Here is a 144,179-nt window from a genome sequence, read left to right on the forward strand (position 1 = left end):
ATTGGGACCATTTTGGGAAGGCAGTGTTGAGTGAAGTGCATAAACCACATGTACATGTTCCTCTGCAGGCTGTTCAAAGCCGCTGGACATTGTGATTGTGCTGGATGGCTCCAACAGTATATTCCCTTGGTCCAGTATCACTGACTTCGTGGTCAGGTTCCTGCAGAATATTGAAATTGGTCCCACAATGTCCCAGGTAGGGCATCCGATCAGAGCATTATTGTACAAGACCACTGACATATATGTGTTATATTTGATAAATGGACTATATTAACTCATAACATTCAAGCGTAGCTACACTGTTATGCCATGTATAAAAAGTGTAAGTGTATACATTCCACAAGAAAAAACTATAAATATTCCCTGACAGCCCTGTAAATGTATGCATTCCATGTATAATTTACTGATTTTATATAGCACAACTGTGTTGAGTATACTGTATGTTTTAATACATTACTGTAGGCAATGGGAATCAGTGGAGCCATTTTTGTCATGAAAATGATAAGCTAAGTTGCTAGCTGTGTTCACATTGTTAGGCTATCCAGTTGACTGCACACCAGTCACACACACACCAGCCAAGGACTTCTTTGTCTAAATTCTCCAGTCTAGCTGAATAATGGTCTTTTATGAGCTAGTATAAGCACAACTTAAAATAGGACTGTGTATATAGTTGGTGTCCTTGGCTACTGGGGGACTGAGCGGGTAAGAGATGAGGAAATGTAAGTTTTCCTGCCTGTGGCACTGGAAAATACAGGCCCATAAACCTCAGCAGAGGATGACCACATATTCCGAGCCTGGATAAAAACTCACAAAGCTTTGCTTTTCATATTTGAAAAGAGAGCGCTAACACATTATGCCCTTGGGAGAGATGACCACAAAGAATAACAGACTTAGCTCTCTCTGTGCGTGTGTGAAGAATGGGTGGGACAGGGGTGGACGTAGGTGCATGGGTGTGTTTGTGGGTGGAGCTGTATGTGGGAAGCAGACAGACAGGTGGTGGTGTTTTGTCTGGTACTGGTGAACTTGAATGTTTGTCAGTGTGCGTGTGTGTGTGTGTGTGTGTGTGTGTGTGTGTGTGTGTGTGTGTGTGTGTGTGTGTGTGTGTGTGTGAGAGAGAGTTTTATGATAATTATTACTTGCTTTTTATAGACTAAATTAGCAGGGGAGACATGTCCGTGATGTAACAGTGTGGAATAGAAGGGTGAATGCTTTAGTTAACCAAGCTTCATTAATGTCAGTGGGTGTGTACCACACACACACACACACACACACACACACATACACACACACACACACACACACACGCACACACACTCATGGATGTGCCCCAGGCCTACCCTGCTGTTTGAGTTGTTACTTACAGCCGCACGCTTCCACAGGTGGGCATAGTGTCCTATGGAGACAACGTGGGGCACGAGTTCAACCTGAGCACGTTTGACAACACCAACGACCTGTTGAAACATGCAAGCCTGATCCCACAGCGGACAGGCCTGAAGACCATGACAGCACTGGGCATTGATACGGCACGGTAGGGCCCACAGACATGCCTTGTGCTTGGTCATAGAATCACTATGTGCAGTATGTTTAAATTCGTTCATTTATCTTCTGTTCATGTCAGTGAAGTGATGATGTCATATACTTTGTATCCTATTTCTGTTTGTGGGGAAGGTGTGAATGTGAGGATGTGATGGTGTGTTTCCTGTGCTAGGCAATGACTACATCTTCAATCTCTTTCAGTCTCTTTCAATCAATCTTTCAGTCTTTTCATCTCTACGGTGTTATAAAATGTTTGTCACCATGACTTTTTAGAGACATAATATTTATGTGATTTTTCAGTTGGGTTGTAAGTTGATGACATGAACATTAACATTACTTCATACGTTTACATTTTGTTCTGGATGCAGTAGCACAATGTTTAATATGCTATTTGTCATACAGTTTGTTATTGTGATGATTATTAGTGATTTCTGACAGTAAGGAGGGAAAGTTTAAAGCTGAGCATTGGTCTCCCCCCCCCCACCCCCGCCACACACACAGGAAAGAGGCCTTCACGGTGGAGAGGGGTGCCCGTCCTGATGCCAAGAAGGTTATGGTGATCGTCACGGACGGAGAGTCGCATGACAACTACAGACTGAAAAAGGTCATTGAAAATTGCGAGGAAGAAGGCATCGAGAAATTCTCCATCGCTGTGAGTCTCCACTTCATCACGTCCCGTCAATCCCCCTACCCACCCCATACACACACACACACACACACACACACGCCCCTCCCCACTAACCAGGGACACAGATGCAAATACTCATCTGTCTATTTGTAAGGCAGCTTTTGTGGCTTGCTTGTGCCTTCCTCCTTCTTCTGTTTGGAAATCTGCAGAAAAATGAAGGAAATAGCATCTCATGGACTTAGCAGAGCCTTGATTTAGAGTTCTCTTGCGTCCACTTGATGTCCGCTGTCAAACTGGGAGCCATAAAATGTTGCTGTAAAGCTGTCTGTATAGTTGATTTTCCAGACAGCTACAGTATATATAGTCCAGTTGTGTCAGTTGTGTTTGACATTTATTTGATTCTATAATAAGCTAAACATCGGAGTTCAAGATTCCAAAACATAAAATTGTGTTCAACATCATGAAAGACTTGTGCATTAGAAACTAGTGCAAGTATGATAGCTAATATTTTGAGAGTTCCTGTATTGTACTGCACCTATAATCTTATATAAATTCAAGAAAATATTTAAGAAAAGTAAAAACATTTGACCATGTTAAACTATTTATTCTGTTTACTCCCTCTAGGTCCTTGGTGATTACAACAGGCAAAACAAAAGCCTTGAACAGGTCAAGACATTCATCGAGGAGATCGAATCGATCGCCAGCGAGCCCAAGGGCGACCATTTCTTCAACGTGTCTGATGAGGTGGCGCTGCTGACCATTGTGGATGCCCTCGGCAGCCGCATCTTCGCTCTGGAGGGTAAGAACCAAAGATTCTAGAGCGGAGCTCTACTTTTCTTTTGACTGACAGCAGTACAGGCACCTCCTGGTGTGTTTCTGCTTCACGGCCTCACATTTCCTGCCGATAGCATCAGGCATGAATGAACCAACCCTCATGAATAAAGAGAAGAAAACAGCAGTTGAAATTCAGAGGAAAATCCCCTTGTTTTGCAGAGGTTGAGTGTTTATGAAGCGGTTTTTAAATGCCTTTCGAAATCACTTGTGGGAGAGCTGGGGGTGGATTTCTCAGCGGGTAGAGAGAGTCTGTTTGTTTGAAACCCCGAGAACTACAACTTGAACGTGTTAGTGGGGGTAAAAGAAAAATAGGCAAAGACGAGAGGAGCCCAGCGGGATGAGAAGGGCGAGGGCTCCTCAACCGTAGTGTCTGAATGCCCAGAGAAGGCCTGTGTTTATAGGTGCCGTCTTGAATCCATTCCATCACCGTGTCCCATGGGATTTGGTACCGTAAGTTCAGTTGTAGTGCAAGCAGATGTCTGTTGAAAGGGCTGCCAGTGATGGATGAAGTGTGCATACGTTAATGCTAAGGCTTTGTGATGACACTGAAAACAGGAAGGCAGGCAACAATGCTTTGTTTTTTGTTTTGCAGCTACGTCTGGCAAACACACGTCGTCTTTTGAAATGGAGATGTCCCAGGCAGGCTTCAGCGCCCATGCCTCGAAAGTAAGTTATTGTTTCAAGGATAAGTACAGCAAATCAATTTGAATATGCTGACGCAAGCACGTCCCCAAGCTCAAGACTACAGAGTCATCCAACAGTCATGTTACAAATGCAATAAATTGCATTTTACTCAGCAGTGATATGGTCTGGCAAAACTGCATCCTCCTTGTCTATCTTTTTCATCAGTTATACGCCCTCTCCCCCTTCTGAGTAACATGCTGATTCACCATCACGTAAAACTCTTTTGATATTTGTGTCTTAAAATGAAACTAGAGAGAGAGTTAGAACTGAAGTTCTGAACACCCTCTAAGGACATGCATTGTGTCTAGCCGGGCACATGATTTCCTGGACAGTTGACTCAAGCCAGTCGGTCCAATGAAAACAGCGGTGTAGTCACGAAGCATTTCCTGTGTCCCTATCTGTGGTCCGTATCTGTAAACAAAATCTTCTGGTGCTCTCCAACCCACACACCTGACTATGAGGCACTTAGTTGGCGCTATCTGGAGACGCTTGCATGCCTTTGTAATGACCCTCAATGGCCTGTCGTCATCAAGCACTCAAGACTGATACGGGAACAGTTTGACTTATATGGTCACTATAAAGATGGCCAGAAGGTTCAAATTAATTTGAGGCCTGTCAAGGCACACAAATTGTTCCTATTGTTGAATTGTTTTGCTGTCATTCAGCCCTGTTTATAGAATTGGTGGCAGTATATACTGTAAGCTGGAGCTTTAATTGTTTGAATGAATGAATGAATGAAGCTAGCAAAACACCCTCCTCACACTGACACACAAACACACAAACACAAACACATTCACACACACACACACACACACACACACACACACACACACACACACACACACACAAACACACACACACACACACACACACACACATTTATTTTTGCTCTTGACCCCACTCACTGTAGCCTGATGAAATACTTCTGACCAGCACATTGTCCTGCAGCATTTCCCCTTGCCCCCCCCCAACCTCCCCTACAATGTGTTTACTCTTTTGCGCTGACCCGCCCCTTCCTGTCTGGTTTTCGTGCGGCTTCCTGTGTGGCAGGAGGCCTTGATGCTCGGGGCGGTGGGGGCCTTCGACTGGAACGGCACGGTGGTCATGCAGCAGGACGGGGTCACCGTGGAGCCCCACAAGGCCACCTTTCACGACCCCCTGCAGGAGAGATACGAAGGCCTGGCAGGCTACGTGGGTGAGTAGGACACTCTGGCTAGGCTGCCCCTTTCTGTACCCCTGCTGTGAACAGACAATTAAAGAGTGAAGTAAAGTGAATGCAAAAATCTCTACAGCCATTAGCAGGGTCATAAATATGTAGCCGGATGACACTGTGTTAGGGTGAGACAGAATACTATTTCGATGGGATTGGATATCCCCATTACCTGTCCCAGATAACACACTAGATAACACACTGTAGTGTTTTAAAAATACATTTCAGTGCTATACACATAGTATTGTTATGTGACACAGGAAACTAGGTGGTCTAGAAGGCCCAACTACATGCTAGTACTACTACTACTGTGATGCTACAGTACAGTATGTGGATGATGACAGTGCTTTATTAAGACCTCACCCTACTCCTTACTGTCTTATTCGGTCACATTGAGCTGAAGTATGGTAATTATTTCACACTGACAGTACAGTGTGTGGTGCGTTAATCCTTCTGTTGTGTTGCGCTGGCAATGGAAGTGCATATAAACACAGCGAGAGATTTTCCATTATGACCCATTCCATTCTTGTGAGCGAGACAGTGCCCCTCATTTGTTAATCTGAAGTGCATCACGACTCCAGTCTAAACACTGTTCGGGTTCTGGTGAGCAAAGCCATAAACACCAGACACACAAACCAAAATGGCCACCAGCCGGACCAAAAATAGGCCCGATTTCTCACTGCCCTTTTCCTTTTAAGGGCCCTGAGGTTGCATAGCCTAGCTACTGCTGTCTGAGCCTTGAAGGGAAGCTGTTTGAGCCTTAATGGAGCTGTTTAATCTCACACGGGCAATATTTTATAGAGAAGAACACAATAAACACAGTGAACAGCTGGAGGTGAACAGAATAGGGCTTCATGGGGGGTAAATAACTGGCGACTGTTTTGTTGACGTCTCACATACATAAGGTGTTTTACTCCCTCCGAGTTACTCCCTGTAAGTCCTTCGAACACTGACTCATTAAAACCAGCTGTGGAAGGAGATCATGTGTGTTTGGCTTGGGCTTGACTTGATCAGAGATTTTGGTTGGCACTATAATTAGTATAGTTAATTGCCTATGAATGAGTATAGCCTTCAGGTTTCAGAATTACTTTTTATGAAGAAATGGCTACTGTGATTATTCATACTGTGTATGTATGTCATGCATTGGGAAAAAATGAAGTGCTGTGCCATTGTAACTAAAAGAGAGAAAGTTAAAAATGGTTGACATCCTGTCATGTAACAGTTGTCATAGTCAAAATAATTTTTTGCATCAACTGAGCCTCAGTGATTCTCTGTGTCCAGGTTACGACGTTCAGTCAGCCTCCACACCGGACGGCATGCTCTACATCACCGGCGCCCCTCGATTCAACCACACAGGCCGCGTGACTATCTACCGATTTGACGTTAAAACTAAAAACATCACCATCACGCAGACCCTGGAGGGAAAGCAGGTGGGTCTCACCCTCCACCATCCTCCATCACGTCCTGTCTCAGACATAAACACGCTAATTAAAGATTGGATATCACTGTCTCATTCAATCAGCGTGATTAGTTACTGTCTGGGGGAGTGTTGTTATATTATAGTAGGGGCTCAGTCTGGGGGAGTGTTGTTATATTATAGTAGGGGCTCAGTCTGGGGGAGTGTTGTTATATTATAGTAGGGGCTCAGTCTGGGGGAGTGTTGTTATATTATAGTAGGGGCTCAGTCTGGGGGAGTGTTGTTATATTATAGTAGGGGCTCAGTCTGGGGGAGTGTTGTTATATTATAGTAGGGGCTCAGTCTGGGGGAGTGTTGTTATATTATAGTAGGGGCTCAGTCTGGGGGAGTGTTGTTATATTATAGTAGGGGCTCAGTCTGGGGGAGTGTTGTTATATTATAGGGGCTCAGTCTGGGGGAGTGTTGTTATATTATAGTAGGGGCTCAGTCTGGGGGAGTGTTGTTATATTATAGTAGGGGCTCAGTCTGGGGGAGTGTTGTTATATTATAGTAGGGGCTCAGTCTGGGGGAGTGTTGTTATATTATAGTAGGGGCTCAGTCTGGGGGAGTGTTGTTATATTATAGTAGGGGCTCAGTCTGGGGGAGTGTTGTTATATTATAGTAGGGGCTCAGTCTGGGGGAGTGTTGTTATATTATAGGGGCTCAGTCTGGGGGAGTGTTGTTATATTATAGTAGGGGCTCAGTCTGGGGGAGTGTTGTTATATTATAGTAGGGGCTCAGTCTGGGGGAGTGTTGTTATATTATAGTAGGGGCTCAGTCTGGGGGAGTGTTGTTATATTATAGGGGCTCAGTCTGGGGGAGTGTTGTTATATTATAGTAGGGGCTCAGTCTGGGGGAGTGTTGTTATATTATAGTAGGGGCTCAGTCTGGGGGAGTGTTGTTATATTATAGTAGGGGCTCAGTCTGTCTTGTTTTGTTTCCTCCCCTCAGATTGGCTCCTACTTTGGCAGCGTGCTGCAGACGGTGGACGTGGACATGGACTCCTACACTGACCTGCTCCTGGTTGGGGCTCCCATGTATATGGGGTCAGAGAGGGAAGAGCAAGGTCAGGTGTATGTCTTCAAATTGAAGGTAAATGTGTGTGTGGTGTGTGTGTGTGTGTGTGTGTGTGTGTGTGTGTGTGTGTGTAGGTCTGGGTGTGAGTGTGTGGTGGGGGGTGTATGGATGGATGTGTGTGTGTGTGTGTGTGTGTGTGTGTGTGTGCACATGTGTGTGTGTGTATGTGTGTAGTTTGGCTGTGGCTGTGCGTGTCCATGTGTCACCTGACTTGAGTTGACTTAAAACACTGAATCAAATGATGTATCAGGTTTCTGACACAAGAAGTGACATGGTGGCATGTGTTTATGAATCTGGTGGATAAATACGTGCTTGATTGAACCAAAGATCCTTAATATACACTGATGAACATTGTCATGTGCTTTTGTGTCCTGTGTTTGAAGTATACAAATTGTATACATCTGTAAGAGCCAGAGTAGAGTATGGCCAGGCGCTGTGTATTTATCAGTCTGTCCCGCATATTTAGAGCACATGTTTGCTGTAAATCCTGTGAATTTAATCTATTCCGAGTCTCCTCTGTGTGTCCAAAGGGCAAGAGGTAAAATCTAAATCTCTAGAGACATTTGTGGAGCCAGGTTTATATTATGGAGGGGGAATCAGTTAAATATCTAATTGAGGTCTACCTCAAACTGATCCATGTGACTCTAGAGGGAGGCAGGACCTTTGATAACCTAATCATGTAGTAAAACTCATTGAAGATAGTGGTCCTGATAAGCCTGATCAGACAGACTGCATAGTAATGCATTTAATGTCATAGTGGACAAAACAATATGTAAGCAGTCAAGCAGTGAAATAAGGCAGATATTCTGTATGTGGTGCTTCATAACTAAGGACACTAAATTTAAAATTCTATCTCAGAACACTTAATATGAAATGCTATATCAAACAAAATAAAGATTGCCTGGCACTGAAAAGCAAAAAGAATTTGGTTAAATTTGGTCTGGAAATATTCTAGAAGATTCCAGTTACTCTCAGACTTCTGTCTAATGAGCATCAATCAAATTATATCAGAAGTGATCAGAACCGGCTGGAATCAGGCACAATGTGATGGCTGACTACCTTGGAAAATCCAGACTTCTCGCAAGAGCACAATTTTAATTGTCTCAGTGAGACACTCTGGCAATGAGTAATGACGCACGTTACTTTTGCCACTTGTATCGTGGGGAGCCAATCACATCGGTGTATCTGATATAGGCGGGCCAAAGGCGAGCTAAACAGATGCCAGTCGTGGTGTTATCCAATTGCGCCGGAGTCCGAAATCAGTCAGTAAACATTGGTTGTGTAGTCTCATCCAATTGCGTGCAGTGAGATTTTCAAATGCACACTTGGTGCCGCCCCTCGAGTTGGGCCATTACATTATTCGTGGCCAGACCCTTAATCTTTCTAGATTACCAGAGTCTGGAATCTCCAGGCTAATGGCTGACATCATTGCACCCTTTTTGCAGCTCGGTTCTCCACGACATTATCTACATAATCTGTGATCAAATGATTTTTTTTTTAAAACAGCGTCTTTGTGAGACCCCCTTTTGCTGTTTTTTGTTGAAATCTCTGCAATGGAAGTGTGTCCTCACCAAAACAAAAAAACTCCCAACTGCTTGCTGGACTGGTAGAACCCAAAGAATAAACTAAAAACCTCTCATCATTCCAGAGCAGGGGACTCATAGTCTGGCGCTAGTCAGGCTATTCTCCATGGCGTTGCGTCATCGCTCCTCTCTTGTCCCCTCAGGATAGTAAGTTTGAGCATGTGATGACCCTGGAGCCTGAGCCGCAGGCCTGCGCCCACAACAAGAGCGGCATCAAGAACGAACCGTGCGGCGCTCGCTTCGGCACGGCCATCGCCGCCATCCCGGACCTCAACCTGGATGGCGCGGCCGACGTGGTGATTGGCTCGCCGCTGGAGAATGACCACAAAGGGGCGGTGTACATTTACCATGGAAACAAGCAGAACACGCTCAAGAAGAAGTATGTGCAGGTAAGGTGAAAGGGAAAAGTTCAGGATGTGAGGGCATTTATGGCGGAGAGTGGGGTGGGGGGTGTGAACATGAGAAAAAGAATGGTGTGGTCTGGAATGCATTGCTAATGCAGCCTCTTTTATATCCAACTGAATACTGAATTTAAAATGAACTTATTGACATTGTACTGCTTCTTTTGTTGTGTGTGTGTGTGCGTGTGTGTGTGTGTGTGTGTGTGTGTGTGTGTGTGTGCGTGTGTGTGTGTGTGTGTGTGTGTGTGTGTGTGCGTGTGTGTGTCATAGCGCATCGCTGCTGGAGGGGATGGTGACAAAGTGAAATTTTTTGGCCAGTCCATCCACGGAATTATGGATTTGAATAACGATGGTATTATTGACGTCACTATTGGAGGTCTGGGTGGAGCATCTCTTTACTGGTGAGTGTGTGTGTGTGTGTGTGTCCTACTTTCATGTGTGTGTGTGTGTGTGTTTCTTACTTTCATGTGTGTGTGTGTGCGTGTGTGTGTGTCAAGAGGGTGGGGTGCTAAAGATTTGGCTGGGCAGCGTGCCCTGATCTCAGCTATTTACTTGGTCTCTATGGCCTCAGCTGACACTGTACACTTGCCATGACTTTTAACAGTTCTTGGTTCAGCCAGCATTCTTAAAGCCTGTCAATCCAAACCTGACCCTAGTCACGCACTTCTCGCTCCTTCAACTCCCCACTGAGCCATTCCATCCAGACCCCTTTTTCTTGAGCTCAAATGCGTATGGCAGATCTCTATTATGTCGTCAACCTGTGGCTTTTGAGACGACCAGAATAGTTCCTAGAGCCACAGAGAACTGAGTCCTGGCTCATCCATCCCTGGCTCCAGGTTAGCATGCCGTCCTCTCCTCGCGTCCCCCTCCCTCCCTCCCCATCCCAGGAGAACACTGACCTCCTCACAGAACAGCAGAAGATGGTACTCCGTGTCCTGCCTGAATAATATGACTACAGTTTCTTTTTACAGATCCATAAAGGAGGGCAGTTGGGGACAAAGCATTGTCAATGACTAGGAATGTTATGTCGTCGCGAGTCCATTTCACTTTGGATAAAAGTGTCTGCTAACTACCGGGCACTTTACTTTCCTTTGCCTTATTTCTAGAGTGGATTGTTGTGTAGAAAACAGAAACTAATGAGTGGAGGCTGAACAACTGCTTTTCATTCCTCTTCTTCACAACACAAACTCCCTGATCGGTCAGTGCAAGACACTACAAATCCCTCAGAACACACAATGCCATAGACACCCTCCCACACACACAGGCACACACACCCTCCCACATACTGTACACACACACACACACACACACACACTCCTCCCACACCCACAGATACACGTACACAGAGACCACACAAACATTCTCTGGCCCTGATAGAGAATGTATCGACCTCTCCAGTCTTAGGCCCTCATCCAAACATCCAGCCAGAGACTTTGTGAGAAGCTCCCATGGCTGCCGGCGAGGCCGCGGCACTGCACACATCCTCAGGGGAGCTGGCCCTCGGTGGAGCCCCCGGCTGCACAGATCACTCCCTAATTCCAGACTCCCCACACAAGTGAACCCTCTTCACTGTGTGATTCCACAGCTGTTTGAGGGCAGCAGCGGTGCTCAGTGGAAATCAGTGACCTCCACATACCCTGGTGGTTCTCATTGCTGGACTGTCAGGGTTAAAAAAAAAAAAAAAAACTCTTGTTGTTTTTTTTCATGCCTTTAAAAGCAGCTTCCATGGTTCTGATAATGAGCCTATGTTGAGTGTGATGGGGAGCATCAAAGGGAAAGCTGAGGTCCATCCCTTTGCCTCATTCACTGTGCTGCATCTGTGTTATTGCAATGCTCATGGAAGCATCTGTTTGTCAGACTGTTCAGACTGTCAGACTCCATTATTTTGCTTGTGTGTCTAGGTCTCGGGACGTCGCCGAACTCCATGCCAACATGACCTTTGACCCAACCAAGATCAACCTTCAGCAGCCATCTTGTGAGGATCATGACAAAACTGCTTGCGTGAAGACCAAAATCTGCTTCTCCTACAAGGTCAAATCCGACAAGGACACAAAGCCAGTCACCAGTGAGTGGATTAGTAGTAATTATATTATGACTTGAGGCTCATGACTTTTTTTTTTAATTCAGACACATAATACCTAGCCGACAAACAGCTGATAAACTCTTTAACTGAAGTCACTGATACTCTGGAGCAGGATATGTGTGGGTAGATAGTATAAGCTTGAAGTAATGCACTATTTTCTATTTTTTTAACATATTAATTGAAGTCAGCTGGCTGTGGGACCATGCTGGAAGCCTGTGAATTTAGCATTGCAGATTTTTTTTTCAGAATGATGTCACTGACTGACTAATAATGAATGGAATATGGGAAAAGCAAAGTAAAATATTCTTCCCCCCACTTCTTAACGTATTACTTAATGTGGTTGTTATAGGCAGCTGTTTGTAATTTTGATGTTGTAAAGTGGGTGACAGAACGTTACATCTATATATCATGAAATTTCAACATCTCACAGTTTAATGCATTTCACATGCATGCGTGGTACTGTAATTTGAACCGCTGACAAGTGATGTGCATGAATGTGATGTTGTCTTTGGCCTAAGTGTGGTATGCATGACATTTAGCCCAAATGAGAATCTCAGACTATTTTAGACACACACACACACACACACACACACACACACACACACACACACACACACACACACGCATGCATACACACATGAATGCACATTTGCCTCGTGAGTTAAGTAACACTCCCAGCTGGTGGTGTTACAGAGGTCCGGTACGGACTGCACCTGGATGCTCTGAGGTCCACATCGCGAGTGCGGTTCATCGGCACGGACGAGAAGCGGATGCAGACCAAAGTGGAAATCACAGACTCTCTCTGCACAGAGCACACCTTCTACACGTTGGCAAGTAAATCTGTCCTATTATAAGACAGGTAGCGGAGCTCAGATAGGAACGAAGAGGCACACAAGCCTAAACGCATTCCATTGCTATGAGAGTGGTAAAATGTCTACCGTAATTTATGGTAACGTCAAGAAGATTGTACAGTGTTTTCCCTCTCGTGTGTTCTTGAATCTACAGCAAAACAGCCTTGACTTCCTTCCCCTTCCCTTGTCCCTTCTCTCCTCTTCCCTTCCGTCTGTCTCGTTGCTTGGGGGACCTCAGGAAAGAGGCCCCCCTCTAAACCATGAAGAGGGTTATATTTATATGAAAGGGTTCTTCTTTGCCACTGTTGCCTTCTGTTTTTGTCCTTGAGGGTCTTTAGGTCGTGAGCCCTTCAAAGTGCCCTGGAGACAGTATTCACAGTTAATGGCTCTATATAAATAAATAAAATTGAATTGAAGACATTTGGATTTTGTTGTTAAACGGGGTCACGATAAGAGACGGCTTGTTTTGTCCCAAGGCCATGAGAGTTGCTTGTTTGTTGCCCTCTCGGTCAAGCTAAAAAGAATCTGAGTCACACAAATGCTACCATTCTATAGGATAATGGAGCAATTATCCTATTTTATCCTGTTTTCAATCGGTGAGTCTGCATCTTAAGGGCACAGAGGAAATGAATAGGCTTCTGGCTCGAAAAGACTCACATGGCTAAATGCTCTCATTTGGCCTTCCCTGCTCTGCTGTGAGTGTCGGTGTTACACAGTGGCGTGATAGTATATTTTTTACTACCATATTTCTCTTGAGACTCAATCAGGACGATGCAAGTCAGTATCCAGGCTTTATTCTTTTCAATGAGGGGCCTAGTGCCCCTCAAGGGAGAAAAGTACATGTTTGTGTCACCCCATCATGGGTTTCACCAGATTCTCAATATTCTCTTCTAACTTCTCTGACTAACAGAGACCATATTTAAAGTTACACACAAAGAAGGAGTGACCTCTAGGTCCAACCCAGTTTGAATATGCAATAGAAAGGGAGGATGAGGATTAGGCCTTCATCAGGTCTGGTCAGCTTCTATTATCTTTTAATTAAAACTACCCCCTTTTCTGGGAAGTCCTTCAGAGGCTTGGACACATGCTGTTCTACAAACATTCACACCTTGGTGATGGGCAAAAGGCATAAACAATGGATACACTGCATACAGACCAAAGACACACACACAGGGTACACATGGGTACACAATCACAAATGACCATAAGAACTATACAGTCTTCAAGTCATAAAGACTTGAATCATTAAACCATTCACATAAAATATGAATACAAAATATTCCCTTCAATTCCCCCTTTTCAAGTCCTTAAAGACTTGAACATCTAAACTTGCTTACATAAATTATGAATCAGCTTATTAACAACAGAGGACTTTTAGGGTGTGGAAGGAGGTTACAGATAAAAATAACAACAGTAGAAAGACTGACATCGTCTATCATAGAAACAGCTAAGAAAATGCAACCAAAGCCAGTTTCCATTCTTCGTGTGGTGCACAATGTTTAGTATGTGTATGTGTGTGCAAAATGTGCTTAGGGCGGCGCTTGGCTCTATTAATAGGGGGCGTTCCCCCACACCCTGTGTTCCTCTTCTTTTTCTTCAATGTTTCCTTCTCCAGTTAAAGTATACCAACAAAATAAAAATTCTCTAGTCTGAAGGTCAGGGTCGACTACCTGGAACCTTCGGATCCTTGCTGTTTTTGGGGGTTATTCTGCCCACAGCAGGTCCACTATTCTACCAATCTTTCTCGTGATGTTCTGACTAAGGTCCTTTTGTGGGATGTTACACAGGACTTCCAAATGCTGCTCTCCCAGGAACACTGAAGTCTGCTGGGGTCTCCAGGGGAGGTGTTGGTTGCTTTCCCCCTTTCGATAAGTTGTGTCTCGTCACACTTCTGAAGCCAGCGGGGGAAGTGAGATATGCGTCGTTAGGATGTTTCTGGGTCTGCGACTGTCTGAGTCTGTAAACAGATCTTGCAAATACATGTAGCTTTGGAGCAAAAGGTTTAAGCTGTCATTCCAGTACTAAAAAGGAAATTATTATTCAGTGGAGTTCAACATTTTTCAAAGATGACGTCAGCTGCAGTCAGGTCTGTCTTGACCTCTCAGTTATACCTCCAAACACGCAAACAATACAGTACATGAACTTTGAGGCTTGTGATGCCTCAGAACAGAATTCCTAGTAATAATGTAAACATTTCTTATGACGGGTAACAAAACATCTCGTCCAAATCTAATAAACAGTGTTCTTGAGAAGTACAAGGTTCAAGTCCTCAACCTGTAATGTAACAGGCTATTTACACACATCACCATTGTTAAAAACCATCAACATGGTAAGGGTCTGTTTGTAGACATCAACTATCATCCGGCGATGGGTGGCTAGGAGAAAAGCTTGTAAATGTATGAATTAAATCATTACACAACAACAAACAAACAACATAAAAATGAAACTTCAACCCATATGTTTTCTAATGAAATTAAAATATATCAGCCGTTAAGGCAAGCAAACAGACCATCAGAAATTAAACCAATGAGAACAAGGAAAAAATAAAATAAAAATAAAATAGCAACACAGCCAGAAAAGGCTCAAATGAGGATTATATAAAATTATCCTCCTGTTATCTTAGCACCTATAATGGAATTGGGAAATCTGTAACCATATCATCTGAGCAACAAGTATTCCTAGTCAGAACAAACTGAAAAGGAAATCAAATGAAATAAACCGTAGCATAAAGAAATAAAAGGTGCAACAGAATAACAAAAATAAAATTCAAAGTCAAAGAGAATCAAATCAAGGAAAGTATAGAAATGATATTAGTTACTACCAGCATCTGTACAGCCTAGGTGCTTTAAAGCAACATAATCTTACAGAGTCAAGCAGTGCCCTGCAGTTTCACACGTCAACAAAAGTATGCAAATGTTTTCAGTTTCTCAATTGGAGACAGTCACACCTACAGTATGGGTCTTGAGGGTCAGTAAAACAAAACGTTAGGCATTCAAAACAAAATGACAATTTGAGCAATAAAACCAGTAAACTTAGAAAGTATTTCAAGTCAATACCATCTATCTGCCCCTTTTTATAGTTTCTTAACTATAACCAAATAAAAGTCATTTCAAACATAAAGAAACTCAAGTTGTGGGTATGAATCCATTCAATTGAACATTTGCCCACATCAAACAAGGCGTAAACATGTAGCAAACATTTCCCATTGGCATACAAGCAAAAATAAAAATCTGTCTTAACATGTTAAACCCCAAAAGACAAAATAAAGAAAGACAAATGGTTGAAATCAACAATGGTTTATATCTCCCCAGTGAAGTTCCTTTGTGTCCATGGGGGAGAAGCTGGGGGGTTGGTTATAGAATACAGTGGTGCTAAAACAAAGGCAGTGAGATAAGATAGCAAAAGGTGTGAAAACTTTTGACCCAAGAAAACAGACAAAAGAAAGAACATAATTTCAACAGTTCAAGACTTAAAATAAAGTAGGCCTAAAACATCATAAACAGCAATCCATTTCAGCTGGGAAATAAAAGTTACAGGAAAAGAAAAGGTACTTGATACTAAGTCCTTGATCCTGCTAAGATTATAAACTTGCAACAATTCCTCATCCATACATTTCAAAACAGAAGGACTTGAAACAAAAATGGAAACAGACACATACAAAGAAATAAACAAATTTCACACACACAGGGCCGGCCCACACGCGCATTCATTCATACTGGACACACACAGCTCCATGGAGCTGGAGGACAACTTTAAACGGGCTGCAAGAATATTTCCTGCTTAAAAAAAAAACGGAACAAAAGAAGTTTAAGGCATTTTCGTTATGTGCTCTCATGTTAGCTCTAGACAAAGACATCGAGGCGCCTCTAGCGGCAGCTAGTTAGCTCAGGCGTACTTAAAAGAGGCCTAACCATGCTCTCTTGAGGTTATGCTATGTTTGCACACTTGAAAAAGGTTATTACGACATGAATCCTAGTTTGATCATCCATCATAAGTCTCCATAATTTAAAAAGTTATTATTATCAATCCAATTTCAAATTAGTTGTATTTTATCAATTTGAAGAACACAGTATCGTATCCACTCCTATTACATTACGCTTTCAGTTCAACATCTTCGTACGGCTACTTCAAACTGTGATCTTAGTTACACAATCTAAAGATGGTTTCATACATCTGTTATGACCAGCAACACTCTTATGCAATTTCATTTTCAGGTGAGAGTCTAGGCAAGCAGTCCCCCCAAATGTAGCCTTAAAAATGAGGCGTGGCCAGAACCCCAGCTACCCTGAAAAGTTTAATCCGATAAACTCCAGATTGTGTCCATAGGACCGAATATGTTTCTGTCTAAAACATACATGCTATTTCCAGAACTATTGTTCTAACGCCAGTCTCATAGAGACGAAAGTATTTTCAATAATACTTACGGGCCATTTACAGGAACAAAACAAGCTTGTTACTAACGCCCAACAGAGCTCCCTGCTGGAGCCCGATAGTCTGACAAGAACTATATAGGACTTTTTACTCCCCAATCTCACCACCAGAAAATATCAATTGCCTTACCTTAAGAGTGTGCCGTCAAAACACGATGTTGAAAATCTCTTTCAGCAAAACGTTGAATCCAATTTAAATCCAAAGTTTTTATCTCGGTGGAACCTCCATAACTGATAGTATATTTTTTACTACCATATTTCTCTTGAGACTCAATCAGGACGATGCAAGTCAGTATCCAGGCTTTATTCTTTTCAATGAGGGGCCTAGTGCCCCTCAAGGGAGAAAAGTACATGTTTGTGTCACCCCATCATGGGTTTCACCAGATTCTCAATATTCTCTTCTAACTTCTCTGACTAACAGAGACCATATTTAAAGTTACACACAAAGAAGGAGTGACCTCTAGGTCCAACCCAGTTTGAATATGCAATAGAAAGGGAGGATGAGGATTAGGCCTTCATCAGGTCTGGTCAGCTTCTATTATCTTTTAATTAAAACTACCCCCTTTCCTGGGAAGTCCTTCAGAGGCTTGGACACATGCTGTTCTACAAACATTCACACCTTGGTGATGGGCAAAAGGCATAAACAATGGATACACTGCATACAGACCAAAGACACACACACAGGGTACACATGGGTACACAATCACAAATGACCATAAGAACTATACAGTCTTCAAGTCATAAAGACTTGAATCATTAAACCATTCACATAAAATATGAATACAAAATATTCCCTTCAGGCGCGACTCCAAGGTTGCAGGTTCACATCCCAGCCGAGACGCCGGTGTCTTTGATTTAATATAACTGCAGTGAGGGATATGTTAGCCTTGGGAACTACTGTAGATTTAGTCTTTGCAGCACAATGAACAAAATTGTAGAGCATTATGCTTCTATTTGAGTTTACAGTACCGGCCAAATGATTCAATGTCATTGTTAGAATGACGTACATTGTCTTTGTACAAGTCTTTGTAAAGGTTTATTGGGCATACGTTTAAAAATGTCTATGAGATTGCAAGAATATGTAGTGCAAAAGGACCCATCCTAAAAAAACCTTAAGAGATTCCCTCTGCCAGCGTGGCCTATAGTATCTTTACATAAATAGTTGTGGAGTCAGAGCCGTAGCCGTAACACAAGTTTTATTTAGTGTGGAGTTTTTAACAGACATGTGCCTCCTCGTGTTGTTTTCATTACCTTCACATAGAGAGAAGTTATCTCTCAGGCTTTCATCTCTGTTTACGGTAAAGCCATTTACAAAGACAGTGATCTCTTCTTCTTCAAAGTTGTTGACCTTTAAAGACCACAGCATTGGAAAACATGATAAGCATGTTTATGTTCAAAGGGTGCCCACTCCAACTAATACTCCCCCTATAGAATCTCACCTAGACTGCTCACAGAACATCATCTCAGAATGTAATTTCATTTGTATTCTTCATTTCTTTTAGCTGCGAATGAGGCCAGATAAGTACAGCGAGGTGTTTGCTAAAGACTTGAGATGACGGATCCTTGGACAGTATAATGAGAACCAGAGTGGTGGGGATCAAAGCAACAGGAGAATGCCTGCACCCTAACAGTTCTAATTGCCCACAGCCTCTATGGCGAAGGCACAGAGAGAAGGCATCTGGAGATATCCCCCAGTGACCTAACACTGCTCTGAGAGAACAGGATGGCTAACACATGTTTTCTATGAGAGAGGAGGGAGAAGGAGAAACATAGAATAAAAGAGGTAGAACAAGAGACATAGAGAAAGAGATGAAGAGACAAAAACAGTGAGACAGAGATATGTAGAGACAAATAAAGTCAGACCAGTAAACAGTGACTTGATGATGCTGAGGTACGGTTCATGAGTAACAGTTCATGACTCTTAAGGCGTACTCACTCTGGGCACGGTTCACTTGTACCGTACCGGATTACGGTTCTCATCTGTTCTTGGTCTGCACTCTCACTGCATACTATCAACCTGTACCCAGGCACGGTTGAGCTGTTGTGCCCAACCGTACCGTGCCCGAGCCCACCTCATCAAGCGTACAGGGGCACGGATAAGCGTACCGTGCCCGGGTACAGTACTGAGAGATCACACTGGTGAACCGAACCGGACTTTGGGGGTCAAACATACTCGGGTACGGTAGGGATGGCATAGTGTGAGTATGCCCTTACAGAGCAAAGTTCTGACCCAAAAGTAAGAATAGTGAAAAAATTCATAGTTGGGTGAGAAGATCTAGATGACGCCACTGATGCAAATATCATCCGTGTCCCCTCAGTGTTGAATAAAACCCCTCTGTAAAACTGTGTCACTCACAGTTCTTCCTCCACTGCAAATCCTTTTTTTTCTTCTTCATATAACTTGCACAAACACTTTTCTAGTTAAAATTCCAAGCCCAAATCCTTGTCATTTCACAACGTCTGTGTTAGTTCCCGAGAACGGGAAATCCCATACTTTTATCACACACATGTGGAGACTAGTTGCTCAACTCTCCCCACTTTCGGTATTAACTAACCTTGGCATTTTGTCGCAAATTCCTGAAAATTAACAGTAATTGTCCGAATGACACAGTGGAAACCCACTGAAATCTGACTTTGTGATGCAACAACACACATGACGTGTAAGATATCATCCCACCCTAAGCATGGAATCAATGTCACTCTTTAATCCACCATTAAAGCCTTTCCAGGCTCCTCAGAGCATAACTTAGTTATGCCGTTAAATGTCAGAGCTGAATACTGGTGGCTGTATGGTGATTAATGAGTCACGTTCTGTGCCACCAAGTTACCCCCAGTATACAGTACACGCATTGAACTTTGTAGCTTGTCCAACACACACACACACACACACACACACACACAAACTGAGAAGAAAGTACTTAGTGACCTTCACGTCAGAATAAAAAATTGAGATCGAGAAGTGTCTTTAGAAACGATGCTGATGAAAGATGAATTATTGAAGAATTATATAGAGTATTGAAAGAATATTGATATTATGATATTAATATCAGTAAAATCTTAGCCCACATTAGTAGAATTAATTAACAAATCAAACATCTTCCAACTCTTCTACAGGAAAAACTGGACTTCCGAGATCCCATCATGGTTTCACTGGACTTTGGCTTAGCTGACCCAGACAACGGCCCGGTCATGGACGGAAACTTGCCCACATCCATCAACAAGTCGGTAAGAAGACCTGACCTGCAGCCCTTGTCTAATCAGCAATGTGTTAGTGTTTACACAGAATATGTGCGATGTCTTGCAACATGGAGGCTTTTGTAGTATTCTGTGACTACTGAGTGAGTATGAACTGGGAGTGGAGATACGTTGTGTGCACTGTATTACTTTTTGAATGACATACACAGGCAGTCCCATCGCACAGCTTATCTTGGCCAGAGTGTAAAAATGCTGATGAGTCTAGTAGTGTGTGTGTGTGTGTGTGTGTGTGTGTGTGTGTGTGTGTCAGAGAGTTTACAAACCCACTGCGCTTCTTCAATATTAGGTCAGCAGATGTTCACAAATCTTTTCCTCCCACATGTGCAAACATCAGCACAGAAGGATGTAATCACAGTTATGGAGGTCTATAGTGGGCCTCGAAAGGAGTCAAATGGACTGTTTGCCTTCAATTCGCAGGAGCTAAGAGAAATCCACGTTTAAGCCAGGTTGCAAATGATGTTAAATGTGTTCCACATTAACGTACACTGGTGTAGCAGCGATGGATTTCCCTTCACAGACCTCCGAGTCTTGATCTTGGCACAGCGAGTTATGCTCAATCTGTGAAGCTACCATTAAGACACGGCCAATAGATGGTGTGTGTTGTGCTTATTGTTTTAATGCCCAGACGTCACTTTTACGTCATCAACGTATTGCTTCTCACAAATGTACTTTTTTGAATTTATTGTGTTTGCAAACCTGTTGACTTGGTGGAGAACTGCACCAAACTACTTACAGTCAGAGCACCTACGAGATCAAGGACAGTCGCAGCTCAGTGAATAACAAGTTCACGTCACCTTCTGGTCTTGGATGGTGAGCTAAGCTTTGAAGTCCAACTGCTCAGGCCACCCAGTAGGTTGAACTGAGGATTCCCTCATTTAGTGTCATTGGGTTTACAGTGAAGCATTAATCTGTATGAATGAGTCACGACCTCTTTTTTCACGCCACATTAAGAGGCTTCTTACAAGATGAAACGCTCCCAGATCTGTCTGGTCAGCAGCCCGGACACACAGTCTAGACAGCACAGCAGACCACTCAGCTGCACCACACTGAGGAAGAAGTGACTAAGAGACTGGTTCGTAGCAACGGTCTGTGTGTGTGTTTTGTGTGTATGTGTGTGTGTTCGTGTGTGTGATTGCGTACGTGTGTGTGTTCGTGCATGTGTGATTGCGTGTGTTTGTGTGTGTGATTGCATATGTCTGTGTGTGTGTTTGTGTGTGTGTGTGTGTGTGTGTGTGTGTGTGTGTGTGTGTGTGTGTGTGTGTGTGTGTGTGTGTGTGTGTGTGTGTGTGTGTGTGTGAAGAAGCAGTAATCAGCAATTTCAGACCGGGTTTTACGGCAGCACCATGAAGCTGGGTGTCTGTTATCAGAGTCTGGAGCTCCTCAAACTGTCAGAAGACCAAGTGTAAGAACAGTAGGGTCATTCTCTGTGATACAGCACACATGTCTCTCTCTCACACACACACACACACACACACACAAATGCGTGCACTCGCTCTCTCTCTCACACACACACACATACACACACAAATGCGTGCACTCACTTGCTCTCTCACACACACACACACACACATCCATATCCGTACACATGAAATTAAATGATGTCTGATTTGTACAGACGAGCAGATGTCCTCTGTACACAGAAATGCACATACAAACACACACAGGCTCACGTAAACACACACACACACACACACACACACACACACACACACACACACACACACACACACACACACACACACACACACACACACACACACACACACACCACTTGGATTTATCTCATGGAAGCATGGGTTTCCTGAGGCTTTTACGAACGACTGTCTGACCACTAGCCAGTCTCCCTGCTGGACTCACCCTGTTGATGTTGTCCCGTCTCCAGTGAGACCAGGGAGTTCTCAGACTAACGCCTCTGGGCTTAGAAATTTGTGAGAGTCATTTAGTGGACAGTTCAAGTTCAACAAACAGCACCATGTAGAGAAGGGAGAGAGAGAGACAGAGAAATGTTTGGGTCCCCCAACAGATCAGTGTCTCTCTTTCATATTCTTCTCATTCTCTTGTCATCGTTCATAGTTGCTGCTTCATCTGATATTTCCAGCCGTAACAGTTCGCAGGGATAAAGCCTGAATTGTATGATGACATGTTTAATCTACTCCGTCTGTCTTTCAGATACCCCTTGTTGACTGTGGAAACAAAGATGTCTGCATTGCAGACCTGCATCTCAAAGCTACACCTAGCATTAACAGGTATTCAAGCAGTCAAGGAGACAAGGAGTCCTTGTGAACTCATCACCACTAGCATGGCTTGATTAAATAGTGTTTGTGGAGTCTCTATTTTTGTCAGCCACTAAGATATATTTAAATGATGGCATTTGAGTCTTAATCACTGGTCTGCCATGATGATTAGGTCTTTTCCAGTATGAGCACGGCATGGAAACTTTCACCAAACCAGAGCTGACAGCCTTCTCTAGTTTTAAGCATGGACAAGCTGTCTCAGGGGGACACTGCACCCCCTTGTGTATAAAATGTGAAATTGTTAGCATATTTTTTTGAAAGTAAGACAGATGTTTTCCTACTTATATAATTCACTCAGAATGCTCATCAAGGCCAACCAGGAGAAATTCAATGTCACTGTGTGGGTGAAGAACACCAAGGACAATGCCTACAACACTAAAGTGAGCTTGATCTACTCAGAAAACATCAACTATGTCAAAGTGGAGGTGAGTTCATCTCTGACTGAATTTTACACAGTAAGAAGAGAGAGAGGGACATTGCATTATGTAGAGAAAATAGCCTAATAAAGACATAGATAGTAAATAAAACTTTACTTGAAAATGTTGTTTAACTTTTTTTTACTAAACTGTGACTGCTGCATACAAGTAGCTTGCTCTATCAGTTGATTCACTTTTTTCATACTGAAGGAGTAGTGTCCTTTTGTGAACATGCTCACATATTTATTTGTATTTCATTGATTTTCCTCTTTTTTGTCTACCATAAGTCTATCAGTGGCAACAGGGACATAGTGTGTGAACCCCATAACAACACCGTGGTTTGCGCTGTGGGCTATCCGTTCCTCAAGGCAAACAAAGAGGTAAGGACCCCACAACTGGACTGATACATTAACCATATACAGTAACAAAAACAATGTATGTTACTTTGTAATCATAACTCCATATATTCAGACTATATTTGCTGTCCACTGGAAATTACTTTAATGTTGACTTACTGAATTTGGCTTTGTGACTAGAAATAAACGTTTTCTAAGTAATATAAATGCTCTATCCTGTCCTCATTTTTTTTTTTTTTTTTCAAAATCAGGAGGAGTTTCGCATCCATTTCGAGGTGAATCCTGCTCATGTTCGGAAGGACATTTCCATCGATGTGGCAGCCTCAACGTAAGACACCGCTCCACCTCCAGCACACCTCAATCAGTCCTCGCTCCTAAACTTGTCTAAACAACATCCTTCAGCAGTACAAATTATTCTGAAGCTTATATACTCTTTCTTTAGTGACAGTGATGAGGATAAATCAACTCTGAATGACAACCAGGTGAAAATCATCATCCCTGTGATCTATGAGGCCGGCATCAAGTTCACTGCGTGAGTGAGATCTGCACATTACATCATTAAGTAGAGAGTGGCTCGGTTGGCCCTGTCCTCCACTTTGTGGGCACAATTAGAGGAGAAGCAGTCAGCTATTGGGGAATAAGATCTTAAATAATGAAGAAGAAGGTCAAAGGTCAATTTCATAGTTTGTCGGACTTAATCACTTTTGATGGTTTTTGCAACCTTTGAACTGGGCTACTGTTAAGCTGAATTTTATACTGTGTCTCTTGATCTCTTCCCTATACTTAAAGGTGCTCTAAGCGATGTCACACGTTTTTTAGGCTAAAACATTTTTTGTCAAATGCAGCAAACATCTTACTATCCGCTAGCTGCCTGTCCCCTGAACACACTGTAAAAAAACATGGTTTCTAGACAGCCCAGGCTCCACACACGGAGACAAAAAACAGGGACATTTAGTAACAGGAGGCCTGTATAGTCATATGGTCCAAGCCTGCCCCCTGTTGTAAAAGCTTAGTACTGTAATGTAGACACGAGATACCCCAGTAATAACAATGTACCGGCAGAGACGGTGTATATTAAGGATCTTTGGTACCAGTATTCTACTTTTGAAAGCATACTTTTTTGCAACTGGAATTTAATTTAGCTGACATTGTGTTTCTAATTTCTACCTGTGATCAAATTTTATTATTTGAAAAAAAAGATTTCTTGTATTCTTCCTTACTTCCAGAACTAAGTTTATGAAAGAAGAACACATTGTCATTAAGGAGGGAGAAACGTACCCCAGCATAATTAACCATACCAGTGTGATAGGTGACGAGATGAAAGTCAGCTTTACGGTAAGCAGCCAATAAAAAGCACAAGAATAAAACCTGATTTTCCACAGTATAAACATAGTTCGCTGTCTACCATCAATAACTGGGTTGTCATGCTCAATGAGAGACATTATTAGGCTGAGTGTTATGTCAGGTATTGTTGAATATGTTGCTGAAAGGTAGTATTTTAGATGAATGTACCGTATGTGTAATATAGTATTGGTGAAATTGTTGTGATACTTTGTTTATTGTCTATAGTAAGCAACTTTTTGATCTTTCGGTCTTCTTTATGACCTTCACATGAAGAAGACCGAAAAATCAAAACGTTCAGTCAGCATGACAAAATAAAACACAAAACAGGAAAATATTCGAGAAGTGTGCAGACTTTTAAAGTATTTATTATAGTAAACTATACAAATAAATGTATACAAATGAATATAGAGCAGTTGACGTAAGCGTATACTCCAATAATGGACTGAGCAGGAGTGTGGATTCCTTGTAGGTCGTCTGAACTCCCTTTTTCTCACACAAGCATTGTTCCCCGCCTTCCCCTGTTGAAACCCCACAGGTTGAAAAGGAGGCGAATGTGAAGACCCCCGACCTCAGGCTCACAGTGATGTATCCAGAGACATCGCCCTATGACAACAGACTCTTCTACCTCACAAGTGTCACCATGTCTAAGGTTCTGCTCGTACACTCTCCCTGCACTCTCAGCAAATCTTTCAGCCAGTTGTAGATGCAGTCTGTTACTTGACTTTAATCCAATACACTTGTGCCAAATGTAACACATGCCTCTTTATGGTGTTATATCCCAGTCTAGGGCTCGTGGAACATAGCAACGTTTTTGAATAGGGAAACACAGGCAGACAACGGAACGTAACATTAACCTGTATTTATTTGTACAAAAATAGATTCATAGAAAAAGAAGTATGAAAATCAGACTAAGGAGCAACAACAAAAAGCAAGGAAAGGCCTTGAAAGTAGGCCTCAGTAGCCAGGTGCTCACTCCCGGTCTCTCACCCCAGTGAGTGGAAAAAGCGAAGGTGGTTGCATGGGCAAGGCCCAAAGCTGGCCCTATAGCAGCAGCAGCGGCAGCAAAAAGAGCTATCCGAAGCAAGCGCAAGAGATCTCTCGAATGACGTCAGCCAGCCAAATTTAAAAGGGGTTGGCTGCTGTGACGTCGAATTGGATCACAAAACCAATCAGCTGCACCAACCTGCCTGTACGACACACAACAAAAAGAACACAAGAATACACAAAATAACTCAAAGAATACACAGAAAGACCACTAGAGTCATAACAATAGTTCTCTAGGTGTCTTGTGTGTGCTCTCGACAAACATTCTGGTGTTGCTACACAGTCCTGGCTCTGTGATAAAACACAGTTGGGCAAATGCTCAGGCTGGGCAATAAACAATATTTCAGCCAATCAATACTCCAGAAGTTACAGTCGTTACTACAGAATCATAGAGGACGAAGGGTGTAATTTTATTGGCTACAGTTTAGATATCAGCAACTGTTCTTGGTTTGGAAACATAATCACAGACCCCCCTTTTTAATGTGGATAACATAACAAAGGGAATCCATCATACAAATAGAAATATGAATAGTGGCTGGATGAGGGAATCAAGAAAAGATGGATCTTACAAAGGCACACATTGTTTTTTTTTATTACAAGGCTGGTTTAATCAGCTTTTATTCAGTTGATTAATAGTCACTCAGATTGCTGAATGATGGAAGGGATGTCTTCTTCTTCAGCTTTATTTATTCAGGGAGGGTCAGTTGAGAGCAAGCTCTCTTTTCCAATGACACCCTGATTGCATACACAATATGAAACAACAATATACACCAACATTTTTACATGTTTTTTTTAAATATTACAAGGAAACCAAAGTTTCCAGTTGTAAGTCATTCCATTTTTTGGCGGCATAAAATTCAAAAGCTGTTTTTCCTAATTCCGTTCTAACATGAGGAACAGTCAAGGTCAGGACATTTTGTGAACGAGTGTGCAAATTGCAAGATCTAACAGAAACCAAAAATAATGAGGTAAAATACCAAGTAAAACTTCATAAATAAAAATCATGCAATGTTACTCTCTTCTTGCAGGTAATGAAGGCCATCCAACCTTTTCATATAAAACACAGTGATGAGTTCTAAACCCATCACCAGTGATAAAACGAAGTGCAGAATGATAAATTGCATTAAGGGGATACAGTGCAGAAGAGGAAGTATGCATGTAGATAACATCACCATAATCCATAACAGATAAAAACGTGGACTGAACAAGCTCGGAGATGTGATACTTAAAAGACAACATATTATCCATCCAAATGCCCAAATATTTATAATTTAAAACTCAGATAGTTCTTGTAATTTGTTCAAGAACTATCATCAAAAAAGGCGTTTTAATAGTAACCGCTCTGATGTGATGGAAGACAAAGAAAAAAAATAATTTTATACCTACACAAAATATACACTTCAGAATTTGTTAGGCTTGATGGGGTGATTAAATGTTCTTTTTTACCCACAGGATGTGACATGCCATTTAGGAGCCCTTGTAAACCCCTTGAAAATCAGCCCCCAAAATCCTCACAAACCAAACCCCAAAAAAGAAACCTTGAGCCACTTCCTAGTGGTAAGTTATCCCATCCTGTTTCAGGGGTATTAAATGGGGGTCTTGAACCAGATTATAATGATATAAATACTTACATGCATATGGGAGATTGCACTGCTCTTCTACACAGTTCATGGTGTGTCTTATCTCCGTTTCAGAGCTGTGAACATCTTAAATGCGCATCCTTCAGCTGCTTTTTGCCCTCAGCTGACATGAATCAGGTGAACATCAGTCTAAGAGTGTGGAAGCCTACATTTGTGAGGGTGAGTAACTCTTGACCATATTTACCACCACTTCCGGTGTCCGGCAGCCAGTCATTATTATTTATGGTACAGTATGTCTTGAGGACAACCATGATGGAATGAATGTGGTTTAACGTGAATGGGAAGGATCATCATGTGGACCAATCCAATGTTATGGGAATGAAGAGTTGTGGAGACTCAAACATTAAAAAGTAAACATGATTGGTCCCTTTGTGAAAGGTGAGAAGCCAACTGTGTTCCCATTGGCCCTTAAAGTGTGACTCCGGCAAAAATTGATGCATGGGGTCAATTTTCGTCGGAGTTACTGTGTAAAAGAGATTTTCCAGGCTGTGAAGGCCTATCAATATCACAAAGTGTCCCGCTGCCCCAGAATAACTGTTAAAACACTGACACTGTTGGTACTGGACACATTTTGACAGCTTTCTCATGCAGAACATGGGTTTCTCATTTTGCAGGCGGAATATTCCACCATGTCCATGATGGTCAACGCCACGTTGAAGAACCAGAACACGGAACTCTTTGTTTTGAACGAAAACAGCATCACCAGAGAAGTGAGTGCTCACTTGTACTTTCCCTACTTGTTACTGTTAGCCATAGACATCTTAAATGACCAGTGCTGTTAGCCCATCAGAGGCAGCTGGTAATCTGTGCTTAAGGAGTATGTCTGACACCTTCTCTCAACGGCAGGTCAGAGTGCAGATATCTAAAGAGGCGCTGGGTGGAATTCCTCTGTGGATCATCATCCTCAGCATCCTCATTGGACTTCTCCTACTCGCCCTGGTTATCTTTGCGTTATGGAAGGTAGGATGCCCTGTCTTTTATGATTCTCTGTGATAATGCTTATTCTTAACACGTTTGTATTTTCAGTGATAAAATCCATAACACCCAATGTCCAATGAGCACCTCAAATCACAAATAACTTGTGCAAAAAGCTATGCGTTTCAAATGCACCATAGCAAATGCAACTCCAATACTGTAGTGACGCTCCTTCTCCTATTCCCCCACAGGCTGGATTCTTCAAGCGAAAATCCATGGAGGAGATGAAGGAGGAGATGAGGGACGACTGAGGTGCTTCAGGCTGCACGTGTACAGGAGATTCTTCCGCCCTTCCAGCCTCCACGTTGTGCCAAGTATCTGCTCTCCTCTGGAGGAGACCTCCTGTGGTCATCATACACTGTCTGAACAGTCAATCCCTCATCAGAGTCTCACCTTCGGAGAGTAACATTCAGTCATGCTATGGACAATTTTGTGTCCAATGACTTACAGTAAGAGGGACAGTGCCTTTTAAGGGACCAGCACCAATTGGCACCTGTTGGAACCCTGAATCTAACTGAGATGTCACCTGTAGGTCCCACTGTATGTTTGTATATACGTCAACGTTCCTGTCACTGTTGGATACATTCTCGATCAGATTGTAATTTGTGGAGTACAGTCAAGCATGTTTGGCCACACAGCTGCAGGGAAGAGGCACAAAGCAGGCTTTCCGGACCTTTCACAAGCTGTTCACAAGCTGTTCACCAAGCAAGTCTGATGGTGCTTGTTCTTGACCACGTGAAAGCGACACTCATCTGCGATGCAATGTCACACGAGCACACCTTACCAGCCTACCAGCTAAAGTTTATCAGGCCCCTGGACTCTGGATCTCTACGGCAGAGGACCATCATCCATCTAATGGCATCAGAGAGCACCTCACAGCACTGATCTTTCCGTATGACTCGCCCACGCCTACATCCCTCATGGCCAGACAACCTCCTCTGGGGTCCTGATCCAGGCTGAAGGCCCACGGCGTTCCTAGTTTTATTTGTCCATTTTTTTCCTAACTTGAAAACACTGTTTGTTGGTTCTGTGTCAAATACTGAACATAGTTTTTCTCATTTTTTGTAGCTGAGTCTGACTTTTTGTGTGTCTGTTTTTTTAAGTCATATTAATCCGTTCTTTTTTTTGGGTCACATTCCTTCTGAGCTTTGAAGCTAATGTTTCGGAAATGACACTGATCTGTTTCACATGCATCATATTCTCATCTGACTTTGAAAATTGATTGTACTGTAATTGTAAGTAGTTGTAAAAGTTAAAGTGTACATATTATGTGGGTGTTCGTACAAAGTGCATAATTTAAGAAGTTGATTCTTAATAACTGAAAGACAGAATTGGTAATGACCCATAACTTGCTACTCAGGTGATGTAGTTAGTGATGACCATGTGTCATGTAATCATGAATTGAGAACTAGGTCTGCAAAATATGTAAATACTGAATTCATTACTTCATGTGTACTGACATATTGACACAGTAAGCCCATGCTCATTTCCATTTGAGATTTATTATTTTTGGTGAAATTGATGAATATATTTATTCTTCAATTCTTATGCCTTTAATTTTTTTTTGTTTTATCTACTCCCCCATTAATTATCCGTCTCAATTTTTCTTAAAGATGAGAAACATTGCTCAGACAACCAAATGACAGCCAAGTCTGCTCTTCTACGTGCTTTTAGTTTGCAGACAATTTAATCCAAAGTTCCGGTTCAGTTCAGGTATATTAGTTCAGGTATATTAGAGTATATGTTCGGATTCCTCCAGACTTCAACATATGACCTTGGTGTTCAGCTATAGCAATATACTCTCTTTTACAACATTAGGTATTTTTCATGATGGCATGTATTGTTTTGCAGTACTTGTTTGACAATCACAACTGTAAAAGTTTATCAACAAACAGAGCCAGACCAATGACTGCACACAATATTTACAGTCATTTGCCCAGACATTGCAGAACAATGCCACTCAGCCACAGTTATTATTCCTGTTTTGTCAACACATTTTGAGTATTCTGCACAGATCCTTATTCGCCACTCATTTGTATTGTATGTAATTTCACATCCATCAGCATTCACTTTTCACTGGTTTCTGCACATTATGAAGTCTTTATTTAATGTCTGCATGTAAACAATGACCTCGGGCCTCATTTGGAAATGAGTTCCTAAACGTAATAACTCACAGCTTTATTGTAACTTCAAAAGATTGTAGCCATTTGTTCACAGTTGGAATCTAGCCCAGCCTTAACAGTCATTAAATAGGCCTAGTCTGTTCAGCCTAACAATAAGCACTTTGTCCCAAATGTCTCATCAGTTGTCTGGTGCTACTGCCCCTCCATTTATCCTGTCAACTACAGACAGCCACAGAAACCATTGCTGGTCTCTCTATGAATCCATAGCAAAGCATTCGCTAATGTGTTTGAAATGGAATTTTCCAATCCATGCCAATCCCTATCCTAAATTTTAAAAGGAATGCTATGCATACCCCATTTGGCTCAAAAGACTCTGGTATTTTGTATTATGTTCTCACATTGTATGTTTTCTACGTTTGATTATGTCTGAGCCAAAAAGAAACATGAACAATATTAAATAATAGTGATAGGATTTTCCACATGAAGTGATATTCTAATGTGGAGAGAGAAACATCTTCCTAACAGACTTCAGACCTACGCTCAGAGAGAGAAAGGAAGGTGGTGAGGGGTTGATAGATGTACCGGTCTTGGGCACTGCTGTGAAATTTCTATGTAATGCACTGGTTCAGCATACTGTATGTGTTTACTCCTCAGCACGGACCTAAGTAAAGAAAATGTCATTGCACATGCTTTCAAGAGAGTTATGCCAGAGAAATAAAAAATATTTTTTTTTGTACTTGACAGTGAAATGTTTTCTGATTGCATGCAAATGATTATGTGTATATAGGTTTCGGAGATTGAGTGTGTGTGTGTGTGTGTGTCTGTCTGTCTTTGATTCATACTCATCAGACTTTTGGTGTAGAAACGTGATGGAAGGGTCGAACGCTTTGTCTTTTGGGCCGCTCAGACTCAGGCTGTGGTCTGCTTCCTGCAGACAGGTCGTTCATGCGTGCAGGATTAGCCACTGCACCCATTAATCCTTTCAGCTCCGGTGTAGGCTAGTCCACTCACTGCCACCTTAACCCCATTTCCGACATTCATTCAAAATTCCTTGCCTCAGAACAGGGAACTGTTGTATAGTGTGTTTTTGTCAGCTAATGTAATAAGGATAATGGTATCAGGAAACAGGTGTACAACTTATGGAGCCTCAGATTGGTGTTATTTTTTCATGGCAAAACATGATGGACCATACTGTCTTGCTAATCAAATGTTGTTCAAAATTATTACTGTTGCTTGTTTCCTTGTGTAGCTTAGTCTATATATAATGTTTTATGCTTTCCACCAAGTAATGGCATTTTACTTCTAGGGCCAGTGGCTGCACAAGTCTCTCATACTGTATGTACCTCCCAGTAGGTGGCAGTGTACACAAACTGGATCTGCTTTAATTTACAGTAGCCTACTGCTTTCTAGCTCGCATATACATAGTCCTGATAGAGGAACAATAAGGGTAGTCCAAAAAAAAGACTTTCTGAAGTGCAGCTTTTTTTGGAAGCATGACAAGGAACCATATATGGACAACTTCTGGCCTACAAGTGAATAGACTTACAATTTAATTATGTTAGGTCCACCAGTTACCCACACTTTATACAGTATATAAATAGGAAGATGTGCAAACATGTCTAATTCCCCTCACACTTTTGGTGTATATTATCAGTAATTGGGAAGAGTACATGATGGATTAGCTGTAACAGTTTCTTTCAAGCCATGAAAATTAAGGGACACCTGAATGAGCCTGAAACATCCTTCATTGAACTAGGATGGTTGGTAACTAACATTACCAGTACAATTCACATTCCTTGGTTGGATTATATACAACAACAAAAGATGCTTTGAAATGGGTAAAATCAAAGAAATACACCACAAACTCCCTTGTGCATTCCTACTCAGAATCATCGTGGAAAGAAACATTGAAATGACAGATCACACTACCTGAGGGATGTACTAACTTGATGATGTCCTGGTACAAGAACATCCAATAATAATTTCAGCCTCATGCATATCACATGTGACTTCTGACTTTCTGCCTTCTGGAGAACCTGCCTGCAGGAGACATTGATAGTTTGGTATTTCCTGCTGCGCAAACAGCATAACAATTTGCGGATTTGTTTATCTCCGTAGGACATGTTATGGCAGGTGTCTTTAGGCTGTTTGGGAAGAGCTTCGTAAAATATGAATATACTTTCGTTTCAGGACGATCGGTGACGAGAGATAAAATCCTCTAGTCAGCACAAGAATCAGCCTCTGGCAGCACAAGCAAAAGGGAGTGTTGTGCCTCTCTTTGAAGAGAGGCCTTCCTCAGCAAGTGGCAATGCATCCAAGTTATATCACTCTTTGGCAACATGTAAGCATTACTGTTTGAACAAAACAATCACATGCCTTCAGTGATGCTACAGTGTGACAAGTTTGCACAGAACTACGGTAAATGCCTCTTAGAAGAGAGAGGAATTAGGAGGATTTAGGAGAACAAGAGAGTGGAGAGATAAAGGGAGAAGATTGGATCATCCCTCTGGTGGTTTCCGATGAAAATGTTTCCACCTTTCAAAACCTCTGAAGAAAAAGAGAAAATTTAACTGAAAAAATTTAACTGAAACTAGACTTGAGACTTTCCTCTTTCTGACATTGTCTGGAGTTACTGTGTGAAGTCAGTTGACACAGTTCCTTTTTCTCACCTAAACCTATCTCTCTGGGCATGTAAAGTTTGTTTATAAGTTTGCTCTCCACACCTACTGTAACATGACGACTTAGAGACTTGGAGAGAAAGTCGACAAATGTTGCATAGAGACACACCCTACACACTCATGCTCCAACATGGACCTGGGATTGATCTCTCGCCCATGCAATCTCTCTGTTTGTTTATGTGATTAACTGGCAGGGAAAGAAGTGAATTAAAATTAAAGCCTGCATTATTCAAAACGCGTTTCAATGAAACACAGTTACCTAATTATTTGCTAAAAGACATAGGAACTAGACAGATCTCCACTTTCGGTACTGTAGCCCAGGGGAATAATAATCTATCATACTTTACTTAATTGAATTACTACACGTGGCATAATTGTTTAGCTGGAGCATTGAAACATTGTGTCCCAAATAATAATCAAGATCTATCAATAAGATCTATTAACTAGATGTACCGCAGAGCGGTACAAAATATGACCGCCGCCCAGTCCAGCACATTTTTTCCGGTTCGAACGGCAACCCTCCGGTTACAAGTCCGAAGTGCTAACCAGTAGGCCACGGCTGCCCCTAAGGAGAGTGAGAGTGTGAGGAGAGCGTGAGGATGAACTGTGATGACCTTTGATCTCAGAGCTCTGCTAGTGTGTGTTCCCTCAGGAGGAGAGAGAGACTATGTGTGTGTGTGTGTGTGTGTGAGTATGTGTGTGTGTGTGTGTGTGTGTGTGCTTGTGTGTTTGCCTGCGTATGTGTGTTTGTGCATGTGCATGCATGCGTACATATGTCTACTGTGTGAGTATGTGTCATACGTATGATTACTGTGAATGTATGTGGGTGCGTGTGTATCTGTTTATGCACATGTGTGCACATGGAATGTGTTAACATGACCCCTGGAGGCAAACATACGGAAAAAATTGGTCATCCTAGGCCCTACGGTTCTCAAGATATTCACAGAAAACTGTGTCTGCCCTACCCTCCTTTCTGGGGGTCCAGTTAAGCGGGGGGGCTACAGATCAAAACGAAAAATGATGGTTCCATGCTATCCATGTGGGGTTACATGCCCACCAAGTTTCGTGTACCCCGGTCTTTCAGTGTCCCGGGAATCCTTGTTGGTGTACGGTCACTAAATGTACACATAAATTATGAGGCCCCCCATGAACGAAAGTTCACAATTTCAGTGTCTTTCAGTGTCCTAGGAATCCTTGACGGAAACTTGGACATGCGAAAATAAATAAATAAATAAATAAATAAATAAATAAATAAATCTGACTAAGCCGCTGCGCAGCGGTCATAATAAGAATCAAGATCTATCATGTAACAGTTTCTTTGACCAACAGACCATCAGACATGTATTTGCTTCTTTTCTTTCTGGGGCTTCTCTGGACTTTATTGGATAACACAGTGAGATGAGTAGTGAGGCCAAGGCATGACCTCACGGCCCATGAGCTCACATGAGTCTTGAACCTGTGTGGTTCACTCCAGCAGACACATTTATGTGTCCTTCAAAATGCCTGTCATATTATTGACAACTTAGGGTTATTTTGAACAGCCTTGACCAGCAGGATTGAACCTGGCTTTATGTACAACCACAATAATGCAAATGAACAAGTTCTAAGTAGCCTAATCTGTTCTCATTGGCCCACTTTACCATTTTCCTGACCTCTTATTAAACTATGTTGAAACAACTTTCTGACTAAGATATCCAGACACAACACAGATGTATTCACCTCAATAGTTATGGATCAATTTACAATGTATGACCTGATAAGAGAGTAATTACTAGCTTCCTGTCTGACCAACCTCTATGAGACCTTAAGCTATAAGAGAGTAATTACTAGCTTCCTGTCTGACCAACCTCTATGAGACATTAAGCTATAAGAGCAAACACACAGTAGCTTCTCATGCCATCATGACACAGTGCATTCCTCGGTGGTTGTGGCAAACCATAAGTCTTGCCCTAATACTGTTACATTTCACACAATCTCTAAAATAAACAGTTTCAAGAAGACCACACACACACACACACACACACACAATCTACACAAGCACAAACACACACACACACACACACACACACACAATCTACACAAGCACACAACCGTCCAAACAAGTACACACACAAGCTATTGCAAGCAAGCATAAAACATTTTTGTCACTTTCTAGGGGCATATTTGTCTGTATACAAGTAGGCTACAAGGTGTTCAATGATTCTCTTGAAAGCATGATCATTGCCATTTTCTTTACTTATGTCCGTGCAGAGGAGTAAACACGTATAGTATGCTGAACCAGTAGAAATTTCACAGCAGTGCCCAAGATCGGTACATCTATCAACCCCTCACCACCTTTCCTTTCTCTCTCTGAGCGTAGGTATGAAGTCTGTTAGAGACTTTCACACTTGGTCACAATGGTTCCAGGTGGCCACCTCTCTCTCTCTCTCAACCACCTGCATAACTCGATTTAAATTTAACTCGAGAACTAAAAAAAAAAAAAAGCAAACTGGTGGAAGTGTAGGCTGCTGCCAGGTTTAGGGGCTGGTCAATTTGAATTACACAGAACTGGAGGACTATGCGGTGCTGTTCAATATGGATTTATTTGTCACAACCAAATATAATAGCATGACACAATAACACAATAGCCAATCTATGCACATATAAATATAGAAAGTATAGGGCGCCAGCACTCAGACAGGTCAATCTTGTAAGAAGTCTATATATAGCTAACCACTTCCCATAGATAACCAGTGTGTCGGTGTGTGGCACTGGCAGCAGGCAGCATCCTCTTTTTCTTTAGAATATACTCATTCATTCCAAGAAAAAAGGGTAGGCCTACATCTTATCTTGGACATTATCTCAGATCAGCCGAATATGGACTGAACTTCCCTTGGAACGCACAACGCAATCGCAGTTTTGCAACGTGAAAGCGTGGTGGATGAGGCGTCGGTATGTGAGAGCCATTACCTGGAGTGAGGCAACTTCGTCTACGTCACGATTAGCCTCTGCTGGTCCGCCTTCCGCGCGGTCTGGTGGTCTGTGTTCTGCTTGGTCTTCAAAGTTATTTACCCCTCACAGACGTTCGGACATGGACATATTTCTTCACAAGATGTTTACGTTGCTGCTTTTTATTCAATGTAAGTTCAGCCTTTCCGGAACAGTGAATGTTTCTTGACTTGCTTAGCGTTCATCTTAAAAAAAATGCGCAACATGCATGTGTGCACCTTGCTGTTGGTGGTGTTGAGGGTGTGTTGCGTAGGATTCCTTTTTGCTATCGGCTTTTGGTGTAAAGTTGAGGTCAATTCACAGTTTATTTTTAATCAAACATGACAGTAGTAGGGTCAAAATGATCAAAAAGTAGTAAGTTTTGTCAAAAACGTTAAACGTCTCTAAGCAGCCTACTACATTAGTAGCCTAATTACTGTTATTTGATTTTTGAATGTTTTGTTTATCTTTAATCATGCTACTATTAAAGGCAGATGACAAACTACTACGGATGAACAGTTACACTATATTTACAGCCCATTTAAATGTGAAACAGTTGCTAGGACTGATTTAAATTAAATCTGCAATTATTCTGCGGATCACGGATCGACATGCTACCTAAATCGGCAAGATAGGGTCTAACCATCTGCCCCGAAAACAGTCGTCCGGTAGGGATTCACAGATGTGAAGATCTAACAGTAGGCTAATGATTGTGGGGAGTTGCATTAATATTACACGAATACAACAGTAGCATAACCCAAATGCTTTTCAGGTTATCAAAGGCCCAGGTAATTAATTGACAAATGTGTTCAATTGACCCTCAACCCTCCGAGTCCATATACTTTTTGGAGGCAATACCTGAACACCTTTCACCTCTTCACTAACAGCATTTTGTCATGGATTGTCAGGGGTCCCAAAACAGCTACTGTTGGCCAGGACAGATAGGCAGATCCACCTGACTATAGCACACAGAGCTAGAATCTAAACTGGGTTATTCAGCTTACTGACCACAAAGCAGCCAGTGGTGTGGAACTACATTGGAGTAGAATCAGCAGTTAGAAGGGTCAAAGACAATCTCTCTCTCTCTCTCTCTCTCTCTCTGGCACATTGTCATGCTGGTTTCCTATGTCTGTCGTGCCAGACTGTCGTATTCCCTTTAAAAAGCTCCTCTTTGTTGGCCGCAGAGCTCGCCCTTTGCCTGGAATTCCCGTTTCCACGGTGACAGATGGGAAGCCCACTGGGTGAGCATATGGGTGACCTCAGTCATGGTGGTCAAGCTCAGGGGCGAATTTCTCCACACTTGTCACTCAGCGACTCTGCAGCAGGACCCAGTCTGTTTGCCAGCATTAAAACGGAAACCACGAAGGCTGAATTATCAGACAGTGACCTTCTATATACTGAGACCCACACCCTCAATAAAAGGCTGGCTGCTCAAAGTGTTAGACTTCTAGAATGGTGGATCAATGTGTGTTTCGAGTGTGGAACAGCAGTAGTAAGGACGAAACTGTTTGCATTGCCTATTACTCCCCAACTTTATTTTTGTTTTACAAGTAGGATGTTGAGTGACCCCTGCTGAGTCATAAGTATTCACATTGTCTAGGGGTGTGTCTTTGTGACCCACCTTTGTTAACATAGGAAGTGTGTCTTATTGTGCAACTCTGGAGTGGATGATTATGTGCCAGCATGTTGTCTCACTGTTTTGAAAAAAGAAATACCCCTCATTGAGTTTCTGGTTTGTGGGATTTGCTTTGGATTTGTTTGATTTATGCCATCTTCCAGTGTTTGCTGACGTTAGTTTTTGTGTGGTATAAAGAAAAATGCTTATGGTGAGGAGGATGGGGGCCACCCACTCCCTGTTGGAGGAAAGAGCTGGCAGATAAACACTAGTTGAAGACCTCATGAAGCTCCCACTCATTTAATGTCAACGTATCAGCTTATGACAATAAATGAGTAGCGGATCAACCTGGTTACACCTAGAGATACTCTTGGTGTGCTCACCACAGTGTTAAGTCTAACAGACTTAGGTGTGGCAGGGCTTCTTCTTGTCATTTGTATCTTCCTCTTTTTCTTTTTTCTGCTTTGTACATGGTATTAAAATTGAACATGTCCTGCTCTGAACCTAGATGACCTTTGTGTGTAGAAGTTCTACGATTGTCGGAATCGTTGTCCCACTACAGAGAGATGCATGAGAGATTCTCCTCCACTGGAGATTAAAATGATATGGAGAGTCGAATAGATGGCTTGTGGATGATAGTCAGAGAAAAATAGAGGTGCAATCCTTCTGGCTTGATCCTTCTGTGCGTGATAAGTACTGTTTGTGATCTTCAGCAGTGCACTAATAAGCGTCTCTCTGTCTCTGCTGCCCCTATGTTTAGTTGTAAGCTGCCATTGCACTGACATGTCTTAGCCTCAGACTACTGACTGGAAGATAGGGTCGTGCCACAGCTTGTTCAGATTTTGGCGATCTCTAATACACGTCAATGCCAGAACTTGAATCCCAGTCCCAGTTCCACCCAATGTATCTGATGATGTCATATCTCAAGACGCCATCACTTAAGCTGCCCTGTTAGTATTTGTCTGTTTTTGTATAATATATTTTTATGGCCAGGCACTCGATTGCATTCCTACAAAGGGTGTCTCCCTGGGCTATACAAAATGAAGACTATCAACTCATTTTTGTCAATAAAACAAAAGCAAACAAATACATCTTGCACTGATGGTATCAAGTTGCATGTAGTATATCTACGGCACTGTACAAAAAGATTAGCACACTCAACATAATCTAGACAAGTCATTTTGTTGCTTTGACTGAGTAATGTTGTCAACGTGTAGTGTGAAGTTTATTACACCTTCAGTAAAGTCAACACCACACGTTTACACTTCTGTAAACCATACAGTCGTGGCCTACTGGTTAGCACTTCGGACCTGTAACCGCAGGGTTGCAGGTTCGAACCCCGACCAGTAGGCACGGCTAAAGTGCCCTTGAGCAAGGCACCTAACCCCTCACTGCTCCCCGAGTGCCGCTGTTGATGCAGGCAGCTCACTGCACCGGGATTAGTGTGTGCTTCACCTCACTGTGTGTTCACTGTGTGCTGTGTGTGTTTCACTAATTCACGGATTGGGATAAATGCAGAGACCAAAAGTATACACATTCTGTCTAAGCAACAAGATGATTTGACTTGGTAATATTGAGTGTGTTAATCTTCTTCACTAGCCTGACGTAGTCATACTCAATTCTAGTCAGAATATTAGTCTGATACTACTCCATTGGGACATAATTATGGGGCATGTTTCAACCGATACAGGGGGGGAATGCCTCTGCAAGAGCAGAGCAACGAAATAGCTTACCGTGTAGGAAGAAAACACACGAACCATCCTTCTTCTCCACAAATGCCTTAACATTGTTTTCTGGTCTTTTGTAAAAGTTAGTGCCGTCATTAACTCCTAGTGTACAACACTCATTAGCGAAATCTAAGAGATACGTAGTAGGGTAGGCTATTAGGAAAAAACTGATAGCCTACAGTATATCCCCTCCGTTTTTAAAAATAATTCTACAAACATGTTAAACAGCTGGGAAAGGCTGTCGCAAATCCCTCGAACAGGTGGTCAATCACAGATTTCAAACGAACAAGGGAAGATGTTGCAATGCAACAGCGCTGTTTTCCCTTGATGAAAGTGAAACCACAAGTTTTCCCACATCTCAACTTTGGCCAAAGTTTTCAGAAATAATCATTTTCATTGATAAAACCTCATTAAATAATATGCATTTTCCATATGGGGTCTTAAAAGCCATGTATCCTTCTAGCCACAGCGTTTTTGTTTCAAACATAAGCCTAATCTAAGCGTGCTCAGATGATGTGATAGACCAGGCGTTGTTGCTCACCTGTCCATCATCGTAAAGTCCGATTTGATTGGTCCGCCCGATCTAGGGCGAGCATACTTGCTCCACATTGGAGCAATGCCAGACCGAACTTCCTGACCTCAAATGTTGTGGGCGGGACTAAGTTCGGAATGGCACCCAGGCTACTTCTTCAGTATAAAGAGTAGAATGTATAATAAGCAATGCATATTAATGGTATCCTCTTCTTTTCACAGGTTGGTTGATTCCACATTGCCAGAGTTTTAATGTAGGGACGTCAGGAGCCAAAGTGTTCTCTGGACCTGCAGTGGAGGAGTTTGGTTACACCGTTCAGCAATTCACCAATCACTTAGGGAAATGGTATGGCCTCAACATGTTTGTGTATGTATGTGTATGTATGTATGTATATATATATATTTATATGTGTGTGTGTGTGTGTGTGCATTGTTACGGCCCAGGCTCGTGTGGACAGAAAACATGAAAGGGAGACGAACACTGAATGAAATTATCACAAATACAATGAATATTTGTGATAAGTATGTCTAGGGGATGTGGGATCATCTGGTTGAGAGTGTAAGTGATTGGAACGCCGGCAGGAAAATCAGGGCGAGAGTGGTGGATGTGTGTTGTATAGTGAAAGGGAAATGTATGCGAGAGTGAGTGAGTGCGTGCGTGCATGAATGTATGTCGTGAGCCTGAGTCTGTGTGTGTCTGGTTCGCGCTTTTAAAGCCCATTTGCGCACAGGTGTGGCTTAATTGGCAATCAAGCATTCTGCTGTCTCCAGCCAGCCAAGGCTCCGCGGTATCACAGACAGCCAGAGAGGGTCATAACAATTGTATGAATTACAACATGCTGTTAATATATTTCCAAGCAATCAAATGTCAAGTCCTTCAACTGCCATGTTAAGGTTTATGTGTCTCACCAGAATAATGCAAAATCAATCAATGTACAAACACAGGATGTGTGTAGGAGGGTATATTTGTCCAGCTAGGTTAGTAGGCTATATATTCACAGCTTTGTTTTGAGAAGCAGACAGTGCAAAGCTATGTAAGGAAGTTGCAGGTTGCATCAGCCTGTAGTCATCTCTGCAGACTGAAATGAGTCCTACTGCATGTGAGCATTGTCCAGTGGCACCTCTCTGATGAGAAATGGCCTTGCTCAGCAGGGTTGGTGTGATGTTTGGTATTGTGTGCAGCGGATGTTCACCATCCACGCCGCAGATATGTACTTTGCTCACTCGTGTCTAAGCTAGATGGACACCATCACGCCAGAACATGCATGCTAGTGTTCTTTTGGTACCCTCTGACACAAGACATCCATATATCTTATACCACTCACACACACACACACACACACACTCATCATTGCTGTGTAGTTCCTCTGACTGCATTTATCTAGCCATGAACCACTTCCTCCTCTTCCGTCAGTGTACTCGCATCCTACAGATTCCAAATGAGGGAATGTCGTCTTTTCTATCTGGCCCTCCAGGGACACTGCCCTGCCTTTGCAACTCCATTTCCATCTCCTGCTCAAATTACCCTTTTCATGTTTTCAGTAGCTTTCACAAACTTATTTCAAGGTGGAAAACATCTGCGGTAAATATCTGTAGACTTTAGTTTATAAGGTGTAACATGTTGGGGAAAGCTATATACTGTATATATATAGCAGATCTGTGGTTAAAAGGATTTCCTGTGCCTGTTGCAGTGGAGTGAAGTCATGTGAAATTATTTAGTTTTGTTTGTATGTACTAAAGCGCCTGTGCATTTTGGTTTCAGTGGGCCTGTGCATTTGTTTTTACTTTTAGGGGCGAACAAATATACACAAATGCAGTAAAATGCCCATCTGAAGATGTATATTCTGAAGAGATCACTTTCTGTCTCTAATGCCCACTTCACACCAAAGATTTGCGAAAAATTTCCCATCTAACATGGCGAAAATACTGTACACTTCTTCTATTTTATCTGTGAGCCCTTTTTGTCAGATTCTGTAAAATTGCTAGTTTGCTCAAGTTTGCTAACCTACTTGAACTTGATTGTCATTCCTTCCTCAATAGTAAGTTGCTTGGGATAAAAGCAGGCCTAATGTAAAGGCAGCTGTGTTTTCTTTGTGGTTTCGATACTACATCAATATTTTGAACATCTAAATACTCCACATTTCACCACTAAACTTTGTTTGAACACAGTAGATTTTTTAAAAAAAGAACTAAGCTTGATTAATGCTATATTCAGGATTACTGAGGTTTGCATTAGCTCAGAAGAAAAAATAAAACGTTTACTGAGTGTGAGGTCTTGTTAAGATTACATCCAGAGCATTCCGAGCAGTCTTGAAAGTCTGTATACTTTGGCTTTGAGGAGGAGTAAGGGACATGCAAGAGAAGCAAGGGTGTGGGAACTCCCCCAGCAGAGTAAATTCCCTGTTGCGTCACAAGGCCAGGGCAGAGCTTGCCCTCTGCGTTGAAATGAGCCACTTCCTGTGACACAGAGAGCTTTTGTGCTGGAACTGGGAGCAGACGCCAAGCCTGTGACACACATTCCCAATCCTCAGACACCCACACAGCTGACTCAATGCCCCACCTGAGTCAGTCGATTCTCTGGGATAAGTTAAAAGACCCTGATCAGCACCACACATACTGAAACTGAGGTGATACTTAAACCCCTTTGACCCTTTCTGAGCATTGACGTGTCCCAGACTTCTTTGGAAGGGACTGTTTAGTCTCTTTCTGAGGCATATTAGAATACCTGTTTAGCGTAAAGTAACAGCATAATGTATTTGTCTCATTATAACAGGAAAACCTCCCGTTCACTATTAGAGTGAGACTAATTAGAGACTGTTATCATACTTAGTTTTGAGTTGTTACACAGGTGTATAGAGTATATGCTAGTGTATTCACACACAGATCTGCCATGCATGGGTACTGGATACTGAAAATTATGTATGGATGTATGGGTGTATGGTGAAATTCATGATCATTATGATTCTGTGTGTGTGTGTGTGTGTGCTAGGGCATCCAGCAGGTGTATATGTATGTTTGGGTATGGGTGTCCTATGTATATATGGGTGCATGGGTGTAAGTATGACAATCGGGAGTAACAGGATGTGAATACCTTGCCTGAGTAGGACTGTAAATAAATTGATAAAGGTTAATATGTCTGTACTGGTACTGGTACAGGTAATACATTCATGATCATCATTTTTAGAGATGACTCGTAGCAAACACTCCTCTTCCTGGTGCCAACAAATCCTAGAGTGAGCTTGTTAGTTTGTTTTTGTGGTAAACTGTCCACTGATATCACCGCCAGGAATGCACGGTTTAGTCTCTTGGGATGTGTCATTAGTCTGTCCACTCAGGCTTATCTGTTTTATCTGTGGGTTGGGGCAGTTTTGCAGACAACTACACACATAATTAAATGAGTTTACTACAACACCTACACTGTCTGGCCTTAGTCATTAAGTAAGCTATTACACAAGCTGCAATCTGATTTTTATTTCTCTCATTTTTACAAGAGGATGTAGTACTGTATCTTAGTGGTGGTCTGATAGCAGCTACTATTTTTTGACAGTTTATGTCATCAGCACTTTTGAGGTTCCCATTTTTTTTCACCTTGAGATTCCAGTTGTTTCTCTTTTTTGTTATTTTGAATATCCTAATGTTTATCCTACTAAGGTTTATCATAATGCATATACAACATTAAAATAGTTGTAAATAAATGTGTACACTGTTCAGAATTCTCTAAGGAAATGATGGAAGCTTTTAACAATTGCCATCACAGGATATTACAGACTTATGTGGGAAATTTGGAACACTGAATTGCTATGCTTGACTCTAAATAGATTAAACAATGGTATGTTGTTGAAAATCTGGAGTAAACATTACAATATTGTGTGAATATGTTGTGTGTGCATGGTGTGTGTGTGTGTGTGTGTGTGTGTGTTTATGTGTGTTATTGGTGCGGACCTCTAGGCTGCTGGTGGGTTCTCCCTGGAGTGGAACCCCTGATAATAGGAAAGGGGACATTTACAAGTGTGAGATCGCAGGCCCAGGATCCAACTGTGAGAGACTGAATCTCCAAAGTAAGAATGCCTTGCTCCCATTCCAGACATTTTCAAGAGGAACACCAGAGGTCCTGCATGCTTTAAAATGCTGCGTGAAATTTTGCTGACATTAGCCATCTGTGAAAGAGGCACCCACTAATTTTAGCGCTTGAGAATCTGTTTCGTGAGTCATTTCTATACTCAAGTCAGGGTTTGATATATCTGTCTTCTCACAGTCAAGAGAGCTATTTACAAAACAACCTGTGGGAATGTGAGAGACATTTCAGTTATGAGTGATGCAGTTCATTCATTTCACCTTTTGCAGACACAGTCGCTGTACCGACTGTGATGGATGTCAACGTCAACATGAGTCTGGGTTTGACACTCATGCGAACAGCAAACAATGACAATTTCATGGTAATGTTCCTTTCTGTGAAGTTTGATAAAAAAATAACTTTTAAAAAAATAACTGTAGGCCTACTGTTCTTTCATATCATTTTGAAATCTCTTCTGACTGTTGTGTGGGTTGACCCTTGCAGACATGCGGGCCACTCTGGGCCCAGAGGTGTGGCAGTCAGTATTATTACCCTGGGGTGTGTGCTGAGGTCACCCCACGATTCAGCTCACTTCCTGCATTTGCTCCTGCCCTTCAAAGTAAGAGTCTGTACATTTCTCAACTGATATTATACCCTAAGTACAGTTCTTAACACTGTACTGTACAATTATAATAAATGTGACTTGGACTTTGAAAACATGCGTACCGGTATGTATTTTTTGTTAATAGTTACTAAGCATAGCAATAACCATTGGCCTTACTTGCAGAAAGTGTACAGAGCATATTCATTAAAATACCAATGCAGGGAGTGCTACTCAATTCATTTCATAACTTTTCTCAGCCTGTATTATTGAATTTTACATTTCAACTGAATATTTTAACAGCATGTGGAGGCCCAATGGATGTAGCTATTGTGTTGGATGGTTCAAACAGCATCTATCCATTTAAGCCAGTGGCTGACTTTCTTGTGAAACTTTTGGAGAACCTTGACATTGGACCCCAAAACACTCAGGTGGGTTAGAATTTTCTCTTCTCTATCTTTCAATTACTATGTTGACACATTTTCTTACAGAGTGCAGGTAGATTCTATTTTAAGAGGTTTTCTATTTTAATCGTTTTCTTTTAGGTCAGTGTCCTGCAGTACGGGGAGGACACAGAGTTCCAGTTCAAATTGAATTCGTACAAAACCAAATCGGCTATGCTAGCTGCTGCAGGCAAAATCCAACAGAAAGGTGGACTGGAGACCAGAACATTTGCAGCCATTCAGTATGCCAGGTACTTATTTCATATACACCTTTGATGCAGACCACAACTCCCAGCACCTGGAGCTTCACGGCAAAAACAAACATGACAGTAGTCTTTGAAGATTAATATGATCTGTCTATGTCTCTCTCCCTCTCCACCCCTTTCCCTTTTTATCTGTGTGTGTGCATATGTGGTGTGGGTGCATGTGTGTGTGTGTGTACGTGTGTGTGTCTGTGTGTGTGTGTGTCTGTGTGTCAGTCGGTATGCTTTTCTCCCTGAGAATGGAGGTCGTGCGGGTGCTACTAAAGTAATGGTGGTGGTGACTGATGGGGAGTCTCATGACAAAGAATTGCGAGACCAAGTCATTGCAGCGTGTGAGAGGGGGAAGATCACCCGCTTCAGTATTGCCGTAAGTAAAATGGCCTGAGAAGAATGTAATCATTTGTAACCATTCGGATGTAATGCTTGATTGTGCACAGAGCTTTTGGATTGCATGTACAGACAGACATGCCCACATGGGCATTGTACAAACAAAATACCGTGCGACCACATTTGTTTTGTTGCAACAATTTTTTTTCAGTAGGAAATCCGGGAAAGGAACATTAGCAGTGGGGATGAGCTGGGCATATTATACAAACAAAATTCTGCCCTTACCAGCATATTCCAGAGATTAGGTGGTCTCTTAAACACTACACTCTTAACCACCCGTGGTGGTTTCTTAAACACATTTTTAAGTGTAGGATCAGTTTCCATAATATGCCAATGTTTACTCAAAACTTTTTGGATATCTCTGCGTACAACCGTCTTGAAAACAGATCTCAGACGGAATGTCTGAGCAGAAAAAGGGAGAAAAACTTGGATCCCAGAATTACCTGTTGTATCCAATATTCACTTGTAAGCAGAGATATCCAAAAAATTTTGAGTAAAAACACTGAAGCACTGAAAACCAAAATCACTGAGCACCTCTGTGCCATCCAAAACCATGACAAAAAAGCCCAGTTGCTATACATTTCAAATGATCACTAGAATATATTGGTATAGAAGCTGTGAAAGAGGTGGGTATATGGACAACTTGCTCCTTAAACGGGAACTATGGTGGATTTTCACACTGAATACACTCACCCCTAGGGGGTTTAATGAAGAGTTTAGTATCAGAATTAAAGGCCTTGAATGATGATGTTTACATAGGATCTGATGAATGTGGTATATGTACTTTTGAGTAAAGATATGTGTCATAATGTCTAAGGTCTAGGGCCCTATCATGACATTCTAAAGTGCATCGTCACTCGTCAAAGGTCTATTCAAATTTAGTAGGATGTCCAGTTCACATTGGGAGGGGTTTCGTTCTCAAAAGTGTAGCGCATGGCGTAACAAGGTGTTCCTAGGTCTTTTAATCAGTCATATGGGTGTGTTTGGGGCGTAACATCCTTTTAAACCAATGAGAATGACATCTGTCATTCCCTTTAACGGCGCAACGCGCGATATGTCAAATAAATGCATCGGTATTTTGGCATTCAACGGCGCATTTGAAGGAGGCTGCTTGCGAGACGTATGGAATAGTCATTCTTAAACCATGCTTTACTAAAACCTAGCATAGCCTTCACGCATTTGCACTCGTCTATTATTTGAACTCATTGGCAAAGTGAAACTAACTTCACCAAGGAGTCAGTCAACGACAAGACAGTTATATGCAGTTACTTTCACTATTGACTGACAATGGGTTACGGGACAATGGGTTACGAAAACATAGGCTGGAAAAAGCAACACTTACCCTAATGTTGCTCAAATGACTGAATAAAACAACATTTATCCTGCAGAGGAGTTGCTTATATCTCGTGACAGTGCGTCTTCAGCTGTGCCATTACCAATTTGCAAATGATGGTGAATAACTACTCATCATGAGATGTACAGTATTTCGTAATATCTTTATTCTAATTATGTTTCCCATTGTAATCGTGCAATTTAATGCTTTGCATGGACGTGCGCTGGTGTGCGTTCATGAATGATAGAAGGATGGTGCGTGCACCTGCCAATATGACTGTTGACATGCACTCTTAAAATAGCATATGAACAACTCGCCATTGACTTCTGACCAGGTTTAGGTGGTGTACGATAGAGATTTTTAGACAATGCGCGAGTCCCCTCCCTAGGTTGTTAATTGCCACACCCCTGGGCACAATGCTTAAAAAATAAACGTGCAAAATACCGAATTCAACTTTCCGCGGGTGAATAACGAGTATTACGCCATGCGCTGGTGACCCAAAATACAGCCCCTAGTGTTATGAGGCGGTGAGGCCTAACCTGACTCTCGCCAGATGAATTTCGTTCCGCCTAGCTCCACTCATCCATCTGGGACCAATCCATTGGAGTGTTGCTTCAGAAGGCTGGGCCTAATCAAAAAATGCTTGCATATGATTGAATAAGCCACTTGTCCGTCATCTATTGACGTGCTACTTCAACCACTCACATCGAAGCCAACCCGTGACGCTGATAACAGTCTCACAGTCGCTTCTACCAGAGACTTTCTAATGTGGAGACACAGCACTCAAAAAATACTCCATAGAAATGCATGGGGCTAGTTTGTCACGCCAATATTGGCGTTGTCTACACATATCCCACCCCTTCCTCGGCAAAACGTCGACATGTGAATACATTGAGCCAATCATGTGGTGTGATGTGAATACATTGAGCCAATCATATGGTGTGTTGTGAAGACATCGTGCCAATCATGTGTTGTGATCTCGCCGCTGGAGCAAGATTGGTGTCGTGAAGCCTTGCGCACGCGCAGTTCGACCCAAAGACTGTGCCCGATGAGTGCCCATAAAACGTTGGTATATGGCTGCCGAGTGGAGGGACTTGCCTTAAAGGACTTTGCTTCTACGCTATGTCACATCTATGAAACTCCCGCCCTGCGTCCTGATTGGCTCAACCATACAATCTCGTGCTGAAATCACTCTCAATGGAAGAGGTCCCAGATGGATGTGAGTGAAGCTAGGCGGAGCTAAGTGGAACAAAATTCATCTGGTGAGAGTCAGGTGAGGAGAGGCCAGCTCTTCAATAGTATATTACTATAAGCAGTGTTACCACAGTTACCTAGAAAAAGTAATCTGATTACTGATTACTCCTTTAAAAAGTAACTTAGTTACTTTACTGATTACTTGATTTTAAAAGTAACTAAGTTAGATTACAAGTTACTTTATTAGTTACTTTCAGCAGCTGCCGACAACACCCCCACCGCCTCAACATAAAAATGATAACCGGTTTTGCCAATACTCACTATACTGGAAGTGCATTTTAACAGTAATGTCAACAATGTATAGCAGACATCCCAACCTAACCTACTTAGATACTGAAATTCAGATGTTTGTTCAATAATGTCTAGTCAGTACAACAAATAAGGAAGGCCTATTGATAGAAATTGTGATAATAAAATATGTAGATTTTGGTAGTTTGGCCTTTTCATGTAGCCTTGGCAACTAGCCATCTAGTATAGGCCTGAGTAATATGCGAATGAAATTACACTTGTTAAACTCACCTCAACAAGTCTTTTGCAATCATTTAACCCGCCGTGAGCAATGCTAAAGTCGCTGTTACAAACAGTGCAGTGTGGAAGACTTTCATTATGTTTTACTCTTATGAGACAATTGGGTACACTTTTGTGTAGTCTGATGTGAAATGGGTCTTAAATGTTCCTTTTTGAGGGGCACTGACTCTGCCATGACGCTCCTGTTCCTAGATACACTGACTGAACTGATTAATTAAGTTCGGGAGAAAAGAGACCCACCTACACTGAAAACTGATTGGTTGATTTAGCAAAGCAGACCAAGTTAATCCCCGAGACAAGAAGAAAGCAAAGAAAATATCTTTTTGCTAAAGAAAATGACAAAAAATAGTAACGCTCAGTGACTTAGATAAGTAACTTTAATCTGATTACTGGTTTGTAAATAGTAGCGTGTTAGATTACTCGTTACCGAAAAAAGTGGTCAAAATAGAATACTAAGTATAAAATAAAATACTAAGTAACGCGTTACTGGCATCACTGACTATAAGCACTAAAAGCCTCCCGCAATTCGCAACATAAAAGAGTATAACTGAAACCCCACAACAGCTAATCCTATCCACTAGCCCTACGTGATGGAAATGCGTGGAAGTTTGACCTAGCGTGTGGATGTGTGTGTGCGCATCAGCTTGGCAGATCCCTGTGAGAGGTCCCTTACCTGTGGCTCCCACAGCCCTAACACCAACCATGGCTCTAAGACCAACCATGTGGTTTGGCCAGCACAAGCATCAAGTTCTTTGTTCAGTTTTCTTTTAGGTGGTGACAATCCAAAAATGTTAACCAAAGTGAGGGGATTCCAGTTTGCCTTTAGCTCCTATGGCAAACAAAAACACATGTCCCCAGGCCTCTGCAGGAGGCCTACCCAAAAAACCAATCACCCAGCCTCCCAGCACAGGTGTGCCTTTACCAATTAGCCACAGGTAGTGATATCACTGAAGCCCCACCTGTCAGTCAGTGCTCTCCCTACCATGTGACCTAACCTACAGTATCCTAACATCTAGTGATCATTCTTATCTGTGGAGTTTTGCAACATTCTACTTATACACATGATACAGTAAAGAGAGATCCCTTGAAGACTGGAGACTGAAGATCACTTTCTAGCTATTTATACATCTTGATGGTGTGTCTGTCTAGATGATTGTATGCTATTGTATACTATATTGCCAAAAGTATTGGGACACCTGCCTTGACACGCATATGAACTTAAGAGACATCCCATTTTTAATCCGTAGGGTGTAATATGACGTCGGTCCACCCTTTGCAGCTATAGTAGTAGGTAACTTTATTGTCCCCATGGGGCAGTTGGGTTGGCTATAGCAGCTTCAACTCTTCTGTGAAGGCTTTTCACAAGGTTTAGGAGTGTTGGAATTGACTATTCTTCCAGAAGTGCATTTGTGAGCTCGCACACACTGATGTTGGACGAGAAGGCCTGACTCTCAGTCTCCACTCTAATTCATCCCAAAGGTGTTCTATAGGGTTGAGGTCAGGACTCTGTGCAGGCTAGTCAAGTTCATCCACACCAAACTCTCTTGCAGTGTCATGCACTTTAAGGTTCCTGATCTGATGGGTGGGGATGGGCATGTAAAGAGGAAGAGAGGAGTGACATGAAGGCTTTTAATCATTTTGCTCAGTATTGATGATGGATACTTTTCATGCATTTCAGGTCCTTGGTTACTACAACAGAAACAACATAGATCCCAAAACTCTCATTGCAGAAATCAAGTCTATAGCCAGCACCCCAACAGACAGACACTATTTTAATGTGTCTGAGGAAGCAGCCCTGCTGAAGATAGCAGGAACCCTGGGAGATCGCATTTTCAACATAGAGGGTATGTGTCCTTGTTTGCTTTCCTTCTCTTCTGCTCTCAGACATGCTAATTGTTGTTAGCTATGATTAGTGGTCAAAAATAAACTGTGGTTGTTCGTAGTTACCATATTGTTTCTAATTAGCCATGACTGCGGTGTGTGTGTGTGTGTGTCTGTATGTATGATGTATGTTTTCTCTCTCTCTCTCTCCCTCTCCCTCTTTGTATGTGTGTGTGTGTGTTATGGTCATGGTGTCTGCAGGAACTGGCAAGGGTAGTAATTTCCAGATGGAGTTTGCCCAAGTTGGTTTCAGTGCTTATCAGACCAGTAAAAAGGTATTTTGCTATTCCCTTATTCCCATTACCCATCACCACAACAACCATACATTCACATATGATATATTGAAGTTAAATTTTTCTCATTAAATGGAATGCTTGTATTGTTTGTTGTTAAAATATACAACCTTCTTTCAACCAGCATGACATGGCAGTTGTAATTCCATTCAGATTGATTAAAGGGAGCAAATGAATATCGATGTAAATGTATGTGCAAATATTATGTGACTTTGTACATCACCGTACTACTAATACTAATATTGCTTGTAGCAATGCCTTACCTGTATACTGTATTCAATTCTGCAGTATTCTCATGTTTAAAGGGGCTCTGTGGCTCACTCTGGTGTGGTTGTTGCAGGATAGCCTGATGTTTGGAGCTGTGGGAGCGTATGGGTGGAGTGGAACGGTTGTTCATCAAACAGGCCAGAAATTTGACACGCTGCCCCAGAAAGTCTTTGAAACCACTCTGGATGACAGGAACCACAGTTCTTATCTGGGTGAGGGAGTGGATGGAATATTCCAGATATACTTTCCACACTCTTAAAACAAATGTGTTGAAAACAACACAACTTGTGTTGTTTTTAACACATTTGTTTTAAGAGTGCAATGTTTCTGTGGTAATATCTTGCTGATATCTTGCCACAAGATAAAAAAAACGAGTCTGCCCAGGGTCATTTCCTGATCCCACCCCATGTCTCTCTCCCACTCGCTTCCTGTCACTCTCTCTACTGTCCTGTCCACTGAGACCAGTACTTTGTTTGTTCCCTCAGGCTATTCCGTGACATCACTGAGGCACGGCAGCACTGAGTACTTTGTGGCTGGAGCCCCGCGGGCGAACCACTCTGGCCTGGTCGTGGTCTACACACTGGACAGCTCAGCACAGGCCTCCATCATAGACACCCAGAGAGGGACTCAGGTAACTCCATGAATGCCAAATGGTCCTAGTTAATCTGTTGTGACAACCATGACTGGAAATGATTATTCTTGGTCGTCATGTCACCAGTGCGATTCATGGACACAATCCAGTCTATAGCATTGCTTTTTATCTGGCTCGATGGTGTTGTAAGCCCCCACCGTCGACTTCAAGGCAGCGCTGTGACCGCGACATCAAGGCACCTAACCCTAACCTTAATCCTTGCCTAACCCTAGTGCCTTTCATGCAGCGCTGCCTGGAAGACAACGTCGGGGGCTTAAAACACCTAACACCTTTTATCTGTGTTACACTATACATTTACTTGGGCATGCTGTAATTTGGGCTATTTCATCACGATGTAATGGAATATTTGTAATGCATGTGAAAAAGATTGGGAATTGCCAACATATATTGGAATTGTTGTTAATTTATCACACTGATTGATCGGTTGATCGGTTGATGGTCAATTATGCATTGGTTATTTTTCAACACTCTGCTTTGACTGTTGTGTTTCTTTTGTAGGTGGGCTCCTACTTTGGCAGTGTGCTGTGTCCTGTGGATGTGGACAAAGATGGCGTGACAGATGTGCTGCTGGTGGGAGCGCCCATGTTTATGAGTGAGGACAAGAAGGAGACGGGGAAGGTCTACGTGTTCTCCATCACCAATGTGAGTAAGAGCCTGTTTGTCACATCATCACCAACATGAGTTAGAACCCTGTGCTGTCATTGATCAAACAGCCCTCGATTCGCCTTATTCAGGCGGCAGCCATTGTGTAAACCAAAAAGAGGCTACAGGGTACACTGACTATATCATTAATGGATTTTCGCCATCTACTGGCAAATGCATAGAACACAACAATCCCATGGTTTGTGTACCCATTAGCCTTTTTTGGTTTACGGCCGTCACCTGAATAAGGCAAATGGGTCTCCGTGACAACCCAGATCCTCCCCCAGCCCTGGACTGAGTTAGATTGAGTTCTTCAAAAATCTACGAAAGATCTATTCCTTCAGAGCTTTTCAATGGCATATTAAAGTAAATCTGATATATCTGATTTAGGACTGATTCAGAAAGATTAGTTCCTTTAAAAAAAAAAAAAAAGCTTTGTAATAAATAAGTTTGGAATGTGGGAGGAATTGAGCTTTGTTCTACTGAGCTTTCTTTCCCATTTGTTCCATGTCAGGAAGCAAACTTATTCATGTTCTCAAAAGCGCAAGAAAACAAAGGCTATTATTAACTACCCAGCAGAAAGCCCGGGATATCCCCTCAGCCAGGAGCATTTAGGAGCTCTATCAAGACCACGGATGGAGCGGGCAGGGTGCCAGAGAAAATATTGTGAAATACAGGGCAGTAGTCTGTAAGCAGAATTTCAACTATTCAATTAGAGCACTGTTTAAAGTGTCCCTTTGTAAATAATCTAGTGGTCGAAACGAAAATATTGGTTTAGGAATTGAGGAGTCATCATAACTTCCATTGGCATATAAGGGAATTGCTCTGGCTGCCTGTTCTGCTGAATCAGAGGGGATATCTACTGGCAGACAGACTCTGATTGTTTGCACTGTGAAGGCCTGTAGCTTTCAGAAATTATATATTTTCTGTTGTATAGTCTGTAGATATTATATATGGGCTAAGCCTTAGATTGATCATTTTAGGGGATTCTGAGTGACCAGGGCATCCTAGTCGGTTCTTCAGCTGTGGAGAACGCCCGATTTGGGATGGCCATCTCTGCCATGCCTGACCTCAACCTGGATGGCTTCAGTGACGTTGTGGTGGGAGCACCTCTGGAGGACAACAGCCATGGAGTCATTTACGTCTATTTTGGAGACAAGACCACTATTCGAATGCAACACTCACAGGTATACCTATAAAATACCTCTTCTTAGGCAGATGTTTATCCTGTGGAACACAAAAAGCATTAACTGATACCTGCTATTTGATCACAGCAGCTAAAGGTAACAATAGTTTCATTAATTCATGTAATAACATTAAGGTGCTCCAAGTAGTCATGTCATGGTGTTGGTTGTTGTAGAGAATTGTGGGGCTGAAGGTGGACCCTGCGCTGCAGTACTTTGGACGCTTTCTGGATGGCAGTGGAGACATGAACGGAGACACCATCCCAGACATCTCAGTAGGAGCTTATGGGAAGGTGGTGCAGCTATGGTGAGTCCACACCATGAAGACCATACATTTAAATATTGCTATTAGATAAATCTACATGTATTGCTATTAAATGTTCTAAATATATGTGTGTACATGTATGATGTATTGTAAAAGTGCAGATTTGGAATGCTAAAGGCCATATGCTGAGTGCCAGATATTCCATGGCTAATGACATTTAGGTTGGTTTTTCCTTTCCCATGATTCCAAATGTAGCAGAGGAACAGCTGTGTTGATTTGCCATGGGAATAGTAGATTAGTTTGGGGAAGGTCTACGTGTTCTCCATCACCAATGTGATCCCACTCCTCCTCCCTCCCTCCACATTAATGTGAAGAGAGGGTCCATCCAGCTGTGTCTTCCTATACCATTTTTCATTGAGTGGCCTCAAATTAAAGGAGAAGTTCTGAGTTTTTTCACAAAGATCTCAGTTTGTCTAGGTCACCGAGTACTGCCGTTACGAAAAGAAACAAACAAAAACGGTGCTACCTAGTTTGAGTTAGTAAGGCAGCTACACTGCTCGATCTGGGGGCAAACTCATGGGTCATGACTCCGGACTTCTCCTTTAATAAAACCAGATTAACACACAATGGTTCTAACCACTAAGCCACTTCATTATCACATGTTAGCTAACAGTATTGCGTTAATATGACCAGATTAACACGCAATGGTTCTAACCACTAAGCCACTCCATTATCACATGTTAGCTAACAATATTGCGTTAATATGACCAGATTAACACGCAATGGTTCTAACCACTAAACCACTCCATTATCACATGTTAGCTAACAGTATTGCGTTAATATGACCAGATTAACACGCAATGGTTCGAACCACTAAACCACTCCATTATCACATGTTAGCTAACAGTATTGTGTTAATATGACCAGATTAACACGCAATGGTTCTAACCACTAAGCCACTCCATTATCACATGTTAGCTAACAGTATTGCATTAATATGACCAGATTAACACACAATGGTTCTAACCACTAAGCCACTCCATTATCACATGATAGTATTGTAGCCTATAGTGCATGTCTGTTTTTAGTATTTTGGTGGGCAAGGTAGTGTATCATAAACAACTGTCACATTGCAACAGAGTTAAATGAGCTATTTTGACATTGACAGTGTAGCCTTTTCCTTTTAGAATCTTGGCATATGCCCGCTTGACAACGGGAGAGATAGAACTAACGACTGGCCTTTGGCCGTAGCAACCATCAATTTAGAACTAACGACTGGCCTTTGGCCGTAGCAACCATTCATTTAGAACTAGTAACGGCAGTTTGTCCTGCAAGTTGAGAAATTAGTTGATATGTGTCGGAAGAAAGTAGTTCTACAAACAAGACAGTTTTGTCGATTAAAACGTTTAAATTGTAACAGGAAATGAACACAACGCAAGTGGCAACAGTGGAATAAGCGGGATAATGGACTCCACGGTGGTCTGTTCACAGAAGTTAATGCACTTACGAGGTTTAAACGGCCCTCCGCTTCGCGTCGGGGCCGTTTTACAACCTCGACCGTGCATTAACTTCTGTGAACAGACCACCGTGTCGTCCATTATCCCTTACTTAACACACAATGGTTCTAACCACTAAGCCACTCCATTATCACATGTTAGCTAACAGTATTGCATTAATATGACCAGATTAACACACAATGGTTCTAACCACTAAGCCTCTCCATTATCACATGTTAGCTAACAGTATTGCATTAATATGACCAGATTAACACGCAATGGTTCTCTTTAATTCTCCTCCCATCTTCAGGTCCAGAGGCGTGGCTGTAGTCACTGCTCAGGCCTCCTTCACGCCTGACAAGATCAGCATCCTGAAAAAGGACTGCCGCTTAGGCGGAAGGCAGGCCTCGTGTTTCACTGCCAGGGTGTGTTTCAGTGCCAGCTTCAGGCCCAGTAGGCCTGTAGGACCAGTGGGTAAGCCTGTCCTGTCATGCACTGAAATGCACTGCACTGTGAACACAATGTGATATGACTTTCTTTTTTGCACTGTTTTGTTTCTATTATCTCGGCTTGCATTTTGAGGCATACAGATGCATCTCAAAAAATGGCGAATGTCATGAAAAACATAAACTGAAAGTTATATAATGTCATATAATCTAGAAGCAATACACATCAAGTGAAATATTTTAAGCCTTTTTTTGTTTTGTTTTAATCTTGGTTATTCTAATCTCGATGATTACGGCTGTCGACCTGAAATGAGCTCTAATCAGTTAATCAAGTCAAAACACCGACAATGGTTTCCAGAGCCTTTTATCTTTCTGTCTGGACAAGGCAATGGACTTCTTCATGATATTCTAATTTTTTGAGATGCAACTGTAGATGGACAGTACAGACAAATGATTCAGATTCTCTAAATTTGACAGTAATCTGAGTGGTAGTCTAGAATACAAGTTACTCATGCCTTTGTATTCTAGCACACGATACTGCCATGATACAAAGCTCAAGTCTTTTTTCCCCACAAATCTTTTTTCTAAAGCCATAACATATAACCTCACCCTGGATGCGGACTTGCAGTCTTCCAGAGTCAGTTCCAGAGGCCAGTTCAGTAACTCAGAACGCACTGTACAGAAAGACATACGCATCACCACGCAGCCACTGTGTGAAGACCACATAGTTTATGTGCAGGTATGCAGGAATACACTGTTCTACTGTAAACTCACATGCGTAAATTGATGCAGTATGTAACATTTGAGTGATATAACAATACAAAGATATTACTCTTATTGTCAAAGTTTGTTCATGCTTGATGCTGCTTGTGTAGAGAGACAGGAGTTACTGACACATTTATTTCACTGTCTTGCAGGAGGCGCCTGACTTTGTCAGTTCTGTTGCTTTGCGAGTGGACATCGCCCTCCAGAATCCAGACGCCAATCCCGTCTTGGACGCATTCAGTAAAAATGCGTGGGAGTTCTTTGTGAGTGTCTGCGGTTAAGTAGAACTAAATACCAGCCTGCCAGAATTATGCATTTGATTTATTTGGTTATTCTCCAATCTATTGTTTGTACACAATGCACTGAGCTAATTTAGCATAAAACGACCAAGTGCATTTGTAAAAATACCCAGGGTTGAATGCATTTCCTTTGTTTGGCTCAGATCCCATTTTCCAAGGACTGTGGCACAGACGACGTGTGTGTGAGCAACCTGCAGCTGAGCGTGAAGAGGAGTGGACAGCAGTCAAGGTGAGTCAACAGGAAAGTTAGTGTACTTCACGTGACTGGAGAAATGGCATCAACATAATGAGTGCACTTGACCATATAGACAGTTCCATGTACAATTGTGGTGGATAGACAGTGTGCAAGGCTGCACTTGTTTCATTATTGTTCTGTGTGTTCTTGTTCTGCATTTTTCTTGTCATGTAAGATACTGCTGGATGGAATAAATTATCACTATGTAGTATAATCTAATATAATCCAGTCAGGGAAGTGTAGCTAACAAAGAAAGACAGTAAAGTCCGTGGAAAATTGTACACTTTTTTAGGGTTTAATGTGGGCAATGACACCACCCTTAATAAAGTTAACAAAGTCTTAAAATTTAACTACATACAGCCAAGGCTTTGCTGAAAACTCCAGACTCACAATAACAACAGCACGTTGTAATGTTCTAGCAGTCTTTAACTGGCCTTTTGATTGACTTTACATACATGTATGCTGTTTAAGGACGCAGGCCTTTAGGGTTTCCCTCACTCAATTGCCTCATTGTTTTCCCATAAAACAGGACACTGTACATGTCATGATTTGATGAATGGGTGGTCAGCCATTTCAGGGAAATGCTCCTTATACTGTTACCTAAAGTGCTAGTATCACATACGTATCACATTCATGTGTATCTGAAAATCAATAGGCTTCTTCAGTCATAGCTGTGTGGAACATGTTCAGAGTGTTGCCATTTACAAAGTTTACAAAGAATCTTAACCAGGGGCCTATTGCACAAAACTAGGATAAGGGATTAAGCCGGGATATCTTGGTTATCCTGGCTCAATTTATCCGTGATCCAGTTGCACAAAAGCGGGATAGGGGGCAGTAGGATATGTTATGGTATAAGTTACCATGGCGATTTATTCTTTGGAGCTAGCCTGCTCCAGACCAGGCTAAGTTCCAGGATCTATTTAATCTCATCCCTTATCTCAGTCAGCAGTCACCACAAATGGAAACCAATAATTATTCCACTGCCCACTACACATTGTTATCACATATACCTAGACCCATTGTCATTATTTAAACGTTTGTGATCATTAATTAACTTTTACATACCTGCCATTCCCGACCTGTCATGCCACAATGTGACATCATGGGAGTGCCTAACCATTTCGCACGTGGTGGTGGCGGAACTAGTTGCAATATTCTCCTAAACAGAGGTGTTGCTGTTTGTTGCTGTTGTGAAAAGGCTATCGCTACCTACTTCACACCGTAGAAGAAGCAATGAAGCCGCTAGTTGCCATGGTGAATCAGTGAATCTGTGATCGGTGGCGGGGTCTATTTGAGGGAGCCGTGAGCGCGCACTTATCCGGGATAGGTTTCACCTGGCTTGATGAATCCGTGTCTGCTCATCCTGGCTTGGTCTTTGTGCAACCAATTAAGCCTGTACGCTCTTGTTTTGGATTCATTGAGCGCAGCTCAGTAACTTATCCCGGATGTCTTAATTCTGCTTTTGTGCAACGGACCCCAGGCTACACAAGATTAGTTACTGTGTTGTGTAACATAATGTCTGGGCTTTGTCATGTTGTGCAGTTCCTCTCCCATGTTGGTGAGCCAGAAGAACAGAATACTGTCTTTCACTGTGTCAGTGACCAACAAGAAGGAGAATGCCTACAACGCCAGAGTCTCCGCTACATATTCTAAGAACCTCTTCTACGCCTCCATCACACAGCCTGTATGTATTTAACACATGTACTGCCCATATGAACTATCCTTTATGTACTAGCTACCTCAAAGTAAAACTGTAAAATATATTCATGTCAGCTATGTTATAGCACAGTGTCTTTTTTCCTGTTGTATATTAATGTTGGAGACTTATCTTATCTATGTATATTGATGTATTAATTAATATATTATATATTAATGCCAGAGATCACACCCAGACCTAGTTGTAGACTGTTGAGCCATTACTTCCTCCTGTGTCTAAATGGTGGATCAGTGGGATCAGTGCTTCATGGACCCTGGACTCTTACTCTCATATGCTGTCAGATACAGTCCATTGTGTTGCATCCATACTGAAAAGAAGGTTTATGTGCATTTTATTTCAGAGTGACGGCACAGAGGTGAAGTGCACGGCAGTGGCCGAATCTCAAAGCCTGTCCTGCCAAGTGGGCTACCCTGCTCTGGAGAAAGACCAAACGGTTAGACAAAGATTAGCATAATGCACATTAATTACGCTTACAAACAATATTTTTTACTAGAACTTAATGATTGTGTTCATTGTCTACAGGTGACATTTGAGTTAATCTTTGACTTCAATTTTGACCAACTGCAAAAAGAAGCCAGAGTTAACTTTGAAGCCCAAAGGTAAATGTTTAATATTTGTAACAGTTGCTTTTCTTTTACATTTCTCATTTCATTTATATATAAGTAATCTACAGAATATATCCTAGAGCTTGTGTTTCTACTAGTGTTTTGCAAAATCTAAGTTGGTCAATATTTAATTAATCTATTGTCTAATGCTCTACATGTTTTTTGCCACACAGTAAGTAGCAACACAAACTTGAATTTGCTGGACAATGTTCCTCATTATTGTGGTTCTGGCCTGTTTATTTTGGTTATGTGGTTGCCCTGCAACATTGCTCAAAAAGTTGCCCCATGCATCAGCAGCTTAAGGATGTTCTACTTGAAACATAATTCAAAACCTGTCTTTTGAAGTCTCATCTTCAAACTGCAATAAAAATGAAAATACCTCATCACCTTTCTATGTATTCATCTGCATTTATTTCTTCAAGGAAATTGAACATGTGGTGGTGGACCTTTTGAGGATAAGCTTGTATGTTTCAGATAGCGAGTTGGCTATGGCCTAGAAGTACATAATGTGCTTGCCACTAGACACTGTGGTAGTTTTAGTATGGTTTATGTGTGAATGATGCTCCAGTTCCCAGGCTGCATCACTGCCAACAAGTTTAACCAACCTCAACCAACATGAGACCAATAATCTCTCTGTTTTCTTACAGTGACAGCAAAGAAGAAACTCCCACAGATAACGAGGTATCTCTCTCCATTCCGGTGCAGTATGACTCGGAGATCATTATCACCAGGTATGACCACAAAGTCAGACATCTCCTACTTGAGTGTTGCTTAGCTTTTGGCTAGTCTAAAGTCAGTTGTGCACTACTATGACAATGAAATAAAGGTTGTTAAGAAAAAAATGCTTTGCAACTCATTTGTTGTCTTGCTTTGGTCTTACCAGGGAGGCCAACATGAATTTTTATGTGGTTGAAAAGGAAGACAGTGTCAAGACTACTGTTACAAGCTATGATGACATTGGCCCTGAATTCAACTTCATGCTGAAGGTAGGAGGTGGGAAATCAAATAAAAGTACAGAGAGACTAGATTTCCTGTTTGTACACTTGACACTGACATGAGTATACCCAAAATGTTTTGCCTTCTTCTCTTTGCATATACTTAATTACATGCAAACCTATGGACAAATGGTACTGTATGCTATAAGCTCACTTAAAGCAACGCTATGCAGCCATGTGAAGGGCAGATAAACACACTTGGGTTTCCCACTTTGTAGTTATGCACTGTGAGCCAGGCAGAAAAGGTTGGAAATGTGTTTGCCTGCTCAATAGTTTTAGACCTGAAATTCATAATGCAGATTTAAGGTAATATTTACTGAAAAGTGTTTTGCATATAATTGAATATATTTAAAATAATATAATAATAATACATATATTTTTGGCAAATTAAGACAGCTTACAAACAGAGCCTGGCTGGCTGTGTCCAGAGTAGAGTATATTGACATGGATTGCCTAGTCATATTCTCTGCAGTCACAGCATAGGGTGATATGTAGGAATTTTCCCCAACAGGCCTCCACAGTCAACTTTCCAGTTAACCTGGTCTATCTTACTGTCTCCATGCCAACCAAAACCAAAGGAGGGAATCCACTGCTTTACGTGACTGGAGTGAAGACTGCACCAGTAAGTTGTTCCAGCACACAGTAATGATGTGTGTAATCTAAGAGTTTTCCATGTGGAAGTGAGGTACGAGCGCATGCTTCTTTCCCATGATGATGCATCAACGTTACTATAGATGACATGCTACAGAATGTGTGGGAGGTAACCCAAAAAAAATTGTGACTCAAAGTAATTTTGCAACATCCCTTTTAGTTGGCAAAGTAGTTTATAGATACATACATTTTCCTGAGTCAGATTGTATACCATTGTGTCTTTGTCACATGGCTCTCAGAGATTATATTCTAATTTATCTTGGCTGTTGAGAGTATACAGTAGGAGCTGTAGCATAGTGGTTCAGCTAGATCATGTCTAATGTTAGCCCTCTCCCCAGCCCAGTGAAGTGAGCTGTGATGGGAGCGGGTTGATCGACCCACTGAAGATATGGTCCAGTCCTCATTCAGCCACCTTTACCAAAGAGACCTTCGGGGACATGGAGAAACTGGTGAGTACAGTATGTGAATAATGTATGTGTGTGTGTTTACATTTCAGAAACCTGCCTAAAGCTGTTGACTGTTGATTGTTAGGGAATACCAATAAATAGGCGTAATTTCTGGAACTTGGTGTGTGGGTCCTTTCAGCCTGGACACATGGGGGCCCATTGCTCTGTCAGTTAGCATTGCGCTAGCTGAGCTGCGCTTTAGTAGCCTGGAATAATCCAAACTCATTCACGAAATGAATAGAGTCTGGTGACTCTCGATTGGGAAACGTTTGCAACACTTGCGCGACAGGCTCTAACTGAAATCATTGGTCCAGCCTTACCAATCACATTGATCAGAGATTCCTAACGTTACTTCCTACTTCCCCTAAACTTTACTGACAATAAACAACAGTTTTCCGCTTCCCGGTCTTGCACTGCAGCCATACGCACAACAGTTGGCCTTTTTTTTTTTTTTTTTTTATAATTAATGATATTTTTATGATCAATTTCAAATATCAATTTATTATATTTTGTCCACTATTCACTGTACTATGTTAATGGAGATCTGATGAATGTTGGTATGAAACATGGCGTCTACGAACCATGTGACCGCCTCGGAACCAATCGCATAATAGGATAGCTTCCCTAGTTGGCCAAACCATAGGTATATAGGTTATGGGCCAACCTCTCTACATATACGGCTCTGCTAATACGCACATACAGGTGCCCTCTAGTGCAGTGTTTTTCAACCTTTTTTGTGCCACGGCACACTTTTGACACTTAAAATGTCCCACAACACACTAACATCTTGTGTGAAGAAAAAATAAACATACCATAGCCTAAATTTTCAAATAATACACAGATATGGCCTTATTATGGCTTCTATGCAAGACCTGCTCAATAAAACAAGCTGTTTCATTTGTAGGTGACTTTATCTAATTTAATTGTTGTTATGAACTGGATATGTGATGATTCTGTGAATACTGGATATGGGGCCCCTGTTGTATACAACAGACATTGCACTGCAAATAGTGCAATCATACACTCAATGAGAGGATGTGGTTATAAATTCTTTGATGCAACAGTTGCTTTTCTGGACCAGTGAGTGACATTTGGGTAATTTTCTGTGGCACACCTGATGATCTTTCACGGCACACTAGTGTGCCCCGGCACAGTGGTTGAAAAACACTGCTCTAGTGGATGATATGAAAACTTTTGAAGACACAGCAATTGAGATCAAGGTAAAGCACTATAGCACAGTGTTTCCCAAATTTTTTTTCAGGGGACCCATATTTTAAAAGTCACAAGCCATCGCGACCTAAGTCAATATGCATTATTTGTGAATCACAAAATAAAGGTGGAGTTGACCATTATTGAACATTATGATGACATTTTATTGTTATTTCATTTTATATATGATATTTTATTGTTATGAGTGATCATCAGGCCTCTCTGAACAATTAGTAGGCTACTACTCAAGTTTTAAACGATGAAAAACAATGCAATTGAACCAGCAATATTAAAATATCCAATATCCAATATAGCATATTTGGACATTAAAATGTAGGCTATTTAAAACGTAACTGCTAGCCCATTTCTTTTTCTTCTCAATATTCAATTGAACCAGCAATATTGTAACAAAATAATCAATAAAAGAATTACAAAAAGATTACAAATACAAAACATGGCTTTAATAACCTTTCAACCTTGCTAATGGGATAGGTGGGCCTGTCTGCGTATTTGTAGTGCGTTCCAGTCCGGGGTGCAGGAGGAGAGCGCAACACGCATATCAGGCGCAACATTCAGTCTATTTCTGTGCTTTGTTTTCATTTTTGTGAGCACAGAAAATCCCAAATCGCACATATATGTAGTAGTGAAAGGAATAAGCATAGAAATACTGGCCCTACTGAGGACAGGATATTCTGACGAATTGCTTATCCAGAATGATGATAAGGTCACAGATCCATAGCGTCTTTGCAGAGTGCGATCGCAGGTGAGCTGCAACAACTCAGTTTCTTCTGCAGGACTAAGCGTCAACTCAAGCAAAGACTCTGGACTCTCAAATTCGAAGGGGTTTTGGATCCACCTTTTATCATTCATAATGTCATACCTCTCTGTTGGGTAATAGCGATCAAAATTCTCAATAAGCGCAGCGAGATGAGTTTGAATAAGAGCAGAGAGATGTTTCACGTGTGTGGCCGCAACATCATGTTCTTCTACGTGCTGCAACACCGTGGGAAACATGTATAGACTTGGGTCTGGCCTTCTGAGTCGTGCAAGCCACAACTTCAAGGACTTTTGGAAAGCCTGAACATTTTTCCAATTAAGGAAAACATTGTCGTGCCGTCCCTGTAATTTCAAGTTTAGTTCGTTGAGCGATGAAAAGATATCGGCCAGATAAATTTGAGCAGCCAATCATCAGTGAATAATTCGGCAAGAGCGGACTTTTTCTGTGTGAGGAACGCATGGATTTCGTTTCTAAGTTCATAGAATCTGGTCAAAACTCGGCCTTTTGACAACCAGCGCACTTCAGTGTGAAACAACAAGTGCGTGTGTTCTGCTCCCATGTCGGTGCACAGTTGATCAAACAACCGGTTGTTAAGTGCGCTGGCCTTAATGAAGTTTACAATGCGAATAACTTCGCTAAGTGGTTTGTCAAGGTCGGGGGGTATACCCTTGCATGCCAATGCCTGGCGGTGTATGAAACAATGATTCCATGTAATTTCCTTGCCTGCTGCCTCCTTTATTCGTTTTACAACTCCGCTATTCTTGCCTGTCATATTTGCGGCCCCATCGCTCGTTATGCCCTCACAATTGCCCCAGTCAAGTCCACACTTAACCACATAGTCGTTCAAGACACGACATATCTGTTCTCCTGTAGTTCCCGTAGGGATATTCAAGCAACACAACAAGTCCTCCATAAATTAATTTTCCCAGGCATACCTAACATAAACCAGCAAGGTTGCGCAATCTGAGACGTCAGTGCTCTCATCAAGCTGTATTGAGAAACATCCTGCTGTCTTTAGTCGGTAATATGCTCCTCGAGGTTGTCTGCAATGTCATGTATTCTTTGTGAGACAGTGTTGTTACTCATGGGGATGCATTTTAATTTTTCAGCAGACTTCTCGTCAATGACCGCGCTAACCATGTCAATTGCGGCAGGCAAAATTAATTTTTCAGCTATAGTGTGTGGCTGTTTCTCAATGGCCACAGGGTAAGCAACCTGGTAAGAGGCGAGTTGGGCTTTGTCATTTCATGTTACATTTCTGCGGAGAACGTTTGCAGATGATTTAATCTCCTGTGCCTTTCTTTGAAAGAAATCTAATGGTTTGTCCACAAATTCGGGGTGCAGTGTTTCTAAATGTCTCTTAAGTTTAGTTGGCTTCAAACTCTCGTTCACCAGTTTTTCACTGCAGATGACACACATTGGCCTTGCATCCTGGCTAGGACCAGCACAATTTACAAAGCCATGATTCAAAAAGTAGTCTTTGTACGGCCTTGCCGTTGTCGCTATTTTTATTTTTTTTATTTTCTCAGATCCCTGTGCTGCAGCGTTAATGCTAGCCTTATTTTCACATAGGCCTACACCCTCTGTATTTTCAACGCTAACACTAGTTGCAGCTTCATTGCGGATTGGCACCTGACTTCCCTCGCTTTCCTGAAGTGCACTGACCTTTGCTGATTTATCATCATTACCCTTCTTTCTCGTCAACCAAGCAAGCATTTCTCAACTTTATGTTAAACCTATCTGCAGGTAGCCTACACTCGTTCAGGGCTGGCAGATACGATTGGATTCGCCCAGAGCGGTATATATACGACTCTGGATTCGCCGACTCACTAGCTCCCTCATGTGTCAGAAAGGTATATTGCAGACCTACATCGTGACAAGGCGACCCAAAAAAGTTTTTGGGAAAAAATGCTATAGCAGATTAAACCGGAGGTGCTGATGACACAGCAATGGGGAGTAAGAAGTCACGTGACATATTCAACTCAACGCGAGTTTAAAACCGTGTTAAACTCTAAAAAGTGGCTTAGCTAGCGAGCATGGAGCAATTGCCACATGTTTACTGGGACTGGGGAGAAGGCTTAATGCATATTTATACAACTTAGGCTAGGCTTGGGGAGATTGTTGAAGGATACATCATCAATGTCCATCCTGTGCTAAATATTCTTGCTCAATCTGTAGGACTGTAAGACCTCGACGTGTGAATCAATGAAATGTGTCCTCAAAGACCTGGCCATCAAGAGCCAGTACTTTGTGAATGTGACAGCACGGATATGGAAAGGCACTTTTGCTTCTGTAAGTAACCAACACTTACCTTTACTTGGATAAAAATGTATAAATTGTGGTGCTTTGACATATAGAACTTAAACATATAGAGACTTGACATGATGTATACAGTATATCAAATAAAGGTTGAGGTTGGTGTCCTTCCCTTATACATGAGTAAGTGCTTTGTTTAAGCTATATGGGTGATTTGTTTATGAGTTTTGTGTTTTGTTCTGTACAGGCATCATTTCAGGCCGTGACTCTCAGTGTAAGTGCTGACATGGAGACTGCCCAGCCAGAGCTGATAGTGATTACAGACAAACACCGTGAGGTAGGTCCACACCAACAAGCATCCCATATTTAGTGTTCTACTCATCTTACGATTCTTACAATAGTGTTTTTTACACTAATGTATGAGATAGAGAAGAGTGGTTGTATAGGTGCATAGCGTTCAAAGTATAAAAGTTACCTGTGTATGTATTAAACATGCATTTGTGAGATCATGTACCTATATGTACTATTGGTGTATACTGCCCTCTTCAGAGCACAGAGCGAAATGAACAGCTAAAGGATGCACAGTACTCATAGCAGGTGTCTGTTTTGTGAATGTTGTTCTCTCCAACCTCTATAGGTTGAAGTGACCATCAGCAAACTTGGCGGGAAAGGCGAGGTGCCCGTTGGAGTCATCGTGGGGAGTGTGCTGGGTGGTCTGCTTCTTCTGGCTATAGCGACGGCAGTACTATGGAAGGTGGAATATTGTTAATTTTCTCTGTACATTTTCCCTAAGTCTGTTGCTTATATATTAACATATTTGTGGGATATAATGTATATTGATCTTTTGGTTTGTAGTCTTTGTGACTTTTGCACTAGTGAAAAAACACAGGTAATATATATGTATGTATATAGTGTGAATGTGTGTGTGTTATATATATATTAAGATGCAAAATTCTTTAAAACCGTCTGACCACTTTTCTTTTTAATTAACTTTTTTAAATAACCTATAGGTTTTTGCCTACAAATAATTATTTCAGACCAGGAATAGAGTGGTATTTAGCGGTTTTTGAAGCTAAATTATAATAATTAACATATACTATGGAGAGCATTCACTCACCATGATTTTTGACAGAGGTGGCGTTTAGAGGGTTTTGCATCTGAACTCTTCATATATAGAAATGTTATGCTAAGCTAAAATATGGTGTTGCTTTTCCAGCTTGGGTTCTTCAAGAGGAAGTACAAGCCACTGATGAAGGACGGTGAGGCAGATGAGGGTGAAACTGAGGCGTTGAAAAACAACGCCCCCTAGAGGCAAAGTCTACTGATGCAGGATCCCAGCCCTACCCATAACAAGCACTTAGACTAATCCAGAGACTCTTTACCTCTCGGGTCCAACATGGGTGATGTGGGAGTGACCTGGGAGGACGAACAGTGGAAAGTGGAAAGACGTTGTTCAATACTTGGCGTGTGGCATTTGCAAGGGAGGGGGAGGATGGGGTTTGGGGGGTTGCAATAAGTGGGTAATGTTTTATGAACCAAAGAGGAACTAAGAAGACTCTCTGATGTGGCGGAGAGAAGGGACAATGAGACAACTATGCTGGCATAGCAATCTCTTTCATCTAGTATCTTTTTTGTGTCTGTCGGTGGACTTCCACTCTGCTTTATAGGGTCCAAATATTTACGTCATACTACTGTAATAAGGCTACGATCAGTCAGACAGTGAACAGTCAGAGTTATTGCATTCAGTATTATTTGCTAAAATGCTGGGTGGCATATATATATCTGACATAGAGACTTGAACAAATGATGGTACTTCAGCCATAGACATGCTTCATTTACGGAATCACAGAGCATACTGTATCTGCTGTATATATTTGGGGGCCAAGCAGCGAAGCTGCGAAGGCACCCATTGAGTTACTAGCTTTTCCTATTATTATACTTCCGCCATTGGAGTCTATGGCAGCCCATAGAACGCCTGGGTAAAAAGTGCAGATTTTTAGGCCGAAAGTTTCTGGACACTCCACTGACCACTCACACTCATTTACGGACCTCTAAACCCAGCCGTCTAGCGCCACCAACAGGTCAAAATCTGGCCGAAAATTGAACCGCTGGGTCTAAAGTTATGAAATTCGGCACACTGATTCAGCACTGTCCCATGATCACTTTCACCAATTTACAGAACTCTATGCCCAACACTCTAGCGCCACCAATGGGTCGAACCTGGATTGCATTCACGCATGTGACCATTGAACGGTGAATTCGATTTTCAAAAATCAGGCACTGTTGGAATCCTTGGACCGACCTAAGTTCAATGACTCCTATTACGTCACTTTCCGCCATATTGGACCTCCGCCATATTGGATTTAGTCCAAACTCTACGAAAAGTTTCAGCGTTCACAAATTTCATCCAATTTTCACGGAACTTGGCGGAGATGATCTTCTGCCCGAGCCGCACAAACGATACTTGTCAGATTTTTCAATTTAATTTTTGTTTGCCCATGACAGCCAATCAAATATGGCAATGAAGCGCCAAACAGGAAGTGGACTAACATATCTGTGGCACTTTGAGTTAACATAACAAAACTCGACACCCTTAGTCAGGACACTGTCCCAATCACTCACAGCAATTTATATGCATATACATTGAACACTCTAGCGCCACCACCAGTTCAATGCTGGACATGCGTTCATGCGCGTGATCCTTGACTCTTTTGTCTGATTTTCACAATCGAGGTAGTGTCTGAATCCTTGGACCATACAGAGTTCATCGACCCCTATCCTATCACTTTCCACCATATTGGACCTCCGCCATATTGTATTTAGTCCAAACTCTACGAAAAGTTTCAGTGGTTACAAATTTCATCCGATTTTCACAGAACTTGTCGGAGATGATCTTCAGACCGAGCCACACAAACGATACTTGTCAGATCTTTTAATTTCATTTTTGTTTGCCCGTGACAGCCAATCAAATATGGCGATGAAGCCACAAAACAGGAAGTGGGCTAACATCTCGGCTATGCTTTAATGTATGAAGTCCAAACTTGGTACAGGGACTTGGTATCAGATTGTGAGGACGCACTAGGAAATTGGCATCATGTGGCCTCTATAGGGGGCGCTGCAATACAGAAAGTGAGCTCCTATCTTAGCAGCGCTTTGATGTATGAAGTCCAAACTTGGTACAGGGACTTGGAACCTGATTGTGAGGACACAGTAGGAAATTGGCATCATTTGGCCTCTATAGGGGGCGCTGTAATACAGGAAGTGGACTCATATTCTCAGTAACGCTTCATTGTATGAAGTCCAAACTTGATACATGGACATATTAGCTGATTGTGAGGACATGCAAGGAAAGTGGTCTCATTTGGCCTCTAGGGGTGCTGTAATAAAGAAAGTGAGCTCACATCTCAGCAACACTTTGGTGTATGAAGTCCAAACTTGGTAGAGGGACATGGTAGCTGATTTTGAGAACGCAAAAGGACATTGGTGTAATTTGGCCTCTAGGGGCGCTGTAACAAAGTAAATGAGCTTATTTCTCAGCCATTCTTTATCCAATTGCAATCAACCTTGCTGTGAGTGCTTGCTCATGACATGGCAATGCCATTCCTGCTATAGCGCACTGCTTGGCCCCCACATTGCTGCTTGCAGCTATATTTAAGAATCATGTTGTTGCTTTTCAATATTCGTCCTGTAAAATCCTTAACATAACTTGATGCAAAAATGCACACATTTCAGTGTATGCTGGCATATAGTCAGGGTGTTTTAAAATGTGAGTTATAATGTTAATTTATTTGAGACTAAATGAATTTCAGACTGAATATTAGAAACACCGTTTCAAATAAGAAAGCCATTAGAAACAGTCTGAATAATAAAAAAGTGTTCTGCTATATCAGGGTCACATTACATTAACAACTGTTCATTTCAACTTCACAAGAAAAAATGAATGTGTGTGTATTACTGTAATATAAAGCTCTGGAGGAAAGAAAATGAAGAGACCACTGTTTGAATATTACCGTCAACTTATTCGAATGTCACTCAGCAACTGTAGGATGACATCAGAAACATGTGCAGTGGTCTCTCAATTCTTTCCAGAACTATATATACATACTGTACATACACACACACATACTGTACACTGTTGGAGCAAGTAGGCTACTCATTTCAGCAAATGATTACACTGTATACACTGTCTTCCCTCCAGTGAAGTTCTGAGTATGTGTGGAATTGTTGGCACCCCAAAACACATTTAGTGATTAATTTGTAAGACTACATTGAGTACAACTGCACCCAACAGGGTAGTCTTTTGTGCAGTGAAATGTGGATCCAGAGACAGTCCAATTCATTTAAGATATATTCAGAAATTATATTGAATAAAAAATGGATGTTGATTGCCAGAGGACAGATCACTATAGCACTCAACAATAGGATTGTTTTTCATACAAAATAACTTTTATGGGGTTCTAACAATTCAGTGTATATAAGATGTTTACAGTATGAAACTTTTGTTCTTTAGCTTTTTGTACAATTAATGGGTGTAAAACCACTGGCATTACATACAGCAGGATCGCTTTGAAGTCTGAAATTTGTTTCATTGCAATAAAGACTGTGTTTTTGAACAAAAAAGTGTTTTTGATTTTTGATTTCTCTGAGGTATGCATTTCCCTGCCAAAAAGTTTGTTTTCGTACAGAACCTGATAACTGTGGATAATAGATAATATGGTTATATGGACAAGGATGGACAGTATTTATGATATACAGTACAGTATATATTTCAAATATGTATTTCAAATACAAAATAGTATTTTTGTAACTAAAAATGTAATCCCAAAGGAATTACAATAGTGGATGGAAAGCTGCTGGGTTAATGTTGGTGGGGAGATTCCTGGAAAAAAAAACATTGAATCACTTAATCTTTGAGTTCATACAAACCCTTGTACCAAAAAACCTTGTGTATCAGGCATTCTTGAGATATCACACTCAAGGTGGGTTTGACCTTGACATTTGACTTCATCGTTGAGTCCATATACAAATGTTCACACCAAATTTGAAGCTTGTGCGTCAAGCCGTTCTGAAGTTGTGACACAAGCACGAAAGCTGGCCTTTGGAAAATGTAGTTCAGAGAAAGCCTAATTGTATGCAATGCAAGACTACCTGCAAAACGGGGCTTTCAGTTGGTGTTGATGACTGCTCATTCTGCACCCAGATAACAATTAGTCATTGAATCTATGTTAAAATTAACATTACTTTGTCAACGTTAAAATCATTGAATCAACATTTGCAACATTTATTCTACATCACTTTTGCACCCTTCATTAATATTGAAGCAACGTTGAAATTCTAACTACAGATCAAAAGGATTTCAATGGTATTTCCACTAGAAACTGAGACAGTTGGATTCACAGGTGACACCTGTGCCAGTGTTCTGATTAGCCTGGGAACTACTCTGGGAGCTTAACGAGCGCAGCTGGCTTTAGGTCATTATTACATCACAGCCATTCAAGTCTATGGGGGGAAAATGAGCTTTTTAACATTTTTAATCCCCTATTTCTCAAAAAGTATAAACTTTTTAAAAAAATTTGAAATTCTCTCTTGCCCCACTCCAGACCTACACAATGGTTATTTCAACATGTCTGTACGTTAAGCGGTTAGAGTCGCATTCATTCTTGAAAAGGTAAAAAGAAAAGGTTATAAGAAGAAGAAGCCAGGAGATTTCAAGATAGTGGATTCCATCCACTATAATTAGTTTTTTTATACTGAATTGTCCTAATGTGGGACACCTATCACTCCAGTGGGTGTGGCTCCTCCCCAAAATAATGAATGCCAGTGAAACTGGGAAAGCCAAAGCTGTAGGGTCCTGTCACCAAAATTGAATGTGGATTTAATATGTTGTCCTCACATTGTAACCTAATATAGCCTACTACAGAAGCAATTGGTTTGAAGAAAATGGCTGCATATTTTGTAAAATAAAAAGATACCCGCACACTGTTATTTTTCAATTGTCGGCTAAGCCCAGCACCTGTTTAAATTTTGTAGATGTGCGTGCACTCCACTCATTGACTGCTATTTTGTATCAAAATATTTTATAGGTGGATATTTCGGTAGTTTGAAACTACTGCCAAATATTTTTGGTGAAACCAATACTTTTGGTGATGTAATGACATTGCAAAAGAGCAAAAGAATGAATGCAGCCTAGCTTATTCTTCTGGTCAGATTAAAACGTACGCTTCAACTGTTTGTCATTTCTTCTTTCTTCGTGACCATTGTTTTTTGGTGAAAAAATATGTTTTGGAATATTATGTCTCCATATCAGAAAGTGACAAATCTGCAAGCGTCTGCAAGCGACAAGTCGTGAAATGTCATGCAGCTGACATGATTGTAACGCTGGAACCAACGAATAGGGCAGTCAGGGAGGGTTGTATAAACTGCCCTATGCGTAGCTGGTTCCTCACTCCCCTCCACCAAGGCCATCCAACTCCCATCTCCACCGCCGCAACACACACTCGCACACAGAAGAGAAAAGTTGTATCTAACACTTTTAAGTCAAGTCACATTTATTTCTATAGGACAAAATGTGGCATACTACTGCAAGAAAAAGGAAAAATGGGTTCACATTTCATGCTGTCCTGTTGGCTTTTTAAAGAAAAAAATAACAGAGAAGTATTTAAGTATTAAATTATAGTTCTGAAATACTATAAATTCAACCCCTCAAAGAATTTTGTTACAAACTACATTTGATTTTTTCCAATCCTGCAAAATACGTATAATAATAATAATAATAATAAATAATACGTATTTCAAATACATCTAAATACATCAGCCCACCCAAACGTGGTAGGCTAGAACCAGCCCTGGTGGTAGGACTGTTTTATTTTATAATTCAAATTAAAAAATCCAAATGAATTTCAGGAGTGTGAACAACTTTACATTGTCACTGTTTACATTCCCATGTGACAGGAGTCTAAGCAGGTTATCCCACCATCCTGACACTGTTCTCATCTTTTAGTTGAAACCCCTGTTCAGTGTTTTGAAACCTGCACAGCCTGGTGGAGTCTGAAACCTCAAAGCCAATCGTCGGTTACAGATGAGAGTTGTATTGAAAGGAATTGCAGTCACAGTGGTCTGTTGAGGTGTTATTGTGCTGCATGCACCAAATAGTTTATGATTTATATGAAAATGACACGATTTATTTACCTTCAACATAACATGTAAGTAGAACCAAGAGTAAAGACAACATTAATAAAAACATAAGTGCAATTTGATGTACAGTCTGGTTACTCAATAGTCTAATTACTGAATTAATTCCACAACAAAGGTTATCCACACTCATCTGCAGCAGCCCACTGTATGTGTGTTGGTATTAATATAGTACAACGCATGAGATTCATCTACAAGGTCAGACTGTCCCACATGGTTGGTGGTAAAATCATATCACAGGCACACAGGTGACCAGTAGGTGGCAGCAAAACCTAATCAAAACCACCCACAGTTTATCTATGGTGTTTCCTCAGAGGTCTTGAAGTGTGGAGAGAGAGAGAGAGAGATTGAGAGAGAGAGAGAGAGAGATGTGCATGAATATAATGACAGGATAATGGTGTTTGTGAATGAAAATAAACACCAGTGTATTTCAATTAAAGGGATATTCCACCATTTGGGGAATTACACTCATTTTCCACCTCCCCTTGAGTTAAACAATTGATTTTTGAACAATTGATGGAACTATACTCTCATTCCAGCGTAATAATCAAGGAACACCATGGGCACAGCAGCACAATGATATCATGCAGCACCTGAAAATAGTCCCTGTATGCTAACTTTCAGCAACAAGGTTAAGCTGCAGCAGACAAATTGGTTAGTGACTGGATTATTACGTCTGAATGAGAGTATAGTTCCATGTCAAATCAGCCTAGAAAATCGCTACGTTTTATTTTCCATTGGTCTTATTACACTTTCTAACTTGAGAGGAGACAAGTTTTAAATAGGAAATATACCGGAAATCTTAGTCACTTTTAAACGTGATGCTAGCAGGCAAGATGCTAATGGTCTAATCGGATTCAATGATCGATCTATGCTAGGCTGGAGCTAAAAGTGGTATCGCCAGACTCAGAGAACGGCTGGATGAACTGGAGAAAGGTAAAAATCAATTGTTTAACTCAAGGGGAGGTGGAAAATGAGTGTAATTCCCCAAATGGTGGAATATCCCTTTAAGTGAAATGGGCAGTGTCCTCTTGTATATTCACAGAGATGATTGACAGAACTCAATCAAAGCCAGTCTAACATGTGATTTTTGAGAAGGCCATTTTCCAAGTTGCACTCACCTCTGCATACATTTTATTCCCAAAACCGACCACATCTACGTGTGAACTGCTGGGAGAGGCAGGTCCATGGCCTTGCTGCAGGATGGAAACATACAAACAGGCAGGAAGAATCAACCAAGGCCATTAGTACACAGATAGCTGTCATTTGTATTTTCAGACAGCTGGCATTGATGATATACAATGCAAATAATGTTTTTTGTGTGTGTGTGTGTGTGTGTGTGTGTGTGTGTGTGTGTGTGTGTGTGTGTTAGTTTATTTATGAGTTATAGGAGCTGCAGATAGATATAAAGCACACTGCACACAATGACGGAAAGCGTGAGACTGTCAGTTATAGAAATCACAAGAAATGTAGTCATTTATTAATTATTACATTAATTGCATACTGCCATTCTACTGATGTATACAATATATCACTACAAATGTACCACATGTTTCACAGTGACACATGTTTCAGGCTGTCCTACACATGTTTCCTGAAGGTTATTTTGCTTCAACACTTGACATAGAAATAGTTTAACTGCTTTAACTCACCACTGACGCTGACTCATAAGCTTCATTACTGATTCCGCCGCTGATCTCGGACTGAGTGGTGGCTTTGATCCTCTCCCGCACTCGCAGGTAGAAGTACATGATGGCCGCAAATGCCCCCAGCAGCAGCAGCCCCACGATGATGGACGCAGCGATACCTCCCGCAGCACTTGGGGGTGAGGCAGCTGTAGAGGCACCGTAAGAAGACTCACTCACACCAAGCGCTCACTGCATAAATACTCTCTGTCATGTTTACTCTCTGTTCAAAGATTTTGTGTTTGCGAATATAAACATCATATCCTGATTTCAGAACCCCAGATAAGGCCATATCCCAATTTTGAGAAATCCGGTTAACCTACCTGGAATACTCCGAAAGAAACCAGGATACTGTTCCATGTACACTTTTATCCCAGATAGCGGCTAGCTATATATACAGAACTCTATTGTTGGTAACCAGGATACTAGAAATGATCATGTATACAGGAATATTAATCTGTGTTCATGGAAACATATGATCAAAGCCAGGATACTTAAGTCCATGTAAACACAGTCTATGATCAATTAGTGCAGACTTGTTAGTAGTTGAGCTTGATGAGTCAGTCTAACAGGTTTCTTGGCTGCAATGTGTCTGTTTTCACCCTCAGGACTGCCTCCCTGATTGGAACTAAGTACTGATGACTTCTCTGGCTCTGTTTGGTTCATTACTACATTCATTCCATGCAAAGCTGAACGTGTATGGATCCAACAAATTACTGATTAGTTAATTTACTATGATATTTACTGATTGTGTGGATGGTCTCATTACAATGACTTCATTGTGTGAAAAATGTCAGACAAAGTGCACGCTATTGGTTAAATAATCACCACATAAGGAATGAGTCTGGAGATGAGAAGTGACTGCATAAAATAAACTGTTTTGAATAAGAAATTGATAAGAGACAGTTTAAGAGGGTCTTACTTGGGGGTGGCTTGATGACATCAGAGCAGGACACCCCCTCCTTGAACTCAATGTCATCCAGGGCCGTCACACCCTCAGTTCCAGTGGTGCCCTCAAATACAATCTACACCAGATGAAAACATACACACACACACACACACACACACACACACACACACACACACACACACACAGAGAAAGAGTGACAGAACATGACAAATACACAACACACAGAGCCTGAATGTTTAGAATGCTATGATCTGTATAATTGTTTCAGTATGCAGAATATGCACGGGGATACGCTTGTGTGTATTTCTGTGTGTGTGTCTGTGTGTGTGTGTGTGTGTGTGTGTGTGTGTGTGTGTGTGTATGTGTGTGTGTGTGTGTGTGTGTGTGTGTGTGTTTGTGTCTGAAAGTACATGCATGTATGTATGCTTATGTACGTGTCTGCATGGATGATTCACCTGGAACTCCTCAGCAGAAGTAACGTTGAGGTCATGTCTAATCCAGTCAGAGCTAACACCCTCCGGGGCAACAAACAGCTCATGTTCCAGCCCCAGAGCCAGACGCAGCACCCGCAGTTTGCCAGCTGCAGAGTCACATGTTAGAGTCCAAAGGTCAGAGGTCAAATCTAACGAATTCTTTCAGTCTCTTAAAAATCATATTTGCATTTCCCTGATGACTTCCCTTAAGTGTACATTGTTATGAGATACATAGTAAACACAGTGTTTGCAGATTCATTTTTGTCTTTACAACTTTTTACTTGAGTGGAATACAGAGAAAGATTTGTCATATTTTTCATGAAAGAATGCCATGTTTAAATCATTTCAGAGTTTATAGTGACTCATTCATGTATTTCTCAATCATTGCAAAAGCACAGATCATGCACTATTGCATCAGCTATCTTCATTCCAATAGTATATCACAATTCTACAAGACTGTTGTTCTTTCAGCTATCTTCATTCCAATAGTATATCACAATTCTACAAGACTGTTGTTCTTTCAGCTATCTTCATTCCAACAGTATATAACAACTCTACAAGGCTGTTGATCTTTCAGCTATCTTCATTCCAACAGTATATCACAACTCTACAAGGCTGTTCCTCCTTTCTCATCCCTGCAGCCATGCACATCTAGCACAGGTTGTGGGTGTGCCCTTTAGGTTCTCAGTCATAGTCACTCGGTTAGATATGTCCGACTGATTGTACAATGGTGGTCTTAAGCCTGAGTCATGGGAAAGCATTGTATCTAGCCCTGGCCTAGATGAACACATGTAGATCCAGAGTAGTAGGGGTGTAGGGAGGGATAGCAATTTTTGGGACTGCCTTGACAGAGACATGGGTAAACAGGATGCATTGGGGAGAGGTGTTGATAAATAGTGTAAAGGAACAGGGATTTTATTTAGAAAAGTAATGAGGGTGTGTTACTGATCTTACAGCTGCCCTGTCGATGGAGCCAGAAGCGCAGGCAGGAAATGTCGGTAGGGGGCAGGTGTGGGCCTAGCAGCCAGGCCTTAGAGGAAGCAGGAGTCCGAGTAGTACTGGGCAGGAACAGGAAATGACCTAAACATGCAGAATGGAGTATATTATGTGCACAGTACCCGATGGGATATATGGATGGGCATACAACCATGCACACAAAAATAAACACACACACACACAAACAAACAAATACACACACACAGACACACACACCCTAACCTTTCTCAGTCTTCAGTGTGTGGTCTTCATATGGAGTGGGCAGGCGAGATTCTCCAGAGGCACTGGTCACTTCCCAGTCTAGCTGATCCTGAGACGGGTTCTGGGTGTTCGACCAGTCACACAGCCCTCGCTCCAGATCACAAACGGTACCTAACGGACACAAGCACGCATGCACACACACACACAGCACAGCACAGCACAAGGTCATACAGAATACATTGCAAGATCAAACAACACATGCCAAGTTATATAGACCACACACACATGCACTGACTGACTGAAACTCAGTGTGTCTTAAACAAACCAAACATCCAAAGAAAGCAGGGGTGAGGGCAGTGAGAAAAGCAAGAAATCAGAAGAGCATACTGACACACATACCAAATTTGTCTTTAAAGGAAAATTCCGGTATTTAGCACTTTGAGTCCCTTTTCTGGTTTGTTTTGGATGAACTAGAGTGGTGGACACCGACATTTTGACGATTGGTCCTGTCTCATTTTGAATCGCCTTTGACTAGTCAGAGTTGCTGCCTACAGGCATGCTCAAACATGTCCTAAAACAACCCTTAACGTTCGTTTTCAAAACTGTGCAACTCACCAAGTGGTTAGTGGTTGATTATTAAAATCAAATATATCGGCGAAATGTACAGTATGATTTCCAGCCGTCTTATTTGCTATTGTGGAACTATTGTTTCAGACACCTCACAACCGCGTAAAAACTTCCGCTCAATATTTGAGCCTGAAGCATAGACGGTGGCGCAGTAATATCAACGTGCAAAGAGTCTTCCAACAGAAATCAATGGGATTTTACAAAATGGCAAATAAAACACGACAGAAACTTTATTTCGCTGCGCTACTTGTTTTGGAACATCAACGAACACCACTAACCACTCGGTGAGTTGCACAGTTTTGAAAATGCACATTAAGGGTTGTTTTAGGACATGTTTGTGCATGCCTGTAGGCAGCCACTCTGACTAGTCAAAGGCGATTCAAAACGAGTCAGAAAAGTCGAGACAGGACCAATCGTCAAAATGTCGGTGTCCACCACTCTAGTTCATCCAAAACAAACCAGAAAAGGGACTCAAAGTGCTAAATACAGGAATTTTCCTTTAAGTGAATAATGTGATAAGAGATTCAACACATAACCTTGGGTCCCCAAGGTCACTCTCATCGAGTGATAAACTGATTTTTGGCTCATAACCATCTGAAAGATGTCTGTGTTACCCCCTCTTTAAAACAGGGATCCCTACAACAGTTCCTCTTAGAGTAGTGTTCCCAGAGGCCTCACCCTTAGCATGACAGCTGTGAGCCGAGAAGATCACATCATCAATGGCGATGTGGGTCCTCTCTCCCCCTGCACCCTCAGCCTCAAACTCCAACTAAGATAGAGAGGGCAGCTCAGATGAAAATGACACACACACACAGACACACACACACACACACACACACACACACACACACACACACAGAGAAAGAGAGAGAGAGAGAGAGAGAGAGAGAGTAGTATTGACTTGCAGCGTGAAATGAAATTACTTGTTAAGTACCGGTATGTATCTGCATTTTGTCAGAGTGGCAGAATAAGAGTTTCACCCCATAGGTAATAAAACACTACCTGATAGTCCTTCTGCTGAGTGATGCTGATGTTGGCGTTGGCATGGCGCCACATGTCTCCCTGGTTGATGGTATTGGTGAAAATCTTTATCCGGTCCCCAGACTTTGGCTTCACATACACACTCAAAGAACCTGAGCAACAGAACAATCATACACAGTCATTTATACTACTGTAAAAAAATAAACGCACACAGCACACCAACAAACCTGGTCTGAAATGTATTGCACAAACAAACACTGCATGTGTGCAAGCATGATAAATAATGCATAGCACACCAGAAATACAGCTTTTAATTAAAATGAATATACTATAGCTTAAAGGGGTGGTTTAGGATTTTGGACATAGGACTTCATTTCCAAGTTAGCAAGTGTGATATTTATCAGTGGAGACCGTTTGCAACAGTTTCCTCCAGTCCTAGTTGCAGAGTTAGCGGGTGCTAGGCTAGCGCAAGTATGTGTCATCAGTATGTGTTAGCCTGCCACTAAAAACAGTCTTACCCACTCGACAGTACACCCACAAATATCACACTTGCTAACTTGGAAATGAGCTCCTATGTCCAAAATCCTAAACCACCCCTTTAATATACTAAATATGGCTGAGAAAATGGTATTTTATTATTGTATCATTCTATTTCTGTGTGTCTTTGTTACCAGGCTTTTCTCCTCCAGTGTGGTACCAAAAGTGCACACATTCCATGTTTGAGGAGGCTGTGCGGACCGAGGAGGTGAGGGTGCTCACACTGGCTCGAGGAAGAGCGTCCGCTCCGGTGTTGGCCACCATGTAGAAACCTACAGGCAGTACAAACAACACACAACACACCCACACACAAACAAACACACACACACACGCAAATATATAGTATAGAGAGAGATTACTGTTAACCAAGTCATGTTTGCAATACTTTTGCCACACTACAACAATGATGCAGGCTGATACTATAGTGGTATAGTGGTAATATTTTCATAAATTAGCATATGATTTATGATCTATGTTTGGTGTGTTTCTGACCATTTTCTGTCTCCATGGTGTGGTCTGTTTTGGGTCCGTTGGGTCCGGCTCCGGCGCGCTGGTGTGCCCAGAGAGGAGAGCCAGTGCTAGTACTCGTGTAGCCACACGTCTGCCCCTCAAACGAACACAGGCTGGGCAGTGAGCACAGGCCCGGCACGAATGTAATGTCATCTATGGCCACAAGGCCATCAAAGGACGAACGCTGTGCTTCAAACACCAGCTACAGAAAGAGCAATGAAAGTACCACACTTTTATTTTTTTGTTATTTTAATCATATTGATATTCATTAATCAATGACCATGATAAACTATCAAAAATGTTTTTGATGTTTATTGAATCCAGCCATAAAATGTTTCTGTTTCAATTGGACATCAATAACAGACCTAAGCTAATGTGCAGTACAGTGCATGCACACATTCTAGAGATCATTTCTTAATGTGTTATTTGATTGGGTGACCCTGTGGGCTATTCGTTGTATATTCTGTGAGCTCTCACTTGGTAGGAATTGAGTGGAGAAGATACTGAGCACAAGCCCTCATGCCATCTATTACCATGAGCTCCTGAGCGAGCCCAGAGCAATTCCTCAGCGCCGTCCGCATGAAGCAGCTTCACATTCAGGCCACCTATGAGGGGAACCGAGACACACGGATGAACCACATGTATGGATGAAAGGGTGGATGGATGTATAAATGGATGGATAAATGGATGGATAGACAGTTAGCTGGGAAGGTAAAATGATGAAATGATTATATGTCCCCCTGCTTTTACTGTCCTCATACTGTAAATGCTTTTCCATATTATCCCATAGTGTTCATACATAGCTTACTCTGTAGTGCACACCACTAAAGCCAAACCAGTCGGGTTCAGGTGACTGATAAGTGTATACTGGACTTCAGGTTCAAAACACTACCAATGTCACTATACAGAGCCTCTTATGGTAGGAGAATCTCGACATTGAAATTTCCATTTTCAACAACCTTGTTGGACCTCAGGCCATATACAGTATGGCTGCTTGTTTAGAGGTCTTATTGACCGAATGAATACCCACTAGCTCATTTTCTACATAACTGGAACCAAGAAGTTGTGTTTAAACTCAGCAGTGTGTTTTAAACAGTCCAGATGTCCTACTTCCTAACGTTAGCTCCACCTGCATCAGCTAGTAAACACTGATTCTATAAACTGAGTTCCTCGCTCCTCCAACAGATCTCCATTCTGAAGATGTAAGCTCCACTCCATCGTGGCCGTCATTTTGTAAACTGAGAAGAGCCAGAGTGTCTGTGAACTTTAGATGAGTATGTCAACCCTCTCTCCCTTCGTATGTGTATCCATGTATTTGTGTGTATGAACTCTGCCTCTGCCTGCATGACCTGCTTGTAAACATTCTGTCACTTTGTCAAGTGTGTATAGCAGTTGCACATATTGATATGTGGTTTAAATATATGCAGTCAACTCTTTCATCTAACAAAAGCACTAATGAACTGTCATGTTACATTCATTTCATAATATAATATTGCAATAGGGCCATTTTTTCACATTACAGTTCAACTGTAAAGCACATTGTAGGGTGAGTAAATTCATATTAAATCTCCACCAAATATGACCCCATGATAGCTGAGACACTCTTTCAGCTAAAGAGTAAATGTGTACAAATGACATGTGGTGCACAATATTTACTGTGTAATTGATTAAAACTATTGTCATTCACTTGACATTGTCACTGTAAGACATATGAACCATAGATGTCACAAGCACCCACAGAGGAACATCAAGGCCTTTTCCTATGGAGTGTGAATTGAGTAAGGAACTCTGATAACAACGATCTCATGAAACAAACTGTTGCAGTCAAAATCCACCGAGCTGCTGATCTGCAAGATCGCTCATGACTCCAGACTGTTCTGTGTATCCAGTGCTCTCCAGACTGCCAGTAAATCCTCCAGGATGGTCAGTTATAACAGAAACTTTCTAATGAGGAGACACTGTACTCAATAGAAATAGCCTACATAGGGTTAGATTGTAACGCCAATATGGCAGTTGTTTAAACATACAGTATCCAGCCCCTTCCGCGGCAAAAAAGTCGACTTGTGAATACATCGTGCCAATCATGTGTTGTGATCTCACCGCTGGAGCAAGGTTGGTGTCGTAAAGCCTTGTGCACGCACATTTCTGCTGAAATAAATGCCCGATAAGTGCCCAAAAAGCGTTACAATATGGACGCCAAGAGGAGGGACTTGCCTAAAAGGACATTGGTTATAATTTATAAAGATAGCTGTCCTCGGTTTCACGCAAGTCATCATTGCCCTTGAACATTTTTCAGCCGGTTAGATGCAATGAACTGGATTAACATGTATGGAGCCCCTAAGGGGATATGAGCAAAAAAAAATCTAAAGTTTAGTTTCATGTGCTCACGTGAAACTTTCATGTGCTCACCTGAAACTTTCATATGCGCACATGTACCCAGCGATCACGCCGCTTTTTTCTGGCATGTTTTGTCTTGTGTGTATTTTGTTAATTTGCTTGTTTATGTCTTGGTGTCACGTCGGGTACGCTTGCAAATACGCTGCTCTGTCCGGCATCTTTTGTCTTCTGCATGGAGTGCTTTTAGTGCACTCTGTGCATTGAAAAAACACTAGCCTATATTTGTTGGTCTGTAAATCACTTTGGGCCAGATGTACCTACATTTGCGAACGTAGCGTTATCAGCGTCATGGACAAACCGCAGATTGAGAACGCTGTCAGACCCAAGTTTATGTCGTATTTATCAAACTAGTGTAAACTGCGCCTTTCTCCGCCTTTCTCCACCCATAAACGCAATTTACGAACGTCTCCAACTGAATGGCAGAGCCTATACAAGCTCAGTTGAATGAAGTTAACTGATGACAACATTAAAAAGAATCCAACGTTTAGCGATCATGAAATTATACCATACATGATAAGATGTCAACAAGCAGGGAGATAATGAAAATCAGTAGTTTTACTCAAAGTACTTGTGCACGTATAGGCTATGGAAAATTCAAATCTAGCAAGTAAGAAAGTTTAAGTGAATGACGTGAAAGTGAAAGTAAGACATTCAAAAGGCCAACGAAAGTAAAGGTTGCTTTTGATAGTACAAATACTTACAAAACTGGTGCTCTAAATAGCGATTCTGTTGTCTTTGAAAGGTTTATTGACACATTGAACTGCAATTTGGATTAACACCTGCTTTTACAAGGCGGAAGTATTTAGGCGCAGAATAGACGTGCGCTTTCAGGAGCAGTCTTTGTACATACCGCGGAATACATAATTAAGCGATCTTTACGCTTTCCCTCCCATCTTTTTATGCTAAACTCCCACTTTCCCCTGGATCCTCCCATGAATGCATATGCATGACACGAAAAACGCAATTAGCCATGTTCAGCTCCCGCGACAGGCAGTTTGCGCTTTTACATCATTGCGGCCTGTTTGTACATACCTCGCAATGATTTTACACGCACGTTGTAAAACAAATACGCCTGAGGTGGGCGCAAACGCGTTAGTACATCTGGCCCTTTGTGCCATATGCTGGAAAAGTCCTATATAAATAAATTATTATTATTATTATTATTATTATTATTATTATTATTATTAATGCAGAGTTTTGGCTATTAATGCAGAGTAGTTTTGCCTATTAATACAGAGTTTTGGGCAGAGACTGTGCACTCACCTGTGTGTGGCCCATAAATCTTGTAGTAGAAGGACAGGCAGTAACTTTTGGTGGTGGTGGGCTGGGGGAATGAGAGCAGCCGGCCAGACAGGCCATGCAGAGATGGACTCCACATCTCTACCACCATACTAGACCCTTGAGAGAGAAAGACAGAGACAGAGAGAGAGAGAGAGAGAAAGAAAGAGAGAGAGAGAAAGAGTGGGAGGAATGAGAGAGACATTCATATTACATAATGACAACATACACAATTGCCATCTGATTACTTGTGTATTGTCCTGCAGGTTTGACTGTCTAGAAGGCTCTGGAAGGATCTGAGAACACTTGGAAGTGTGTGGCAATGACGACCCATGCTAAATATGCATTACCAACAGAAATGGTGTGATCCATCCCTGTCAGACGTTCCCAGTCATAGTTGTCGGTTTGATCCTGGTACCAACTACACAGATCCTCCTCAAAGTTACACGAAACTCCTGTGAAGAGGACAAGAATGTGTCAGAGACAGACACAAAACACAATGTCACTTGATTAAACGGGCTCACTGACTCAGTGCTGGAGGTAAAACAGCCACATTCAGCCCAAATCAGAACCTCACCTGTAGCCGTTGAGGTGATGCTGTCAGCGTGACAGCTGACAAAGAGGACATCTTTCACTGCAATCTGAGAGTCGTCGCTAAGCTGTTTGGCACGAGCTGAGAACTCAAGCTGAAAAGAGAGGGAGAGAGATAATACAAGAGAAATAAAAATGAATAAGTGAATGAATGAATGAATTATTTAATCAGTGGATCTACAGAGTGAAAGAAACGCAGACAAAGGCATGCAAATACCTGCAATGCATACAAAGAGGTAAGTGCATCAACCAATTGTCAGTAAAAATCGGACATAAACAATCTGAGCCAGACTGGCAGTGCGGGTCTATACCTGGAATCGATGGCTGCGAGCCCCGATGTAGACTGTGTGGTTCTGCCAGTCCCCAGCACTCTCCGAGGTCCTCCCACTAAACTCCCACAACTTAGGCTGGGGGCCTAGCACACTGTCCACTACACTCAGAAAGAGATCTCCTACAACAGGACAAAACAGACATATAAATCACACACAGACACACACACACACACACACACACACACACACACACACACACACACACACAGAGAAACACACTATGTCCACACAATATGAAAAAATATAGCCTAGAAATCTAGAATTACATTTGCTTCCAGGTCTAGCAACTCTCCGTTGGCTTGTGAGCTCGAAAAATTAAACTTCTATCAGGCCAATCAAATCGTGTATAGAGTCGTTAGGCGGGCTTAACATAATGATTGATGGCAGAGTTGCAACGGTTTGGCTTGAATTCCCTGCTACAGTACTTGAAAACAAAGAAGATGGATGTTACTGTTGGCCAACAGTGTGACACGAGTCAGTTGGCAAAAGTTTGAACTAGCCAACTAGCTCCGCTGGTGGGAAAACGCATGGGACTCAGCGCTGTCCTATTGCGTGCAGAGGGAATTTGAAAGACAACCGATTATCCCGCCCCTCGGACTGAGCACTGCGAACGGTGAGTGGCCAGACCCTACATTTTAATGTGGGTCTGGCTCGTCAGGCTAGAAAAAATAACCAAGACGGGCAATATAAATGAGGCCATATACACATCTACACCAAGTGTGTGTGTGTATAATACATATGAACATCTGAACCATGTGTGTGTGTGTGTGTGTGTGTGTGTGTGTTTTGGGTAAAGTTGCATACCAATGTGTGGGTTTTTGCCTGTGAGACGGTAGGAGAAGGAGAGAGAGCAGGAAGGGCCAGAGGGACCCAGAAGAGGAGTACGAGTCTGGGCCTCACTCAGCTGCTGACCAGGGGCCGCCACGACTGACAAGTACTTCTCTAAACACACACACACAGAAATACACACACACACACAGCCAGACAGACAGATACATAAATACACAATTAATCAATTTGTGCAACATTTTGTATTTACAGGTATATGCTGTATATGCAGCTGTAAAACTCTAGAATTCACCTCCAGTGTCAGAGGTCAGCATCCAGCCCTGACTGCCAATGCTAGTGTCTGTCCAACCAGAGCTGCCCTGGGCATAGGAGAAGTCCCCTGTGCGCGCGCACACACACACACACACACACACACACACACACACACACACACACACACACACACACACACTTATAAGATACATGCATATATGAACACAGGTGGTTTAAATTAAGGATCAGGTACGGCGGTAAATACACACACACACACATGACACACACACACACACACACACACTTATAAGATACATGCATATATGAACACAGGTTGTTTAAATTAAGGATCAGGTACGGCGGTAAATACACACACACACACACACACACACACACACACACTAACACACTAACCACACTGTGCTTCATCCTCGTTTCCTGGGCAGTCTGGTTGAAAGTCACAAAACAGCTCGAGTTTACTTGTGCAGGGATTAGGCGGGGGTTTTGGAAATGCTGGTTTTGGGGCAGTATCTGTAAAGATACATGTAGGCACACACACACACACACACGTAATGACTATGTCCCATTATGCCACACACATGCACAAACACAAACACAAACACAAATCCACTGTATCTAACATTTCAATATGCAGATTTAGCATCAGTTACTAAATACAAAGTCACTATACAGTCTTCTGTAATTTTAGTGACATTTCTAACTTGGTACAGTAGGGGGTGCTCACAAAGCATGCAGACACTCTCATTAAGCAGGAGAGAAGTGTTGCCAAGAGAGTCATGTTGTGCTTTAATCTATCTAAGCATCATGATAAACTCCAAGAGGTAGGGTCTCTTTTCTTTTTCTTTATGTCAGTCATATGATGCATGCAAAAAGACAGACAAAATATTTATGCCAAGAGTCAAATTGCAAATTGGACATGGTTGGCACAAACTTTATGTTTTGGGCTTTTTATGCCTTTAATTAACAGGACAGTATAGTGACAGGAAGTGAATGGGAGAGAGATATGGGATGGGATTGGGAATGACCACAGGTCGGACTCAAACCCGGGTCCCTGTGAGCACTTGGCTTCGGTGACACAAACCGAAGTAATAGTCTGGTTGCTCCCAAAATTTCAGAAACATTGCATCACTGAGAATTGAGCCTTAAGCAAAACCTCAGCATTGCAGGGAGCTGCCTCTGGCCATTTAGTTAAAGAAGCACAACCTCCAGGGCCTAAAGTGTGCTTGAGTCGACATAAAAACACTTTCCGGCACTTTCCAGAAGTGTGGGAGTCCAGCAGTCAGGCCTGAGCATGGGTGTGGAGGACGGAAGGCTGTGAGCTGAGCACTCACCGTTTGACCTGCGGCAGCCAGGCGACAGCATGATGCTGTCTACACCAATGCCCCCATACTCCCGGTCTCGGATCGCACCAACAAACAAAATCTACCGCATGTGAAAGAAAAAGTTATTGAGTAATAAGGACAGCAGAAAGCTCAGAAAGCTTGTTCTAGTAAACTTTTGATTTTCTCAGTTTGGAGAACTGTTTAGGAAAACCCCTCCTGCTTTAAGCACATCTATGTTTTTGATAATGAGTTTAATAAAGCCATGTTCCAAGCATGCTCTGTTTTCCACGTGCTCACCTGAAAGGGGCTGTTGACGACGAAGTCCACCTTGGCGCGGACCCACAGGTCTCCCAGTGTACCACCGCGCTCCCACACAGGGTTGATCTTCTCCCCGGCAACCAGCACGGACAGACCCCCACTGCGTGGGCCAAACTGATGTGTGTACATCACCATCTATAAACCCCAACACACAGACATACTGTTACAGATACAGTAGAGGACATACTGTACACACACAGGTGCAATACATTGAACGTTTTGGCAAACTCATGCACTGGGTATGGACAAGCACATGCAAAATCAAATGCTTGTATGTAAACATTTTGTAACTTTGTGTGGGAATAGCAGGTGCAGAAAGACAATATTCCCGCACACAGACACCTACACTCACACACACACACACACACACACACACATAAACAGATTCACCTTGTTTCATAATACATTTGAATGTACAGTATTCCCCTTAACTATATAGTATGTGAAATGAAAAGTCACATTGACTGACTGTTCACCTTGCAGGGGTGTGTGCTATTGGTTGGTTCAAGTAGAGGACTGTGAAATGATGACCAGTCTGCCATTAGTGTGGTCCAGTTGTCAGGCTTCGTCACATAAAGGAATTTACCTGAGAGTACCAAACAGTAATGATGATAAATATCAACATATTCAAACAGGCCTGGCTGACCATCACTTACAGATTAGAATGAATTATAAATGACTGTCTATAAATGTCTAAATCTACAAATTACCAATTTATTGTCACCTAAAATAAAAATAGTCCTGATGAGAGTTTGTCTAGCGTATGCATGAGGATCTGCTCACCTGAAGCTGTGTTGTTGGAGTGATCTCGTCCGGGGCCCCTCAATGGATCTGAGAGGGAGATGTCCGCCTGAGATGAAACTGACCACCTGAGAGGCGATAGGGTTCTCAGGTCCCAGTCGCATAGATCTTTCTCAAAGTTACAGAACCAGTAGCCATCTGCACTAGTTTGAGGACCACATAGCAATGCAAAAAGCACAATGAGGGTGGGAGAAGAGATATGATACAAGATCCCAAAGAATATATGAGTCTCATACAGGCAGAATCATAGTCCATTTCATTTATACACCACAAAGAACATGAATTCTTTGATGGAGAATTTCATACATAGTAATTCATTTTCAAGTATACATTTTTTGTCTATAATTTTAAGCTGATTTTCAGAGCAATACACTTAGACAGAGGGAGCCATTGTTTTCCCTGGACATGCTCATGCAGCATTGGTGTTCTGCTCTGCCTGCTTATACACAAAGGACATCCTAATAGTCCTCGTTTCGAGACTCTGTCCCGCTCACCGCACGTCTCCTCGTCTGACTCATCGCCGCAGTCATCTGTACCGTCACAAACCTGATGCCCCTCCACACAGCCGCCTCTTCGGCACTCAAACCAACCCAGTGGACAGCCCGGGACTGGGCCTGAGTCTGCCCCCAAGAGGCAGGGAGAGAGCAAATAGACAGATGGGATCAAAGGGTAACAGTAGAGCTAATTATGTGGTTTACAACACAAACAAAAACTGAATAGAACTGAAACTGAATGATTAGAACCCTAATTCTAAAGATGAGCAAAGTCTTAAGACTTCAATGTCTGGGCACACATTTCAAAATATATAGAAAATAAGGATTATGTTGGGCACATGCATTTGACACTTAATAACACTTTGTCTATTTTCAAATTAGGGCCCATAGTATGAATGACTGCATAGATAAAAATGACTGCATTAATGAATGAATGAATGAATGAATGGCTCAATAAAAAGTGAAACCCTTCTTTTCTCAGGGCTCTTACTCGGCAAAGTACAGTCTCGGAATTCCAGCTGATCCACGGCCACGTCTCCACGGTGACCCTGGCTCCGAGTTGAGTGCAGCTGGATGAAGAAGGGGGTGGGAGTGCGGCCCAGGAACACACTGGCCTCCCTCCACCCACGGATGCTGGTGCTCTCTGGCCTCCACACCACGGCCTGCTGGTTATCTTGCCCCAAAATGGATGCCCAGAGTGGAGCACCCTCAAAGCCTGTGTGGCCTGAGGTAAGAAGTGGATGAGTTTTGTTGTCCTTATTCAAGGCCGCTCTGTAAGTATAAATCACTAATATAGCCTGTATTTGTTCAGTCTTTCTTTCTACTCCACTCCTCTTTTCCTGCTTTCCAAATATCAAGATTTTTTCTTCTCTGTCTTACAAAATATTTCCCTCAAACAGTGAATGGATAAGGTAACTGAAACTGCTTGCCAGAGGTGGGAGTAAGTCACACATGTGCAAGTCACAAGCAAGTCTCAAGTCTTAACCTTCAAGTCTCAAGCAAGTCCAAGTCATTTGTTGTGACAGTCAAGCAAGTCAAGTCAAGTCATAGCTTGTGTAAAGCAAGTCAAGTCAAGTCATAGCTTTGGTCAAGCAAGTCAAGTCAAGTCATAGCCAAATCATTGAAATTCATGATGATTTACCCATGTTTTCATTTTAAAATGCTACAATAGGCTAGTTATGAACTGCTGAAGTTTTATTTGTAACAAACAAACAGACATGGCATTCATTCAAGCCACATAGCCTACATCTGAACGGTTTATAGATCATCAAGTCTTTTTATTAGTATTATTTCATTTGAGCTACATTTTACACTGATATGGCATGATGGCAATATAAACACAGCTAATAATGGTATTAAATTGCAGTAGCCTATGATTAAATGTAATGTAATATTCAACTAAGGTAGACTGCTGTTGTTCACATCACTAAGCTATTTATGTTTACTAATATACTCCGAATCTCTGGCCCTCTCTTAGAGCCAGGCATAGTGAGCTGGCCCTCGGAAGAAAAAGTTTGGGGACCACTGCTGTAACGTATGGAATAGGGACGTGTTTAAGAGGGAGGGAGAAAGAGAGGCGCTTACTTTTAGGTTACATTGGCAACATTTTCGCTATATCAAGATTAAACTTAGACAAGAAAATGTTTCACTTTGCCATTTCACACATTTTAACCTAATATGGCATAACTAAAAAGGATAATAGATTCATAATAGATTCAAAGCCAACTCTTAAAGGTCCAGTATGTATGAAATAATGGAAAATAAACTGTAACCATTCCAAAAATGATCACCATATGTTGTCAGAGAGTAAGGAAACACGATGAATTGAAGTAATGGCTTATTTGACAACATTACTCTAACCCATAAAACCCGTAAAACCCATGAAAAAAAATGAGTCTTGGAATTTTCGTTTATGTTTTGAACGATTAATTCTAGAATAGCGTATTAATAATGGGCTAGCGCGTCCTCCTATTTGGGTTGTCAAATTAGCAAAGGCCAACTGTCAACAGCTGTCAGTTGTAGTCATGAACGCCTACGAGAGGCAGGCAAATTTCCAAAATTAAAACAAGAAACAAATTAAGTGGACATCGGAGGAGCTTCCTGAGATGGTGACGTCTTCGTCAAACGAAGAATATCAAGTCTGACGCAGAGCTGGCCATATTTCTCCACAACAGGTAGCCTAGGCTAAACTTCATCTGCATCACTAACTTCAGCTAAATATGTTACGTTGGTTAGAGAGGTATTTTTTGTTTTCACTGTTTCTGTAATGTGTAGCTGGGTCATGGTTGGAGAAGTTAAAGCAGCTGCAGGTCAACTAACGTTAGCTAAGTCTTCATTACATCTGGCAACCCAGAAGAGGCTCGCGTCTGGAAGTCTTGAGAACGTTCACCAGTGTTTTGATTTTGGCCTGCAATTCCGGTGTGATATTGACCTAAAGTGTGTTGAAACATGATACCGAGTGTGAACGTATTAGACGGCGGGCCAAGTCTGTTTTACTGCTTTAGTTTTCGAATTGGTAAATCTCCTTCAGGGAACTGGTTCATTTTTCATAATCGGCTATATAAATTGTTTATGAACACATTATTGATTGTTTCCAACGCCAATTGTTGCGCATTTCAAATAAAACTTTAATATAATGTCGCTAGCTGGTGACAAAAAAGTTACCACCAGCGCCGGAGTGAGATCCAATCAAAATTCGTTTTGTTACCTTGTGAACTTCGGTTGGCCAGTCACGTTACACATCTCACTATGCATGGATTCCAGTTGCTGCTACTGGAAGAAACTGGAATCCATGCATTTCCACTGAATTATTTTTGGAATCTGATCCCTTATCATACCTGTTCATTCTTACTCATAGCTCGACTTATCGTGACTAAATTCAAGATGGCTGCAAACGCTAAACTTCGTGAAGATACTGTCTGTATAAATCGTCTTGTAAGTAAACTACCAGTGTTTTTTCAAAGTTCTCAATGTCTCGTTTTAAATGTCAGGGCCCTCGGAAGTCTACCAATGAAGTGTGGAGATACATTGAGCCTCGTAAATGGTGTAAAACAGTGATTTATTGGCATGGCTAGCCCGATGCCGAAGCACCACCATTGAAAAAGCTGTTGGTAGCATCGGCTAACTAGCGCCAGATTTTGGAGTGCAGGGGACAAGCCGAGATGGGCTATGAGACATACGTTCACACTCGGTATCATGTTTCAATACACTTTAGGTCAATATCACACCGGAATTCTCCTTTAACATGACTCAAATTTGACGTTAGGTTTCTAACACAACTAACTTCGGATGAAAATCAACGTGGTAGTGGATGTCGCTATTTTGCACACTTGCAGACTGCTGTTCATTTCTCCTTTGACTTGTCAGATACATCATCTGTGAAGCCAAACATTATTATGTTTTGGTATAAACGTAGAGCCTTCCATATTTGCAGCCTACCTCAGTCTGTCTCATTTGATCTGGCACTTGCTGTTGGTCTGTCGCGTCACAGGTTCGTTCGCGAGACGCATGCAACAGCACCTCGTAATCGTAACGAGGCTAAAGTTAGCACCACTTTCAGATCCGCGGGGGAGACCACTTTCAGATCGCGGGGGAGTTAATTTTCCGTTCCACCTTAAATAATGCAATTTTCTACCTCGTCCACAAGGGGCCAGTGTTGACCGCAAATCCGCGATAACACAGGCATGTGCCATGTGCACTGCCGAATGTTTTGAGAAATGTTGCCTTTTGTGTTCTATTAAATAATTTGGTAATTTAGAGGGGGGGGGGGGGGTATGTAGAGGGTGGCAGATTATCTAGTTTTTTCTTTATTTTCTGTGCTGGATCTTTTGATAAATGTTGTGTTTTGTTTTCTATTAATTAATTTTGTTCATTTTACACTGGGGGGGGGGGGGGATGTAGTTGGTAGCAGATTTTGAAGTTTTTCTACAGTAAATGTATTCCCTACGGCCTACATGTCATTTTGCATCGGATTTTTCAACACATTCTAAAACTACACTCTCTCCTCTTTCCAATGACACCCCACTTGTGAAATTCTATGGTGGAAAATGGCATATGTAGCCCCTCTGAAAATATAATATGTATTTGTAAAATTGCAGAATTTCAGCACTTGAACAGGGACAGATATCCCATGAAGGATTTTGCAAGGGATTTTTCAACACATTCTAAAACTACACTCTCTCCTCTTTCCAATGACACCCCACTTGTGAAATTCTATGGTGGAAAATGGCATATTTAGCCCCTCTGAAAATATAATATGTATTTATGAAATTGCAGAATTTCAACACTTGAACAGGGACAGATATCCCATGAAGGATTTTGCAAGGGATCTTTCACCACATTCTGAAACTACACTTCCTCCTCTTTCCAATGACACCCCACTTGTGAAATTCTATGGTGGAAAATGCCATATTTAGCCCCTCTGAAAATACAGTATATATTTTTTGAAATTGCAGAATTTCAGCACTTGAACAGCTAAAGATGTCCCATGAAGGATTTTGCAAGGGGTCTTTCACCACTTTCTGAAACTACACTCTCTCCTCTTTCCAATGACACCCCACTTGTGAAATTCTATGGTGGAAAATGGCCATTTTGGCCCCTCTGAAAATGTAGTGTGTATTTGTTGAAATTGCAGATTTTCAGCACTAGAACAGCCACAATCATCTTAAGAAGGATTTTGCAAGGGATATTTCACAACATTCTATAACTACACTCTCTCCTCTTTCCAATGACACCCCACTTGTGAAATTCTATGGTGGAAAATGGCCTTTTTGGCCCCTCTGAAAATATAGTATGTATTTGTTGAAATTGCGGATTTTCAGCACTAGAACAGCCACAATCATCTTAAGAAGGATTTTGCAAGGGATATTTCACCACATTCTATAACTACACTTCCTCCTCTTTCCAATGACACCCCACTTGTGAAATTCTATGGTGGAAAATGCCATATTTAGCCCCTCTGAAAATACAGTATATATTTTTTGAAATTGCAGAATTTCAGCACTTGAACAGCTAAAGATGTCCCATGAAGGATTTTGCAAGGGGTCTTTCACCACTTTCTGAAACTACACTCTCTCCTCTTTCCAATGACACCCCACTTGTGAAATTCTATGGTGGAAAATGGCCTTTTTGGCCCCTCTGAAAATATAGTATGTATTTGTTGAAATTGCAGATTTTCAGCACTAGAACAGCCACAATCATCTTAAGAAGGATTTTGCAAGGGATATTTCACAACATTCTATAACTACACTCTCTCCTCTTTCCAATGACACCCCACTTGTGAAATTCTATGGTGGAAAATGGCCTTTTTGGCCCCTCTGAAAATATAGTATGTATTTGTTGAAATTGCGGATTTTCAGCACTAGAACAGCCACAATCATCTTAAGAAGGATTTTGCAAGGGATATTTCACCACATTCTATAACTACCCTCTCTCCTCTTTCCAATGACACCCCACTTGTGAAATTCTATGGTGGAAAATGGCATATTTAGCCCCTCTGAAAATATAGTATGTATTTTGTGAAATTGCAGAATTTCAGCACTTGAACAGCCACAATCATCTTAAGAAGGATTTTGCAAGGGATATTTCACCACATTCTTTAACTACCCTCTCTCCTCTTTCCAATGACACCCCACTTGTGAAATTCTATGGTGGAAAATGGCATATTTAGCCCCTCTGAAAATATAGTATGTATTTTGTGAAATTGCAGAATTTCAGCACTTGAACAGCAACACTCATCCCATGAAGGATTTTGCAAGGGATCTTTCACCACATTCTGAAACTACACTCTCTCCTCTTTCCAATGACACCTCACTTGTGAAATTCTATCCTGGAAATGTGACCTTTCCACCCCTTAGAACATATAATATGTATTTGTGAAATTGCAGAATTTCAGCACTTGAACAGCTACACACATCCCATAATGTCCTTTGCATTGGCTGTTTCCGAAACTACACTCGCTCTTCTTTCCAATGACAACCCCCCATGTGAAACCCCCATCGCATAAAATGGCTTTGTTTTCGATTAGAACTCCCATGGCCTATTTCTCTCATTGCAGTTTTTATACACTAAAATTGGTCCCTATTGGTCAAGACTGATTTGTTGCAAACAATTCCACCGTATATGAATAGTTGAGTGTGTCCTCTTCCAATGACTTCCTTCATGAGCAATTCCATCCAAGAAAATAGGCTTTTTTAATTTCAAAATCCTCAAGCTATTATTCTGATTGTGGCTTTCAACACTACATTTTCTCCCTATCACTCAAGTCATTTGGCACATTTCGGTCATTTTGGGGGCCAAGCAGTGAAGCTGCGAAGCATCATTACTGTTTCTACCTTTTCTTATTGGGGGCCAGTAGCAAAGCCCAATTGTATATTTACGCTTTCCTATTATTCGGGACCAAGCAGTGTAGGCACCCATTGTGTTTGTACATTTTCCTATTATTGGGGGCCAAGCATCGAAGCTGCAAGGCACCCATGCACTGTGTTTATATGTTTTCCCATCCTAAGAACATAAATGTGGAGTCTATTTACCACTGTGGGGGCGCTATAATCACAGGATGTAGGCTCATATATCAGCAATGCTTTCGCGTACCGAAACAAAACTTGGTATATGGACTTAGGACCCCATCCCGAGGACACACAATATATTTGGTGACCTTGGACCACTAGGAGGTACTAAAGTTACAGGAAATGAGCTCATATCTTGGCAATGCTTTCTCGTACTGAAACCAGACTTGGGTCATGGATTCGCCACACAATAATGTTGGTGATGTTTGGTCACTAGGGATAGATTAGATTAGATTGGACTCAACTTTATTGTCATTGTGCAGAGTAGAGTACAAAGTCAGCTAAATTCATACACTGCTCTTGCTTGCTTGCCTGCCGGTTCACACTTCACCCCTCACTCTCAGTGCAACATGCACCTCCACCATCAAAGGCTGATGCACCCCTCCCCCACAACGTGATCATGAACAATGCGACTACACTAACGCTGTTCACAAGCCACCAGTCTACAGCCACCAAATACCCCTCCTCCCCCCTCCTCTGGACAAGGGGAAGAGTGCTGTGAGTATCATGACTTCTCCTGTGCTTTTAACACCATCCAACCCCTCAGACTGGGTGAAAAACTCCTGCAGATGATTGTGGATGCTCATCTGGTATCCTGGATTGCAGACTACCTGATAGAGCTGCCACAATTCGTCAGACTGAAGAACTGCCTCTCCGACACCGTGATCAACAGTACTGGAGCTCCACAGGGAGCAGTGCTCTCTTCAGTCCTTTTCAACCTGTACATGTCTGACTTCTGCTACAACACAGAGTCATGCCACATGCAGAAATTTTCAGACGATACTGCAATTGTGGGGTGTATCAGGGATGGGCAGGAGGAGGAATATAGGAGCCTGGTGAAGGACTTTGTGCAATGTCCGGAGGTCTAAGCCCGCCCTGCTCCCAGTTACCATTGAGGGGGTCAACACAATTCCCCCATCCTAGCATCTTTACACTGGCTACCTGTTAAAAGTCTCATTGACTTAAAAATATTACTTCTAACCAGTGTTGGGAGTAACGGCGTTTAAGTATAACAGCGTTACTAACGGCGTTAATTTGTCAATAACAGAGTAATCTAATTAATTACTTTTTACAACGTTACAACGCCGTTAACGTTACTGGACGTTAAATGCGGTGCGTTACTTACTTTGCATTGATTGAATAAACTGTGTAATCCGAACGCACCCCTGGCTCACAGCTAGTGAGGAGGTGGGTTAATAACGATGTAAGCGATTAGGATTGGCTAAGGCAGAGTCATGTTTCATGATAGCCAATCAGAGCCAGTGTTTTTACACACTTGCCAGCACACGCGCCACACACACGCAACAGCTAAAGTAGAGATTCGATGAAACAGCAGAGGTCAGGAGCAATCCGATGAAAAGTTGGCATTTTCAAGGTGGAGATATAAGCACTACTTCAAATTCATTGTGGTCAAAGGCAAGAACGTGCATGTAATGTGTACATTATGTCCAGGAGCGAAGACTTTGTCGACATCCGTTGTAAGCAACTCTAATTTAATGAGGCATCTCACACACGCTAGTGGCCAAAAACACCGATAGCCCCCCTCCACCAGAGATGATCGCTCGCCATCCACTAGCAAAGAAGGACTCGGAGCAATGTCCTCCAAGCAGCAAAAGCTAGATCTTTCTGCCTCACAACAAAAACCTATGACACAGGCTGAAGTCAACCGTAGGTCTGTCGATGTACAACTTCCCCCTGGGGATCAATAAAGTATCTATCTATCTATCTATCTATCTATCTAATAAATATCGAAAGTTATGTAGCCTACAAACACCTGTCTGTTCTACTAATTTCAACTGGCTTTTCAAAACTGCTCAAAAAATCCAAATTCTTTGACATATAGCAACTTTTTTTTAACAGTAACGCAAATAGTTACTTTCCCTGGTAACGAGTTACTCTTATCATAGAGTAATTCAGTTACTAACTCAGTTACTTTTTGGAACAAGTAGTGAGTAACTATAACTAATTACTTTTTTAAAGTAACGTTCCCAACACTGCTTCTAACATACAAAGCCATAAATGGCTGGGCACCTATATTAAAGATCTTTTAGTACAATATTACCCACCTAGACTGCTACGATCACAGAATACTAGACTTCTTGTAATCCCAACAGTAGAGGCAGAGCTTTCTGCTACAGCGCACCCCTCCTCTGGAAATAACTCTCTCCATCAATTTTATTAGCAGACACCCTCCCTATTTCCAAGTCTAGACCATAGTTAGGTATGGTGTAGTGTGGAACTTCCGGGTTTTTATTGGAATGGACCACCTCTGCTGTGTCCTCATGTGACTGGTGCCCTAGTCATGCGTGTCATGGTGGCAACTGACTACCCTTCACCATGCCTTAGGTATGCTGCTGTAGCATAGCGCTGTCATGGACTTTTCATGTGTCACGCCGTACAACTCTGCTTCTTTCTCTCTCTCAACTCCCCCTCTTACCTCTTGTCTTTGTCTTGCCATTCAACTCCCTATTCTCTCCTAGGCAAGTTCAACTCCCTCTTCTCTCCCTCTTTTGTCTTTTGTCTCTATAGTATAACACTATATAATACCATTGATATACTTATTAATACTAACCATCATGACTTATAGTAATACCTACTATTTATCTCTCTTTCTTTCCTCTTACCTCACTTGTGAGATAAACTATTACCAGTCATCAGCCATCCTTGTGTTTGGCCCTCATCGCACCTGAAGTCCCATCCCTATGACTGCCCTATGTGATGACCCTGTGCCCCTTCAGGCCTTCTCCTGTCAGTGCACGGGCAGGGCTGGGCCTGGTTGGGCTAATACCCTCATTGATTACACCTATGGTTAGGGTGGGGCTATATTAGGGGTTCCCTATCTTTCTGATTACTTCTTGCAGGCACTCACTTTGATTCTTACACACTTTGCTCTCTCCCCTCATTTCTAACTCTACATCTCTTTCTCTTTCTTTGTCTTTAGGCCTACTTCACTAGCTTCTTTGCATCCATACACTCATACACGCACGCCACCACTGCCATTCATTTCCCCCTAGACATTTTTCTATTGGTAACCTTGTGCTTTACTTTAATAAATTAATATATTTGGTTAGAACCATGTTGTCCGTGTCCCTCTTTAGGTTTCGGTCTGGGAACGAGCTGGCCGTAACACTTACCATTGCCTATTGCAGTCCCCTTGTCTGGATTCCTGGCCCGTGCAGCCTAGCTACCCAGTACTTGACATATGACAATTCCTAATCCCTATGGACATGCCCTACATTGGACTATTTGAATTTCCTGACACTAAATAGGATTCATGCATACATCGTACTGGTTATGTAACCATTTTACCTCTTTGTAACATACCTCAGGTTGTTGTGTTCTATTCTGTACACCTAACTAACCTATTCATTTATTATGTATACAGTACAGACCTTACTGCCCTGTAACTGACCCTAGGCAGATGGGTCAGCCCCTTGAGTCTTGTATCCACTCAAGGTTTCTTCCTATATGTATCTCCAATTGTGGAGATACATATAGATGTGAAAAGTGGCCTGAAGTGAATAAGTGGCCTGAGTAGAATAAGTGTGCAAAGTTTGAGCATTTTACTATGTACATTTGTATGTGCTGCCATGGACTCCCATGGCACTAGAAAGAAGCATAATAACAAATCCTACTAGCCCTATAGGGTCCCTACGCAGCTTCAATGCTTGCCCCCCAATAAGGTAGAAACACTAATGGCCCCAAAAATGACAGAAATGTGGCAAATGACTTTTAAGTGATAGGGACCAAATGTAGTGCTGAAAATGTATAATCAGAAAAATAGGCCAAAATAAATTTCCCATGACAAATGGGAAGTCTAGACCAAATCTAGTGCTGAAAATAATCAATTTCTCAAATACATTTTATTTTCAAGGGCCATTTTTAACGATAGAATTTCATATAGGGGGTGTCATTGGAAAGAGGAGAGGGTGTAGTTTCAGAATGTGGTGAAACATCCCTTGCAAAATGCATTATGGGATGCCTGTCGCTGTTCAAGTGCTGAAATTCTGCAATTTCACAAAATACATACTATATTTTCAGAGGGGCTAAATATGCCATTTTCCACCATAGAATTTCACAAGTGGGGTGTCATTGGAAAGAGGAGAGAGTGTAGTTTTAGAATGTGTTGAAAAATCCGATGCAAAATCCTTCATGGGATATCTGTCCCTGTTCAAGTGCTGAAATTGTGCAATTTCACAAATACATATTATATTTTCAGAGGGGCTAAATATGCCATTTTCCACCATAGAATTTCACAAGTGGGGTGTCATTGGAAAGAGGAGAGAGTGTAGTTTTAGAATGTGTTGAAAAATCCGATGCAAAATGACATGTAGGCCGTAGGGAATACATTTACTGTAGAAAAACTTAAAAATCTGCTACCAACTACATCCCCCCCCCCCCCCCCAGTGTAAAATGAACAAAATGATTTAATAGAAAACATAACACAACATGTATCAAAAGATCCAGCACAGAAAATAAAGAAAAAACTACATAATCTGCCACCCTCTACATACCCCCCCCCCCCCCCCCCCCCAACATTTCTCAAAACATTCGGCAGTGGAGTCAACAGAAAAAAGATATACAGGCTTTTGAACGTCTGTGAACAATGCCTGTTCATCTGCAACAGGCACATGCCTGTGTTATCGCGGATTTGCGGTCAACACTGGCCCCTTGTGGACGAGGTAGAAAATTGCATTATTTAAGGTGGAACGGAAAATTAACTCCCCCGCGATCTGAAAGTGGTCTCCCCCGCGGATCTGAAAGTGGTGCTAACTTCAGCCTCGTGTAATACTAATCGTAAAGGTAACTCCTTAAAATCTATGAAAAAAATTAAAAGTCAAGTCATTTCAAGTCATTTGTCTCAAGTCTAAGTCAAGTCTCATGTCATGACTAGCAAGTCAAAGTCAAGTCGAGTCTTTTATACATGTTGATCAAGCAAGTCTCTCACTTAAAAAATGTCAAGTCATGTGACTCGAGTCCCCCATGTCTGCTGCTTGAATATTTATTGCTATCATCCGACCTGATAAAAATGAAGGGAAAAGATAACCCAGAATACTTTTCTTCTGTTAGACTACAAAAATTTAACTTTTATCCATAAACTCTTACCCAGCTAGATTGTTTTGGTCTAACACCATCTACATTAGCAGTACTCACCAGAGTCCCATATGAAGTAGCGGATGATCAGACGACAGGTAGCTGACGACTGCTGCATCTTGGGAGACATTAGCAGGGCAGTGTGATTGCTGTCACTGTTTACAGATGTCACACCCATAAACCAGCCTAGGAATAATATGAAAAGCAATGATGTTCACAGCCTTGCACATTCAGCCTAAAAAGACATTGTCGGAAATAATGACACTTAGGTACATGAGAACTGAGGACAAAAACTTTGAATAATTCCAGAGAACACAATGAAACAAATGGTCAGTGTTCAGAAAGCACACACACACACACACACACCTGAATCAGTGCCTGTGGTGTAGTCACAGGAGGGCCCACTTGCAGGCAGTGTGGCTCCTCTCTGTCTCCTTTCCCACGTGTACAGCTTCTGAGTAGAGCTTTCTGCCCAGCCACACATATCTGGCTGTTCAAAATCACACACAAATTCTGGACCACTGTAGCCTGACAGAAGAGTAGACAGATACAGACTCAAACAACAGATCTGATATACAACATTGATTAGTTGATACTATGAGTACTATGTTAGCCGACATTATCCGTATACTTGAATTATGCAGTAAATCAACCTGTCTGACATGTGGCCTCTTCAGAGAGCATCACATTACATTTATTATGATTTGCAGCACTCATTTTAGATAGACATTTATCCGTTTTGGCCTAGGAACAAGATATGGTCTCTCACCACAGAGATGTTCATCGCTGCAGTCACTGCAGTCACAGACAAAGTCACACTTCTGGCTGCCCTCACACTGCTGCCTCTCCAAGCCCAATGCTGCAGAGAACCAGAGCACACATATGTTGCACTTGGCATGTGTAGAGAAAGATGATAAAAACTAATCTAATTTTCTGTCAATATTCTTGAGTCTTGAGGTTGTAAGGTTCATCATCAATAAAAGTAATTTTGAAATGCCACAGTGTGTCATAAATGTCTTTTTCAAAGGGGCATGAAGTATCTCGCAAATTCCGACACACTTTCAGTGTTATCTATGCCTTTGAAATTAGCACACGACTCCTAGCTCAGAAGAGTTCAAAGGTCATTGTTCACAGATCAGGTCAGTGTAAAACATGACATGCAACCAAAGGTCTCATCGGATCTCATCATGTCACTTATAGCTGATGATCTCTTATGTTTCCTCAAGTTTGTGTATGTAGATGTCCGGCATAGTGCTCTTAGTTAACCCTCGGTTTTTGTATGTAGATAATATGTATTTAGGAGAATGTGTTTTTCTATATTCTATATATATATATACTTTATACGGTAGGTGACTGCCTTGTGAAATTGAAACATTCGAGATTTGATTGTCTATACATTATACAACACATAACACACTATGCTATTCATACAATATACTCATTCTTAAACGGATGAGATTAGAAATAAATAGAGAATACTGTCTCAGAATAAAAGTAAGTGGGGAAAAAAGCAAACCAACATTGCATTGACCAGTAAGGTATTTACCCTTTCTTTCTGGCATTATATCAATCTAATTGTGCACAAATTCCTGTCTTGTCTCGACAAAACAGAAAGCTCTTCTTTATTGACCAACAACAAAGGACAAAATGCAATATTGGTGCATAGTTTCATAGTTAGGTACATAGTTAACTGTATCTGACAATGTACATGTTTAGAAAAAAATATATTTAGGCTTTCGGAAAACACAGTTCTGACTTACTCATTTTTACGCCAAGCAGAAGAAGCACAAGCAATGTCCTCTTCATGAATTCCATAATTCCATTAATCAACTTAAACCTTTTGGGTTGCCAGTGGTGCGCCATAAGGGAATGGCAGGCCACAGTAACATGTGCTGCCTGCTCTGTGGAATTTTTTCCTTCCTCCTTAGAGATAACAGCTGGACTTTATTGTCACACACACACACACACACACACACACACACACAAAGAGTTGTGATCGAGGCCGCGAGTCATAAACCACAGAAACCTTGTGTGTAACCAGGTGGCATAGTGTTTACGCACTTGAGATTTTACCTGGCTGAGAAATAGGAATAGCCATATTCTGCCCAAAAATATGTAGGCCAATTCCATGTTCAATAGAGTGTGGAGTCTATTTACATCAGGCCTGGCTCTTGTTAGGCCTATGACATAAAAAGGCCTGATGGACAATGGTATTGGGGAAGAGTGAGTTATGGGGCTTTCCATTTGATTTGTAAATCACCCGCCCGAGTTGGGAAGTGTAAATTACCCAGCTTTCTTGCGGCATTTCACGCTGGCACGCCCCATTTAGCTCAGAGTTCTTGAGGGTACCCCGAGGTGGCCGTACGACCTTACGACAAACATGGCTGCGCCCATAGTTGAGATTAGACAAGTGCTATTTCAAGAAAAAGTCCTTGTATATGGGTCTAGAGGCATTTCTTAGTAAAAGTTGGGAACAGGACTTTTTATCATAATTAACATGTGCTGAATCCAACTAGCCCTGTTCCCAAGCAGAATTTTTAGTTTTTGACCATCTAATTAGCATAAACAAAATGGCTGCCAAAATGGCGATTTTGGGCACTTTCTTCAGACGGGCATCATTATACCATGTAATTAAATTAATATTGTTCACATCTGTGCATCTCAGAAATCTCCTGTGGGCAATAAATAAAAAGTAAAGGCTATGAAAAATATAAAAATGCAAAAAAAAACTATTATTATGCTAATTAGCATTATTATCACCTTATTATACTCTTGACTATGTTTACGGTCATCTTTGGCAAAGAGTGTGGCCTGACTTCATTGGTAAACATCTTCTTTGTGGTGGGTGGACACATGTTTGGAGTTTAAAATCATTGGAGTTCCTTTGAACTAATCACGAAGAACCGTAGAAATATCAGTAGAATATCGCTATGTGTAATAAAGTGTAATTTTTAACAAGCCTTCATTGAGAGTCTATTGACATTTTCTTTCATATGTTGGTTTAATGAACTGTCTGTGAAGGACAAAAAGAGCTTGAGCGACATTGTCAAAGTATGCTCAAAAATCACTGGTACCCAGTTAGAAGATCTCTGTTCTCTCTGGAAAACACGGGTGGTTCAGAAAGCAGAAAGAATATCTTGCCAACCAAATCATGTACTCAGTAATGAATTGGTTATCATGCAGTCAGGTCGGCGGTACCATGTGCCAATACGTAAAACTAACCGCTATGCCAACTCATTCATTCCCTCTGCTATTAGATTGTTAAATGAACATCATAAAAGACTGTTAAAAGAATGCACATAACTACAACAATACTGGTTCTTGGACTCTGCTGCTCTGTTCCGTCACTGGTAGGCGAAGTGTGTGTGTGTGTGTGTGTGTGTGTGTATTTGTGGTGTGTGTGTGTGTGTGTGTGTGTGTGTGTGTGCGGCTGTGTGTGGCTGTAGATAGGTGATGTATGACTGCTGCAGTACTTACTTATTTATTTGTCTATTTATCTTTCTTAACATTGCATATATTTATACAGTGTATGCTAATGCACTCTTTAAACTTTTAACCCCTTAATGGATGGGTTGGCTGTAAACCGAATTGCCCCTCGGGGACTAATAAAGATATCTGAACTGAACCGAACTGAACTAAAGTGTGTACATTTATAAATATAAATAGAATACTATGGGTGGGATAGGGGCAAAATGTTCGCCTCCTTGTTGTCCCTGTGAAGGTTGCCATGGACATGGACACCTCAACAGGCACAGGCAAGGAGGCACGGGGGGGGGGGGGGGGGGGGGGCGTTGATGGAGGGGAGTGAGGAACCAGTGATGCGTTGAGCAGTTTTCACCATCCTCTGCTGTCCTTTCCAGTCGGAGGCAGAGCAGTTGCCATACCATACTGTGACACAGTTGGTAAGGATGCTCTCAATGGTGCAGCGGTAGAGGTTTAGAAGTTCACCAGGATCTGAGGAGAGAGGTTGTGTTCTTTAGTCTCCTCAGGAAGAAGAGATGCTGGTGAGCCTTCTTGATCAAGGTAGAGGTGTTGAGGGTCCAAGAGAGGTCCACAGAGATGTGGACACCCAGAAACATGAACTGGTGACATGCTCCACCTCAGTCCTGTTGATGAGGATGTGGCTTTGTGTGCTAGCTTTTGACTTCCTGAGGTTTTTGGTCCTCTTGGTGTTGAGAGCCAGGTTGTTGTCGGTGCTCCGCGATGTTAGGTGCTGGACCTCCTCCCTGCAGGCTGTCTCATTAGTGTTGCTGATGAGAGCAATCACCGTAGTGTTGTCTGCAAACTTGACAATGGTGTTAGAGCCGTGTACAGGTATGCAGTTGTAGGTGAAAAGGGAGTAAAGGAGGGCTCAGCACACACCAGTGTTCAGGGTGAGGGTTGAGTGGGTGAGGTTATCTAATCTAACAGACTGCGGTCTGTTAGGAAGTCCAGAATCTAGTTTCAGAGGGAGGTATTGATGTCCAGTTCACTGAGTTTGGTGATCAGTTTGGAGGGGATAATGGTGTTGAATGCTGAACTGAAGTCAATGAACAGCATTCTCACATAGGTGTTGCTATTGTCAAGGAGGGACAGGGCAGAGTGAATTGCCATAAAGATGGCATCCTCTGTGCTCCTGTTCTGGCAAATTCTCTTGAAGCACTCTATACTGCAAACAAAATCTACCTCTGGGTACAAATAAAGTAACTTAAACTTGAACTTGCACTAGTTATAAAGTTAATTCACAGGACATGCAATCATTTTACTAACACAAATGTTATGAAGAAATATGGGTGACACTTTATGGTAAAGGTACATGAATTATCATGAATTCATGCATGAATTAATTCATGATTTATGCATTACTTGACATGAATTCATATACTCTCATTCATGATGACCTCATGTATGAACAACACATCAACTAAAGCATTAGGTGTGATGGGTATATCATTATGATTTATGATTTCTTAAGCATGATCATCATGATTACATGAATTTTAGGATAATTGCTCATGCATTTATCATGTCTGTGGCCCCTCAAATAAAGTAGTGAATAATGACATGTGTTTAGAGAACTCTAAAGTTATGTTCAAATCAGAATTTAAGCAGTGATGACCACATTTTTGGCAGAAAAATAAAGTCATGATCGTGGTTAATACATCATAATTCATAATGATGTGCCCACCGTACCTAATACTTTATAATGTGTTCATGTATGAGGTCACAACTATGAACTCAGTAAATTCCTGATGATTAATTAGATATTAATGAATGAATAAATCATGAATTAATTAATGTACCCTTACCGTAAAGTGTTACCGAAATGGGTAAAGGCCTGTGTAACTTACTCCGAGACTACATACATTACCAACCCAATTCGCTTCAATTATGTAAATGTAATGTAAATCAGGTTTTATGGCCAAGTATACTTGGGTATACAAGGAATTTGGTCTCTGCATGTATCCCATCCGTGAATTAGTGAACACACAGGTCACACATTGAAGTACACATTAACCTGGAGCAGTGAGCTGCCTTGCTACAGTGATGCTCGGGGAGCAGTGAGGGGTTAGGTGCCTTGCTCAATGGCACTTCAGCCGTGGATGTGGGCATGGGAGACTAGAGCTCAAGCTTTCCACCACCCACATTTTTCCTACTGGTCGGGGATTGAACCGGCAACCCTTTGGTTTCAAGCCCGAAGACCTAACCAGTAGGCCACAATTTTAAACTTTACATTTCATCACTACACATCTTTCTTGACCCGCAAAAAACATAAGTCTCATTCGTCAAATACCGTGTGCCTGCTCAGTTATAAAATTTTAACAATTACATTTTTCAAAGGTTTTTTCAGGTAATTAACATGGGCATAATACTAGATTTTTTTTCTTTTTTTCACAGCCTGTATCCTTGATCTATTGGCCAAGGAAGATTTCTGTAAACAATATGAATTAATTTACATGGCATAATGACATCCGCCCAATGAAAGTGCCCAAAATCGCCATTTTGGCAACCATTTTGTTTATGCTAATTCGATGGTCATAAACTCAAAATTCAGCTTGGGAACAGGGCTAGTTGGATTCAACACACCTTAAAAAGTCCTGTTCCCAACTTTTACTAAAAAATGCCTCTAGGAAGCACATATCTCAAAAATATCACCTGTCTAGATGAGATGATATGTATTTTCTTTGCATTTGTGCTGTGTTGGTCATTTTAATGTTGATGTAATGCTCGTACACACTAGATTACATTGCTGCGGTCTTGCTGTGTGTGCAATACAATGTAACGATTTGTTTTCCAGCCGGTTAGCTAGAGGCTACATGTAGCACAAAACAATAACAAAGACTAGCTTCCTGCTAATGCCCCTCGTGGCTCGAGAAAAACACGACACAGCACTTGTTGAAATTGAAAAAGGGCGAAATTGAGTTACTAAAACAAGTTTTTTATTAGTAATTCACATTGACCATACCCAACAAGTGAGAATAAGGGACACGTTCTCATGTTCTAGACCAATGTCCAGCACTAACGAGACAGCTGCTGCCCTGGTGGCATCCATGTTCTTCCCAAAAAGACTACAAACCCCAGCGTTGCGTTAGCAACTCATTCGTACATGTTGTACGGGTGGGCGTACGATGATTTACGAGTCAAATGGAAAGCCCCATTAATTTCAAGAAAGCAGTTTGAGTGATCACAAACTTTGTGTTCAATGACTTTGGATGGCAACCCCTATGAGCCTGCATGTCGTTCTAGAATTCCTAGCACTGCACAAAATGTATCTTGTATGGCTCTGCAATTATTTTATGATCGCTTCTACCCACGTACCATTTCCTTTCCTGTGATACATTTGCACTGCCATAATAGCTTTAATACCACTCCTTTATTTTGCTGACAGCAATCTGTACAATGCCACTGTGGACCATCAAGATGAAGACGGTTTAGACTTTGACAGCTTTCTCAATGAAATGATTTGAAGTCTAATGGATGCAATGAAATGCTGAGTCATATGAAGCTCATCGTAGTTATGAGCTATTGAGCTAAGATCCAGCAACTTCCTGTGCACACAGAACTGAGAATGCTATCTGATAGTGATTTATCTGCAAAAGGAAAAATGTCTGGGTCAAAAAGTTCACTTAAAATGTAGCCTTTGGCTAGTAACCTAAGCATAAAATATTCAATCCAGAAACATTCAGACAAAGGCAATGCATCTTCCATACCAATGATTTATTTTTCAAGTTTTCTTTAACATCGTTCACCTGATTAAGTATACATTTTAATACTTAACCTGGTGTTACGAATCAGTTTACCTGCAAATACCTAGTCTTCTTATGCATCAAATCGCACTTACTACATGAGATGAAAAACATTAGATTTTTAGCCGAGTGGTACCCAGGCACAATCTTCAGGAGGTTCAGTGACAACCTTGCATATTCTGACTGAACTAATTAGGGTGTTTAACACGGGCCAAGTTATATAAAATGTTCAAGTCCAGAATGCAGATATTAAGCATAAACACATACAAAGTAAACGGGTGATGCACTAGATAGCTGATATTATTCCAAAAACAGAAATGTCAATTGGTTGAAGTTCCACTTGTTCCTCTGGATTTGCTATATAGACAATACCAAAACAAATGCTCTGTCCTCCAACCTTGGCATTTAAATCTGTTCTGTACTGGAGGTCAAAGAAGAGCCAGAGTCTTGACGAATGCTGGCCACATAGGAGTGTATCCATCAATAGCCTTCATCTGCCCAGGTAACCTCATAGTCTGGGTAACGTGCCTGCAGCTTCTCTGTGGAGACAGAGTGGTTTGCTCTGCCAAAACCCTGTAAATGGATAAGAGACCATGGGTGAAAAACAAACCAGCCAATATACTGTAACTTGATAATGTAAAAAGGATGTCCTCCTTGTATTTCTGCATAGGTGATAACATTTTCATGAAGTGAATGATTAACAACTATGCCATGTTAACCATACATAAAGCACTTTATTTAAACATTGAGTCTTTTAAAAAAGTACGAAGGCTAAACATTCTTCAATATACCAGTAATATCAATGGTTTCATATCTTACCATTGAATATCCATAAACATGAATTTTCTTGGCCTGGCTGTCATGCTTGATTCTGCCTCCTCCAAGACACTCACAGTCTACACCGCCTGCTCTTTCTAATTCTCCTGACACTTTGTCATATATGTCCGCTGAGGAGACAAAAAAAGAGACATGACATGTAGCCTAATGCATGCTTTCTAACTTTTCGTGTGTTTAAGGACCAACATCTTAAATTGTAAGGTGTTCGGGTCTGTGGGACGTTTTCAATGTTTGCTGAAAGACAAAAAATGCTATTTATTATTTCTTCAAACTCATTGGCCTTGGCTCATTTTCTGTGAAGAACATAACAAATAACTGTAGGCGGTACCCCCCCCCCCACACACACACACACACACATAACTATTACATAGGCCTATGTGGTGTTCAGATCTACTGGACCCCGGTGTAATAACTGTAGACTTATGCTATGTACCTTATTGCTATGCACCTAATTGCTATGTACCTTAACTGTATCCTCCTCCTAACTGGGCCTGTTGTGTGTAGGCTACGTGTGTGTGTGTGTGTGTTTGAGTGTAGGCTAGGTGTCTGTGTGCGGGAATGTTATCTTTCTGCACCTGCTACTCCCACACAAAGTTACAACAGCGTTAGGCTACATTTCAAGCATCAATAATGATCAAAATTCGTTTTTATTTTCCCCACTCATACCTTGTTTATAACTGAATTTCCTAATTTTCTCACAAAAAAAAAACAAAAATGCATCATGCCTAAATGTGATCTCACAGAGGTATCAATTCTATATCAATTGTTATGGATATTGATTTAAAACCCTAATAATGTGGGTCCACCAGACCACCGGAAACATTGGCTGAGTAACAAAATAGGCTATTCCTTACATTTCTGCAACGTTACATCAAAAATCCAAAGAGCTTTAACACTCTCTGGTTACATTCTGACACGTGTTCCAACAACAAAGCACTGCCAGACATGAATGTAACAGTTAGCCTAACTGTAACAATATAGATTGTAATTTAGTTAGGCTAAACTATGTACAGTATGCTAGTTAATTTAGGTAAGATGAACATAGCACGCCTGCCACCACCGGCCCCCGGATCTCTTAACATGCTGCTGCTGCAACTGCTGCCATTCATAATTCAATTCTCTTCCTACCATGGTATTCGGCCCATGCGTAGCCTCGTACGATATCTTTACTGCTGTCATCTTCTGTACTGTGTACTCGAATAAGCACGTACTTAAACACACCATTAGGGTCAATGTCTGCGTCGGGAATACTGACAAACTTTGCAGTAGCCATTTTTTGAATCAGCAATGAAAGTAGCTAATGTTTACATTTTTTTTCCGTCGGTGCCTGCGATATAGCCATAGGGATATAGCCTATTCTAACTTGATTGGTAGCAGTATGGGTAGCAGAGTTGTTTGACAGCTCCGTATCCAATCATAGTGCGTTCAAACCTGGAGCAAAATAACCATTTCCGGGTCGCGAAACCAGCCTGTCTATTGCACCAGAGAATGTCTAAACGATCTCTGACTGCACTGATCAGTGTTCTGCTGCTGTCTAGTAAACGTAAAAAAAAGTTAGACTTCAGAATTTCTGAAAATGTGCTTATTTAAAGTGCCGAATAGTGAATATTCATATAATACTTTAATAGCCTACCATATTTAGGCTAATTAATAAATATGAATTGGTAATTAGTAATGTGAGAAAAACAACCATGTTTAATGAAGCTCACAATATTTTAGTGACGGCTATTGTTGAAGCGACAGCCCTGGGGGGTATTCCAAGTACGTGGTTTAGTGACAACCCTGGGTAAGTTAACTCAAAGTAAGTGGTAAACCTCCTACAACAAGAGCCCTATCCCATTGTTTTGTTAGGAGAATGAAGCCATACAGCTCTTCTGAGGTTTACCACTTACTCTGAGTTAACTTACCCAGGCTTGTCACTAAACCACGTATACTTGGAATACCCCCCTGGTGTGAAGCCCTCCTTGTGTGAAGACATAGCCTAAGCAGGCAAGGGCTTAGTTTTGCCCCCCCTTCTAAAGTTACCAGCCAATCAGAATTTCCACTAGCCATTTTTTTGGTGACAATAATGCCACTGAATGCATTTGATCATTTATTAACATTGTTGACATGAACACATCCAACAAATATACACAGAAAGTGCAACGTCCTTCGGTCCCCACGCAAATCTACGCCCATGTACGCAGGTGCAAGTTCACAGAGCAAAGGGCACTGACAAAGACAGATAGATACAGTATAGATACTTTATTGATCCTTTAGAGGAAATTACTTTGTCACAGCAGCTATGCATTATTATGGAAGCCCGTTTCCGCCACTTGAAAAAAAAAACTGCCAGATACTAAGTCAAAATTATGAGATTTAAAGTCATAATTATGAGATTTAAAGTCGTAATTATGAGATATAAACTCGTAATTAAGAGATTTAAAGTCATAATTTTGAGATTTAAAGTCATAATTTTGAGATTTTAAGTCATAATTATGAGATACAAAGTCAAAATTTTGAGATTAAAAGTCATAATTATGAGATATAAAGTCATAATAATGAGATATAAAGTCATAATTATGAGATTTAAAGTCATAATAATGAGAAATAAAGTCGTAATTTTGAGATTGAAAGTCATAATTATGAGATTTAAAGTCGAAATTAAGAGATATAAAGTCGAAATTTTGTGATTATTAACCCAGGAAGTAAACCCAAAAGGTCATGAGTCAAGGTTGCTGTTCTGCTCTGTTTAGGTATTTGTAGTTTAGACATAAAACTGTTAGGCTACTGTAGCTTAATAGTTTATTTCAGCAATGTCTTTAGTGGTATAATCAACAGGCACTCCTTCGCTTTATGGACATCACCACCACAGGTGGTTTCTTTTAGGCTTTGCTTCTGTAGGCTACGGTTGACACTCGACAGAGGCATCTTCATCCAGCTTTTCCATGCTGGTCACCTGCTCGTTAGAAATGTAGCTAGAGCCTATCAGACATCAGCCTATTTGAACGATCTGGCTGTTTGGTCTATCTGATTATCAAATATGTTGTATCCAATTCAGAATAATTATTCTTTGAAGCATCCATAACCCATTTTGATCACATGCATATAATAATAATGTGTTGTGCTATGAGTGACTTCAAAGCAACATGCAACCGAGTAGCAGTATCGACATTAGAACTGCAAAAGCTATCCAGCCCCATGGAGCCAGTTCATTATGGGAAAATGAGGAAAGTTGCCGCCCATGGTGCAGAAAAGGATCGCTAGAAAGACAATCATTTAGAATGTGAGCAAGTTCATTTATCTAGTTTAGGCTACAGCACGTAGGCCTAGCATGGCATTGCTTGCTCTGACTCTTATACTGACATGTCTAGCGTTCCTTTTCCGAGTCTGACACAGCATGACCTTTAGCGTACTTCCTGGGTTAATAATCTAGAAATTGCGACTTTATATCTCTTAATTATGAGAAATAAAGTCACAATTTTGAGATTTAAAGTCATTACGAAGGAGTGCCTGTTGATTATACCTCTAAAGACATTGCTGAAATAAACTATTAGGCTGTGTGCAAACTGCTACAACCAGAGTCCGTCAACTAGCTAAACTGAGCAGAACAGCAACAGCTCATGACCTTTTGGGTTAACTTCCTGGGTTAATAATCTCAATTTTAAATCATAATTACGGTATTTTAAATCTCATAATTATGACTTTAAATCTCAAAATTATGACTTTAAATCTCATGAGATTTAAAGTCATAATTATGAGATTTAAAGTCGTAATTATGAGATATAAACTCGTAATTATGAGATTTTGATTTAAAATCTCATAATTATGACTTTAAATCTCATAATTATGACTTTAAATCTCATAATTTTGACTTAGTATCTGGCAGTTTTTTTTTTCAAGTGGCGGAAATGGGCTTCCATACATTATATTATCAGATCACCACACACACATACTGCGTCTGAGCCTATACCAAAGTCCTTTTAGGCAAGTCCCTCTACTCGGCGGCCATATTGCAACGATTTTTGGGCTCTCATCGGGCATTCTATTCGGCAGAAATGCGCGAGCGCAAGGCTTCACGACACCAACCTTGCTCCAGCGGCGAGTTGACAACACATGATTGGCACGACCTGTCAACATTTAGCTTTTCAAAAACGGGAGATTTTTTTGGGGGGGTGTCAGTGTTTATACCGGATCTGTGTTACCTTACCATTACCTTACGCATGCCAGTTATGTATCCCCCAGCTGCCTGCCTGCAGCCTACTTCCAAAACTCCAAAGCGGCTTGCTGTCAGATTTGGTTCCGAGGGAACAAGTTCAGTGTATCAACAACACTCAATAACAGTTTATGTGATGTGTTAATCAATTAAATTCCCAACAATGTCACAACAGCTAGTTCTGGAGTAGGCCATTCATCTAGCCCGCTTGCTTACGACGAGACTGACGGTACCGATCCACTTGCACGACCCGACATACGCATGGTGTCGCGCTGCCTCCCCTCGTTCAGTCGTGTGTGGGCGTTTCGTTTAAAATGTCAGTTACCAGCTCATATTCAGTTCGTTTTAACGTATCTTAAGTGTTTTTCCACAAATGGACCACAATTTTAGGCATGTACTTAACAGTATACAACACATTAATAGCCTAAACAAACTATGCAAGCCATTTCGAAATCTTGTTTTATTTAAACTACTCAATGCAATCTCAAATCCTCACCAGAAACACCAACAGTCAATATATTCATCCAAATCCTAGTTTCGTTTGTTTTATGGACTATAGGTGGTCGTGGAAGAGATGGTTAAAACATTATTTGTCTGGTAAGCGGAACCAAAGTTTCACAGGCACCGTTGTGGTAGAACAAAGGACCTACAAACTCGTCCTTTCATTGGAGAGTCGCCTCGCGTTCAACGGATTCATTTGCATAAAGCTGGGCATCGGCCAGCTTTTTGACGCGCGACATTATTTCAAATGCAGCGCTGCCTTCCCGGAATGCTTTGCGGGCGCGTTAAAGTCGCTTGACGTCACCCATAGGACTAGAGTGGAATGCGATACGACAAAAAGAAGTGTCGTGCAAGTGGATCGGTACCGTCAGGCTCATGGCTCAGGCTGCGCAGTTGGCAGCACCCGCTTCCTTATTCACCCCTTGCAGACACGTGACTTAAGTCACGTGACGGCTCCATGCTGGACGGCAAAAAGATAGGAGATGGATGGCAAATTACATTATGTCATAAAGATTATGATGAACTGAAAACCATTACTATAACATCTTTGTAGTTCTATGTATTGCTGTTTGGGGTCTGATAGTCAAAGAAGATGCCAGTGGTGTTGTTAGATGAAATGGGTCATGATCGCAAATGTAAAGTTATTAAAACTGGTGGTAACAGCAAGGGGAGATAACGTTACGTTAGGTATGAGCTACACCAGGCGCGTAACTGAAGCGTTCCGTTCGCGACGCGTAAAATCCATTTTAGATGAATGGTCTATTTTTTTCGAACGTACTCCCCACTGTCACGTCTGGTGTAGCTACTTCCACTGATTATAATGGAAGCTAATTGTTGCAGCAGACGCAACGCGTACGGAACGCTTCAGTTACGCGCCTGGTGTAGCTCAGCCCTTAGGCTTCTGTAATTAACATTATGGTAAATGAACACCCATAAGTATTTCTGGACTAAAATATTGCAAAATAGATTTGGTTACTTTATTTGTCTTGCTTTTATCAGTTGTAACATAGTCAAAACGTTAAGAATGTCATATCAGAACATGAAATAATAACTTAGCTGCCACACTTAGAAGCTATAGCTATTCTAGCTAACGTTTATCGTAGCTCATAGGGCTAGGGCTAATGTAACTCGTCAGTTTGTACGTTGCCCAGCGAATAAACTTACTTCTTACATGTCTTAAGTTAAAGAATTGAAAGAAATAGGAAATGAAAAAAAACTTGAACGGTATTATCTGTTTACATTCAGATCTTGCCAAAGACTTTGCCTCAGTGCTATCTGCCGTCCTGTTCAGAGTCTATGGTTGCTATAGCAACCACTGCTGTGCTTCATACACTGAGGAGATAAGCATGCAATTGTGGTTGAAATACTCCCGAAACACAAAGAAAACAAACCAAAATATATCTATGCAAGAACATGGGATGTTGTTGTATTCCAAACAATAGGCCAACAGTCGTGGAAGGGCATTACTACGGTTAAATCTCACTATAATCTCCTAGCTGTGCGATATGTCCCTAGCCTAGAAATCTAGACGCACCCTAGCGGCAGCAAATTAATTTGCTCAGCCTGTACGTCTAGTATCAAACCATAGGAATTTCGATTGGCTGACGCCGTGGACCTCATCCAATCACAGCGCTCTATATTGTTAGAGAGTCTCAAGGCGGGCTTAACAGGATAACGACAGTCCTGCGACGGTGAACAACAAGGAAGGTGGCTATGGCGAACGAAGAGCGGTCAAAGATTGTTAAGGCGGAGCAAGATACTTCATCAGGAGCCACTTCCGGGAACCCGGATCGCACGAGGGGGGGGTCAAAATCCCCCTTTATGCAGAGCAGAGGCAGCGACTGCTCCATTGAAGTCTATGGGCATAGCTCAGAATTTTACCACATATGCTAAGGTCTTAGTTCTATAGAGTTAGGAATGTGAATTTCGGGCACGTTTTCATGATCCTCAAACCCTTGTGAACATTTCAGGTACATTTTTAGCATTTTTGAGCATTCCAGTCTGGAGAAAATCGACTTTATATCAGGTGTGCGCCGGTTATTTATGCCGCTGCTGTTGGCGGTTTGCAACGTACGCTCATCAATACGTCATCGACACACCTCTTTATGCAGACAGGATTCGATCCCCATTTCGCGCCCATAGACATGAACTACGACGAAGTATCTTGCTCCGCCTTAACAATCTTTGGAGCGGTTGTTTGAATCGGCGTTGGCGTCAACTTTGGAGGAGTAGGACTTGTGCTTTTCTTTGAAAGTAGAGCAACACAATGCACTTAAGTCATTCCTTTCGAAGAAGGATGTATTTGCCGTTTTGCCGACCGGATACGGATATGGTCGTAGCACTGGCCTATTGCATGCCTAGGCAGTTTGAAAGACAATTCTCTGCCCGACCCTTGGATTAAGCAGGTGAATGATTCGATTCCAGACTATACATTTCAATGATATAGGATGGCCCGCCAGGCTAATATGTCCCATTACAACCCATTGATTTGATTCGTGTTCTTGCCGTCCACTAGGCTATTTTTCTGTGGCGCGAACAAAACGTGACGTCACTTGCAAGGGGTGAATTTGGGTTTTGGGTTGCCAGGTTTTAGCCTATGACAAAACGGTTGAAATTGAAACTAAGTGATTGTGTATGTGTAGGGTGTATTTCATACACAATCTGGCAACCTGAATGCATCAATTATTTTAAAATGAAGTTTGATGGCCATGCAAATTACGGGAGTTTTCCGGGAGAAATAACAAAACGGGAGGGTGCTGGGAGATGACCTTGAAATACGGGAGAAACCCGTGAAAAACGGGAGTGTTGACAGGTATGGGCACGATGTCTTCACAACACACCATATGATTGGCTCAATGTATTCACATTAAACCATGTGATTGGCTAAATGTATTTACATGTCGACGTTTTGTCGAGGAAGGGGTGGGAAATGTGTAGAAACGGCCATATTGGCGTTACAAACTAACCCCATGCATTTATGAAGGATTTTTTGAGTGCTGTGTCTCCACATTAGAAAGTCTCTGCCGATACTCACTATATTAGAGCACAAGAACACACACATACACACACATTTTTTGTTTTGTTTTATTTATTAGGGACCATGTACAATTTTAAACATAAGTGTTGCCATTTGATGCATTGTACAGAGTTAGCCTCAGGTTAATTTACATCTGCAGTCGCCTGGCAGGGCACAATAAAAAAAACATACAAACAACACCCTCCAGCCCACCCCTATCCCATCCACTACACACACACACACACACACACACACACACACACACACACACACACACACACACACACACACTGCATCCAACACACTGTAGGTACAGTGTAGTACTGTAGGTACATCCAACACATCCAACATTGCATGACCATACCAACTGACAATGATACAGAGCATACAGTAGGTACTGCAGACTAAATTAGTTTGCTGTAATGTCACAAAAATGTATATGGATTAAAAAATGGTTTTAAAAGGTTTTTTAAATGGTTTTAAAAGAAGGTTTTAAAAGGTTATCTGTAAAAAAAAGTCAATGCAGGTACTGCACATTATTGCACATTAAACAGTATGATAGCAATTGGTAGGAAAGACTTCCTGCAGCCTTCAGTCCTACAACTTGGTAGGATCAACCTGCAACTGAGGTGTTCTGCTGGAACACTCCCAGGGCATGTAGTGGGTGGGTGTGATTGTCCTGAATTGAATACAGTTTTGAGAGTTTTCTCCCCTCCGCCACCTGCTGGATTGTGTCCTGTTTGTAGCCAATTATGTAACCAGCCTTCTTGATTGGCTTATTACAGTGTATGAAAATGCACTGTTCTGTTATCTGAAGTCTTCTTCTTCTTCTTCCCACCAAATTTCTGCGTCTAATTCAGCTTCAACCGTTTAACGTAGAAACTTCGTTCAAACCTTGTAACGTAGGTCTTGAAAAGGACACCTGAGGAATGTATTTTTCACTTTTGTAAACGTTTTACTTTTTGAGATATTAACAAAAAACAAGCTTTTTTCCCCCCATAGACTTTGCATTGGCACTATGACATCACAATGGGCTAATTAACTTGATTTGCACCTGTATCAACTTCCAGCTGCTCAACTAGGACCCATCAAAGGGCCAGTTAAACTGATTGCACCTGTATCAACTGCTTTCTGCTCAACTAGGCCAACTCTGTCTTTGTCTCTCCATTCTACCAGGATATAAGGCACATTCCATCCAACTTTCTATCCATTCATCCTCTTCAAACCATTCACTCATCCACCCATTAAACTATCCATCAACATCCATTAAACAATCTGCCTATCAACATCCATTCAACTTTCTGTCTATCAACCTCCATTACACTATCTACATTCAACTTTTAAACTATATACTCTGTCTCAGGCTTTAAGCATACAATCTGGCTCTCTTAAGACTACAGATTCTGTTCAACTATTTCCTCTGCCATTCAACTGTTTCCAAATATAAGTTTGTTTTGTATTTTATGTTAATATACAGTATGTTTTGCATTTTCATGCACTGGTAATTTCCTCGAAATCACATTTTAGTTAATTCTGTTCTTGTCTGCTGATCAAAGGCAACCAGTCCTATTGCCTCTATGTCAATCAATTACTGATATCTCAATGGACTACAATGACATCAACTGATGGTCAGGTGTTGGGTGTGTGAATTTCCTTCATTGTAGCATTCCCCTCTAAATTTCACAGTGGGGACATTCACCTCATCTAAATAACAATTCTATTTCCTTGTTCAGCATACTTGAGGTTGAAGATATTTAGGCACATCATACATTTCAGGATTCCACTCCATCTGTCTCTCCCACTTGGTTCCTGTCACGCACTGCCCTATTAAAAGCCCCCCCCCCCCCACCCCCACACACACTGTATATACAGTGTATAAATTATATATAATTTTAGATTTTGAATATATTCATATAATACTTTAATAGCCTACTCCCACCATAACTAAAAATAGTATATACTACACATATGTACTATAATGAATAATTGGTAATTAAGCAACAATGGTTTATGCCACTTATCACTAACAGCCATGTTCAATGAAGCTCACATTATTTTAGTGATGACTATTGCTGAAGCATCAGCCCTAGTGTGAAGCCCTCCTTGTGTGAAGATGCCAAACATCCGCATGTTCCAAACAAGTAGGGCTACAGGCACTTTGCTTGTCTTACCATGTAGCTCACCATATACATGGGCTTGAATGTTATAAGGGGATGATGAAACAGAAAAGACAGATATAATGCTTTTAACTTGTCTATAGGGTGACATTAAATTGGCGGCGCAAACAAAAAAATTGGGTTTACAACCCATGTTGACCATTTTGGTTCCCATGTTGACTTTTCTTTTCATTTTTTCCAACTTCAGACATATACAGAGGGGGTCGTAAAAGAGAAAAGTTGTATCTAACACTTACTTACGTTGGTCACAATGTGGCAATACTGCAAGAAAAAGGAATAATTGGTTTACATTTTTCGCTGTCCTTCCAAAAGGGTAATGAAATTAGTATTTATATGGACAAATCGCTACTTAGGTCAACTTTAGAGCTGAATATAAGGAATTGCCCAAGGGATATCAATGCATATTCTTATGGAGTAACCCCTAGGCAACAAGAAACAACAAAGAACAAAAAAACTTTAACCAACAAAACCAGGTTCACCATGATTCTGGCCTTTGGCTCCCAGACTATGATAAGCATAGCTTATTGTAATGGTTAGTATATTTAACTAAGTGATGAAATGTTGGCTTATTAGAGAACATAAAGTAAAGTAGGAGAGAGGCCGCACTATTTAAAAGTGCAAACACTATTTGCACAAACGCGTTTCGGCGTGTGCCTTCTTATTAGAGAAAAAATTACAGATTTTTCTTAAGTATTTAAGTATTTCAAATACTCTAAATACAATCCCTCAAAGTATTTTGTTACAAACTACATTAGATTTGTTCCAATCCTGCAAAATACAAATGACAAAATACGCTAAAGTAATTAAATACGTATTTAAAATACATATAATTAAAATACTGCCCATGTCTGATTCTGACTATAGGGTGAATTCAGGTAATCTGAGACAATGTTTGCATTTCTGACTTCTGCGCCTAATTACAATATATATCTAAAGAAAGAGATCAACATCCTATACCTTTCTGTAATCCCCAAGATGTTTTCTAAACAAATCAGAAGAAAAAATAAAGATATACCCAGAGGCGACATTACACACCTTTTAGTGTTCCTTTCACCAAAAAAAATGGCAAGAATTTGATAATTTGGGACAGGTCGTTTGTTAATCTAGGACATTCAAATCCAACTTTTTGATGCTACATAATTTGTAATGGGAAAAAACAGATTTTTCGTGGATACAGACAGTAACAGACTGTTAGACAATGTCTGATAGCTGCAATCCATAAATTACATGTTTTACTTTACACTGCAACTGGTTACACTTTACTTGACAGTATCGACATAAGAGTGACATGACACTGTCATGAACGTGTTATAAACAAGTCATAAATGACTTAACGCTTCTGTTATTAAGTGACATTCGGTTTTTGTCATAACAAGTTAGGGTTAGGATTAGGGTTAGGTTTAGGGTTAGGATTAGAGGTTAGGATTAGGGTTAGGCGACAGTGTCATGTGTTCATGACAGTGTCATGTCACTCTTTTGTCAATACTGTCAAGTAAAGTGTTACCCTGCAACTTCATGAAGTCCCTAATGCATATTTTCCTAATTTAAACACTTTAATGGACTGTCCCAGATTACCCAAAACATGCTGTCCCACATTGTCAAACACATTTGATAAAGTGGGACAGACAAACAATGTTCTTAAAACAATAAATTAAAACTGATTTTCAACACATTTCAGCATATTATCTCTTGAACAGATCACCAACATAAATCAATAAGAACCTTGTTTTATTTTATGACGTAAAGGAGTCAACACTATGGGGAGACATGGACATAGCAGATAGTTTTAAAAGCCCGAACTCAGGGAAATTTGAATCACCGTAAAACTTAGTTCGCATGTCAGTTTTAAAGGCCCACACAAGTCGCGCCAGCAAACGTTATCAGACTACGACAGAGTAAACAGTACACAACGACTCAACAGGTAAAATCAGGCTGTGACTTCAACAATACCATTCAAGTGAACACGTAATGGCTGGCTGTGAATTATGTACAATGCGGTGCCCCTACAATGACAGATTTACATCAGAGACTTTCTAATGAGGAGCACAGCACTCATAAATCCTCCATATAAATGCATGGGGTTAGTTTGTAACGCCAAGATGGCAGTTGTCTACATATATCACACCCCTTCCGTGGCAAAACGTCGACATGTGAATACATTGAGACAATCATGTGTTGTGATCTCGCCGCTGGAGCAAGATTGGTGTCGTGAAGCCTTGCGCATGAGCATTTCTGCCAAAATAGATGCCCGATAAGTGCCCAAAAAGCGTTGCAATATGGCCGCCGAGTGGAGGGACTTGACTAAAAGGACTTAGTTTACATCCTTAACAACACAACAATTAGCGGTCCACTACTAGTGATGCTCACTACATAGACAAAATGAGATAGCTCATGAAACGTTGTGCAGGCGGACTAAACCATTTTGCGCTTTAGCAAGGAGTGACAAACAAAACAAAAAAAAACTATGAAATAATGATGGAGTAGTTTGACTTCCATACATCCATCCATCCACCCATTGGTTGGTGATCAATTAGCAAATTATTTATTTACTTCATGTAGGAAAGAATCTTCAGCCATTAGAGCCAGTAGTTGACCCTATGTCTTTGTTTGTCAACCACTGGCTCTAATGACTGGCTAGGAGAAGCATATATATACTTTACTCAACTTCTTTTCCTTCACACACCCTCTGTACCTCACTCACCATTTGTAGGCTATCTTCTGTACTGGCATGGGAAAAATTGTGTAGAAGTGGTACATTATAGTTTACTGTACTGTCCAGATTTAGTTTGTGTTGTAAAAATACAATGTTTTTTAATGTAACAAAAGTTTGAAATGGTGGACCTCTGTATTTCTGCCATTTCACTTAGTCATCAGCACAGGTCAGCCTTACTAAGTGACATGGTACCTAACTGCAGTCTATAAACAAGAAAAGAGGATTTGATTCATTTGTAATTAGAGCTGCCATTCGATCAATACAAAATATGGGTAACACTTTACTTGACAGTAACGACATAAGAGTGACATGACACTGTCATGAACATATGACACTGTCATGACACATGAACCCTAACCGTAACCCTAATCCTAATCCTAACCTCTAACCCCTATCCTAATCCTAACCCTAACTCTAACCCTAACCCTAAACCTAACCCTAACTTGTTATGACAAAAACCGAATGTCACTTAATGACAGAAGCATTATGTCATAAATGTTTATGACTTGTTTATGACACATTCATGACAGTGTCATGTCACTCTTATGTCGATACAGTCAAGTAAAGTGTAACCAAAATAGGACACAAATTCCCATTTAAATAGTTCTGGAATGTATCAGTGAGATCAGGTCTAGTCCAAATGTCAGATGGCAATCTGTTCCAAAAATTTCCTTTGAGATTCATCCACTGCTGAGCTCTAGCAGTGATTGCTAGCATTCTTTTGCTGTCGGCGGGCTTGGTAGGCTAACAGCCCCAAGGTAGCGACAAGCAGCAGTGCGAAGAGAACAATTAAGCTGACCCAGGCTCCAGGGAGGAGGGCTCTCCTCAGTGAGACACTCTCAGCTGGCACCAAGTTGCTCAGACTTAACATGTAGCCTAGAGCCCAGCCAACAGAAGTGTCTCCTGCCTGGAAGGGAAAAAAAAAACGTTTTTCCATTCAATGCAAACAAACAAATAGACAAATGTGTATGGGGTGTAAACATCAGTGTGGTTAGAGTATAATTGGAAAGGAGAATGACTACCACCATAACTGCACACACACTCACATTTGTTTACAGTTGAAATTAATAATTCATTCAAGTCATTCAGGCTACTAAAATGAGTCCAGACTTTCATATGGTACACAAGCTTAGAGATATTGTGTTTTTTTTAAAGTTGCATGTCACCTGAAACACATATATTGTACACACTAACCTTTTTTTGGAAGGCAATTTGAGGGAAGGAACCTTCATCGAAACCATAGCCTTTCAGCAGGAGCAGATTGATGAACACAGAGGCAGCACAGTAGTTTTGCAGACGTGATATTTCATCGTGAGCTACACTTAGCTTGGATAAGAGAAGTGAACACAAGGAAATAAGAGTGAAGAAAATGAAGATAAGCCATGTTGTACACTCTTACTGCCCTGACACAACAGAAAAGCCAAGTCTACAGCGCTGTTGTCTTCATGTGCCCAAAGTCATGTCTTTTTGACTTTGAGCCCTGGCTAAGACTAAATGCACTGAGGATCAACACCTATAGGGCAAATGCTGCAAAACCAAACTGATCTTAGGTTGTGATTGGTAATATTGCAGTAGTAATTAGTAAAGTCCTGAAAGCAGATGTTATAACAGCAATGTTGACTGGTGATTTGGCAAACTCCCAGGCATGCTCACTACACACTACACTACACACACACACACACACACACACACACACACACACACACACACACACTTCATTACCTCCTTGATGCTCATATTACACAGAGCTCTGGTTGCCTCCTCCAGTTTAACTGGAGTGTTCACAGTTATCCTAGTGGTGCGTTCCAAGAATGAGTGCACATAAAAGAAAGCAGAGAACGCCTGAGAAGGTTTGGATCGAATAGAAGGAGAGAAAGGAAGGGAGAGATGTTAATTATTGATACCAATAGGCTATTATTATTGAATACCAGTATTACATAAAATAGGACAAGGTGTCTCAAATAGTGAAGACTTTACTGTTCTCAAACTCATAACCCTACAAATGAATACAAGTTAAGTCTCTTTGGAGACTGGACTGCCTGCTCCACTTTACCACACCCTATCAAACCTCACCATGAAGCTGCCACTGACGTTGGGCTGGAAGATCTGATTGAAGGAACACTTAGAAAATGGACAGTTCTGGAAGTTGAAGATCTCAGACATGTTGCCCAGACAGTGACCATAATGGCCCGTGCCCTTCAGAGTCACATTTGCCCCTGAGTTGTAAGAAGTGGGTTGGGAAGTTGTGCAGGGAGAGTCAAACACACTTCCCAGTGTCACGTTGACCTCATGGCCCTCTGGATAACAGGGGTGCGACACAGAACCTGCATAGCCCTGAGACTGTGAGGGACAGGACACAGGGAAGAGAAGTGGAAGATCACCATTGTTATTGTTATGCCATTGTTATGCCATCAGAAAAGTACTTCCGCCAGAACAATGGTTAAACCAGCAAGGCTGTATTTGAGAAAATTATTTGTTTTGCTAAATGGTTAAATTAGTTGGGAAATAGTTTTGATTTGCTTTGATATGTGAATTCATTATGTCACGCATGTATGAACAGTATTAATTTTCATTATTGGAAAATTTTGTTTTTGTAAAGTGTTAATCTACTAGGTGGAATGTAGCTAGAATCCAGCCATGGAGTGTTAGTCATGTGACACAGGTGTGATGGTCAGGTGCAGGAGCAACATACAGTAGGTTTTCTGACCGATGATAAGTTGAGTAGTGCTAACTGAACTAACTACTTCATGGAAAAAGCCACCAAAGACAACTCCTAAATGACTGAAGTTTTGTTATGTATGTTGATATATTTTTTATCAGCAGTTTTAAAGTAGATTTTTTTTCAATTTTGGGAATTTTTGTTGTGTGGCGTAAGGAACTGAGAAAGAGTGCTACTTACAAAGGCCTTGACATACGAAGTGACCTCACCTTAAGAACCTGGGCCAGGAGCTGCAACAGCATCTGGTCGAGGCCGTAGCACAGGAAGCTATGGGTGTACAGCCTGTAGTTTTTCCCGTACAGTCGCAGTGTCATCTCGTTCTCAGGGTTCTCCACATTTTCCTGGGTCACAAATGTGATCTGGGTGGAGGCCCCTCCAAAATCCAGTGCCCCGACTGTCGGCTTTCCTGAACTCAGCCACTGACCTATGAATCCATACTGCAAAACAGTTTCAGTGTTTGGAGGACTGGAATTAGAGTGAGGGCACCTCTAATTAATTTCAGTTCAAGTTGAAAAACATGAAAAAGATGTTGAGAGACATGTTTGGATACCAAAGACTAAAAGGTCAAGCTACCAATCTAAAACATCTCCAGTGACTTGTTTGGCCAGTAGAGGCCCTCACACACTAAAATGTCCGCTGTTAACTTTACCAGTGCCCTGCTTCACATTGACTCACATATGATGGAAAAACAGATGCAGCTAGAGTGTGCTCTCTCTGGCAGAGTCTGTCATGAGATCACTGGATAACTAACACAGCATACTAAGGATGGTTCTTGAGGTTAACTAAAACGGCTTCGTCCTTTGCTGTCATTCTTTCTTTCTTACCGTTATGTCTTATGGCCAGATTAAGGTGATAATCTCATTCAGGTTCAGGCATGCCTTATATTCTTTTATAAAAAACGGTTCTTCACACTGTCCAAAAAAGACAAACTGTACTACTTGTGTTTTTTACAGTGCCATTGGTGGAGCAAGTTGCTAGGAATAATGAGGTAATTGGACCAATCCCAGGTAGGAGACATATATGAACTATACACGCCATTTGAACTGAAAGTAACTTAATCTCTGCTAAATCTGTTAAATTGTCTGTACAATCTCCAGAGCATGACATACCCTCATGGCATTCTTTAGCACCGTACCTTAATGAAGTTCTCCAGAAGGTAGTTCACAGTGACCCAGCCATATGCACCCTCTTCCTGGCCGCTAAGGATTGCGGCCCCCTTGAAGTTAAAGGGATAGCTCTTGATCTTCTGACCAACCTCCTCAAGAACACTTGCACACTGATGATGGTTGGAGAGGCTGCAGAAGAATGAGAGGATTAAACATGAATCGACTGATCTCTGAGCTGTGTGAGAGGTACACATTTTCTTCCACCTTTGCCTGACCAAACATTCAGGACCTTTGTTAAACCAAACAAATAAACCCAAAAGAGATAAACTGCAGTGAGAGTAAAAAGAGTGAACATTCCAGAACGGTGAGGTAGTGTTGCTAGATTTGTGTGTACAGTGTGTGACTGTGTGTAGAAAATGCATGAGTGTCTGTGGTGTGTCTGTGAATGGCAGAGAGGGGTGTGAGGCAATGTTAAGGGGAATCCATGGTGTAGTTCCACTGATGCATGGGCCTGTTCTAGCTTGTTCTCTCAGGATAGGGAAGTCCTGATCTTATCTTTGACTAGCATTACATTAAGTTCTCAGAGAAACAATCAACTTGGATATAATACAATACAAGCAAGACAAACAGTAGCAAAAAATTTAGCAAGTACTAAAGTCACACACACAGTCTCTCTCTCTCTTTCTCTCTCTCTGTCTCTGTCTCTCTCTTACACACACACACACACACACACAGACACACATACTTTAAGAGCCTCATCCCAGCTGTTGCACCCAGGTACACTGGTGTGAGCCGATGACGTGCTTTAGGGATTTCCTTTGTGGCCGTGTTGAGGCAGTCCTCCAGACTGCGTCCAGCAGCTCCTGGCTGGCCTGCATAGCTGGAGATTCCCTTTCCTGAAATAGTCCAACACACATTCAGTATTTTAAAGCACTATAAATTAATGAAAAGGGTAATTCCTACATCGTGTTACGTCATACTTATTACTTGGAAATAAATGTTACCATTAAATCAGTATCCACTCAGTTGACCTTCTAAATTCAACCATAGTTGACACATAATACACAAACTTATAGATAATATACCTTATTTGATTATTGCCATAATTGTTAATTTGGTTTCACCTCTTTTAGCAGTGATGAGTGGATAAATTACATATTTCTCATTTATAGTTATGACTCTTGATGAATGCACTATAGTGATAGTGTATTGTAAAACAATTTGTACCTACGTACAAGACACAGCAAGATCAATGAACAATGAGAGCAATTTCAACACCTTGCAAATGCAAACGTGCCAATCTTATCATTGTGCGACGGTTAAAACTTCAGGTCTGCACAGGAATTCTCTTTGATCCTGATATCATGGCAGTGACTACTGTAGGTTGATGTCAATAGAACCCAAAGGCAGGTTTCAGAAATGGTGACTCATGTGTTACCCACAGAGACACAGGACATCCCTTGGGTTGGGTTACATTGCATTCATGTCTGTCTCTAGAGATTCATGTCTGTCTCTAGAGACAGAGTTTGTTTTGACAACATCTAAAGATGTGGCACAAAAAAAGATCATGAGAAAAAATAAAGAGAAATTCCAAGAAGCTCTACCAGCTACAGACTGATGGTCTGTGCTGTGCCAATGAGATCTCAGCATAGGGGTTTAGATTATTCCTTGCCAGTCTAGACTAGTTAGACTTAGACAATGCTGACACTGCAGGTACTGTGTAGGTGCCAGTATCAACACAAGTAACAAAACATATTCCCTGACCTTCCACGTGACACTCGCTGTGCTGGCTGACCACTCCTGTGTCATTCTGTTTATCCGCCGGCCACTTGTAGATGTACATGGATGTGTGGGAGGAGCCCGCATCCAACACAATGCCATACTAAGACAGGGTGAGAGAGAAAAGAGAGATAGAGGGAGGTGGGGGAGAGAGGGACACAGAGAGGGAGGGAGAGAAGAACATTTGCATGACAGTGTTCCACCCCAGATATGTCTATCTACTGTATCTATTAGTTTAATACTGCAGGCAACCAAGCTGCTGAACACTAATGTCTTTGCTTTCTGCTGTGTGTGTGTGTGTGTCTGTGCGTGTATGGGTGAGTGAGTGTGAGCGTGTGTGTGTGTGTGTGTGTGTGTGTGAGCGTGTGTGTGTGTTTGCTCGGGTCATTCTCTATCTTATTGCACCACTAGTTAGACGCCTAATGTAAATACTGTAAGTGAGAGGGCGATACAACTTCACAGACATGATCCCACAACTCCTCAATCAATCTCTCTTCCCAAATACCCACTCAGTCAAATGTACAATTCCATGACTTTCCCCCAACTTTCCCTGCACAAAAAGAACTGAATTTCCATGACTTATGTAATATACCGACCAATGATTTCAGAGCAGCCGCGTAGCGTTCAAGAATCATTTACTTTTTTAGAGCGGGAGATGAATAAATGGGCATTGAATAACCAAAGCTGGGCTAGGCTTACTCAAGCAAGCAGTAAAGCTAATAACCAGCTGCACTAGTTCTGTGTGGAAATATTTGTATTAATGGCAAGTAAAGTTTAACCTTTAAACACTGTTCGTTGCTACCCCCCTTAATGTACTGTTTGCGGTCAAATTTGACCGGACAGTTTTAACTGCTCTTAAATACCAATACCATGACAAAAAGTATTATTCAATAGAACATTATTGTAAACAGACCCTTATGAGAACATTAACATCTACATCATGTGTGTTTGTGTGTGTGGGTGTGTGTGTTTCTGTATGTGTGTGAATGTGTGCGAATTCTTCATACACAGTGCATGACAACATAAACTGAGAACATGAACTGTGTGTGTGTGTGTGTGTGAGTGAGAAAGTGGGTGTAAATGTGTGTGTGTGTGTGTGTGTGTGTGTGTTTGTGCGTGTGTTTGTGCGTGTGCATGTGTGTGTGGGTGTGAGTGTTTCTGTGTGTGTACTGTACATGCATGTGTGTGCAAACATTGGTTGTTTTCCTGCACATGTAGCAACATGACAACATGAACTGACAACAGGAACTGTTTGTGTGTGTGTGTGTGTGTACATGTGTGTGTATGTGTCTGTTTGTGGGTGTGTGTGTGGGGGGTGTTTCTGTGTGTGCGTGCATGCCTGTGTGTGCGAACATTGGTGGTTCACATGCACAAGTGGCAACATGACAACATGAACTGACAACATGAACTGTGTGTTTGTGTGTGTGTGTGTGTGTGTGTGAGAGAGAGAGAGAGAGAGAGAGAGAGAGAGAGAGAGAGAGAGAGAGAGAGAGAGAGAGAGAGTGGGTGTACATGTGTGTGTGTGTCTGTTTGTGTGTGTGTGTGTGTGGGTGTGTTTCTGTATGTGTGTGAATGCCTATGTGTGCGAACATTGGTGGTTCAAACGTGCAAGTGGCAACATGACAACCTGAACTGACAACATATACTGTGTGTGTACGTGTGTATACTGTGTGTGTGTGTGTGTGTGTGTGTGTGTCTGTGAGTGTGTGTCTCTGTGAGTGGGTGTACGTGTGTGTACTTTATGTGTGTCTGTTTGTGTGTGTGTGTGGGTGTGTGTGCTTCTGTGTCTGCATGCATGCATGTGTGTGGGAACATTGGTGGTAAGTTGTAGAAGTGTGTGTAAGGAGATGTCTTTTACTTCCTGGATGAAAATTATACTCTTTCCCATTCATTTCCTATATGGCGGTCATTTTTGACCGTAAACAAAAGAAGTGTTTCTACGTTGAATAAACCACTCAAAATTCAAAGAAATTAGTCAAAATAAATTGTATGTGTTTAAAAGCTTTTTGTGAAGGATATCATACGATCTTGAGGCAATCTGATGAAAAATGCCATATTTATGGTAGAGGGAATGTGTAAATCGGTCATTTTTGACCAGAACAGTGTTAGAAGGTTAAACTGCTACAACAAGATTCCTTGATGGCCTATTCCATGACTTTGCCCCAAAAATTATAATATTTCCTGACTTTCCATATCTGGAATAGACTTTCCAAAATTCCATGATATTCCAGAAATCCCATGACCCATGGGAACCCTGAGGCAAGTTTCCCCTAATCTTCCCAATGGAAAAACGTGCTCAACACCTCCTGAAAATTGTACACTGGGTGCTGGAACCTTGTATGTAAATTACTGAATATAAAGAAAAAGGACAGCGCTCACAGTTCCTTAAAAAACGTTTAATTGCCCCAATAGTATAATCGCCATTGACACGCTGAAGAGCTTTCAGCTTGAAATGTCCATGGGGCGATTAAAAGTATAAGGAACTGAGTCATGTCATTTTTGAGTAATGGTGTACTGTATAGGCTAATGAGAAAAACTTAATTTACAAATCAAGGGTTGTGAGACTGTTTTACATAAGAACTGTAGCTCATTTACAAGAGCAGTATAGCACGGCAAGAGTTTAAGATGCTCATTGTTCAGGCCTACACCACTGAATCCAGAGTATGTCACACCTCTTTTTTTTACAACACAACACAAACTTGCTTCATACTGCAGAACGTAGGCCTATAGCCTACTTGAGAACCTCTACCACTTCCTTTTCACACCACCTCAGCTGCCTTCATTTACCCATCTCTTACTTTCTTTACTCAGTGGTTTCTAGTCTTTCCCTTGTCGTATTTGGTGTTGGCTGTCCGCTGCTGAGTGTAATTATTCAGTAAGGTGCAAAACGACAGTTGACAGATTCGGAATGAAAACAAAGGTGTGGCGTGTTTAGGAGATTTAATGCACATTGCATGCCGTTAACCTGCAGGCACACTATGACAGCTGTGGAAGGAGTGGTGATTATGCTACCCAACAGTGGCTTGCTCCAGCATGCATGCTTACTCATACTGCTGAGCTGCAGAGTGGTGACCACGGACATCACCAAACAGTTACATTGTCATGGTGTCAGCGACTTGCCTTAAGGTGCACAGTTCTTAGGGATGTTTAAGAGAGGCACCATAACAAAAGAGAATGCAAACACACACACACACACACACACACACACACACACACACACTTTCATTCATGAGCTAAATAAACACTACGGGCACACATATTCACTTACATAAGTGCCATTAAAAGAGAGCAGGCAATACAAATCTATGAATGTCTTGAGCCACAAGTTTACAGCATTGAGAAGAGGATAATAGAAAAGCATAACTAGTTGGTCTCTCCTGCCTCTCAATGCCTGCCTGTCTATTGACTATAATAATCAACAAGCAGCCAGATGTCAACACATATTATGATCGTGACATGACACCAGTCATGTTGAAAAAGTAACCATTGTGATTAGAAATAAAAAATGATATATGGCATTAAAATATAGGCCTAATGAAATGTAGGAAATTAGTGGTCTGTGTTGGTCTTCCCGCTTCCCGATTGCAATGCAGAAACATTGTGTCCAATTACAAATACCCGCAAAAGATCGCAAACGTCACACATATTCTACCATTATTTGATCTGGCTGTCTCTAAAGCACCGCTGAGTCTAGCCAAATTAACAGTCGCGGATATTACATTTCCCAATTCATTTTAATACAGATTAGTCTGGTGTGTTTCATGTAATCCTTTGGACAAACCATTTAGTCTACACACAGGCGACAAGGCAGAGGACGCCGAGGAGGTCTGAATTAATGAAGAGGTCTGAGGACCACACCATATGGGTTACATGATGTATTTTTAGCATGTCAGTGTCAAGTCCACTTTCAGGATATCAGAGCCAAAATATAGGCTACATCAACACATCGAAGTATCTTAAACGCAGGCTTTGGATTTGTAAGTTATAGTGCCAATTGCATCAAGTGACAGTTGTAGAAGTTTGAAATGGGAGACTTGAAAAAGTTAAATAACTTACCATGTCAGGTGGAGGTGCATACATTTCTTTGGTCGGAATGGTGAGCAAAATTATTGCTACAATTCCCAGGAGCAGAAGCGCCACCGGGAATAATATTTCAGATCGCAAGTTCCCCATGTGTGTAATCGGAGTCCCTTGTTACATGAATAGCAGTCTCTTGAGTGTGCGTGATTTTAAATACACCAGTCAAATGGGCTCGCATTACAGCGAGGGAGCGTTTATGGCAAATTGACTGCGCTAAACATCTGCCCTCAACGCTTTTCCGGAGTTGAGATGACGTTATTAACGGATGTTTGCTGATGTTGATCCATGTCGTGTTTTCTGTCCCTTTCATTTGTGAATGCATTCAGGCAAAAGGCAACTATGTATGAAGCCAGTCGATTTGAGAATTGCGCTCCTGGACTACCGTAACGTTGTGGGAAAAATGCCTCAGTGAAAGGAGAGGTCCGAGTGTGGCGTTATACGCACAAAGGCACAAACTAACCTGTTAGAAAACATTCAAATAATATATTAAAGGATCTTATCTCATAACACAAGTGTCACAGTCGTTAATTGACTCGAAACACTTCGTAACATATAGGATATGAGCCTTCAATTCTGAAGGAATGCCTAATTATATAGCCTACTATTAAGATGTGACGGTACTTAATTTGCATCTCACGTTCTAACTGTTCTTATTCAGGCATCACTGAGTAAGGCTGACATAACAGTCTGAATGTACTTCATAGCCCCATTGCAGTATCTGATCTTGGTGGTGTCAGACTAAATGGCCCCTGTCATGGGATAAAGCATAAAAAAGCCAAGTGATCTAGATTTTAAATCAAATAACAATACAGTACGCAACACCTCAAAGGGCTCCTCTCTCTGGTTAAGACACATTGTTTGTTTTTTTTGTCTGTGCAATACTTTTAACTGTCTTTCTTTGCTGAGAATGTAGACTGTTTTAAATGAAGACTCACTTGTTTAGGTTACCTTTTGGCTAACCACAGTCTTTTATTTATTGATAATTTTATCTGTTGTATTTTTACTTTATTTTATTCTTAGACTTTTTTTTTACTATGTTTTATTGTCTATGCACATTGTAAAGCACTTTGTGACCCTGTCTGTGAAAAGTGCTGTATAAATAAATTTGACTTACTTACTTGCTTACTTTCATTTATAAACACAGGTGGCTGAAGATATTGCACATTTGCTTGAGTTGAAATTTGGGAGCCCTGAGTGGATAACTCCCACACGGTTGCCAAGCTACACTTGGCCTAGGTCCCGCTCAGAGATGGAACAGCACAACGGACCACAAGCTGGGGAATGTTGACTAACTAGGCTACTTGAATTTGAGCTGTCATAGTCCAAGCTTTGTTTAGGTTGCAATATGCATCCCATGAATGATTTTAACTATTTGCCATATTGGGCCTATATGAGACCTTGAGCAAGAAAGAGCTTTTGCCTGTGTAACAAGCATGGACGGATTATCATGACCATGGGCCCTGGGCACAAAATCGGGATAAATAAGTACAATTTGTCAAGTCTTCCAGGGCCACCCTGGAGAGCTGGACCTAGGGCTCTGGACACATGCCCACTATGCCCATGCATTAATCCGTATATACCCTCTAGTATTGACAGATGCAGTTGTAATTCCTAGCTCTCCTCTGCACTGTATCTTAAATGTTATTATATTGCTGTAGCTGTAGCTGTAGCTGTGCAAGCTTAAATGTTAAAATGCTTACATTTTATTCTATTACTGTAAATCACTTGGATTTGTGTCTGCCAAATTAATAAATGTAAATGTCTCAGACCTGTCAAAACCATACATTCTGTTGTGCTGAGGATTCATGGATTTCTTAATATCACATTACGTTCACATTGCATTTGCAAGTCTTATCAATTTGTATTTTTTGCTCAGATCTGATTTTGTGTTTGGCTGTTCACATTACCTTTTAAAATGTGGCCTATACCAGATTCCAATGTGAACTGTTTGCAGCTCCATGCACAAAAGAATAATAACAATGACATCAAGTAACTCCCGCCGGTGCATAATTGTGACAAATGTCAATGTAGATCAACATAAAAGTCACATCAAATCCGCCTTGGTTTTTCACACTGCGACCGCATTGAAATATATCAGACCTGGGTCTGACTTGGGACCACATATGGAAGTGGTCTAAATCTGATTTGAAAAAAAAAAAATCAGATCTGGGCAAGTGTTCACACTACTTCTGAAGAAGTCTGACCTGGTCACTTGACCCCCCAAAAAAATCAGATTTGGGCCACTTTTGCCTGCAGTCTGAACGTAGCCTAAAGATAGAAAGGACTGTTTCTTGTTCTGATAATCCAGCGTGCATTAGAAATGGAAGCACAGCAAGCACTCTGGATTGTGACACAATACAACTTTCAGGAACAAGACTTCTTTATTCTTGCTATCTGGGCTGCACAGTTTCGCTTTTAGATGTCACTGCTCTTCAAAAGAAGTGCTTCTCAGCATTGGGACATATTCTTAGAATCTAGACTTCGCCGACAAAGGGCTCAAGAGTTCAAGAGTTCAAGACATAAAATGTTGCAAAGTGTAATATTCTGATATGGCTCTGATATAAAGCCATTGGGCCTCATTCACCTCATCTTCCTAAGAATTTTCTAAACTGTGTTCTTCAGAAGATTGCGAACTCTTAAGCAGATTCACAAAGGTGTTCTTAAACTTCAGAATCGTTTTTAGTCTTGTTCTTATCATGCTGAATGCCATTTCTTCTTAAGTTGACAGGGCATGCCAATTGTTCTTAAGTAGCATAGGAAAATGCCATAACCATTTATTAAGTCAGAGTCAGTTCTCAAATGTGCGTAAAAGTGCTCGAGTATTCGTAAATTCTGTTCTTACTTAAGAACAAGAAAACATTGGTGAATACCATAATCTTCATCAAAACTGATTAAGTGGGTTTTAAGAACAAATTTCTTTATTGGTGAATGAGGCCCATTTTTTTATTTCAGGGTTTTATTATCATCTTTCATCTGTAAAAGACTTTATGTGGATATGCTGTTCTCACTGTCTTTTTAATACAGCAGGTTTTGTTTGCATGTCAATGCTGACAGCGCTGTACTGCAGGAGATGCCGTCCTTTGGGTGAGACGTTAAAACTAGGTCCTGACTCACTGTGGTCATTGAAGATCCCATGGCACTTATCACAAAGAGTAGAGGGTTCCCTGGTATCCTGGCTAAATTCCCAACCTGGCTCACTCAATCTGGCCCCCTAATCATCCCCCAGTGTAATTGGCTTATTCACTTCCTCACTCTCCACCTCATGCTGGTGTGTGGTGAGCGGTCTGGCACATAATGGCTGCGGTAGCCAATGGAGCCAACTCTCGCAATTGACAAATGTCTCACTACCTCACGTCACATATGCTTTTTTCATGTCAACCTTTCATCTTTGCTTCCTTCGATGTAGCCTTTTTTTTTTAGAATATCGGTGCATGTAAACAGGCCAGCTATGAGGTCACCGAGGTCTGGATCTCTGTCATTTTTAAGAGCTAAAAATGAATTTTGAAGCTAAATATTAACCTGAATAAAAAAAAATAAATAAAAAAACAGCAGTTGAAAACGTCTCCGTGGCAAGTGCATTCTTAATTCAGTTTTTACCAGTAGGCCTATCAGTGTCTGCTGTCTGTGCGTGTGCTTGTTTGGAGGGGGAAAAACACACACACATTTGACATGCCCTTGATGTTATAGTCTATGATTAATGTGGAACATGGGCTATATCTAAAGGGAAATGCACCTCCGTTCAGTGTCACCAACAGTGTTTTTTGTCCTTGCGCAAAACAGACAGGTTGTTGCCTCATTATTGAATGATGGAGAATGAGTTGCATTGTCTACTTGTCTAGATGTTTGCTACCACAACTACCACATATTTGCAATAGCTCTAACCCTAGATCCATAGGACTACACATATTGGTGATACTGTGCACCAACCTGACCAAGTTTGTACAGTATGTGCAATGTCAATGACACTCAAGGCCAATTAGACACCTAATGTGTGTGCAAGTGCGAATGGTAGTTGGACATTTTTGGAAGAACGTCCAGCAGCTTTTTTTTAGTTCTGTCCCTGCCTCCATGGCCTTACCAGTGATCATTTCCTGCAGTGACCATAATTGGTATAACAGGGGTTTCATCTTCAGTGAACTGGTGGTGTTTTTGGGGAACAAGTAACTTTCATTTCTTGCAAATGTATTGATGTCGTAACATTTACACTGAACTCTGCAAAACCCTGCTATGTCAGTATAGTCTAGACAAAGTTCTCCACTTGTTACCAGAAATGAAGTAGAATTGAGTGTTGTGTGAGCTACATGGTATTCTACATGGTGTTTCCCCAGTGTTTCTTAGCACCTCCTTGATCTACTTGGTCCGAGGGCAAAAGGGACATTCTTGGCACACCAGGTCTTCTTTTTCATGGCTTAGGGAGCCTGGAAATCAGGACCCAAATCCGAAAGATTAAGAGTCTGGCGAGTAATGAAAATGGCCCAAATCGAGGGGCGGCACCAAGCATGCATTTGAAAATATCACTGCATGCAATTGGATAACACTACGACCAATGTTTACTAACTGATTGACTTCGACATTGCAGTGGCAACATCCTTTTAGGCAAGTCCCTCCCCGGGCATCTATTTCGGCAGAAATAGGCTATGCGTGCACAAGGCTTCACGGCACCAACCTTGCTCCAGCAGCGAGATCACAACTGGCACAATGTCTTCACAACACACCACATGATTGGCTCAATATATTCACAACACAGCACATGATTGGTATTCACATGTCGACGTTTTGCCGCGGAAGGGCTGGGATATGTGTAGACAACGGCCATATTGGCGTTACAAACTAACCCCATGCATTTCTATGGAGGATTTTTTGAGTGCTGTCTCTCCTCATTAGAAAGTCTCTGGCAGCGCTGTCATCATCTGTTTAGCTCGCCTCCGGCCCGCCTATCAGATACACCGATGTGATTGGTGCATCTTGCATTCAAAACAGATGCCAAAAGACCCTCCAGCCACCCGTACAGCTCTCCATCCCACATGACCTAGGCAGGCAGTCAGTCCTGGAGTAGGATGGGATATTAAACATTTTTGATTCAAACTAGAACTCATTCTTGAAATAATAACTACCATCTGTTGCTGAACTGAGAGCACATGTATGTGTTTGTTACATGTCTGCAAGATTAAAGAAAAGAGATAGGCCTACAATCACAAATACAAGGGCTATATTGGCTGCTACCTCAACAAAGGCTTGAAAACACTATGCTAAAAGGGGCCATAGAGAATGCAACTGGCTTAACATAATATGCAATACAGAATATGCACAAGGCCTAATTATAAGAACACAGAAATGTAGCAGCTTGCATTTTACAAGCCAGGATTTTGACTCATCAATACAGGCTGCTGTATCATTCTGTTTATAACAATTAGTTTAGAGAACAAAATCACTAAAGAATGGTTAAGGTAGATCTGTGGCAGTTGTCGTGGGTTTCAGTTGTAGCCTACTTGTATTTCTACTCACTCAGACCCCGTTTACACGAAGGGAAAACGCAGATATTCCCCTGCGGTTTCAGTCCATGACGAAATGTTAGCGTTGTACCATTGTACCTGCAATTTGTTGCAGTTGCGCTAGGGGCGATCACGAATAAGTGCAAAAACAATGGGGGTCTATTGAGCTAGGACTAAATTAGTCTCTTTCACCTGGTTGTCGTTGAAAAATCGAAAATTTGATTGTGGTTTCTGCAAACTCACTATTTTAGGTCAAAAGTTGAATGAACGAGTACTTACGTCCTTTCGATTTCTTACAGGTGGGTCATTGCTGCCCACAACACATTAGCTTTCTGCTAATGAATGACGTCATTGACGCATTTGAAAGGCATTTTAGAACAAATAAGTGACTCAAAAAATATAATACTCAGCGGTGTGTATTTTCTCTGTCCCCTTTTTCGCATGCAACATTCAAATTTCTGGGCAAAAAAATATATCCCGAGAAAAGTGGATTTGAGGGGTACAGCTCCATAGACCTCCATTAATTCTGCACTTATTCGTGAGCGCCCTCATGTGGAACCAGAAAATGAACTCCAACCAGTTCAGAAACCGGACGTTTCCCGAGAGTGGCGGTTCTCCCCTTTAGACATTCTCTGGTTGAACCATCTAATAACACATTCAGATATCTTGTCTGAGCGGTGGTATGGCTCCATCTTGTGGTGAATTGCTTAACGCGTTAATCATCTAACAACTTTATTGTTCTCACAAAATGAAATGACAATAAAAGATGACAATAACCCATTATAGCCCATATTTTCAGTCTACATAAATAGGCCTACAGTGGTTGTAATAAAACTTGTTATAGATTTACAAAGGTTTATAGAACAAATGAGGGGCAATAAGACTAATTTTAACAAGGAAACATTATTTATCTTATCCCAAAATGGTTATCTTCGTCAAGTCTCAAGACTGTCCCTCAGCTTTCAAATCGAAGGCACGTAGGGGTCGTCGTTGTTACGGGAACAGGTGCGCCAGACTACTACACATTTGTAGTTCAAAAGTAGCAGCAAAACCATGATGACCAAAACCAAGCAGACAAGGACGACCACGACCATCCGTCTTTGCGAGCACAGCCGATGGGGGCTACAGAACGTTCCTTGTGCGTCTGGACCCATTTCCACATTTGGAAATATTTCAGACTGCTTACATGTCCAGTGGTGCCATGTTTTCAGCCAGGAACCGACGTGGTGGATATGGCTCCTAATGAAAGGCTGTCGCCCATTCCTCAAAGTCTTCAGAAGGACTGGTAATCTAGATGGTCTAGTCGTGCTATGAAGGTCCTGTCGCACCGTAAAGACGAATCAAAATATTCCCATATTCTGTTTCTGTTTAACTCAAATGTCGAAGATGCCTGCACGAGAAACCTGTTTGACGTGAGCTTTGTGAAACCACCGTATTTATTATGATGTCACGCCCTCACGAAATATTTAGTAAAGTCAATAAATAAAGTATTTAGTCCAACCAGGTTAGCAGCTAATATGCTTGCTTCTATGCCTGCTCCGTCATGCATAGTTTGTTGTTCTGAATATTTAGCAGTGGTATAGAACGTTTAGTGGTAGGCCTATATACGTTATAGAAAGCATAGGCCCACACCAGTTCAACTGAAAACAACCCTTCTATATGTGAACTGTAAGCTCATGGGGCTATGTAAATAAAGCCAAAAGGCTGAGAATAAATATTAGGGCTAGCCACAAATCACTCATTTTTATCATTGACCGCCTGTCATGGGTTTCGGGTCCAGTCCATAAAGTTTGGTGCAGCAGTTACCAAGCCATCCACAGGGGGTCTCTCATTTCTAGCCCTCATAAGGGCTGATATGGAACTCATACTGCAGGGACATGTGTCACTAGCCAGGGGTATTTTAGGATCATTGTTTTTACACCTGTAGCACTCCAGTAGTTGAGGTGGAGATTGGAAAACAGAATCTGAAAAACATTACACAATGTTACTGACAAATCTGGTACCCTGTTAACAGGGGCGTCAGACTGGGGGTAAAACCACTAGGCCTACTGATTATAGGGGCCCAAGGGAAGAGCAACAGTGTTGGGGAGAGAGGGCCCTTGAAAAGTCTGGAATATTTACCTGGTTTGAGCCAGAGCCATATAAAGGTAGAGTTGCGACAACTCCATTGACGCTAATGTTTCATTTTTTTCCAACAATGGCAGCTAATGGAAGCCTCAAAGAGTTCCCGGAAGTTAACAATTAATAATAGCAGTAGTGCAGTTACAGCAGTATACTGTAGACTGTTTCACCAAAAGCTGCGTCTTTTATTGTACAGATGCACACAGAAAATAGCAAGCAAGACATAGCGACTTTATTCTTATCTCACCCACACACACACAGACAGGGTGCAGTTCCTGTCTGTCTGGCTGCACACTTAACTTGTACTCTCTGTTCTTAGAACTCAGCACAACAACATTTAACTTGAACTCTCTGTTCTTAGAACTCAGCACAACAATATTTCTGCTTACAGCTTACACAAATGGTTATACAATGATAATAATTTCCTTACAGTAACGTAAACGTTTCTTCAGTTAGCAGTAGCCTACTGTTTTTTTTATGTTGCATTCATTTTCATTGGCAAAAGCTAGCCTAATATAAAATGCGAACCTATATAGATTTGAAGGAGCTGCAGCTGTTCGCATCAGCACGTCTTAACACAGGCACTAGCCCAGTGAAGGATCGTGTAAACCCCATCCCCAGAAACCAGTTTCAAACCAAGCTTGCGCTGATGATGCATGATCACTGATCAAATTGCTATTTTCTGACAGGATGAGCACAACATAGTCTAGTAGACAGAAAGGTGAACCCGGAAATGTTGAGTACACCAAAGTTTTATGATAGAAATATATAGTATGGGTCCCCAGCATGCAGAAACTGCCGGATGCTAATTTGCATATGTTGGGCAATTTGTGTAATTAAGCTAATTAGCATACATTAGCATAATTGCCTATATTGATCATATTATAGGAGCTGCTTGGCCAAAATGGACAATGTTAGCATGTTTTTAGGGGTTACTGGAGATGCTGAGTCCATATCTGATATTTTCAAGACTCAAAATCACTATTTAAACATGGTTTGGTCACGTTCTTACTCTCATTAAGCTGATTTTGCTGAGTTTTTGGGGGTGATTTAGACGGATTTTTGGAGGATAAAAATGTTCAGTGTCATAATTTCAAGTTATTTCTGAATTCCACAATAATTCACTGGCCCTCTGCTGTGACTCACAATTGAGTAACAAAGGGAAGAACTAGCCTCTACTACTCCTCACTGCCCTCATCCGTTGTCCTGTCGCCATCTTCTCCAGACTCTTCATCCCTGTCCTTCTGCTCTTTTAGCTGTGTATATATATTGCAACAACATCACTGCCTTTGCAGAAACAATAATTAGTACAGGCCAGGCCTGCTGCACAGCTGCACTTTCCAGATACATGTATACACAGTTTTAACCCAGCTTTGCAGTTACTGCTGATAACATCTAACAAATCAGCAGGAGCAACAGGACTTGAATCGAGGGTGGGCGAGTTCCTCTCCTTTCTTCATACCTGTCTTCTTACTCCATCCAAACGCTGTGATATCCACAGCCGGTGGATCAGGGCGGTCTGCTGCTTTCCAAAGCAGCACCTGTAGATGGGCACGTTTTCCATGGAGGAGTAAGTTGCGTTCTGTAGGAGACAGTGTCTTCAGTGCTGGAGGAGCCGGGAGTGGGAGGCCTGCACGGGCCCAGGGTCAGGGGGCCCTGAAGCCCAAGCCTTTGCATGAAATCATTGCCTCAATATCAACACATCAGGATGTATGGTGTATGAATCTGATTGAATTCAGTCCATCCCCAAAATGCACCAGTATACAGGAAATCACATCAAACAAATTAAAACATTAAAACCCTTAATACATCTGGGCCCAGGGGCCCGAAAGTTCATAATCCGTCCATGCTCACCGCTAGGTGGAGGCCCAAGCAAAAGGATCCGAAGAGAGCCCTTGTAAGGGGTACTAAGAAGCTTACAGAGGCCTTCAGTAGAAGCCGCGGGAGGAGACCAGCCGTCGCCTGGGCCTGGCTACGGTGCTAGCCTGAAGAGGATCTCGATGCAGTGGACACGGCGGAGAAGGGCTTCACGCGACCGGGAGAGCGGGCCTTGGAAGATGAGGTGGTGACGCCGACCTGGGCGCTGACTTCACTGTGAGAAGACCTTGAGCCCCTGCCCCCGCCAGGCAGCTTTAGGTTGGAGTTGGCGGTGGCCCTGTCTGCGGAGCAGAGCAGAGGTGGAGCGTCAAGGAGGTGGTGCCTTGATGATGGACGGTTGGCGGAGCCGTTTGAGGCACGACGGTTGGGCAGCTCCGGCGGAAGGGCCCTCTGAAAAACGGAACTCTAAGCCTTTGGGTGTGTGTGGGAGGCACCATGCTGTGCGGGTGCCTGTTCTTGTTGGCCTGTTCGCCGGCGGTCTTTAGAAAAATAAGGGGAAAAAAGTTTGTTGTGTGAAATCCGATGGCACGAGCCAGAGAGAAGGTCTAGGACTTGGCGCAACCGTGGCAGAGTGGAGCGGCCGGGAGCAGCGGAGGACCGCTATGCGACGAGGCAGCAGAGGAAGGACGCCAACGTCGGTAGCTGTAGCCCGATTGCACAGCGTGGTCCGGCTACGATGGAGCTGGAGTCTGCTGCCTCGACTGGCGAGACGACGGAGCAGAGCGTTGGAGGTGCGGTGCCAGTTATGGTGTTCAGTGGTGGGGAGTCTGTGCCAGTGGAGGCTAGGCCCCGCCAGGTGTTGGAGGAACGTTGTGGTGGTGCACACTGCGAAAGTGCGACCTGAGGGTGTTCTCCGAAGAGAGCTGGGGACGAGCGGCGACAGGCCAGGTGACTGCCAGCACTACCCGCATTGGGCTGCTGGTGGTTGTGGTTCCCCTGGGTGAGTAGGGTTCTTGCGGTGTGTGCACCCCACCTGCTGTGTGGCAGTGCCAGAGACTTTGCTGGACTGAATGTGCCGAGGACAGCAATGGCTTGTTGGGGGAGCTGTGTAACGTCAGCGTGCTGGACTGTGCTTGAGATTCCCACAATGTTTCGAGCTGGGGATTCTGGGAGAACTTTGGGGTTGTTATTATGTGTGCTTGTGCCTGTATGGTGCGGCTGCGTCCAACCCTATGTGTGTAAGGTGCGAGTGTTCTTGACTTCCCTGGCGTGTGCTATGTTCTACGCTGATGTCCCTGCTCCCGACCATTAATAAAGCTTTTGATTAGACAACGCTGTCTCATCAATCATTACACTATTAAATCTGCTTAGCATCACTAGCATGCTGCACATATTTGTTAAAGCTCTTGCATTCAAGTTGAGTGATCATCTCAATGCCAATGTTTCCCAAAAGGGCTTGTCCCTACGAGAAGAGTATTACCTTAAACACACATGAGGAAACTTAACAGTCCAATCAGTAGACTATGATAAGCTAGCCAACTATGCTTCTTTGTGTACAATATTTCCAGGCTTCAACCAGACAGCTGAATGTGGTAGAGTTGTAATAGAAATAGTAGGCCTAAGCTATAGGCTAATCTGCATAAAGTGTGCTGTCATAAATATCAGACATTCAGTATTCTCTCTTTTAATATCAGGATATAAAATAATACAGATATATTATATTGTAATCCTCTGGTGTTCTAAGGTAGGCTATTGAAATGTCTAGCCCGACCCCTCCAAAAAAATCGAGGTTCGTATCAAACCGTGGGTCAACGGTCAAAAATTGTGATACGAATTGAATTGTTAGGTTGGTGTATCGTTACAGCCCTACTGTATATCGCTACAGCCCTATCCTCCAAAAATCTGTCTAAATTGGACCAAAAAACGCAAAATCAGCTTAATGAGAGTGAAAACGTGACCAAACCAAGTTAAAATAGTGATTTTGAATCTTGAAAATGTCAGATATGGACTCAGCATCTCCAGTAACCCCTAAAAACCGGCCAAGCAGCTCTTATAATATGATCAATATAGGTGATTATGCTAATTTATGCTAATTAGCCCAATTACACAAATTGCCCAACATATGCAAATTAGCATCTGGCAGTTTCTGCATGCTGAGAACCCATACTATATATTTCCATCATAAAACTTTGGTGTACTCAACATTTCCGGGTCCACAATGGGGCTCTATGGGCTGTCCACCGGACTAAACAGGTTGTCTGAATCTCAAGCTCTTTAGCCTAGCATCTTAATGCTGTATCAGAGAATGTCTAATAAGGGGAGAACCTTCACTCTCGGAACTCTTCCGGTGTGGTACTGCATCTAGGGGCGCTCGCTCGCGAAAACAAATTTTTTTCAAGTAATTTTAATATTGTATTCGAAAGGGGAGGCAAAGACAATACACTTGGTTGAGTATTATATTTTTTAAAGTCACTTAATTGTTCTAAAAAGCCTTTCAAATGTGTCAATGACGTCATTCATTAGCGTGATCATGGCATAGCATAGCATCAATGCTAGCGTGTTATGGGCAACAACGACCCAACCAGTAAGAAAACGAAAGGACATGACTCCCGGATTATTTCACTTTTGATTGATAATCCATATCCATTTTGCGAAAAATAAAATAAAATCTGAGGGTTTCAGTTGTTAAATAGGTGAAAACAATAAATGTAGCCATGTAGCTCCATAGGACCCCATGTATTTTGGACTCGCCCGTGATCGCCATCTAGGTGAACTCTGGTGAACTGCAGCCAAATTCGGTTTGTATGGGATTAATAGAGTGGGGAGGCTCTCCGTAGACAGGCTCTGGCTGTATTCACAGCACGGTGAATGACAAACGGTGACAAAATGCTGTTGTTTATGAGTTCATAGCCTGGTTATTTATCAAGGACTATATCACGTTTTATATGTTATTATGATCACTCGCATCGCATTACCATGGGGTTACTGTGTAGGTAATGCTACGGTTAACTTAACATGCCCACCATTACACTGGAGAGATGTTAGAAAACTTTTAAGCTACTTAAGGTAGTTCATTTGCAATAGCTCTAACCCTAGATCCATAGGACTACACATATTGGTGATACTGTGCACCAACCTGACCAAGTTTGTACAGTATGTGCAATGTCAATGACACTCAAGGCCAATTAGACACCTAATGTGTGTGCAAGTGCGAATGGTAGTTGGACATTTTTGGAAGAACGTCCAGCAGCTTTTTTTTAGTTCCGTCCCTGCCTCCATGGCCTTACCAGTGATCATTTCCTTACCAGTGACCATAATTGGTATAACAGGGGTTTCATCTTCATCTTTGTTTTTGGGGAACAAGTAACTTTCATTTCTTGCAAATGTATTGATGTCGTAACATTTACACTGAACTCTGCAAAACCCTGCTATGTCAGTATAGTCTAGACAAAGTTCTCCACTTGTTACCAGAAATGAAGTAGAATTGAGTGTTGTGTGAGCTACATGGTATTCTACATGGTGTTTCCCCAGTGTTTCTTAGCACCTCCTTGATCTACTTGGTCCGAGGGCAAAAGGGACATTCTTGGCACACCAGGTCTTCTTTTTCATGGCTTAGGGAGCCTGGAAATCAAGACCCAAATCCGAAAGATTAAGAGTCTGGCGAGTAATGAAAATGGCCCAACTCGAGGGGCGGCACCAAGCATGCATTTGAAAATATCACTGCATGCAATTGGATAACACTACGACCAATGTTTACTAACTGATTGACTTCGACATTGCAGTGGCAACGTCCTTTTAGGCAAGTCCCTCCCCGGGCATCTATTTCGGCAGAAATATGCGTGCACAAGGCTTCACGGCACCAACCTTGCTCCAGCAGCGAGATCACAACTGGCACAATGTCTTCACAACACACCACATGATTGGCTCAATATATTCACAACACAGCACATGATTGGTATTCACATGTCGACGTTTTGCCGCGGAAGGGCTGGGATATGTGTAGACAACTGCCATATTGGCGTTACAAACTAGCCCCATGCATTTCTATGGAGGATTTTTTGAGTGCTGTCTCTCCTCATTAGAAAGTCTCTGGCAGCGCTGTCATCATCTGTTTAGCTCGCCTCTGGCCCGCCTATCAGATACACCGATGTGATTGGTGCATCTTGCATTCAAAACAGATGCCAAAAGACCCTCCAGCCACCCGTACAGCTCTCCGTCCCACATGACCTAGGCAGGCAGTCAGTCCTGGAGTAGGATGGGATATTAAACATTTTTGATTCAAGCTAGAACTCATTCTTGAAATAATAACTACCATCTGTTGCTGAACTGAGAGCACATGTATGTGTTTGT

The 144,179-nt window shown here is 41.6% G+C and overlaps 5 protein-coding genes across 5 annotated transcripts in view; 2 read left to right on the plus strand and 3 right to left on the minus strand.

Annotated features, from left to right (window-relative positions):
• itga1 (integrin, alpha 1) overlaps positions 1 to 30,956 on the plus strand; it is a 49,634-nt gene extending 18,678 nt beyond the window's left edge. The window contains exons 6-30 of the mRNA XM_076284637.1: positions 69 to 196; positions 1,380 to 1,528; positions 2,038 to 2,188; positions 2,789 to 2,963; positions 3,591 to 3,664; positions 4,733 to 4,877; positions 6,174 to 6,322; positions 7,300 to 7,440; positions 9,152 to 9,397; positions 9,680 to 9,810; positions 11,311 to 11,474; positions 12,186 to 12,322; positions 19,888 to 19,998; positions 22,198 to 22,274; positions 22,621 to 22,747; positions 23,026 to 23,118; positions 23,346 to 23,422; positions 23,537 to 23,626; positions 24,321 to 24,429; positions 24,974 to 25,087; positions 26,935 to 27,039; positions 27,177 to 27,281; positions 27,737 to 27,832; positions 27,969 to 28,082; positions 28,289 to 30,956. Coding sequence (XP_076140752.1) covers positions 69 to 196; positions 1,380 to 1,528; positions 2,038 to 2,188; positions 2,789 to 2,963; positions 3,591 to 3,664; positions 4,733 to 4,877; positions 6,174 to 6,322; positions 7,300 to 7,440; positions 9,152 to 9,397; positions 9,680 to 9,810; positions 11,311 to 11,474; positions 12,186 to 12,322; positions 19,888 to 19,998; positions 22,198 to 22,274; positions 22,621 to 22,747; positions 23,026 to 23,118; positions 23,346 to 23,422; positions 23,537 to 23,626; positions 24,321 to 24,429; positions 24,974 to 25,087; positions 26,935 to 27,039; positions 27,177 to 27,281; positions 27,737 to 27,832; positions 27,969 to 28,082; positions 28,289 to 28,348 — 3,068 coding nt within the window. The 3' untranslated portion in view covers positions 28,349 to 30,956. The remainder of the gene's footprint in view (positions 1 to 68; positions 197 to 1,379; positions 1,529 to 2,037; positions 2,189 to 2,788; positions 2,964 to 3,590; positions 3,665 to 4,732; positions 4,878 to 6,173; positions 6,323 to 7,299; positions 7,441 to 9,151; positions 9,398 to 9,679; positions 9,811 to 11,310; positions 11,475 to 12,185; positions 12,323 to 19,887; positions 19,999 to 22,197; positions 22,275 to 22,620; positions 22,748 to 23,025; positions 23,119 to 23,345; positions 23,423 to 23,536; positions 23,627 to 24,320; positions 24,430 to 24,973; positions 25,088 to 26,934; positions 27,040 to 27,176; positions 27,282 to 27,736; positions 27,833 to 27,968; positions 28,083 to 28,288) is intronic.
• A 4,878-nt stretch (positions 30,957 to 35,834) lies between these two features.
• LOC143123326 (integrin alpha-2-like) lies at positions 35,835 to 70,297 on the plus strand. Its single transcript, XM_076284638.1, has 30 exons — positions 35,835 to 36,017; positions 39,961 to 40,084; positions 43,687 to 43,796; positions 44,083 to 44,174; positions 44,297 to 44,411; positions 44,697 to 44,824; positions 44,939 to 45,087; positions 45,316 to 45,466; positions 50,280 to 50,445; positions 50,684 to 50,757; positions 51,116 to 51,254; positions 51,528 to 51,673; positions 52,193 to 52,336; positions 53,320 to 53,523; positions 53,697 to 53,827; positions 55,592 to 55,755; positions 56,318 to 56,466; positions 56,645 to 56,755; positions 56,935 to 57,020; positions 58,569 to 58,710; positions 59,084 to 59,176; positions 59,266 to 59,342; positions 59,996 to 60,079; positions 60,232 to 60,334; positions 60,855 to 60,965; positions 61,333 to 61,443; positions 65,606 to 65,719; positions 65,931 to 66,020; positions 66,321 to 66,437; positions 66,900 to 70,297. The coding sequence occupies exons 1-30, from the start codon at positions 35,969 to 35,971 to the stop codon at positions 66,990 to 66,992; spliced, it is 3,567 nt and encodes a 1,188-aa protein (XP_076140753.1). The 5' UTR covers positions 35,835 to 35,968; the 3' UTR covers positions 66,993 to 70,297.
• A 4,220-nt stretch (positions 70,298 to 74,517) lies between these two features.
• On the minus strand, positions 74,518 to 107,356 carry mamdc4 (MAM domain containing 4). Its single transcript, XM_076283433.1, has 29 exons — positions 107,330 to 107,356; positions 107,063 to 107,091; positions 100,819 to 100,934; positions 100,416 to 100,577; positions 100,110 to 100,235; positions 88,880 to 89,113; positions 88,390 to 88,509; positions 87,878 to 88,033; positions 87,571 to 87,680; positions 87,074 to 87,229; positions 86,768 to 86,876; positions 85,848 to 85,946; positions 85,474 to 85,560; positions 85,197 to 85,334; positions 84,372 to 84,511; positions 84,047 to 84,155; positions 83,820 to 83,924; positions 83,455 to 83,589; positions 80,272 to 80,399; positions 79,777 to 79,996; positions 79,419 to 79,556; positions 78,769 to 78,899; positions 78,445 to 78,535; positions 77,161 to 77,310; positions 76,897 to 77,022; positions 75,925 to 76,049; positions 75,482 to 75,584; positions 75,130 to 75,248; positions 74,518 to 74,730 (listed from the first exon to the last, which is right to left on the minus strand). Exons 1-29 carry the CDS (start codon positions 107,354 to 107,356, stop codon positions 74,518 to 74,520), a joined length of 3,702 nt encoding a protein of 1,233 aa, XP_076139548.1.
• On the minus strand, positions 107,228 to 109,481 carry phpt1 (phosphohistidine phosphatase 1). The gene is made up of 3 exons (XM_076283323.1): positions 109,241 to 109,481; positions 108,095 to 108,222; positions 107,228 to 107,848 (listed from the first exon to the last, which is right to left on the minus strand). Exons 1-3 carry the CDS (start codon positions 109,383 to 109,385, stop codon positions 107,756 to 107,758), a joined length of 366 nt encoding a protein of 121 aa, XP_076139438.1. The 5' UTR covers positions 109,386 to 109,481; the 3' UTR covers positions 107,228 to 107,755.
• A 10,231-nt stretch (positions 109,482 to 119,712) lies between these two features.
• entpd2b (ectonucleoside triphosphate diphosphohydrolase 2b) lies at positions 119,713 to 130,682 on the minus strand. Its single transcript, XM_076284639.1, has 9 exons — positions 130,375 to 130,682; positions 126,304 to 126,421; positions 125,285 to 125,435; positions 124,569 to 124,728; positions 123,643 to 123,870; positions 122,788 to 123,054; positions 122,437 to 122,556; positions 121,909 to 122,040; positions 119,713 to 121,621 (listed from the first exon to the last, which is right to left on the minus strand). The coding sequence occupies exons 1-9, from the start codon at positions 130,489 to 130,491 to the stop codon at positions 121,412 to 121,414; spliced, it is 1,503 nt and encodes a 500-aa protein (XP_076140754.1). The 5' UTR covers positions 130,492 to 130,682; the 3' UTR covers positions 119,713 to 121,411.
• Positions 130,683 to 144,179: the final 13,497 nt, after the last annotated feature.

This window comes from Alosa pseudoharengus, unplaced genomic scaffold (genome assembly GCF_046254945.1).
Source record: "Alosa pseudoharengus isolate Yale_2024_CS ecotype anadromous, Long Island Sound unplaced genomic scaffold, YU_APseudo_1.1 YU_APseudo_1.1_scf_14, whole genome shotgun sequence".
Taxonomy (NCBI): domain Eukaryota; kingdom Metazoa; phylum Chordata; class Actinopteri; order Clupeiformes; family Clupeidae; genus Alosa; species Alosa pseudoharengus.

What these genes read in the sequence shown, in the direction of transcription:
- LOC143123326 (XM_076284638.1), top strand. Translation starts at nt 35,969, where the DNA reads ATGGACATATTTCTTCACAAGATGTTTACGTTGCTGCTTTTTATTCAA. An exon ending in GTTGCTGCTTTTTATTCAAT is followed by an intron (nt 36,018 to 39,960) that starts GTAAGTTCAGCC and finishes TTCTTTTCACAG; the next exon opens with GTTGGTTGATTCCACATTGC. An exon ending in GCAGCCATTCAGTATGCCAG is followed by an intron (nt 45,088 to 45,315) that starts GTACTTATTTCA and finishes TCTGTGTGTCAG; the next exon opens with TCGGTATGCTTTTCTCCCTG.
- phpt1 (XM_076283323.1), bottom strand. Translation starts at nt 109,385, where the DNA reads ATGGCTACTGCAAAGTTTGTCAGTATTCCCGACGCAGACATTGACCCT. An exon ending in CGCATGGGCCGAATACCATG is followed by an intron (nt 108,223 to 109,240) that starts GTAGGAAGAGAA and finishes TTGTCTCCTCAG; the next exon opens with CGGACATATATGACAAAGTG. An exon ending in ATGTTTATGGATATTCAATG is followed by an intron (nt 107,849 to 108,094) that starts GTAAGATATGAA and finishes ATCCATTTACAG; the next exon opens with GGTTTTGGCAGAGCAAACCA.
- entpd2b (XM_076284639.1), bottom strand. Translation starts at nt 130,491, where the DNA reads ATGGGGAACTTGCGATCTGAAATATTATTCCCGGTGGCGCTTCTGCTC. An exon ending in ACGTCAGTGGCAGCTTCATG is followed by an intron (nt 122,557 to 122,787) that starts GTGAGGTTTGAT and finishes AAACCTTCTCAG; the next exon opens with GCGTTCTCTGCTTTCTTTTA. An exon ending in GTAATATGAGCATCAAGGAG is followed by an intron (nt 122,041 to 122,436) that starts GTAATGAAGTGT and finishes CTCTTATCCAAG; the next exon opens with CTAAGTGTAGCTCACGATGA.
- mamdc4 (XM_076283433.1), bottom strand. Translation starts at nt 107,356, where the DNA reads ATGCATAAGAAGACTAGGTATTTGCAG. An exon ending in CACAGGAAGTTGCTGGATCT is followed by an intron (nt 100,935 to 107,062) that starts TAGCTCAATAGC and finishes TGCCAAGTGCAA; the next exon opens with CATATGTGTGCTCTGGTTCT. An exon ending in CTTCTGCTGAGGAGTTCCAG is followed by an intron (nt 75,585 to 75,924) that starts GTGAATCATCCA and finishes CATCTGGTGTAG; the next exon opens with ATTGTATTTGAGGGCACCAC.